Raw genomic sequence first — 144,179 nt, forward strand, 5'->3', positions numbered from 1 at the left:
TTGCTTTGGTTACGTCAGTATGGGAGGCGCATGTTTGAAACTGCACATTGCAATTCTCTTGGAAAATGACTTATCCGTGAACCTAATCACATTTCAGGACCTTGGTTTCACTACTTCCACGTCAACCTGCATTAAAATAGTTGTGTTTGCTTCTCATCAAGCGACCCAAAGGAGGGAAATGAGTCAACATTTAAGTAAACTCTAAACATCTCAAATTAACGGCAAATGATTCACATCATTTAGAGGATTTCAGAGCCGTTCTGTGCAAAAAAAAACTGGGGTGGTTTGGTTCTTTGTTTGGTCATATGAGAGCAGAGCAATCAGTACAAGATGTTACTGAGCGTGAAGTTTCTCGAGACCTTTCCAACCAGCCCTGGAGTGCTTTACTTGGACCAAGATTTGACCATGACCAATATCCCACCCAGATATTTGGTACATGGACCTAAGAGTGGCAGCAAATGTTGCTTAGTACAAAATAATTTCCTAACCAGGCAGGATAATTACTGTTTTCGAGCAGTTTTTATTGATTAATGACAGCGTACCTAAATTCTATTGCGTGAGAAATATTACCAAGTTCCAACTAGACTGCATTGCAGATGTAAAAGCTGTTTTAGTTTTCCCTGTCACATCCATTTTTACTCTATCCATTTTTTTTTCACTTCACCATCCTTTTCCTTTTTCAGCTCTATCCCTTCTGTTCCTTCAAGTCTACCTCTCCAGTTCCCCCCGTCTGAACACTCTCATTCCCGTCTTTACCGTCTCCTTCCTTCTCCGATTCATTCCTCACATCCCCTCTTTCTCCCTAGATGCAGTGGAAGTGACTAATATTAGCGGCCGCACACACACACACACACACACACACACACACACACACACACACTCAGGTCTAATGACACTTCATTAGCAGCATCTTTCCCACTGAGGCACTGCAGGGGAAATGGTAAGATCATTATAAGAGACAGACAGAGAGAGAAAGAAAGACAATAGGAGAAGCTGAGGTGACAGTCATTGGTAATGAAACTGAGAAACGAGGGGTGTGTGTGTATGTGTGTGTGTGTGTGGTCTGTTCGGCCACTTTTAGGGTTTTAGACTCAAGACCCGTTAATTAGGGGGCGGCTTGTCCAATTTCGGACAAAAGCCATGACCCCAATTGGGATAAGGTTGATTTTTGGTTCAGTGGTTGAAGGTTAGGGTTACGGTAAGTCTATGTAACATCCTTAAAAATGAGTTTGGTCTGATGTGTGAGTGTTTGTGTGTCTCTGTGTGTATGATTTAACCCTCCTGTTGTCCTCAGGTCAATGAAGGACAGGAGGGAGGGATGAGGAAGGGAGGAAGGAAGGAAGGAAAGGAGTAAGGAGGGAGGGAGGAACAGAGCAAGGAAGGAAGGAAGGATATGATTAAAGAGGAAGGAAGGAAGGAAGGAGTAAGGAGGGAGGGAGGTAGGAAAAGAGGAAGGAAGTAAGGAGAGAAGGAAGGGAGGAAGGAAAGGAGGAAAGAAGTATGGAAGGAGGAGGGAGAAAAGAAAGAGGGAAGGAAGGAAGGAAGGAACAGTCAAAAAGAGATGGGGTCAATTTGACCCGGGAGGACGACAGGAGGGTTAAGGCTCTTTTAAGGACACAAAAGTCGTGTTCCCAATTGATAAAACTTTGATGTTTAGATCATTGGTTAAATTTGAGCAAGTAGTGGTGATGGTTAGGGTTAGAATAAGTCTCCAGTAAATTAATGTAAGTCTATGTAAATACCCCGTCAGAGTAGGGTTAGGGTTGTGTGTGTGTGTGTGTGTGTGTGTGTGTGTGTGTGTGTGTGTGTGTAAAGTACAGAGACAGGGAGGGAGTGAAGGACTGGAAGTGATTATAAGAACTAAAGAAAATAATTCAACTACTTTACAGCTGCCAATATCAAAGATTATTTTTCTTTGTATAGCCGTTGGAGTTGTTTTTTGTAGTACAGTAATATAAAGTCTGCACCAGTTTTTAAAGGGCCAGTTCATTCAAATCATAGAAAGTATATATTCCTGATTACATCTGCTGGTATCTGGATAGATGAATAGTTTTGTTTTAGGATTTAAAGATGTTTAACCTTCGTGTCGTCCTCCCGGGTAAAATTGACCCCCATCTGTTTTGACTGTTCCTTCTTTCCTTCCTTACTTCCTCTTTTCCTTTCTCCCTCCATCCTCCTTTCTTCCGTCTTCCCTCCCTCCGTCCTACCTTCCTTCCTCCCTTCCATCTGTCCTTCCTCCCTCCTTCTCTCTTTCTTTCCTTCCTTCCTTCCTCCCTCCTTCCTTCCTTCCACCCTACCTCTTTTCCTTTCTCCCTCCCTCCTTCCTTCTTTCTTTCCATCTGTCCTTCCTCCCTCCTTCTCTTTTTCTTTCCTTCCCTCCTTCCTCTTTTCCTTTCTCCCTCCTTCCTTCCTTCCTTCCTTCCTCCCTCCTTCCTTCTTTCCTTCCCTCCTTTTCTAGCTTCCTTCCTTCTTCCTTCCTCTCTTCCATCCTTCCTCCCTCTCTTCCTTCCTCCCTCCTTCTCTCTTTCTTTCCTTCCCCCCTCCCTCCCTTCCTTCCTTCCTGCCTCCCTCCCTCCTTCTTTCCTTCCTCCCTACCTCTTTTCCTTTCTCCCTCCCTCCTTCCTTCTTTCCTTCCCTCCTTTTTTTCTTTCCTTCCTCCCTTCCTTCCTCCCTCCTTTCCTTCTGACCCCCGAGGACAACAGGAGGGTTAAATGTGGGATTAATTTTGGCTTTTAATTTTTAAAAAATGCAAAAAAGTAGAAGGCTGAATTGTAAACCATCCAACAATAAATGTAAAAAAAAAAATCACAGCTTTGGCATTTTGCAATTCTTAGTCCTTCTTTGCGATTCTCAGATTTTCTTTGCACTTCATCATCTTTACAGTAGCTGGAGAAACGTTGGGATGACAGGGTTTCTTTGTGGTGAGCTCCTGCTGTTCAACCATTGGTCTGATTAACTGCCAGTCACTTCCTGCCAGAGACTTTGGGAAGTGACCACAGAAACCTGACGCTGTTTTCAGACTGTAGCCCTTCATACAAGTAGACATTAAAAAGATTTCCTCTGTCAGTTTTCATCTCTTACCTACATCTAATAGTATCTTATAGCATTCAAAGTTACTGGCGTTTCCTGTGAGCGTCCATGTAGTGGTCGATGGTTTTAAGTCATCAGCAGTGAAGTTTCATAAATGGGTGATCAAAACCAACATAGGAAATAATCGTTATTTCAACATTTAGCGAGTATTGCTCTGGGAATGACAGCAGTAGGATCTGGGCTCTGTGGTTACTTCTCAAAGTGCGTGGCAGAATATGAGCAGTGAAGCCGCACCACAAACCACAACCATTTAATATTTAAAGCTGCAGTTGGTAACTTTGAGGAGAGAGAGGACTTAGCATCAAATTTGAAGAAGTACAACTGTCAGATCCCTCCCCCTCCCTCTCCGCTGCACTCCTGCCCTGCCTCCAAAGTCCCTCCCCCAGAGGAGGCTGACGTGTGTGCGGCGGCACGCAACCACGTGCACGTCGGTAATACATGAACTACACTCCACACAGCTAGATATAAAACGCTTTACAGTGACTTTCACATGGCTATACCTTACCTAGAAACTCGAAGGTATGAGCTTGACTGAGCTGAGGAGGAAGGGGGAGGGGCCTGTGAGGAGGAAGGGGGAGGGGCCTGTGAGGAGGAAGGGGGAGGGGCCTGTGTGTGTGAGCAGTGATTGACAGCTGTCAGACACTCCATCAGACACAATCCTGGCTCTGATTGGGTCTTTTTGTCCAGTCGCGGTGGATTCTGGCAATTTGGAGTAGGAGCAGTAGGCGGGGCTAAATGAGCCTGTTTTTTTTTTACAGATTACTAGTTTCATGTAATGCTGTCTTCTTTACATAGTGACAGTCTTAGCAAATATGACAAAAAGTTACTTTTATAAGACTTACCAACTGCAGCTTTAAGCAGATCTGAGATTTGCAAAGAAAAACAGAGAATTGCAAAACTAAAAAAAACTAAAAAACAACTAAAATGCCATCCAAAGGATAGGAAACACAATCATACTGAAGCCTTCTTTATATTGAATGTTGTATATTGGTTTGGATACTGACACCTCTTCATTAAAATAGACAGAGCTGTGGATGGACTTTCATTTGCGGTGCTTTCAACACTTCAGAAACTCAATTTGAAAAACTCAACAGCAGCACGTCTTTGAAGAAACAGTGTCCAGATTACTCAGGATAATCCGCAGAACTCGCCGTGGATCATTTCCAAGTTCCCCGATGAAAAAAAAACGCTCACAGTGAAGTCTGTGGATTGTCCTCCGTAACCCGGAGACGTGTTAGTGTTGAGTTTTTCAAAAGGGTGAAGTCTTTGTCATTGTGAAGCGGGCAAAACCTCCTCTTGACAATATACTGATTAAATAAAGATGTTTGGAAGCGCAGAGTTTTTATTTATGGAATTCGAAGGACAATTAAAAATGCAATTGAGCTGAACGCAATCTAAAGAAAACAGTCATTTGTATTAATCACAGTGTGGAAACTTACCTTCTAATGAGCTACAAAAAAAATGAGGTGTCCACAAGCCAAAAACAACATTTTAGGGTTAAGGATTTATAATTTCTGCTAATTACTGCAAGTCGATGCAACGGCCTCCTAAAGTCAAAATAACAAAAACAAATTAAAGTTTGTGTGTTAATTATTAAAGTGTGTATTTTTACATGTGGCACACGTACTTTTCCACTTTCTACCAGCTGTAAAAGCAAAACTCCAAAACACAATATCTGTATATAAATGCTAAAACATATATAGACGATGCACGCACACATACAAAGAACATATGAACAGGTGAAAGAACTCTTGGTGTATTTCTCAGTGATTCATGCCCAGTTTCTATAACGATGCATTTACAGTCATAATTGACACAAACACAGTCTGAGGGTTTTTTTTTTTATAATCTGCAGTGGACGACCGCTGTAGGTACGCAGCTCTGAGTCACACGGGTCAAGTCGTATGTGCTCTCTCCCTCTCTCTCTCTCTGTCTCTCTCTCTCTCTCTTTCTGTCTCTCTCTCTCTTACTCTCTGTTTCTCTCTCCCTCTTTCTGTCTTTCTCTCTCTCTGTCTCTCTCTCTCTCTGTCTCTCTCTCTTTTACTCTCTCTCTCTCTCTTATTCTCTCTCACATTCTCCCTCTCTCTTTCTGTCTCTTTCTCTCTCTCCCTCTCTCTCTCTTTCTGTCTCTCCCTCTCTCTCTTACTCCCTCTCTCTCTCTCTCTCTCTCTCTTTCTCCCTCTTACTCTCTCTCTCTTACTCTCTCTCTGTCTCTCTCTTTCTCTCTCTCTCTCTCTCCCTCTCCCTTCACAAATGCACAGATAAAACATTTGAGTGTGACACAGACCTCGACCTGCTCTTTCTCACACTCTTTCCTGAACGTGCAAACACACGCTGACATTCGGGTTTGTTTAAAGATTCCCTCTCACTGATTTCATGTTGGGCTCATTTATGGTCAGAACCTCAAGCTGCCACGGTTGGAAAATCAGTGATACCTGTGGCACAGTTTTTTTTAAGCCCCATAACCCTTAAACAGGCAAGAGTATCCTAGTTATCTCATGTGCACCTAAAGTAAAACATTTCCACAAATCTACTTTTAAAATATTTTGTATATTTTGGATTTTTATGAGTCGTATCTTCTCCACAATACATTGTCCCTATTAAGGTATAAAAATGGACATAATGGTAAAAACAACTGAATGCTTTATTTGATCAAGAGAAGTGATACAGTCTCTGCTCATTAATATCTAAATACTAGTTTTATAATTTATATCAAAGTATAAACCTACCAACCACAAACTTCAATTCTACCAATCTAGTCGTCCCAATTCAAGGCACAGACAATTAAATAACCAACTTAACCAATCGTGCTCCGAAAAAGGTGTTAAAGAGTCTCCTGGTGCACGCTGCCCTGTTTAAGGGTTAAGAGCACAATGAGCATTACTGTATTGGTATGCAGGGTTATGGATGCTATCTACAAAAAGACAGGAGACGGGTCCGCCATAAGTGTCCCCAAGATAAAACAAGGGGGATCATGAGATCAACAGGACAGAAAAAAATGGATACGGAAAACTCCATTTGTTTTCCTACAATTTTGCTGCTTCTTTTAAAGGTTTAACATGTTGAAAACAATGGCGGTGAACCCTGCTATTATGTGTTTTATTTACATTTTAATTAAAGTTTAAACATCCCAAATTATACCAATAACAAACTAGGCTGAAAATCGGATGTTTTTTTTACTAGGTCAGTTATTATACAGGAGATAATTGTGGCTTGAAAGTGCTATTTGTAGTGTAAACAGTAAAGTAGTAGTTTAACTTTTCCTTTAACTTAGTTTAAAGTACTATTGCGACTTTATCCATTTTCCTTTATATTTTATTACTACCCCTTCCCTTGTCACAAGACGACCCTCCTTTAATGTAAACTGCAGTAAAGAGTTTCATCTTGGAGCAACAAACAGTACGTCTTTTCGGTGAGCAGAGCCATAAAATCCGGGGGTGAAAATCCAAATAAGGTCTGAATCAAAAGACAGGAAGAGTTCTCTCGTACCTGCTCATTTCTCTATTCCCCCAACTTTCTTCTCTATCTATCGCTCTCCCTCGGCTTTCTTTCTTTCACACATACGTTTTCCTCTTTTCTCTGCTCAAATAACCGTGCTCATCAGGGCCCAATGGGGTATCCATTTTTCAGTGTTGCCATGACGATCCAACGAGGAGGGGGGTGTTTAGCTTGACTGGTGCAGTCACCTTGATAAATGACCCTCTTATTGTCGGCTGTCTCCCAGGGAATACTGTACACACACTTTGTCTTTCTCTCTCTCTGTGTGTGCCTCTCTTTCTCTTTCACACACACACACACACAGCTGTCTCCCCCAGTGGCTCGCTGTCCAGCTGACATACGCACACACACACACACACACACACACTCACTCAGATCACTTTACATGTTAATTGGACGACAAGCCCTTTAACAAATAGCCGTTTAATGAGTCGCTCCTCTTCACTGCAAGGGTCCGAGTCCGTGTCTACAAGACGGTCGACTGGCGGAGCTCTGGGAGGAGGAAACTATTTCAAAAAAGGTGAAAAGGTCGCGCTGGCTGGTGTTTACATGCACATAGTGACCGGTCATTGGGGGTCCTCTGGTGTAGCGCTTGTTTTCTTTTAAAGGGTCAGTTCACACCAATCACACCACCCACTTTGACCCTTTGGCGGTATCTAGTCATGCATGTTGAGGTTTTGAGATCGATGTCGAGATCTTTCTGTTATGATGCCAATATGGAGTAAATGATAGGTGGCTGGGCAATTAATCGAAAAATAATCGAAACCGACATTTAGAAACTCTAATCGACTTAATCTTGCTCATGTCAATTAACCGTGGTGTTCACTGTTGCCATGACAGCAAAGGTTGCATATCTTTAAAAGGAATTAGAAAACTTGTCTCCAGTGGTCATTTTAACCCAAACCATGATCTTTACATAGTTCTAATCAAGTAAACTAGACTTTAACCCTCCTGTTGTCCTCGAGTCAAGGAAGGAAGGAAGGAAGGGAAGGAGGGAGGAAGGAAGGAAGGAGGGTTGGAAAGAAGGGAGGAAAGGAAAGAAGGGAGGAAGGAAGGAAGAAAGAAAGAAGGAAAGGAGGGAGGAAGGAAGAAAGGAGGGTGGGAAGGAAGCGAGGAAGGGAAAGAATTGAGGAAGGAAAGGAAGAAGGAAGGAAGGAAGGAAAGAAGGACAGAGGAAAGAAGGAAGGTAGGAAGGACATAAGGAAGGAAGGAAAGACGGAACAGTCAAAACAGACAGGGGTCAATTTGACGCGGTAGAACGACATGAAGGTTAAAACATCTTTATTTTCTCTCCCTAAAGATCCTCATGTGTGAGGGCAGCAGTGGAAAATACTAAACTAAAGAAACTGTGAAAACACATCATAGTTCATCAAGGGTGGAGATAATCGTTCATTCATCGTAATCCAGGTTAAAAGTTCAATTAATCATGATTTAGATTTTTGCCACAATCGCCCAGCCTTAGTTGTAGTCTTCAGACCACACAGAGCACTTTTACACTAATCACATTCACACCACTGGCAAAAGGACAATTCAAAATGTGGACTAGAAGAACTGGGAATCAAACCGCCAATCTTTCGATACCACTCTCCGTCCTGATCCATAATAGAGTAGAATTTTAATTAATTTCATTTTAATTATCGTCAAAGCTCTGAGAACAAAGCAGCAAATAGTTTTTCCAAACCCAGCGTTACCCTGGATAAATGACAAACCTGATTTTTAAAAGTTTACACTGGAACTACTTTCTACAGAAGAAATCGTCCCTGTGGAGACTTTTGGCAGCGGACTGTCCTAATCAACCATAAAAACAGCCGGTAAGATTTATTGCCCTTTAGTTTTTTAAATGCTTTGAGGGAAGAATGATCCATTGCCCCTTTGCAGTGAGAAGATACCACAGGTGGAGAGTCTTAATCTTCCTCTCTGCTCGGCCACAACTTGCAATTTTTATGCTCACGCCGTACGAATCAATTGACCGGCCGTGACCGTTTTGTCCGGTGATAATTCCAGTAAAGTCTTCAGCAGCTTCACTTTTGTGCACTTCTACTCCAAATGGAAAGAAAGGTGGAAAAATAAAAGAAATATGGAGAGCCGCAGATGTCTAGAAGATGCAGACGAAACGATCCGTCTTTCCTGCTGTAAAAGTTTCAGTTTTAAGCCACAGCACGTAAAATACTACTTAAGTAATATTTATATATTTATATGACAAGCCCACTGAAGTTTAAAACACATATTTTGACAACGTAACGCCGCAAATCATCGGAACCGTGAAACTGCTCACACTGCAGGAAGTTGCTAAATATTTTTTCTGACGTGCCAGAAATCCAACCAATCATCTACGTCAAAGTCAAACAACATAAATTCATCAGTTAGCCCAAACTCTTACAGTATCTGCCCTGCGAAAGACTTATGTTGAGTATTATGTTCAGTTTCTCCACCCTGTCAATTACCGTTACCGTGTCGACCAAGAAACCTTCAGCTGAGGAACATTTACCATCAAAAAAAAAAAAAAGAAAAGAAAAAAAGACGAATAGGCAAGTGGTTCTGCAGCCTCAGAGTTTTTTCCAGGCCATTTCTCTTTGACCGGGAGCCCAAGCCCTCATCCCTGATCATAAAGCTATCAGCCTCAGAGGGGAAAACATCCTCCACGCTACAGTAAACCAGAGAGCAGGACGGATAATGTATCTCTGCTTGGCACCCCCTGACAATCATCAATTATTCACACACAGACACTCTAGGACCTGAAATAAACACACACACACTCACAATGTACAATCACATACGTGTTCTTCCTGCGCCGGTGGCTCCATACCTCGCTATAGTACGATATATTCACTCAGAGAGGGGCAGAAACAAATATAGGGCTTCCCTATTTATATATACTCAGTGGAAAGTCAATACATTTCAGGATTTCTTCTTTATAGATCTTTAATTAAGGGATAATCTCCTCAACAAGATTTCAAAGATATCTGTGAGGTGTCCTGTTTCTTATTATGATTTATTTAATAAGGACAGGTACGATAGGTAACCCCTAATCCTAACCCTAACTGTCCGATACAAGTATCACAGTGTTTGAAGTAGGGTTGGATATCGGTTCTTGATGCCTTTTAAGGTATCTACCGAAATAAATCGATATCAAGTAGTATCGAAACGTCTCCCGTCAAACGATACCTGCAATCGATTCTCAATGCAAAGTCAATACATTTCAGGACTTCTTCTTTATAGATTTCTGTTAGATTAGATTAGCTTTAATTAAGGGATAATCTCCTCAACAAGATTTCAAGATATCTGTGAGGTGTCCTGTTACATTATTATGATTTATTTAATAAGGACAGGTACGATATAAGGGCTGAAACAACTGTCCGAAGCAAGTATCACAGTGTTTGAAGTAGGGTTGGGTATCGGTGCTTGATGCCTTTTAAGGTATCGACCGAAATAAATCGATACCAAGGAGTATCGAAACGTCTCCCGTCAAACGATACATGCAATCGATTCATTTTTGCACCCTGAGCTGGAAAATATGACTATTCGTAACGGACTTGCTGACAGCCAATCAACGCCAACGCTGTGGTGGAGAAGTCACACTTTAATGCTTCTGTTCACATGATGGGTATCGAATTAAGTACTAAATTGGTATCTGTGTCACTTTAAGGACACTTAGATTGGTAGTTGTTGGTCATCATTTTCTAAACGATACCCAACCCTAGCCTGAAGTGAAGGCGGTAAACCAAATAAAGCTGTATAGTAAACGCAATACAGCACATCATATAAAAAGAAGATAAGCAAAGTAAAAACATGATACACGGTCCAATAAAATACACATAAAACTAGACATGAGTACAGGTTTGTTGCTCTATTAAAAGCGATGAAATGTGCAGAACATTTTTTGCTTCTTTCACAGAGGAAGTTGTGTGAGGAAAAGATGTTTTGCTTCCTTCATTTTGTGCAGAAAAAGTACGGAAACCATCAACTGAGCTACAAGGTGGGTTGGAATTGAAGAAAAAAACAAACAGTTGTAATATGTGGTGGTGAAGTCACAGCATTAGTATCTGTATCGCTTTAAGGATACTTGGATTGGTTAGCGGTGTCGTCATTTTCTAAACGATACCCAACCCTAAAGGCTGAAGTGAACCAAATAAAGCTGTATAGTAAATGCAATACGGTCCAATAAAGTACACATAAAACTAGACATGAGTGCAGGTTTGTTGCTGGATTAAAAGCGATGAAGTGTGCAGAAAAAATGTTAAGACATTTTCAAGTTTTTACTTCTTTCACAGAGAAAAAGATGTTTTGCTTCCTTCGTTTTGTGCAGAAAAAGTATGGAAACCATCAACTGAGCTACAAGGTGGAACTACTGTTGTAATATGTAGATTATGCTACTTCATGTGTTAATATGATCCAACTGCTGGTCCTGTTATAGGAGATGGTAACCCTAACCCTAACCCCTAACCCTACATGTGTGATTCCTCAAAGTTTAATCAAAAATAGATCAATAAGGCAGCAAGTATAACCTTTAAAAGTATGAAATGTTGACTTATCTACAGCAGCATCAGTCATTTCCTCTACATCACAAGACTATTAGATCTGCAGGAAGTCTTGTTTTTATATTCAGACAACTTTATAAAAGCTGGACGAGAGTTTTTTCTGAGTCAGATAAACTGTAGAAAATGTTTCAGTGATGATTTGAAACGGCCGATCACATCTACAGCAGCTTCAGTATGAATTAAACAGGTTGTGTATTGGGGTTGTGTGGGTGATGTTTGCTGCATCAAAAGAAGCACATCCTCTCTTGTGCAGATATACAGCGTGTGTAACTTGAAACAGGATACAATAGAAAACAACAATGCAATAAGAAAAGAGCAGAGGGAAAGAAGAAGAAGAAGAAGAAGAAGATCCACTTGCACTTGGCTTTTTTTTCTTTTTCTCTTTCTCTAACTGGCGATGAGGGATTTGTACCGAATATGAGATGACGTGAATTATTAAAAGATGAAAAGATGAAGATTCGAAATAACTTAGAGAAATATTTAAGACGTGATTGCTGATGCGTGATTTGGGAGAAATTACAGCAATGGGCTTCGATGCCGCAGAGCAGCACTCGGAGTCAAGTGGAGAGTAAAAGTGTGTGTGTGTGTGTGTGTGTGTGTGTGTGTTATGAAGTTAAACAGTCTACTTGCAGAGAGCAGGAACGAGTACGAGAGCAGAGACGCACCAATGAGTCAGGGAATGACACACAGATACAGTACTATCAAATAACTGCTCACATTCAACACATAGGAACTCTCAACTCCTTCTTCTCTTTCTGTTTTACACACATCCATCTCTCTCTATACAGACTAATACATTTACATGCATGTTTTTTATCATACTTGTGAGGACCGTTACACTTCATACTGATCTATAAACCTAACCTAAACCTGTGTTGCCTCTAGAAAGAAGCAGCATTACACTGTCAGGTTGAAGGATTCCCCTCATCCCTACTGTCTGACTGCTGAGCATTCGGTCCTCGCAAGTATACACAACACACCAACATACACACACACACACGTGGGCAGTGTATGATTACTCACAGCCTCTCAGTCCCTCTGGGGATGTTTTTGGGTACAGAGTGGATCCCGAGGCCATGGCAGTCCACTGTGCTCCCCAGGCAGCTGCAGGAAGCCGGGCACGCCTCCGCACCTCCTCGTCCAGCCAGCAGCATCAGGAGACCCAACGCCACCATCGCCTGCAGCCCAAACCGGGGCGCCCGACCCGGGGCCGCCCCTGCCACCACCGCCGCCATCCCAAAGCCTCTAGGCTCATCTCTGTTCCTACTTTTCCCAGCAGGCATCCTGCTCTCCTGCGGCGCTCCACGACACTGCAGAAACCGGCCGACGGATCCCTTTCCTTTCACTTCCTTCACTTCTCCCCGGTGTGACTGACCACCAGCAGCAGCAGCAGCAGCACCTCCTCCTCCGCCTCCAAAAGTGGACAAAAATGCTTGAAGTGCAGTGTGTAAAATGCTTGGAGAGGCTGAGAGAAACAGAAGCACAGCCAGGTGAAGTTCAGCACGGACTGAACGGCTGCCACTTGATCCCAGAGTGGCCTTTCAAAAGAGAGAGAAAGAAAGAGAGAGGGGGGGAAAAAGACAAGTATATCCTCTTCTTCTTCTTCTTGTCCCTGGCTTTAATGCTCCCTCCTAGTGGCTTTCCTTCTTCTACTCTCCTGTGTGAGTGTGTGTGTGTGTGTGTGAGTGTGTGTGTCTCTCTCTCTCTCTCTCGTGCAGCCGTACAGTGTGCTCGCCTCTCCCCTCCACTTTTCATTGAGTCATTGTGCACTGAACAGTGAGCCACTAGAAAAAAAAAAAAAAAAGAAAGGGGGGGACTCCCTCACTCCCTCTATCTCACACACACACAGAGCAATCATCCATCAAAAGCTTTTACAAATAACAGCAGCAAGACTCCTCCCACACACACACACACACACACACCCACCTCCTACCCCCAAATCACACACATACATGTACACACACACACACACACACACACACACACACACAGAGCAGCACCCGGAGTGAACTCACATCTATTCAGTGACAGCAGTAGTTGGAGCCGCCACCTCCAGTGACGGCAGCCTTTTTCGCTCCCCTCTCTGTCTATCTCTCTCGCCCACATGCGCTCTCCTCCCCTGGGGAAGAAAAGAGCCCGAGGCTGCATGGACATGATGAGAGGAGAGAGAGAAAGAAAGAGAGAAAGAAAGAGAGAGAGAGAGAGGAAATCGTGATTACTCTGAAGCATCCGACCGGGAAGCTCTAGAGAAAATCTGAGGACAGAGAGACGACAGAGAGAAAACAGTTTGTTGAAGAAGAAGAAATTAGTAAATGTGGAATAAAAAGAAGGAAAGAAAGAAAGAAAGAAAGAAAGAAAGAGAGGGAGTTCTGATGCGACTTAAATGTGTGATAATAATATGTTGCCAAGCAGTCAGTGCCAAGCCAGCACACCGGGCTGCAGCGAGTTGATTTGAGGGTTTCTTATGAGACTGGCATAACTGGAATGCCATAAGCTGCCACAGAGCTTACTCAGGAGTCTATTATGAATTCACTGGCAAGGCTTTGAAATTCAAATGGAGCCTGGCTGAGTTTCTTCTCTTTTTTTTTCTTTTTTTATCTCCACAGAAACGCTGGCTTCAGCTTTTGAGATTTGCCATATTACCACCGAAATAGAGAAGAGAGGGGAAAATTGTGAATCATCAGGGATTCAGCAGCGGCGGCAGTGATGATGGAAGTAAAAAAAAAAGAAGGCATTGACACTGAAATCTTGTAATGAATGGTTTGGGTTTGTTTTTAATTTAATCAATTAAAGCTTTAAGTATTTTTAATTGTCCAACAATCCCAAAGCTACATGGTGATGTCTTTAAACTGCTTATCGTCAAAAATCAAGAGATCCCATTTATAACGATGCCAAACAGCCATTTCTGCTTAATAAACTATTTAAAAGAGTATGAATATCTTTTGCTAAGCAGCTGTAACCAACTGATCAGCACTACAAACACTGTTTTTGTGCTGTTTTGTCTCAATTACAGAAGATGAGTGTGTTTAAAAGGAAGGAAAAGGCTAAATTACAGAGTTTCTGGTTGTTTAGATGCTTGTTTGCTTGAAGATCCTAAAATTTACAGACGTCCACATCCATCATTCCATCATCAGTGATTTGTATAACCCGTCTCCACGCGGCGATATGAGGAGTGTAATTACATTCTTCTTCTTCAGATAACAGATAAGATATTTGATTTAGTGGTTGTTTGCATTTCAACCAGCAGCAACCGGAGGGCCACTTCATACGGCTTCTTATTTACCAGCATACATGAGTGATTATTGCTGGCGGCCTCACTTTGTCTTCTCCCTGCAGACTCAGTATGACAGGTTAATTTAACCAGGCGCTCTTCAAAAGTGATGGAAAACAAATTGGCCACAGGCAGAGCCCGGCTGCTTCCTTTGTGCTGCTGAATTGAATGACTCATTCGGTGATAATCTGCAACAAAGGGAGGGACGAGATGTTGACATCTCCAGGGGGGAGGACCCCCCTATTTCTGGGGCCATAATAGCTTTCTGAGGCAGTGGTGGGTGGGGGGCTTCTTTTTTTTTTTTTACTGCAGACGCGTCTGAATTGATTTCTTTAAGGACAGAGCAGATGCTTTTGTCTCAAACGCGTCAATTCATAAAACCTTTTGATTTGACTAAAAAAGTCCGAACATCTATTATCATTTGACACCAAAACTTTTAATCCCACTAACAAGAGACGACTATATAAATATATAAATTAACAATGACTGATGATGTTAACATATCATTTTGTCATTGTGATAAATTAAGTTTCCAAACGATAGGAAACAAGGTTGTTGTTGTCAGAACGTCACACGTCCGTCTGCTTTGAGCGCAGGTGGAAAAACAGCGATGTCATTACAATGTAAGACGGTGTTTGATGTTCCCGCACAGCAAAGTAATTTATTCATCCGACAAACATTTATTCGGCACTTCAAAAAAACATGCCATCAAAGAGGCGGCTTTGAAAATTAAGCTCTGGCGATTTCCGCCTCACATTTCCTCGCTCTGCTTGAAACCAAAAAAATAAAAAATAAACTACAAAATGGGATTCTGGCTCATTTTCGGCATCGTTTATGTTGCACTATCTTTGCCTACACCTTCTTTTTTTTGGCTTGAACACTTGAAGTAGAAGTCTAGCAATCCTTTAAACTGAAAGGGTTTCATTTCACTTCACCTGCTGGATCAGAAAAAAAACCCAAAATGACTCATGAGCAGAAATGAGCTGAAGGTCTGCAGTGTTCATCTCAGTCTAAAACAGAGGGGTGTCAAACTCATTTTCATTCAAGGGCCACATACAGCCAAATTTGATCTCATGTGGGCCGGATCATTAAAAAGATGGAAGGGAGGAAGGAAGGAAGGAAGGAAGGAAGGAAGGAAGGAAACAAGGATGGAACGAAGGGAAAAATGATAGGAAGGAATAAAAGGAGGGAAGGAAAGACAAAAGGAAGGAAGGAAGGAAGGATGGATGGATGGAACGAAGGGAAAAATGACAGGAAGGAATGAAAGGAGGGAAGGAAAGACAAAAGGAAGGAAGGAAGGAAGGAAGGAAAAGGGATTAGGGAGGAAAGGAAGAAAGGAAAAGAAGACAAGAAAGGAAGGAAGCACGGAAGGAAGGAAGGAAAAGAAGATGAAGGAAAGATGGAAGGAAGGAAGGAAGGAAAGGAGGGTGGGAGGAAGGAAGGAAGGAAGGAAAGGAAGAAAGGAAAAGAAAATTAAGGAAAGATGGAAGGAAGGAAGGAAACAAGGATGGAACGATGGGAAAAATGATAGGAAGGAATGAAAGGAGGGAAGGAAAGACAAAAGGAAGGAAGGAAGGAAGGATGAAAAGGGATTAGGAAGGAAAGGAAGAAAGGAAAAGAAGACAAGAAAGGAAGGAAGCACGGAAGGAAGGAAGGAAAGGAAGGAAAAGAAGATGAAGGAAAGATGGAAGGAAGGAAGGAAAGGAGGGTGGGAGGAAGGAAGAAAGGAAAAGAAAATTAAGGAAAGATGGAAGGAAGGAAGGAAACAAGGATGGAACGAAGGGAAAAATGATAGGAAGGAATGAAAGGAGGGAAGGAAAGACAAAAGGAAGGAAAAGAAGATGAAGGAAAGAAGGAAAGATGGAAGGAAGGACGGAAGCAAGGAAGGAAAGGAGGGTGGGAGGAAGGAAGGAAGGAAGGATGGAGGGAAGGAAGGAAGGACAGAAGGAAAGAAGTAAGAAAGGGAGGAAGGAAAGAAGGACAGATGACAGGAGGGAAAGTGGGCCGGATTGGACGCCTTGGCGGGCCGGTTCTGGCCCACGGGCCGCATGTTTGACACCCCTGATTTAGAGGTTGGTTTTATAAAAGGTATATGGAGAGTAGACGAGACCTGAATAAAAGCCTTTAAACTATTTCTATTGTAAGGACACAATCTGGTCCTAATTATCAGACACTATCACAGCAGTATAGTTTAATAGATCATCAGACTAAGAGATCCTGGAATCGTTCCTCTCTCTCTACAAAACGTCTTTTTATAGCAAATCTAAAAAAAAAAAAGGAGGTTGTGGAAGAAAACTGAATTTGACGAGCATCAAGTTCATTAACCCTCCTGTTGTCCTCGAGTCAAAGGAAGGGAGGAAGGGAGGAAGGATGGAACGGAGGTAGATGGAAGGAAGGGAGGAATGGAGGGAAGAAGGAAGGATGGGAGGGAAGAAGGAAGGGAAGAAGGAAGAATGAGAGGGAAGAAGGAAGTGAGGGAAGAAGGAAGGATGGAACGGAGGTAGAAGGAAGGGAGGGAAGAAGGAAGGATGAGAGGGAAGAAGGAAGCGAAGAAGGAAGGAAGGAAGGATGGATGAGAGGGAAGAAGGAAGGATGAGAGGGAAGAAGGAAGGGAAGAAGGAAGGATGGAACAGAGGAAGAATGAAGGAAAGGAGGGCAGGAGGAAGGAAGAGAGGAAGGGAAAAGAAAGAAGGAAGGAAAGTAGAAGGGAGGGAGGAAAGACGGAAGGAGGGAGGGAAGAAGGAAGGGAAAGAGGAAGGGAGGAAAGAAGGAAGGTAGGAGGGAGGGAGGATGAGAGGGAAGAAGGAAGGAAGGAAGGAACGGAGGAATAAGGGAGGAAGGTAGGAGGGAGGAAGGGAGGGAGGAAGGAAGAGAGGAAAGGAAAGGAAAGAAAGAAGGAAAGTAGCAGGGAGGGAGGAAAGAAGGAAAGAGGAAGGGAGGAAAGGAAGGAAGGAAGGAAGGACAGAGGAAACAAGGAAGGGAGGGAGGAAAGAAGGACAGAGGAAAGAAGGAAGGGAGGAAGGTAGGAGGGAGGGAAGAAAGAAGGAAGGAAGGAAGGAAGGAAGGAAGGAAGAGTCAAAACAGACGGGGTCAATTTGACCCAGGAGGACGACAGGAAGCTTAAACAGACCTCTCTTTACAGCAAAGGTTGTATCATCATAACTAATATTTAATTTGGAAATGAAATAACAGCACTTAGAAACTAACTACGACTCTTCAATAACATCAAGATGAACCGTCTCGATACATCTCTGACCAATAAACTCTGCCTGTGCTGCTCCGAGGATACTTCACTGGCTGAACCTGACCTCTGACCTCTGACCTTCCTGGAGAGAGATAAGACAGTTTCCTTACATCATCAATTAAGCATTATCATTATTATTATGATATATAGAAGCTGGAAAGAAGGACGGAAAGTAGGAGGGAGGGCGGAAAGATGGAAGGAGGGAGGGAGGGAGGAAGGGAAAGAGGAAGGGAGGAAAGAAGGACAGAGGAAAGAAGGAAGGGAGGAAGGTAGGAGGGAGGGAGGGAGGAAAGGAGGAAAGGAAGGAAAGAAGGACAGAGGAAAGAAGGAAGGTAGGACGGAGGGCGGAAAGATGGATGGAGGGAGGGAGGAAGGGAGGAAAGAAGGACAGAGGAAAGAAGGAAGGGGGGAAGGTAGGAGGGAGGGAGGGAGGAAGGGAAAGAGGAAGGGAGGAAAGAAGGACAGAGGAAAGAAGGAAGGGAGGAAGGTAGGAGGGAGGGAGGAAAGAAGGACAGAGGAAAGAAGGAAAGGAGGAAGGTAGGAGGGAGGGATGGAGGGAGGAAAGAAGGAAAGGAGGAAAGGAAGGACAGACGGAAGGAAGGAAGGAAGGAAGGAAGGAAAGGAAGGACAGAACCTTCCTGGAGAGAGATAAGAGAGTTTCCTTATAACATCTATTAAGCATTACAGCATTATTATTATTATTATCATATACAGAAGCTGGAACAGACTAAATGTCACTTTAAGTTATTTAAGCATCTATCTCTGAATATTGTTTTATTCCAAGCCATAAAAAAATTAATTTAGATTTAAATAAATGGCAAATGATGAACTATATATGTGTGTGTGTGTGTGTGTTCATGGACTGTAAAGATCATTTGGATGCTTGTGGTGTCAGATCATAGCAGCTGTACTCACACATCTCAGTTGACATCTATCGCCCTCTAGTGGACAAACACAAGCACTACACTGATCTCAAGGCTCCACTATAATCTATTACAGGGGTGTCAAACATGCGACCCGTGGGCCAGAACCGGCCCGCCAAGAGGCCCAATCCGGCCCAGTTTCCTCCCTCCCTGTCTTCTTTTCCATCCTTCCTTTCTTCCATCTTTCCATCCTTCCTTTCTTCCATCTTTCCATCATGTCGTCTTTTCCTTCCTTCCATCTGTCTTCCCTTCCTTCCTTCCATCTGTCTTCCCTTCCTTCCTTCTTTCCTTCCATCTGTCTTCCCTTCCCTTCCTTCTTGTTTTGTTTTCCCTTCCTTCCTTCCTTCTTGTCTTCCCTTCCTTCCTTCGTCCCTTCCTTCTTGTCTTCCCTTCCTTCTTGTCTTCTCTTCCTTTCTTCCTTTTAATGATCCGGCCCACATGAGCTCAAATTGGGCTGTATGTGGCCCTTGAATGAAAATGAGTTTGACACCTCTGCTCTAATATGATCTATATTATAGTACATGACTGCTGACTGCATACTGTACTGTAAAAAGAAATGGGCGGGAAAAAATTAAACATTCATAAAAAATAAAATAAAAAAACACATAAGATCAGAATCTCTGTCAGAAACATAAAAAAGTTTTAATCCAAAGTGGACGGTTCAACAAAAAAAAAAAAAAAAAATCCAATGTACAGGGTTAACTTATTTTACACTGAAATACAAAAAAAGAAAAGAAAAAAAGGTTACCACAGTTTGAACCAAATGATACAACAGTCACAGATGAGTTCACCGTTACACTGTAAAAAAAAAAAGTATAAAATAAAAAGCTTGTATTTTGAGTATAAAGTTAACAGACGTTTTTAGTAGTAGACCATCCGTATAATGTAAAAACCACTTCCTGTTGACTCTCGGCGGTAACTAAGCGATAAGGTGCAGACTAACCATTGTATAAAGTTAAGACTCATATTGTCACAGTGGTGTGCAGGAGAAGAAGAACTCGTCGGTGACCGTTGCAGATCAGTAACAAAATATTTCACATGTAACGAGAATATAAATGACAGGAAACAGACATGCGTTATTAAAAAAACAGCATTGGGGGGAGGAGGAGGAGGAAGTGGGGGTGGGGGAGGGGGAGGGGGGGGGGGGGTCACTGCTTTCCTTTGAGTCACAAAAGCAAGCTTTAAAAAGGATAATAAAATAAATAAATGTACCTTAAATTTAAACTTGTTTTGTTGGTGACACCATTGAGAACTAACCAGTAATAAAATAAATATAAAATCAGGATTCAATTCAAAGCTCTCCCTTTAAAATTTTTAGTCTGTAAAACTGAAGAGGACACAAGGAGATGCAAAGAGAGAGGAGGACAATAATTTAAAGAAAAGAAACATTAGACAATTAGAATAGGAATATACATTATTAAAAAAAATAAAAAAAAATAAAAAAAAGGAGGTAAGGTTGTTCGGTGTCTACGTCAGTCATGTTTCGTCATATCACCTTCCAAAAAAAAAGCTCCTTCAACTCAACATCCACAACACTTTCAAGACACGATGCACCGATAGCAGATTCCCAAATCCAGACTCAGACAAAAAGGAAAACTGAAGAGAAGACTATCTGAATTGATTCTGAGACCATGAGACAAATGCAGAGAGGTTAATTAAGTAGAGCCGTGTTGCAGACTTCAGTTTCAAGGCATCGTCTTTTTTTTTTTAACCCTCCTGTTGTCCTCGAGTCAAGGAAAGAAGGAAAGGAGGGAGGGAGGAAGGAAAGGAGGAAAGGACAGAAGAAAGGAAGGAAAGAAGGAAGGAAGGAGAGGAGGGAGGGAGGAAGGATGGGAGGGAGGGAGGAAGGAAGGATGGGAGGGAGGGAAGGGAGGAAGGAAAGGAAAGGACAGATGGAAGGAAGGAAGGAATGAAGAAAGGAAGAAAAAAGAAAGAAAAGAAAGGAAGGTTGGATATTTTTCCTTAACCCTCCTGTTGTCCTCGAGTAAAGGAAGGAAGGAAAGGAGGGAAGGAAGGAAGGAAGGATGAAAAAGAGGGAGGAGGGAGGAGGAAAGGACAGAAGGAAGGAAGGAAGGAAAGGAAGGAGAGGAGGGAGGGAGGAAGGAAGGATGGGAGGGAGGGAAGGGAGGAAGGAAAGGACAGATGGAAGGAAGGAAGGAAGGAATGAAGAAAGGAAGAAAAAAGAAAGAAAAGAAAGGAAGATTGGATATTTTTCCTTAACCCTCCTGTTGTCCTCGAGTCAAGGAAAGAAGGAAAGCAGGGAGGAAGGAAAGGAGGGAGGGAGGAAGGACGGAAGAGAGGAAAGGACAGAAGGAAGGAAGGAAAGAAGGAAGAAAGAAAAGAAAGGAAGGTTGGATATTTTTCCTTAACCCTCCTGTTGTCCTCGAGTCAAGGAATGAAGAAAAGGAGGGAAGGAAGGAAGGAAGGATGGAGGAAGGAAGGACGGAAGAGAGGAAAGGACAGATGGAAGGAAGGAAAAAGAAAGAAAGAAAAGAAAGGAAGTTTGGAAAAGAAAACAGTAAGGAAGGAAGGAAGGGAAAGAGAGAGGAAGGAAAAAAGAGGAGGGAGAGAGGAAGGAAGGAAAGAAAGACCTGTTCACCGATTCAAACAAATGAATCAAGGTGTTTCATCCTGATTATCAGGCCGAGTCAATCTCCAACAGCTGTTTGAGACGAGCTGAGACGCTGATTTTAGTTTCTCGGTGCTGAACGTTGGGAAAACTGTTAGTGGTGCATCGTCACTTCCTACAAGACGAGCCGAGCAGACGTCAAGTTCAGTCAGGCCGTAAAAAGAGAGAAGCTAGAAGAGATAAAAGATTGTAACCCTCCTGTTGTCCTCGAGTCAAGGAAGGATGGAAGGGAGGGAGGAGGGAAGATGGAAGCGAAGGAGGGAGGAGGGAAGATGGAAGGAAAGGAGGGAGGAGGGAAGGAAGGAAGGGACGAGGGAAGAAGGAAGGAAAGGAGGGAAGAGGGAAGGAAGGGAGGGAGGGAGGAGGGAAGGAAGGGAGGAGGGAAGGAAGGGAGGAGGGAAGGAAGGAGGGAAGGAAGGAGGGAAGAAGGAAAGGAGGGAGGAGGGAAGGAAGGAAGAGAAAGGGAAAGAGGAAGGATGGAAAGAAGGAAGTGAGGAAGGTAGGGGGAAGGAAAGAAGGAAGGGAGGAAAGAGAGGGGAATGAAAGAAAGAGAGAAGCAGGGAGGAAGGAAGGGAGAGAGGAAAGTAAAGAAGGAACTGAGGAAGGAAGGAAGGAAGGAAGGAAGGAAGGACGGAGGGAGGGAGAAAGGGAGAAAGGAAAAGAGGGAGGAAGGAAAGAAGGATGCGAAGAAGGTAGCAAAGAAAGAGAGAAGGAGGAAAGAAGGAAGGACAGAAGGAAGGAAGGAACAGTCAAAACAGACGGGGTCAATTTGACCCAAGAGGACGACAGGAAGCTTAAAACTAGCTTGTGGTATTTTGAAGAAAGCTCAGAGTCCGCACGTTAAATAAAATAAAAACATTGATTTTTAAATTTAAAACCAATCTCTGATGTTGGTGTGTTCTTCGCTCTTCTCTAGATGTTTTAATTGGGACTCTCTCAGAAACCTGTTGATATTTTCTGGCCCCTCTTTAAATGCTGTCTGAGGTGTGAGACCATGTTCAGATTAGACCCTTTAAACTTCAGGTCCACACACATGAACACACTATTGTGAGAAGTGAGGACCTGACTGTAAACCGACTACTGCTCATTGCCCCCTGTAATAAAACAAAACATACAGAAATGCTCTCCTTCTCCGACTTTCATTATAAACCATCAACATTAAACACAATCTCTCAACCACTTCCATAAATATAAAAAAAAAAAAACACATGACCCTTCAATTCTCCAGTTGGGAGAAAAAAAAAAAAAAAAAAAAAATCAAATCCCGTTAAGTATCTGGACTCATCATCGAACATTTCACATTTGACAAATTCACAAATAAGGATGCAAATGGTTTCATAATCCTAAAAGAAAGTGAGAATAGTAGAAACGGTTGGTTTTAATATTCTTCACATCAGGATGTAACTTTTTTTTTTTTTTTAATAAAAAGTAAAGTTGACTCAGCGCTCACTGATTCTGGATGAGCAGCACGTCACGTTCACCCAAGCTAGCATACGTTAAAACAAAGTGGCTAACATATCGTACCAAAAAAAAAAAAAAAAAAAACACCATGTCACCGTTGCCAATAACAACACACACACACACACACACACACACACACACACACACACACACACACACACACACACACACACACACACACACACACACACACACACACACACACACACACACACACACACACACACACACACACACACACACACACACACACACACACACACACACACACACACACACACACATACACTGTACAACATGTATATAGTAAAGCTCAGCCGGCTAGTGGTCATAGATTCAGAAACAGTAGCTTCATAAAATATGTTTCAAGTGATAACTGGCACACAAGCAGTTCAGAGCCAGCACAACCAAACCAAACCAAACCAAACCAGCTCAGACCCGGGTCGCTGTTCGGATTATTATTATTATTATTATTATTAATAAAGGTAGAGGTTAAAGTTATACCCCCACAAAGTTTAGACAGAGCACCATATGCAACATGATGAGTATAAATGAATATGCATGAATAATTAAAACATATTTTAAAACATGATCTTTAAAAGCAGATCATCTCATGCAGACTTGAAGTTGTGCCAGATGGTGTTTAAATTTAAAAAAAATAAAAGGAAGAAGAAGAACATTTGGATTTATGGATGTAAATACATAAAATGCTCTTGCCTGACCTGAATCAGTCCGCTTTAATCCCAAAATACTGTCCTGTTCTGTTGATTTGCATCTACTGTACAAACCTGGCCATTAGAAAACGCATCGTGTGGTCTTTAAAAATAATTAAATAGCTTCCAAAGAATTTTATAGAGTTAAAAAAAAGTAGAAATTAAAACTCTGTATTGCTCCCAACAGCTGCTGCAGACTTTATTTAATCCCAAAGATTAATCCCATATTTGTGCAAAACACCAGTGTCCAGTTTAATTCAAGTGTGGCTTAAATAATAATGCAATATTTTAAAAGTCTGCTGCATTAATGAATTGTGCTAATATTGTCCATCTTCATTCACAAAAGCATTATCTGAATATTAAAAACGTGCAAAATCCCCCAATGAGAACAACTGAAAGGGATTTATTTAAACTAGTAATTAAATTATAACGTGATTTTTTCTTTTACACAACGCTATCACACAACTTTTAAATTGATGCAACCTTAGAGCAAAACTACAGTGGAGCATTTTAATTGTAACACTTCTGCTAAACGTCCAGCAGAGGGCAGCAGAGAGAGCGACAGAGATCCTGGGTTTGGTTTGGCTGGTCTGGCTGAGGCTAAGGCAGCTGTATATTAGTCACAGTTAAAAATGTTTAAAAAGAAAAACAGAACCCAGTAGACTTACTACGATGACAAGACAATGATAAAAATGAGGAATAATAATATTAATACTGCCCAAGTCCTGCAGGAGACGAGGAGGACAAGGAGACGAGGAGGACTAGGAGGAGGAAGAGGAAGTGTCAGGTTCTACGCCGAGATATGCTGAGAAACAGGAGAGAAATACTTCCTGGGGACGGAGGAAGTGTCCTGCTGAGAGATAGAGGGATGGATGGATGGACAGATAGAGAGAGAGAGAGAGAGGAAGTCATCAATTACAAAATCAACAGCACAAATATTCATCCAAAAATATCATGCCATTAAAGAAATATTAATATTAAATCATTCAAAAAACTCAAATTTTTCCCATTTGACTTGATTTGCATGTTTATGTAATTAATAATAATATGAGTTTAAGTCCTCTGCAAAGAAAACTGTGATGCTGCAAGTCTAAGGAAAAAGAATAAATAAAGAAATAACCTTAAAATAAAAGGTTTCATTACTTTAAGTGGACTGATATCGATGTGTGACAACTTTTTCATGTACTTTGAAACTGAGCAAAATTAAAAATGAAGTGATGACTGATTCCTTCAATGTGTTCTCCTATTAGCTCTATTTTTAAATTACAAGTTAATACAAGTTTCCAAAACTCTGTTCAATCAAAGAAAAAAAAAGCTACACTGTGGATGTCACTTGAAGCACAAGCAGTTGTGTGCGCATGTCTCTAAATGTATGAGCAGGTTTGGATAGTGATGTTTTTGGTGTTACGTGAACCAAGGTTATTATAGTTTTGAAATTTTCTTTAGTTTTTTTTATTTTATTTAGTTTTTCAGTTTGCTTTTTTATTTCAGTTTAGTTTTAGTGAGTTCATCAAGTGATTTAGTAGTTTCAGTTTAGTGTTTATTTAGTTTTAGTTTTTCAGGTATTAAGAGAAAGTCTTGACTTGTAGAAGCTGAAAAGGATGAAATAATGTTTGACACCAAATATGTTTTATCATCAAGTCCTTTTTAATTTCATTCTTTAACCACGAAGCATAGCGGCTGCTGCAGGACAGGAAGTCACCGAGGGAGAAAACGAAGCTGAATTTATCTTCAATTCAGTTTAGTTTTAGTTAGTTTTACATTGTTCGTTCAAGTTTTTATTTAGTTTTCTTTTCTTTTTTTTTTCTTCTTTTTTTTTTTTTTAAATTGTAGTTTTTATTTTAATTTCAGTTAACTAAATTATTTTTTCATTGCTAGTTTTAGTCTTAGTTTTCGTTAACTATAATAACCCTGACGTGAAGAAGAACGGCAGAAAACTAACTGTGTCATACCTCAGAAACCTTCAGAGCTTTGTTCTCTTTAAAAGTGAAATCTGGGTTTTTTACTACCAGCCCCGCCTTCCCCAACAGGAGACCGGTCAGTGGACTGTTCACCTGTACACACAGACACACACACACACACACACAGACACACACACACAGACACACACACACACACACACAGACAGACAGACAGACAGACAGACAGACAGACAGACAGACACACACATATTATTTTTGACATCAAGGTAAAAAACAGTCATCTGCTAATAAAAACCACTATCGGTGTCATGAAACCACAGATAACACAAAGCCGTCGGTACAGAGTGCAGCAAATATAAACCATACATTAGATGCTATTTGATAAAAAGCCGCTCACCTGCTGGTTGACGTTCTCTTTGCCACATTTCCGTCCTGTCCTGGTGACGGTATCCGGTGAGATGTGCCTACCTCGCCTCTCCGCTGTCAGCTGCTCACCACGAGCTTTACGCTGGTACCAGAACAATATGTGGAAAAACAATTTGGAGAAGAAGAGGCGGCCAGTTTAGCGAGGAACAGGTGAAAATATCAATGTGAAATCCTTACAATGATATAATTTGTTCCCTGGCTTCAGTCTCCGCATTTAACTAGGACCCTATGAGTTCCCCGATCATTGAAACGCAGAATTGGTCGATTAACGCAGAATTTGACATAATTTGACTGAAATTCTGTTTTTTGGGGGGGTTTTTCAATATTTTGTTGGCATAGACGCCTGTATTTATCAGTAGACCGACAGGAAACATGGATGGGGGGGGTAGACATGCAGCAAAGGACCTCCGATCGGGATTAGAACATATACTGCTGCGTATATGGCATGCTCTCTAACCACTCGACCACCTGCACGCCCTGAAATGCTGTTTTCGTATGGAAGAGAAACGTATGTCTGGGGGAAAACTGCACGGAGGGAAGCAAATCTGGGTGGCACAACAAGCCCCCCCCCCCCCTCCACACACTGAGCCCATCCCCCTTCAAAACAATGTAAGCATGGCGAAGCGGCTGGGAAACGGCTCTGTCTTCGTCTGAGAATAAACTTCGAAAACTCGACACTAACCCCTCAGTACAGAGCCGAGCAGCTCCCCAAGGACTTCTATGTGTCAGGTGTAAGCATGGGATGATAACCATGTTAAAAGGTATACCGCGATTTGAAAAAGCCACGATAACCGAAACCGCCAAATTTTCTGTCATACCGTTCCTAAGGTATGAGCTGATTTTTGTCTGGGCAAAGACAGGAAGTGGAAAGGTCAGAAATCCGTCAGGTGGTGCAGCTGCAGCGTAGAGTATCACGACCCCTCACACTGTCATTACAGATTCAGGTTAAATTAACATGTCTGTCTTTATTTTTCTTCCTTTTAGGAACATTTTAGAGCTGGATCACAATACTGCCATACCGAGAAACCGTGATATGTTTGCTTATGGTTATCGTACCGCCAGAATCTCATACCGGCCCATGCCTAGTCAGGTGAACTGTTTTTGTTAGTAAAATAAGAGTAAAGGGTAAAAAAAACCAGGATTCACAAAAATTAAAAAGGAAAAAATGGAATTTGGGAAAAAATAAAATGGATTTTATAGGGCCGTATTCAACCCATCTTACTTACTACTAGGAGTAAGGACCAACCAACTCCAGATCTATTGCAGTAGCTTGGTCACAGGCACTGACAGGAGAATTAACCGAACTTGACTGTTTTTTGGACAATGGGAGGAAACTGGAGCACCCAGAGGAAACAAGCACAGGGAGAACATGCAGAGTCCAAACAGAAAGGCCCCATCTAGGTATCGAACCCAAGACGCGATCTCGATGAAACTTCCTGAATAAATAAACCCTAACCAACAAAATTAAGGCCATTTGGGGATTCCTGGTGGTCTTTGATTTTAAAGACACTGACCACCAGTTTAACTCCAGTTGGGGAACTGCATGTAATCCATCCTTTCTCGTCAGCTTTCTGCTGTATAATGGCAAAAACACTTCAAAATACTAAACACAAAACATATGTTAGGCGTGTGCAATATACGCTTATATCCAAATTGTTGTTTTAACGATGTGCGAGCTGACGTTATCAACCTCTCTTTGCTCACCTAAAACAACTCATCCACAAGCCATCAACACAACGTCACATTAATGGCTTGTAGATGAGTTGTGGGCTTTACTGCAACATGCACATCGCTCACCACACTGCAAGGTAGGAAGCTACTGTCGACTTTGCTATATTGGGTTAGATAATATCGTGATCATATCGTCCAGCCTTAATGAGCGTGTATTGTTTCTGTACCTTGATGAGTCCACCAAAGGAGCGTGAACGGGGGTGTTTCTTGTTGGGACCTGGAGGGCAGTGCTCACTGGTAGGCGTTCCTGAGGTGGTCTGCTTGACTAACTGCATGGAGGAAAACAGAAGACATCCATTATATTTTATATTTAAGATATTTGACATTTTGCACTCACGACATCTGACAGTAAAATGAGCTCATCTCTTAGGTTTAAGTGTTCAATTCAAGCAGCTGGGCTCTACCATGACAAATTCCCCCTTTTCCACCAAAGCAGTTCTAGTGCTAGTGCTGGTTGGGAACCAGTTGAGAACCAGTTTGCTTTTCCAGGCTTGAGGTGGTTAGGGAGCCACGTCATTACGTCACCGTATGTCAGTTACGTCTCTGCTTTCCCATAAAGACTGGCACCAACTTCGAAGCAACAATAATACAAAGAAGAAGAAGAAGCAACAACAACGATTGCAGACTACGCGTTTGTACAGCTGTTGCTCCTGGCTCGTATCCGAACACGGCAGCACAACGTATTTGTGCTGCTCGACAGGATTGAGACTTATCTATTCACCACTATGCGGTCTTGTTTGTTGTGGCTGGTCTCAATAACCCCGCCCCCCGCGCCCTCTAACGTAAGCGGTTCTTTCTTCTAGTCCAGCAAACTTTTCTGACCGGGAGCCGGTTCTCTGTCTGTATAAAAAAAATGGACGTAATATCCGTGACGTCACCCATTGGTTTGTGGACTGCTGCTCGGAAGCCAATAGTTTCGAATCTGGGCAGCGCCAACTTGAAAATTTCAGGTGCATGCTGGGAAAAATAAAAACACTGATTCTACTTATATGGCCATGGGCAGAGCGGGGAGGTTGCTATGGTTGCGAGGGCTGGATCTCGAGGACATTGATCAATCAACCCTCTCAATCAGGACGTAGCCACGCCCTAATGCATACCCTGCTTTATCGTCACATATAAAATCAGGGAGGCCAAAATGTCCCAAATGAACATCATACTGCATTGAAGAAGGCTTTAAACTAGCGATTGAGACCATAAACACATTTTGAAAACGTTTACTGAGGTTAGAAATCAAGTGAGAAGTTGGTGAATTCTCCATTGACTTGTATAGAGACGGTCGCCCCCTGGTGGCCTTTTGATAGAATGCAGTTCTAAGTTAATCCGCGTTGGCCTGGAACTGGAACTACCCGCCTGGTCAAAACAGGAAAACCGGTTCCAAATTAAGCACTGTCCCAGAACCAGCACTGGATCCGCTTTGGTGGAAAAGGGATAAAAGAGATCTCAATCTGAACCTGTCGGACAAGTTTCTTCTTCTTGGCGGAGTCCGGCATGTTGTGGTGGACGTGTCTGAACAGCTCCTTCAGCGCCTCCTCTGTGTATTGTTGAGCAGGTGACTGGCACTGCTCCTGAGAGCTGGGGCCCGTGGCAGCCGTCCTCTTCATGGGCAACACCGTCCGCGGGGCAGGAGAACCGCTTACCGGCAGCAGCTCCAGATCATCCTGTCAGAGCACGGGACAAGTTAGGCTAGGACAGTCTCACAAATGACAGTCTGAGCTTGACCTGCTCTAAATGTAAACTTCCTTGAGATGACTTTTGTTATGATTTGGCGCTTTACAAAGATTGATTGATTTATGCAAATAAGCATGTTGAGGCACATTTATGTTGAATATTGTTTATTTTATAGACTTAATTATTTCATTTAGATCTCTAAAGCAGGAAAAAGTGTTAACCTAATGTCAGCTCCTTCTACTAACCTTAGTCTGCAGAGCCTTGGACCCACTGAAGTGCACTCTGGCATATTCCCGCAGGTAGACCGGAGCCTGAACAACAAACAAAACACAAACACACAAAACCTTTAGCATACTAAATTTATATGTACTTTAATCTTCGGGTCTTTCCAGTCTTGGCCTGCATGCTAGATTATTAAGCGAGGTTAACTTATATAATTGTTTGATTGCGTGTGTGTGGTCAATAATCACCCTGAAGAGTTTCTGTGAGTGTTTGATGAGGAAGGCCATGCTGTTGTTCAGTTTCTTCAGATTGTCTTTCAGGTCACCAGCCGTCATCTGAAGCAGGAACAGAAACACAAGTCACTTAGTTAACTGTACCAACTGAAGCTGAAAATATTCATATCACACCTCTGGTTTTGACCTTCTGCCTTCAGGGAGGCGGGAACAGGTCGATAAAAACACACACCTTCAGACTCTTGAACAGCTTCTTTCCTAAAGCCATCCAGACTCTCAATAAACACACAGTGCCTCTGAGTCTGCAACCCACTTTTTTAAAAACTAAAATTCATATATTTGTGCATTATATATCACTAGTGCGATATTTGACACTTGCACTCACAGCACTTTATTTTTTACTTTACCTGCCTTTGTTTTAGTTTTGTTTTCTTTATGTCGTATAGTTGCTGAACGTATGTATGTAGTATGTTTAAATGCCACCGTGATGGGCGCTTGCAATTTCATTGTATTATTAATACAGTGACAATAAAGGCATCTTAACTTATTTTACACATACATGTCTTTAAGTATAATTTGTGAGTAGTTTGTGGCAAATCCCAAATTAAACCAAATGTGCTCATTCAGCTTCTGGTCCTTGAACTTCTGTCACACGGTACAAATCTTACATGTCTAGGCCAGAGGACATGCGGAGAAAACATGAGGGCCAGGTTGAAGGCGGACATCTTGTTCTTTTCCTGCTGCTTGGCGGTGTGGTAGAGCAGGTCCAGCAACAGTTTGAGCAGTGAGCGGTTGGCTTGAGGTAACAGCAGGAAGAGGAGCTGCAGGGCTTCGATTTGTCGCTCCTTGTTGGGTATCGCGGTCTTATTGCCGTGTTCATCAAACAGAGTCATGTCTGGGGAAAAGGATGAGGGTGAAGGAAAGAAATCCACAGATATATTTATCATCTATATGTTTTAACCTGGAAATTCAGTATTTTTTGAAGCATTGTAAACACCATTATTTGGAAAGCTTGGAATAAAAATATCACAGAATTCTCAAGTGCCAGAAAGTCAAAATGAGAAGATAGAAGTGTAGCATTTAAAAATAAGTGTGTGTGTATGTGTGTGTGTGTGTGTGTGTGTGTGTGTGTGTGTCCCTAACCCTACCAGCGATCTTCAGGTGTGCGTGGAAGTGTCTATGTGTGAGCAAGGGCTCGGGCAGCTCTCCCAAGAAAGTCTTGAGCAGCGTGGCCACATCATTGGGGTGGAAGTCTCCAGACGCCAGGTCTACGTCCGCCCCACTGTTGAGGAGCTCCTTGAGGGTCTGCTGCCGAACACTGTTCCCCGGCACCCGAAAGAGACCCTCCACATGCAGATCTGAGCAGAACATAAGCAGGTGAGGGGTGAGATGAGATTTGTTTTTGTGCTCAATAATTCTTCTCAATCAGAACAAGTGATAAAAATCTGCAAATAACTAATTAACCCTCACATACTGTTCATATTCTGACTTATTATTAGTTTCTACACCAATTCACATTAATAATGAAGTTGTCAGAGAGCAAACATAGTATGAGAGTCTATTTATTTATGGGGGAAAAATACATTTGCTCATATAAAAATGAGTATCAGCTGCACAAAAATAAAAAAATAAACCATTATTTTAAACTGTTGGTCACATTAGGAAAAAAAACAACCTAGAAGAAATGTGTATGCTGTGTTTTAACAACTCTTAAATATAAAAAATGGGTATGTAAGGGTTAGAAGAGAAGAAAAAATGCTATCCATATTGATCAATGGTAATGGTCTGCAGAAAGAATCTGCTGCTGTTAGTTTCTGAGAGGCAGAGCGGTGAGGATGCAAAATCAACTGTAAAGGAGGGATCTCTTCAATTTATTTTGACAACTTACTTTTGCTGAGGTACTCAATAAGCTGGTAGATCTGTGCGATGCAGCTCTCAGTCAGCGGAGACCCAAACACAACACCTTTATCTGTGGAAGTAATGAGTAAAGTAAAGAGTTTGTGTTTGATAGCATTAAAACCTACTGAAGGGTCACAGGTCTGCCAAATGTAGTTAATGTGTGATTTCTAAAAAGATGTCATCAAGTTGGACTCTCACCTTTGCGTTTGAGGAAGTTGAAAGAGCGAAAGAAGCCTCCGTTTCCACCTGTTGGGGTCTTGGGGCCCTCCTCACCGAGGAGCTGGGAAAACTCTGTCCCGGGAAGATCGATAAGGCGAGTGATGTTACTTAGCACCAGCTCCAGAAATACATCAGGGTTCTCATGGCGGAGTTTCTCCACAAAAAAGTCCGGGTTGAAGATGACGGGTGGTCGGCTGCTTCGTGAGGCCCCCGGAGATTCGTCGTGATTGACCACCATATTGCTCACTGTACCTCTGAAAGGGGGGCGGGGGGGGGGGGGGGCAGACAGGAACAGGAAGTCTATAAACAAGCTCTCTTTTTGTATGGGAGACAAACTCAAACAGAACACAAGTTGATAAGTGCTGCATGATAGATCTATGAATGCTTTAACCTCTAGCAAAACTACTGTGGCTCCTCACTGCTTCTATATAGTTAGAATGGGTCAAAGAGGCAAATATTGTACTAACTTTCTACTCCACTACATTTATTTGACAGCTGTAGTTACTTTTCAGATGAAGATTTGACACAATGGATACCATAACAAGCTTTTGAAACACATAGTTAAAGATGAAATCAGTGGACGTCTTACAAACTGAACTGAATATTAGAAACTGATGGAAGGAAAACAAGACAGGAAGGAAAGTGGGCCGGATTGGACTAACCGGCGGGTCGGTTCTGGCCCGCGGGCCTCACGTTTGACACCCCTGATCTAAACACCGCCGTCACCTCTGAATTAGCCCAAACTAAAGGGCAACACAAGCCTCAACAAGCAGCTTTAACATTAACAAACGCAAGTTAAGGATCCCCTACTAACTATCGCTACTGAAACAAACATTTAAACTGGTGAAAACGAAGTGAAATCTAATTAAACCCGATAATATCACCAAGGAGACGGAAATGTTATTGTTCAACAGCTAACACGGATGTAACGTCAACCACTGAGCTTTACAGACGTAACAAGCCTTTACCAGTTTAAACTTAGCTTTAGAGGTAAGTAACACTAAGTCAACACACCCTGTCAACGTGAATAACCAATTTCTTTTTAAAGTATCCATGTTCTTACCTTGTATTTTGTGTGTTTTCATCGACATCTTTACCCGCAGCCATGTTCAGTTTGAATCCTCCGCTGTTCTCCTTCAGACCCCGCCCACATCCAACAAACAACCAATAGCCGAGGAGTTGGGCCGCCCATCTCCTCGGCTATTGGTCAAATGCTTGATGTGGGCGGGTTATAGCGACGTTAATTAGCATGTACGTCGCTGTGATTGGTCGATTTGAATTCCCTTGCTTTGTCAAGAAGAAAACAACCTCAATGGTGAAAAATGCATGGATTCCTGAAATACTGGAGGCTGCAGTTTCTCACACACACACACACACACACACACACACACACACACACACACACACACACACACACACACAGGACTAACTATGTTGTTTTACATTCATTTTGTTTTTTCAGGTGTCCGTGGTCAATCCTGCAACATTTACACTGACAGAAGCATCTGTGCCTCCAGAGGCTCATCAGTGGACATTTCCTGCACATACAGCAGTTCTGAATCTATCACATCATCATTCTGGTTCAGTCCTGATCGTAGTCATCACACTTGGCAGAATTCCTCACAGCCTGATTACCTTTTTTGAGGACATTTTGTGATCTGATTTACACATAGATCTCTGTATCATTTTTCTGATGTACTTACATTTCTTAATACTTACAACAAACAGTGTTCAACATGTGACTTCTTACTGCCATACTAATTCAGTAGATCTCATGGTGGTGTATTCAGTGTCTCAGCATGCACTAGAAGTGTGAGGAGATGCATCAAACAAACCAAATGTCACACATATGTCCCACATGAAGTGTGCACAAATGTTTTTCTCATTAAATTACAGGGCCAGAACACTGGTCTGTTGTTCTCCCGAACATAGATTGTATTAAGTCTTAACCTTTTTTAATTTTCTGCTCTGTAGTACTTTGAGATTTCTGAAATGTAAAGTGCAATACAAATAAAATGTATTACTATTATTATTATTATTATTATTATTATTAGAAAAGAGGAAAACGTGGGTGTTACATACGCCTACTGTCACTTGGCCCCTCATGCATATTCATAATAAAGAGAGAGAGGAAGGAAATGTGCTCAATTCACAGATCACAGAGGACGAGCATCTTAACAGACAACGTCCTTCTCTGCTGTAAGTAGAACAGTTTACTGATATGACTATTACATGTTGTTTACATTATTTGATGTATTTTATTGTCTCTGAAGCCTCACAGAGAGACGAGAGGAGCAGCTATGAGTTTAACAGCAGCAGCGAGTGGATTTGTTGTCTTCCTTCTCTCTGTGTCAGGTACTGTATATCTACATTTACATTGTAGGACATTTAGGTTTGATGCAGTATGATGAATAACTTTTAAAGTATACAACACTTCTTCACTTCTGCTTATAGCTGTGTAAAATATAGCTATTGAATGAAGTAATAATATTATAAGATGTTCAGCTATGTCTGCGTCATGAGTGGTGGGGGTGGGGCCTGGCTGATATGGTTTGTCCTCCCTCCCTCCATAGATTGTAAGAATCATATATTTTTATTCATGCATATGAATATATTCATAGTTATGTGATGGTACAGCACTGAGAATTTTATCTTGTCCTGATGTTTTTAATGATGTTTGTTAATTTCTGTACTCTGCACTGCAGTGCTGGACAACTGTTTTAGCTGTTCCAACCACAACAGTTTCCTCTTCCTGTGAAAACTTATTGTCACCTATTTTATTTTAGCCACTCTCAGTAGTTTCCCACCCTTCATGTTCTACATTTCTTTGTGGTTTTCACACTTAACTGAGCAGAAACTTGACCAAAGAACAAACAGGAAGGAAATATAGAAGACAAACAGACTCTCTAATGATTCACTTTCTTCTTCTCATCCTGTTCAGTAAAACCACATTAATGTTCACAACTTCAATATATTCTTGTTCCTTCACTGCACCTTCAGACTGTACCATGATCAAATTCAAAGTATGTATAAATATCTTTTGACTTTTCTATGTCTGTATTCATGCAAGCATGATTTACAAATGAATTAATTAAATATGATTATGAAGAGTAAATGAACATGGGAGAAAAGAATGACACAAAAAAGTCTGAATTTCAATGAAGTGAAAACAATACTGATATACCACTGATCTGCTTCTCCACCCCCCAGAAAGGTTTGTTAAATGTGTTTCTACTTATTTTATCTTTGTAAAGAATAAACTGGTCTAATGTTAAAACACTCAGCAGTAACAAATGATAAAATATAATAATCAACAGATAAAATACTCTATTCCAGTTCAGTTCTAGTTAGATTGATGCACAATGAGGAGCTTTGAATGACAACAACTGCAGATCATATTGGTGCCATGATCCACTTTGTCTTATTCACTGATTCTTAACTTGTTATAAATCTGATTGTGGTTTCTGATGTGCTCTGTGTTACAGTGGTACAGGGTCAGAATGACTGGGGAGTGACTTACACTTCTACTCACATCTGTGCCTTAAAAGGATCAACAGTGGACATACACTGCACCTACAGATACCCATCCAGGAGAAAGGGCACTTCTACCACAGTTGATGAAACATTCTGGTTTACTAAATGGAGTAATAATAAACCTGTGGATCTGAGAACAGACTCAGAGTACGCAGGTCGTGTGCAGCATCACTGTGATAAGAACGACTGCACTCTGAGAATCACAGACCTGAGAGAGAGAGACTCAGCTGAGTACAAGTTCAGGTTCATAACAAACCAACCAGGAGGGAAATATTCTGGTTCACCTGGAGTCACTTTGACTGTCACAGGTAACATTTTCATTGGAAAGTTTTAGACTACTTTCATTTCAAATTTTTAATATCTTGGAAGTGTCACTGTGAATGTTTGTGCGTGTATGAACATAAATTACATTTCTTTTCTTTCTTCACAGTTCCAGATCTCCAGGTTCAGGTGATCCCATCAACAATCAATCCTTCCTCAGCAGAGCTGAAGTGTCACAGCAGCAGTTGTCTAGCTGATGGTTCTTCCTTCATCTGGTTCAAGAATGGACAGAAAATTAGTGGAGAAACATATTCTACTTATTCATCCAAATTGTATCATACAGACAGCTATTCCTGTGCTGTTACAGGATATGAGGATTTCCCCTCTCCTACAGTTTGTGAGTTTTCTTCAGTCTTCCACTAACATAACCGCATCTTGTGAAGCCTTTTATCTAAAGTACTGTACAATGACTTCATGTATTTCTAGTATGAGTGACCTCACTGCCTCACTTGTTATTGGCAACATGTTTTTCTCATTGAGCTCCACTGTTGTCAGTATCAATACAATACAACCAGCTCTGTGTTACTGCAGAGAAATATGTAGTTTTAACAGTTTAGAAATATTTTATCCTGCCAATTAGAGAAATACTTGTACTAGGAGTTTGATAACTAGATTTATTGTAACCTCAGTCTTTCTGTGAAAATTAAAAATGGGGTTATTTTTACAGTCTTTACAATACATTTTATGCTTTGTATATTAACTAAGTAACTAACACAATGTCAAAATGTATCCAAGGTAACAGACAGTTGATTTCAATATGAGCAGCAGCGAGGGAATCAACTTTCATTCTTTACTGTTGACCATCTATGTTTTCTCCTCCAGATGCTCCAAAGCTTCCCTCTGTGTCAGTGAGTCCCTCTGGTGAAATCATTGAGGGCAGTTCAGTGAATCTGACCTGTAGCAGTGATGCTAACCCAGCAGCTAATTACACCTGGTACAAGGAGAATGAAGACTCACCAAAAGCATCAGGACAGATTTTCACCATCATTGATGTCAGACCTGAACACAGTGGGAATTATTACTGTGAAGCCCAGAACAGAAAAGGGCGTCATAACTCCACCTTACATCTGATTGTTGTGAAAGGTAAGTTTTCCCATTCAGCTACACACACACTGTAATTAGACTCATTACAAACCATCTGATGCCATGCAGGGGGGGTTTAATTTACCAAACCCTTATTGTGAAACTCCATAGTTTCCACTGAGAAAAATGAATGTCGTAGAGCTGATATCAAGACCCAGAAACAAACCTACTGCTGCATCATGAGATTTGTGAAGGAATCTTCCTAGTTAGGGGTATGGTCCCTCCAGGACAATCATAGCCTCATATTTTATCAATGAGTTTGACACTGGAATTTGGCTTCAGGCTCTCAGGCTTCACAGTAGCATGAGATGGATAAATCTACAAGTCTAATTTCTGGCTGATTCAAGCTCATTGCAAATATATCTGTCCTTGGCTGATACATCATAATTAAGTCTGTGTCAGTCTAAAGAGTTTCAGTCAAGCTATTCTACATACAGTAGGCCTACAGGCTGCCCGATAGTCCAGCTGTATTGAGCTGGAAAAAAACAAAAAGGTCATAATACAGTATACACACACGAGGTGCTGGGCTGGATGTGTTTTTTACTAATTATTATGATTTCCAAATTTATTTACAGATACAACTTATTTGCCTCGGTGTTGTGGTGTGTAACAATCAAAATACATAAGTTAAGAGAGACTACAACAAGTAACCTAACAAATAAATTATATCAAGTAAATCTACAATAAACACATATAAAATATATTCTAAACTGAAAAGAGCTGTTAGATTTTAACTGACTATACGTACAATGACCAAAACATTATAATCCAAATATGCTGTAACACCCTGATTAACTATCAGTGTTTTCTTATAGTCTATTCACCAGGAACAGGAAAATCAGTCGCTGCTGGAATAACAGCTGCTGTTCTCCTGCTTATCATAATCCTCTCTGTCTTTCTATGGATGAGGTAAGCGGTTCTGTTTCACTGAATCATTGCTCAAAATTCAGTCATTTGTGTTTTAATTAATTCTCCTCATCAGGAAAAAGAGAGCCTCCAATCAATCATCTGAGGCTGAGGAGAGACCAGACGACAGAGAGAGGGTGAGGAGGGAGAGTTATACTATTCTATCCTGGTTTCACACTTCCACACTCACTATCTTAAAGCGACACTAGAAAACTCATCTGACTGTGAAGCTCTTCATGTAGTTTCTTAACAATCCTTATTCACATAAAACCAACACTTTCCTCATTTCTATCACCCTCCAGACACAGCCAGAGATGAAAGATAACCCTCTGTACTCCAGCGTGCAGTTCTCCAACAATCAGGCAGATCCTCTCTACTCCAACATCAGATCAGATCAGCTCCACAGACACATGGAGGAACAAGAAGTTCCCGAGTATGCTGCTGTTAACTTTAACAGAGCTGGTAATGCCCCGAGGTGAGCAGCTGTTCACTCAGTAACATTTTTTTATTTTATTTGCTTGTTACATTATTATTATGACTGTATAATTTAATGTAATATCTTCAGATTCACCTGATTTATTGTTTTAATTTCCCCTCTCAGAACCAGAGGTCAGCAAACCTGGGAAGATCCAGCTGCACTGTACAGCACAGTCAACAAAATATGAACATATCAGCAATCTCACCTTTGTTTGTTTTTTATTTTTTATTACTTCAGCAATCTGAAGTAAGGAAACAAGAAAAGCTCCAATACATTTTGTAATTTACTGCTTTAATATTCATTTAAAGGGAACAATTATGCTTTATTATTATTATTATTGCTTACTCTCAGTCATGTACCTAATGCCACAGTGTCAGATGTTCATGTTAAAAGTGGCTGACATGTCAAATAATGAGTCAAACATATAAAAAAGTAATCCCTGTGAGTTTCCAAACATTTTTTGAGACCATAAAACTCACTGTCAATGCTTTTTTGGAGCCAGTGGAGTCGCCCCCTGCTGGCCATTTCAGGGACTGCAGGGTTTTTTTGACTTGGAACTACCCACTTGATGTTAATCAGTGTCACCTGTGTTAAATGACTGTAAATTAGGAAGAGAATGGAAGTCGGGATTGGACCAGAAAACCTGTGTACTCAAGATACAGTAGTTACAATGGAAATGGGTGAGAAAGAATTGAATTTGATGAATTAATCTGAGATTATTCAAGTTTTGTGCTGTTTTATTTTGTGAACGAATTAAGTGTTGTATATTTTCTCTGGTAATTAATTGATTTGCTAATTTTGGCTGAGTTGATATTTTTTCATATCCAGGGCCGGCCCTAGGATTTTGGTAGCCCCGAACAAAATTCTGTTTGTGGCCCCAAAACACTTCAGACACACACACTGTTCATAACTCAACGAACATGAACACACACACTAGAGATGGAACATGAATTAACAACAACTCTCTGACTTTGTTTGAAAACAAAAGTTTATTAAAATGTGTGAAATGGATCTATAGTGCTGGTACTGGATGTTGGGGGGTAGCAGAGTATGTAGAAGGCTGTGGTTTAGCAGTTATGAGCTCTGGAGTTGCAGTCACATCAGAGGAGGGAGGAGATGAGTCTGAAGTCTCTGACCACGTTCCCTCAGCAGCAGTCCGCTGATGAGGTAGATGGTCCTGGTGCAGTACAAGTTGCTCCAAAATATTTAGATCATTATTATTATTATATAAATATAAGCTGGAAGACATTAAAAAGGTACATTACATGTATCTTCCAGACCTATATATTAATCACACAACAAATAAAATTTGATCAAAATATTCAAATGGTTCAGTTATCTAAATATGTCCAAATATGATCTACAGAAATACAATTTAACATAACTAGAAAGCTAATGGTTAGCCTTAAACTATTTGGGGCATTTTGGACACACAGGGATAGGTAAGTAGGTGAATTAAAATAATAAAATAAATAAAAAATAATAAATCAAACCACTACTTTAATGTTGCAAGAAAACATTGGGTGCTAGCTAGTTATGAATTATAAATGAGGTTACTAAAAATAATAATATGCAAGGAAATGGCTGTCAGGTAATTTAATCAGATTCAATAAACAATAACAAACCTTTATACTGCCATAGTTTTCTACCTCCAGTTTTCTCTTCTTTGGCCATTCAGTGCCACTCCTAAATGTTCAGAGCAGCTGGTGATAGAAACACACACTCTCCCTCCTGGACAGCAGAGGCTCTCCTCTCTTCTTCATTTGGATTTAAAAGTGATTTATGAAAAATTGAAACACCATAAGTATTTAAATATCACATTTATATGATGATTAAGTTAATCTAATGAGGCCTATGAGTCCTAATAGTCCTTATAACATCCTTACCATACCGTAGCATTACCTACTGTATCTAGGTTACCATGGTTACACCTACTGTGTATCTTAGTTACCATGGTCACACAGAGTTTGTTGCTGCGGCCCTAAAACAGTAAATAAATAGTTTGAACATCATATAACTCCCGCGAAACGACTCGTATCGCTATAAGCAGATTTTATTTATCCATCTTTCCGATAACATCTGGACAGTCTGAAGAGCCGCACAACTAAATTATTTCTTCCTCGTTGAAGTTAGCAGATAGCTAACCGGAAGTTAGCTTCTCAACCGGCAGACGTACATTCATCCAGCCACTTCAGGAAAGGGGAAAGATCCACAGACTGAAGATAATGTGAACTACAGAGATTTATATGGCAGTGATAGGCATAATCAGTATTGTGTTAACTCGTTTGGGAAGGGCTTAAATGTAATGGTTTATCATTTATATGTAAAAATCCCTGGCAGAATAGTCCCACTGAGCGTGTGCCCCCCTAGCGGTTGTGGCAAGACTGCAGCTTCCTTCCTTTAATTTATTAAAGGTGCAATCAGCATTTTAAACTGAAAAAACTAGGTGTTGAGTCTTGTTCCACAGTATGTTTTAGTGTTTGTGTTGTAATTATTTGATCTGTACTGTTTTTACAACTGTATGGAGCAGAAACCAGCCATTTTAAACACCAACCCAGAAGGAGTAGGTAAAGTAAGAATGCCTTCTAAATAGATCCTCTACACCCAATGACAAGCAGGTTGGCATGCAACTACATCGCAATCGTAAGAGGAGGTACAAAGACAACAGACACTGTTGTGTTTCACACTGACACCACAAGTTGCGAGGAAATTGCACAAAACAGAACAAGATGGCAAAACAGATTTCCTCACAAGACATGCACTTGTCTCTGAGAGAGTGGCAGAGAAAAGTAGCAACAAACAAAGGAGAGACTCTCCATCAGTCAGGCCCATCCACCTCCAATCACCGGCACCATGCATTTAACCATGTGGATCTCGGATTGGTCTGTGCAGCCATGTCAACACCCACCAATTGGGACATATCAGAAGCACAAATGACACTCAACCATGAATTATTATTATGAGTAAATAAAAAAAAATCGGACCAAAGCTGTAAACTTCTAACCATTGAAAAACCAAATAATTACAGTGCAATTTCTTCAATTTTTACTCATGAAGTGCATAATTTTAAAATCATACTGGTGTATAGGTAAATTTCATTGCATTTGGCCAGACCACGTAACTAGTCTGACTCCTTAACTAATAGATTATATTATGAAGTCCATATATAATTTGCAAAACAACAAAATCATCATTTCCTTTATCTAACTTGCAGGCATCATAAATATTAATGATGTAAAGAGGAACAAAGTTGGACATGCGCGCTGAATGTTACCAGTTTCACCACATGAAGAAAGCTACCTTACAACACTCCTCTTTCTACAGTTTATGCACAATAGTTTATTGCTAGGAGTGGGCTGTTTCTTGTGCTCAATATTCACCTGCTGTTTTTATCATCTCTGAAGCAAGCTAGAGATACAAGAAGAGCAGCTATGAGTTTATCAGCAGCAGCTGGTGGATTCGTTGTCTTCCTTCTCACTTTGCCAGGTAATGTATATATCTACATTTTACATACATGTACAGTGTTTATCAAACGTATTAAGAGAAGCCTAAAGTGGGTTTAACAAAGAACAAATCCTGTATCATCATTTACTTTTAAAAACCTTGCACCCAATATTCATTCACAGTCATCTTGAGTTTAAATCTTAGTTTTCTGTGTTGTTACGTTTAACACAGTGTGTTTTTAATCCACATCACGCTGTATTATTTTACCTGAGTATTGAAAATGTAAATTTCATCACACCTGTTTACTTAATTTCACACGGATAATTTTTATTAAGCAGGCGGTACATTTTGTTGATCAAATGTATGCTGGTGTAAACATTTCAGTTTCCATTTGAAAGCCTGTAGAGTTTGTTTCTGTGTAGATGTGTCTGACTCCAGATAGTATCGTCATAATTCTGCAGCCAACCAGCCTTGACTGTCAAACTACTGTATGTATCACAGTCTTGGATCATCATCTCTTGTTATTTAACTTAGAGGCTCACAGGATATGTTATATAAAGACAAAAAATGATTTTCTTCAAAAAAGAAAGACATTTTGTTTAATATGAATCTAATGTGGTTTTCCAAAAACAAATGATTGCCCCAGAGAAAAAACACATACAAAAAGTAGTTGAGAGAATGATTTTCAGGACTTTCCTAAAAACTATTTAAAAGTGAGTGTTTCTCAGTTTTTCTCTCATTATCATACACTTATAGCCAAGTTCAGTGTGTCACTGTGATATTTCAACAGTAATTTGCAATTTGATCACACACCTCAATTTCTCTGCAGTTTCCTCTTACACTTGGCAGTAACATGACCACAGAGTGAGCACAGAGGAAACCTTGAGAAAGGACAAACTCTTAAACTGTCTAAATGACAGTTCCAGAAAAATGTCCAACTGTCTGGATATCCAAATGAAGCCAAGGCCGGATGTAAATCAAACTTTTGGTCAAACATTTCTTGACCAAAATATTTTGAACCTTTCTTGCATCTCTGTGAGATCAACATGTGACTTTTGTGTTAAAATGTGTCTTGAATTTGTGAAAATAGGATGAAACAGGCTTTTTTGAGCAATGTAGATCAGTTCTTGAGCAGGTTTACTTAATGATGCTCTTTCACAAATGTTCAGCTCTGTCCTTTGTTGTTATAAATCTGATTGTGGTTTCTGATGTGCTCTGTGTTACAGTGGTACAGGGTCAGAATGGCTGGGGAGTGACTTACAATTCTACTAAGATCTGTGCCACAAAAGGATCAACAGTGGACATACACTGCACCTACAGATACCCACCCATAGTAAAAACAGTTGATAAAACATTCTGGCTTACAAGAATAAAACCTGAATTTTTGGATTTGCAAGAAGACTCAGAGTATGCAGGTCGTGTGCAGTATGACTGTGGTAGCAATGAATGTACTCTGACAGTAACAGACCTGAGACACAGTGACTCAGCTGAGTACTATTTCAGGTTCATAACAAACCAAAACGCATTGAGATATTACGGCTCGCCTGGAGTCACTTTGACTGTCACAGGTAACATTTTAGTATGACGATTTAATATTTTTCCCCCAAGTGTTCAAAGTATAAGAAATTCCCCTGTTGATGTAATTGTGTTTCTGCACATGCTCAGTGGCATCTTCCGTACAGAGAACTTCTCTCCTCAGACAGCGTCACTGCTGTTATTTGTCTTTGGAGTTATTTGTATTATGCCAAAAAAGACTTTTCAGGGCAAAGGAACATGTCGCCTAGTGCAGCAGTGTGGCTCACTGAGGTGATTTTAAAGGTTTTGGATACACACAAAATACCTGATTAGTTAATCATTGGGGTGGCTATGCAAATGAGATTTGTTCACAGTAAGAAAAATATATAGAAAATCATCAGCCATATGTTTTAACATGTATAATGTTTATCATGTTAACTAGTATGTTACCATACTAGCAATTACTTAGCTGAAGCTGAGTAACACTTCACTTAAAACTACAAATTCTAATCTCATGATGGCAGATAAAATGTCTGAACAACATTATAGTAGGAGAAGTTTACATGACATTATCTGTCTAACAAATGTAGCGTGGCTAAAACTCCGATAATAAGTGATGGTAATTAACACATTGTAGTAGGAGAAGTTTACATGACATTATTGTCATTATATGATTATATGACTGCTCAGTTATTTAGGTTTTGACTGTTTCTACAAGCAATGACATTTTGTATTCTTCCTCACATTTGCAGCTCTTCAGGTGCAGGTGACCAGAATAACAGTCAATCAGTCTCATTCAGAGGCAGAACTGAAATGTCTCAGCAGCTGCAGTTCAGACGATGATATTTCTTACGTCTGGTTCAAGAATGGAGAGAAAATAATGGAGGAGGAAACTTCTGTTTATTCAGGGCAGTTTAATCCTGGTGACAATGTATCTTGTGCTTTAAACGGACATGAGGATTTCCCCTCCTCTCCTACAGTGTGTAAGTTTAACTCACTGTCTCTAACAAAATGCCAAATCGTTATTTAAAATAACAAGACACCATGTTGTTTGTCACATGAGAATATTAGCCTATAGTTTAACTAGTTTACAGCTGTATTGGTTCCTACATTTTATACATTTTTCTATCTCTGTATTCCAATCCATTTCCAGTTTGAAAACTTGTTCTCATTTTTTTCAAAAACCATGTTTTTTCACCAGATGCTCCAATAGTTCCTTCAGTGTTGGTGACTCCGCCTGGTGACATCATGCAGGGCAGTTCAGTGAATCTGACCTGTAGCGGTAATGCTAACATATCAGCTAATTACACCTGGTACAAGAAGAATGTAAATCCAGACCTTCAACCTCTCAGTAAAGAACCACAGCTTGCCTTCAGCTCCATCCAGTCCTCTGACTCTGGAGAGTATTACTGTACAGCTGAGAACCAGCTGGGGAAGAGCACATCTAAATACATCTTTATTGATGTGAAATGTGAGTAAAACATTATTTTAAATTAAACAAGGATATACTTGTTACTGTTTTTGTGGCAGGTCACTGAATTATTTTTTGGGAGTTTTGTTCGAAATTAGCATCCAAACCTTTCTGATGCCCACTGCTGTCACACAGTCATTAATATTAACTGATATCATAATGTGATATGTGACAGTAGAGCAACACATCCTTATTTTATAGTTGATTTATATGACTACATCTCCTCTAGATGCTCCAAAGCTTTCCTCTGTGTCAGTGAATCCCTCTGGTGAAATAGTGGAGGGCAGTTCAGTGACTCTGAACTGTAGCAGTGATGCTAACCCAGCAGCTAAATACACCTGGTACAAGGACAACCAAACACTGTTTCATGGATCAGAAGGAGTATATAATTTCACCTCCATCAGCTCTGAGGAAAGAGCGATGTACTACTGCATATCTGAGAATCAATACGGACAGATCAACTCATTGTCTCTCTTCATAGATGTGCTGTGTAAGTAGTAAAGTGTAAATCCAACACTTTAAGTCAACACAATATCTATAATCTCAAAGGCCCCCAATCCAAAATCTCCTAGACACTTTCCTGAGCTCTGATTGAGTCATAAGAAAATATATGCCCTTTAAAATGCTTACGTTTTTGAATAAGTGGTGTTTAAGACATTTTAGTTCTTAGACACGCAATGTGGACTTTCTTTTGGCTGCAGTTTATTTTTGTAGATAAAGAAATAATCTGTGACATAACAGTCAGTGAGAACTTTTACAGTGAAAACACAAAAATGCTCACATTTAAAGTGATCATTTTAAACAAAGCCAAGCTAAGAGCAAATGCATTTACTCGATGTATAATACATGATCCTATCCTGCATGTTGATATTGATGATCTTTTTTTAATCATTATTATTATTCATCTTATTCACCAGATGGTCCAAAGCTTCCCTCTGTGTCACTGAGTCCCTCTGGTGAAATCACTGAGGGCAGTTCAGTGACTCTGACCTGTAGCAGTGATGCTAACCCAGCAGCTAATTACACCTGGTACAAGAAGAATGTAAATCCAGACCTTCAACCTCTCAGTAAAGAACCACAGCTTGTCTTCAGCTCCATCCAGTCCTCTGACTCTGGAGAGTATTACTGTACAGCTGAGAGCAGGATGGGGAACAGGACATCTGAATACATCCCTATAAACGTTAAATGTGAGTCAACCCATTTATTAAATTATTAGTCAACCTTGTTAAAAATATTCGAAAAGATATGTCTGACCATGTCTCCTTTTTCAGCTCTTTATTCAGTCTGCTGCCGTAGTAACTCAGCAACTCCAATACAACATGCTGAACTAATGCAACCCTTCCTCATTTTATTGTTCATTCATAATGGCATATCTCCTTCAGATGGCCCAAAGCTTCCCTCTGTGTCAGTGAGTCCCTCTGGTAACATCATTGAGGGCAGTTCAGTGACTCTGACTTGTAGCAGTGATGCTAACCCAGCAGCTAAATACACCTGGTACAAGAAGAATGTAAATCCAGACCTTCATCCTCTCAGTAAAGAACCACAGCTTGTCTTCAGCTCCATCCAGTCCTCTGACTCTGGAGAGTATTACTGTACAGCTGACAACCAGCTGGAGAAGAGGACATCTGAATACATCATTATTGGTGTGAAATGTGAGTTCAAGAGATTATCAGCCTTGTTAAAAGAAAACTGGGAGAGATTTGTCTGACTGTTTCTGCTTCCTTACTAATACAGCCCTTCTTCATTTTATTGTTAATTCATATTCCAGATGCTCCAAAGCTTCCCTCTGTGTCAGCGAGTCCTTCTGCTGAGATAGTGGAGGGCAGTTCAGTGACTCTGACCTGTAGCAGTGATGCTAACCCAGCAGCTAATTACACCTGGTACAAGGAGAATGAAGACTCACCAAAAGCATCAGGACAGATCTTCACCATCACTGATGTCAGACCTGAACACGGTGGGAATTATTACTGTGTAGCCCAGAACAGAAGAGGAAGTCATAACTCCACCTTACATCTGACTGTTGTGAAAGGTAAGTTTTTCCATTCAGCTACACGCACACTGCACTCAGACTCATTACACACCATGTAATGTGATGCAGGGGGTTTGTGTTTGTGTGATTCACTGCTGACTGGAGGAATCAGCTGACTTCAAATCCTGGTGAAGAAAGATCTGAGCAAGAAAAAACTCTGAGTTTACTTGTCAGTGTGTTTCTTATTCACAAGTTATATTTCAAATGATTATGTGACCTCTGCTTAGGCTGAAGTGATGCAGACTTGTTATATTTTACTACTGGAGAGAGAACTGTGCTCATGAATATAAGCAGCCAAGATTATTTATGAAGCAATATTTTCAACCTTTTTAAAAAACATGAAAATATTTCTGTGATCAGGTCTTCTCTCTTCACCTCTGCCTGCTTCACATTCAGTCTAAAGCTGTAGTTCACTGAGCAGCTTCAGTTCATCATGTTGAACTAATGCAACCATTCCTCATTTTATGTCAATTCCTTTTTTGCATCTCCTCCAGATGGTCCAAAACTACCCTCTGTGACAGTGAGTCCCTCTGGTGAAATTACTGACAATTTTATAGGTAAGTTATACTCACACACACACACACACACACACACACACACACACACACACACACACACACACACACACACACACACAAAACAAGAGGTCAGAACTTTACTCGTCTTTCTGTTGGTCTCAATTTTTAGGTAAATCAGTATTTATAATGATCATCATCTGGTTGATTCTGTTGGTCCTGTTGCTGTTTCTTCTGCTTCTCTTGATTCTGTGGATGAGGTAAAACAATATTAAAGACAATCATTCTTTTTCTTTCTTATCAAAACACTTTAAAGATTTCTTGTTTTTGTTGGATTCAATCCAGGAAGAAGAAAACTCTGAGCTCCACCACTGACCTGAATGAACCTGAATAGACTATAGAGGTGAGAGAGAGAACCCTTATTGACAGAACTTATCCTAAAATACAGTTATGATCACTTGGCTCATAAATGCAAGCAAACACATTTATATTGTCAACATGAAGCCGTAAATGACTTGTAGAGTAAACTCCTACTCCTTCAATACATTTCTAATGAAATCTGATTACATACCATTTTAATAAAAGAGGTCCATTTATCCTAATTTTGACATCTTGTGATTTTGTTCTGATGCAGTTGAACCAGAGGCTGGACTCACCTGATGGAAACAGAAAGTAGTACAACAGTGAAATATGAGAGTGGAGAGAGAGAGAGGCTGTAGAGGACCATGTGGACGTTTTCATGTTCAGTTTTCAGCAGCAGCAGCAGCAGCAGGTAGAAGTGAGCAGCACAGACAGTCAGTAACAGCATGTAGCAGAAGCTTTGAGAAGAATGTGCTGATGGCAGCTTGAACTGAATCATGTCCACGTGTCAAACATGATTGATTGTTTAGATCAGTTGAATATCAGGTGGTGTGTGTGACTCAACTGATTTATAATTTACTGAATGTTCTGTCTAAACTAATGCAAGCTTATTTTTAGTTATATTACAGATATTTAGGATTAGAGCTGCAATGCAAACTGTTATTTTAAATGTGTACATACTGTAATTAATCACTTCTGAGGAATCCTGATTGGCTTCTTGTGCAGTTTACTGTATATTTTCTCACATCAAACATAATCTCAGTTCTATCACACTTTGCTGAATGTCACATTATCCAGGTATTGCAGTGGCTGATATACAATAAACAGCCAGCTTCCACAACATCTCTGTAGTTGGAAACATGATTTCAGTTCCCTCTCACTGCTGCAGAGGGCGACAGTGTGCAGAAAGTTTCAGTTTTAAATCGTTTTTATGTTTATTTTTCAGGATCTGAATGTATTAAACAGCTAAGAAGACAATAAAATAAAATTTTTGTTCTTTAAATCAATTCGTAACATACTTTATTATGATTTTGGGATGTTGCTAAAATAGATAGAACAGAAGAATACACAGACACAGTTTGTATTGAAGACCTGAAATGTCATTTGAGTTGTTTACACTCCTGTCAATTGCATTTAAATTATTTGCGGTCACTCAGTGAAGCAGAATATGTGGCAATTTAGTGAGTATGAAGCATTTTCAGTATAACAGTCCATATTTGTTAGTGACAGCTGTAGATCACTGACTGAATCATTTTCATACTTAGACACCTCGACTGTGAGAGTTTTTTCAACTACTGTACAACAAGGTCACCAATGTGAACAATCAATGCTTCTGAAACTGAACCTCTAACTGTAATGATTAATTAATTGAATTACAAGATTAAACATATTAAGATGCAACTCAATCATAAAAAGTGAAAAGGACTAAAAGTAACTTTGAATGTGTGTAAACAATCTATATGAATATATAAATATATGAAGGAAAAGGGAGTATTTGTATGAAAAACCCACAAACACAAACTTTACCCTGGTATGGATTGCAATGACTGAGGGGAAAAGCAGGGTGTTCTTTTATATAGCTTAACAGCTCTATACTCCCTCTGCTGGAGTCGTCTAGTAACTACAACTGCTGGTGTTACTGTAGATTGACATTATAAACATAAAACATGAGGAAAGACAGAAACACCTGTTGTCACAGTGCTGCAGTGGACAAAATAACATTTTAAACACAAGATCAACTATATCCTTAGAATGCTATTATGCATATTATTCAATCTGTCACACCAGAAGCTTGTAGACAGCGTTTTTGTAGTTGCTCGAAAGGTTAAATGGAGACGAAAGAGCAATTTCAGCAGTTGATTCTTGGATTAACTAAAATATTGTTTTCCAGAAGTGGTTTTCTACTTAATTAAGTGAGCAGAGAACAAAAACTGTAGGGGATGCTGCTGGATTTGCTGATTATGTTTTGACTCATAAAGTTACATTTAGTATAATTACCAACTCAAGGCTAAAATTCATTCACCCCTTTGGCATTTTCACTTTTAGGTAGTTCTACTCCTTAAACAAAGTATTTGGTCTTACGTCCAACCCAACATTTATTATTGATAGCTCTGTAGCAATGTCAGGGTTTGATCTGACCATACCCATTTGTATCTTGTATCTTTTAGGACACTGGTACATTTAAGTCTATACACTTGAAAAGGGTGTTGCCCCTGACTGATGAGACTTTCCTTGGCGATGATGCATTGATGTCCTTTCTCAGGGCATGTCTGAATACTGTGTAACTGATGTGCGGTCTGGTCACAGTGCTCATGTCAGTGGGATTGCTTCCCTCCATTACAGTGGTCAACCTAATTTTGTCCAGCTATGACAGACAAAACTGTACCTTCTGAACAGTCTGACCACAATGAATTAACACCTCAAGCACATCTATCCTTGTGTTGTGACTCATGCTCAGTCTCAGAAACCTGACTCTTTCAATCTTTGTGAAACATTGATGGATGATCCCCCAGATACAGCTGAGCCAGAGCTGGTGGCTGCCTGTGCAGTCAATCCTGAATTTGACAGTGTGAAGGATAACTTATCTGTTGCCTCTAAACTTGATGATCTGACATTGTGTAACCTTTGTGTTTCTGCTAAAGCTCCATGGCAGCCAGGTAGAGTAGAACTAGTGAGGTCACAGAGTGTTTCGCAGTATTTTGCAGCTGTCAAGCCAAAGGTTGGGTTTTAACCTATGGTTTTAACTGGATGGTGATGTGCTCAAGTGAAAGTGTAACTGTAAACATATTAAGATTAAACTCAATCATAAAAAGTGAAAGTACTCAAAATAAATTCAAATGTGTGTAAACAATCAGTGATGGATGGTAAAATATTGTCTCAGCTTTGTGATTCAATATCTCTGATGTTTCACTGTCCTCTAGTGGTGAAGCTTCAGAGTTGCAGATTCAGCCTCCATCACTGAGGTCTCCCTCCACTGTCTGCTTTAAAGGCTCAGTTCACCTGAATAACAATAAACATATTTTCTCACTTTCCTCCTAAATTGTGAGATGTGTGTGTTTATTTCCAAAGGTAGGTTCCCCTGTATTTAAAGTCCATGTAAAGTAAGAATAAATATGTGTTCTGAGTTTGACATACCACAGAAAAGTGTGTTGTTAACCACCCTGCCCAATTTGAATGATTAAAATATATCTCAAAATATATGAAATTAGGCTTCCAAACACTGTGGGAGTGCCCGCCGAGTCCGCTGAAACCCCGCCCCCTACCAAGTGTCACCTGTGAATCAAAGTTACCACTTCTACCCGAAACATGGACGCTACATCTGAGAGCTTTCTGCTGCTAGCTCAGCGGCTAGCTTGGCGTATTTATACCTCTACAGCAGCAACAGGGGCGGGTTTATGCTAATCACTAAATCCTGAACACAGAAATCTTGAAACACAGTTTGTGAAGCCTAGCTCCACAATTCAAATCTAAATGGTTGAAATGCTTTTTACACCTTTTTTAGAAATACATTTATGACCTATTAAATGTGTTTAGAAGAAAATGTCTGAATTCACTTTACACAGTCTTTAGATAAAGGACATCTCAGTATACAATCTACCTGATAGAACATTTTTTATTTTATTGTTCAGTTAAACTGTATCATGGTTCACAGGTCAAAGAGATGAACTGTAGAGAGCATCGGTGCATCTTTACACAGCAGAAGGACTGATTTCTGATTAGCTCTGTGTTACAGTCAGAGTGATTGTGAATGAGTGAGTGTACACCTGTAGATATAAAACATGTTATGATCTAATTTAAACACAGATCCCTGTATCATTTTTTTGATGTACATTAATTTGTATTTGTTTCTTAATACTTGCAATAAACACTGTGCTCAACATGTGACTTCTTACTTCCCATACTGATGCACTACATCTCTTTGAACTCATGGTGGTGTATTCAGAGTTTCAACATGCACTAGAAGTGTGAGGAGATGCATCAAACCAAATGTCACACATATGTAACGTGTTTTCTTTAGACACTGAACTGTCCACACACTTAAAAACATGAAGATGATAAAAAAAAGTGTTATTATTTCTTTTCTCTCTTTAAATTGCTAAAAGGCCAGAACACTGGTGTCTTTTTTATCTCTACAAAGATCACATTAGGTCTCTAGAAAACAGGAAAATGTGGTTTGTCACATCAACCTATACTGTCACCTGGCCCCTCATGCATACTCATAATGATAAGAAAGAGGAAGTAAATGTACTCATTTAATTTAACACCCTAATATCTGACTTCTGCTCACAGACCACAGACGACGATCACCTTAACAGACAACGTCCTTCTCTGCTGTAAGTAGAACAGTTTACTGATATGATTATTACATGTTGTTTACATTATTTGATGTATTTTATTGTCTCTGAAGCCTCACAGAGAGATGAGAGGAGCAGCTATGAGTTTAACAGCAGCAGCGAGTGGATTTGTTGTCTTCCTTCTCTCTGTGTCAGGTACTGTATATCTACATTTACATAGTAGGATATTTAGGTTTGATATATGTTTGATGCAGTATGATGAATAACTTTTAGAAAACCCTGTAATAATATTATATTAAGATGTCTGCGTCATGAGTGGTGGGGGTGGGGCCTGGCTGATATGGTTTGTCCTCCCTCCCTCCATAGATTGTTAGAATCATATATTTTTATTCATGCATATGAATATATTCATAGTTATGTGACGGTACAGCAATGCACTGAGAATTTCATCTTATCAACTGTTTTAGCTGTTCCAACCACAACAGTTTCCTCTTTCTGTGAAAACTTATTTTATTTTAGTTGCTATCAGTAGTTTCCATTACGTCATGTTCTGCATTTCTTTGTGGTTTTCACACTTAATTGAGCAGCAACTTGACCACAGAACTTACAAAGAGGAAACTAAACGAGACAAGTATCTCTAATGTAAAACAACATTAATGTTCACAGCTTCAATATATTCTTGTTTCTTCACTGCACCTTCAGACTATCTTATGTTCTGTCTCAGTGCAGAGAGATTCACTGTAAACAGCATCTAACCAGTTTGTTTGTATGTTAAAAATATCTTTGGACATTTCTATGCCTGTGCATGGAGGCATAATACAGAAATAACATAATGAAAGTAATACAATAGTTATAAAGTGTGGACAAGTTAAATTAACATGAGCAAAAACAATGACACAGAAAAAGTCTCAGTGTTAATGAGGTGAAAACAACACTGATGCATCACTGATCTGCTGCTTTAACATAATGAGGAGTTTTGAATGACAAATATTGAAGATCATATTGGTGCCATGATTCACTTTGTCTTATTCACTGATTCTTAACTTGTTATAAATCTGATTGTGGTTTCTGATATGCTCTGTGTTACAGTGGTACAGGGTCAGAACGGCTGGGGAGTGACTTACACTTCTACTAAGATCTATGCCTTAAAAGGATCAACAGTGGACATAAACTGCACCTACAGATACCCATCCAGGATAAATAACCGTGATACTGCAGTTGATGAAACATTCTGGTTTAGTAAAGGGAGTAATAATGATCTGAAAACAGTCTCAGAGTACGCAGGTCGTTTGCAGTATCGCTGTGATAAGAACGACTGCACTCTGAGAATCACAGACCTGAAAGAGAGAGACTCAGCTGAGTACAAGTTCAGGTTCATAACAAACCAACCAAAAGGGAAATATACTGGTTCACCTGGAGTCACTTTGACTGTCACAGGTAACATTTTCATTGGAAGATGTAATTTAGTTTCAAATGGTTAATATCTTGGAAATAGTTCTGTGAATGTTTGTGTGTGTATGAAGATAAATGACATTTCTGTTCTTTCTTCACAGTTCCAGATCTCCAGGTTCAGGTGATCCCATCAACAATCAATCCTTCCTCAGCAGAGCTGAAGTGTCACAGCAGTTGTCGTCTACCTGATCGTTCTTCCTTCATCTGGTACAAGAATGGACAGAATATTAGTGGAGAAACATCTACTTATTCAACCAATGTCAACCATGCAGACAGCTATTCCTGTGCTGTTACAGGATATGAGGATTTCCCCTCTCCTTCAGTTTGTGAGTTTTCATCAGTCTTCCACTAACATAACAGCATCTTGCGGAGCCTTTTATCTAAAGTACTGTACTATGACTTCATGTATTTCTAGTATGTATGACCCCACTGCCTCACTTGTTATTGGCTCCATGTTTTTCTCATTAGTGCCACGGGTGCTCAGCTCCGAGGCACACTTATTCTTCCGCCGTTTTTCAGCGCGTAACTCCTCCCGCAGCTTTGAGAAAACCCCGACAATATATACATCAAAACATGCGGCTCGGTCGGGGGAAGGGTGCTATGACTTTTGGTGTTGAAATTCCAAAGTTTCCCAAAGTTATTCCCAAAAAAAACGGGGAAAATCTCCATTGAAAATGAATGGGATTTTTTTTTTTAAACCACAAAAATTCACCTTTTTTCAGAGTCACGTAGCTCGCTCATACATGCATGTAGAAACGTGATTCAAACTTTAAAACGGAGGAAAACTTGTGCTCTCTGGAAAAATACCAAACTATTTTTACATAACGTAAACTTTTCAAACTATGAGCAGTCAAACGAGGAGAGGAAATCACTTTTTCGTCAAAGTTAGAGTGGAATCGGCAGTTAGCTAGAGTGTGAGAAGCAGTAAAAATTAACCTTAATTTATATTTTTAACTCGAGCTCACGGCCAAACCGTAAAAAGGAGACAAATAATTTTATGTCAAAATGTAGGCATAGGTGTTGGGATTCATAAAATGTGACTTTGACAGGCGGGGTCTGTACAAAATTTAAACGGGGGGGCCGAGACCGGCACCAATACCTGTCTCGCTCCTCATTGACCCTAATGTAATCGTCTTCTTTTTTCAAAAGAGTCTCACTCTGTCTTCACACTGAGCTTACTCGCTCATTTTAAGGAATATGTGAATAAAATAAACACTTTCAGAATCTGCCGGCTTCTGCGTCTCTCACGGTGTTTTCGGTTTTTGGACAGGAGTTACGGTTCTCTCACAGTTTGCAATTGTTCGGGACCTTGTCAGAAGCCAAATTCTTCAGAATTTTGAGAATTCTTTCCAAGCAGATTCTCAAATCGCCATAGCAACCGCAGGGCCTTAGCTGACCTTGGCAACCTGTTGCTGGGCAGAAACTGAGCTACTTTTTTGTGATTGGCTAAACTGACCTTCTTTTTTGTGATTGGCTAATTCCTGTCTGTCTGTTTTGCCAGTTAACTGAGCTAATTCATTTGAATGGATTAATTCATGTTTACTGAGGACAAAATAAATAGTTTTATTGTTTTGTATTGTAGTTATATGGTTTGTGGTATATAAACAGATTCAACATTTATCAATAGAAGATGAACAAAATGTACATAATTTAATTTCATGCAACCAAGAAATTTAAAATAAAAAGTATAATAAAATCTACTCTCTAAATGATTTGAAGATTTACTTAATAATTTCATAACAGTGATGTTCCTGTCTGTGGAAAAAATGAAGTAGACTTTAATTAATAAGTATAAATAAATATTATTTATGCTTAAATATGATTAACATTCACTTAATATCTTCAGGAATGTTAAATTGAGAATAAAGTACATTCATAAAGAAAAAATAAATCTTGTACTCGTCCCGGCAGTAGCCCCGTGGCACTCAAAATTTCCCTGGTGTTTACTTTATAATTATAAATTTCATCTTTTTTCAGAATCACCTAGCTCTCTTATACTTGCACATAGAAATGTGATTCAAACTTTAAAACAGAGGAAAACTTGTGCTCTCTTCACAACACTAAACTGTTTTAACATAACATGTACACTTTTTCAAAGTATGAGCAGTCAAACGAGGAGTGGAAATCACTTTTTCTTCAAAGTTAGAGTAGAAACATCAGTTATTGACACTCTTACTGCTCAAATGCATGCCAGGCAGGTATGGTGTGTGCGTGTCTTTGTCTGTGTGTTTTGTACACACTGTGTAGTGTGCTAACATTATATGTGAAGTGTAAAGTGCTGTAGTGTAGTGCTTAGAGTTAGTGCATGTTGCTACTGCCTTGTGCTCTGTGTGCTACTCTCTACTTACATCTACTGTTACACTTGATACTGACTAGTAAGATGTACTTAATACTGCCACAGTAAAAGTTACTTAGTGTTATATGATCAGGGTGACTTTTGAACACTGGAAATAAATCGCGTACTCGTCCCGGCAGTAGCCCCGTGGCACTCAAAATTTCCCTGGAATTTTCTAGTTGAGCTCTACTGTTGTCAGTATCAATACAATATAACCTGCTCTGTGTTACTGCAGAGAAACGTTTTTTATGATAGTATCTCAACTATTAGAGAAACTTTTATACCAAGAGTTTGACAACTAGATTATTATAGATTATTTTATCTTCAGTCTCACTGTGAAATGGGGGGCATCATTACTGTCTTTACAACACATTTCACATTCTGTACACACACACACACACACGACTAAGTATTTAGGACTAACTCTGCTGTTTTAAATTAATTTTATCTTTCAGGTGTCCGTGGTCAATCCTGCAACAGAGTGATTTACATTAACAGAAGCATCTGTGACTCCAGAGGCTCTTCAGTGGACATTTCCTGCACATACAGCACAAACTATGAATCTATCAGATCATCATTCTGGTTCAGTCCTGATCGTAGTCATCAGTGGCAGAATCCCTCACAGCCTGAGGACCTTAGTAAAGACTCCCAGTATGCAGGTCGTGTTCAGGTCCTTAAAACAGAGAGAGGACGCTCCACTCTGAGAATCTCTGACTTGAGAGAGAGCGATTCAGCCCAGTATCACTTCACATTCAAAACACAAAGCTTTGAATGGAGGAGTAGTTTACCTGGAACAACTCTGACTGTCACAGGTACTGATGAACACAAACACTGACACAGGACATTTAAACAAGCTGATTACAAATGAATGGAGTGATTGGCTGAACTAATGGAGTTTCATTTAATTTGTTGTTAAATGATCCACCAGTTTAGTTGGTCACTCATATGAATTGTCATTTGAACTGTCTCACTTTGGTTTCATTATCTGTGATGTACAAATGAAGGGCCTCTTTTTTTTCCTCACAGAGTCAAATCTACAAGTGCAATTGACGAGAGTCTATCAGTCTTATACCTGGGCAGAGCTGAAGTGTCACAGCAGTTGTCGTCTACCTGACAGTTCTTCCTTCATCTGGTACAAGAATGGACAGAATATTAGTGGAGAAACATCTTCTACTTATTCAACCAATGTCAACCATACAGACAGCTATTCCTGTGCTGTTACAGGATATGAGGATTTCCCCTCTCCTTCAGTTTGTGAGTTTTCTTCAGTCTTCCACTAACATAACAGCATCTTGCGGAGCCTTTTATCTAAAGTACTGTACTATGACTTCATGTATTTCTAGTATGTATGACCCCACTGCCTCACTTGTTATTGGCTCCATGTTTTTCTCATTAGTGCCACGGGTGCTCAGCTCCGAGGCAACTATTATTCTTCTCCATACTTATTAGTGCCACGGGTGCTCAGCTCTGAGGCACTCCACTCCAGAAGCTGGAGAGCAACTATTAATCTTCTCCATACTTATTATTATTCTTCCGCCGTTTTTCAGCGCGTAACTCCTCCTGCAGCTTTGAGAAAACCCCGACAATATATGCATCAAAACGTGCGGCTCGATCCGGGGAGGGGTGCTATGACTTTTGGTGTTGAAATTCCAAAGTTTCCCAAAGTTATTCCCAAAAAAACGGGGAAAATCTCCATTGAAAATGAATGGGATTTTTTTTTTTAAACCACAAAAATTCACCTTTTTTCAGAGTCACGTAGCTCGCTCATACATGCACGTAGAAACGTGATTAAAACTTTAAAACGGAGGAAAACTTGTGCTCTCTGGAAAAATACCAAACTATTTTTACATAACGTAAACTTTTCGAACTATGAGCAGTCAAACGAGGAGAGGAAATCACTTTTTCGTCAAAGTTAGAGAGGAATCGGCAGTTAGCTAGAGTGTGAGAAGCAGTAAAAATTAACCTTAATTTATATTTTTAACTCGAGCTCACGGCCAAACCGTAAAAAGGAGACAAATAATTTTATGTCAAAATGTAGGCATAGGTGTTGGGATTCATAAAATGTGACTTTGACAGGCGGGGTCTGTACAAAATTTAAACGGGGGGGCCGAGACGGGCAGCGATCCCTGTCTCGCTCCTCATTGACCCTAATGTAATCGTCTTCTTTTTTCAAAAGAGTCTCACTCTGTCTTCACACTGAGCTTACTCACTCATTTTAAGGAATATGTGAATAAAATAAACACTTTCAGAATCTGCCGGCTTCTGTGTCTCTCACGGTGTTTTCGGTTTTTGGACAGGAGTTACGGTTTTCTCACAGTTTGCAATTGTTCGGGACCTTGTCAGAAGCCAAATTCTTCAGAATTTTGAGAATTCTTTCCAAGCAGATTCTCAAATCGCCATAGCAACCGCAGGGCCTTAGCTGCCCCCTAGCAACCTGTTGCTGGGCAGAAATTGAGCTACTTTTTTGTGATTGGCCAATTCTACCTGTCTGTCTGTTTTGCCAGTTAACTGAGCTAATTCATTTGAATGGATTAATTCATGTTTACTGAGGACAAAATAAATAGTTTTATTGTTTTGTATTGTAGTTATATGGTTTGTGGTGTATAAAAAGATTCAACATTTATCAATAGAAGATGAACAAAATGTACATAATACAATTTCATACAACCAAGAAATTTAAAATAAAAAGTATAATAAAATCTACTCTCTAAATGATTTGAAGATTTACTTAATAATTTCATAACAGTGATGTTCCTGTCTGTGGAAAAAATGAAGTAGACTTTAATTAATAAGTTTAAATAAATATTATTTATGCTTAAATATGATTAACATTCACTTAATATCTTCAGGAATGTTAAATTGAGAGTAAAGTACATTCATAAAGAAAAAATAAATCTTGTACTCGTCCCGGCAGTAGCCCCGTGGCACTCAAAATTTCCCTGGTGTTTACTTTATAATTATAAATTTCATCTTTTTTCAGAATCACCTAGCTCTCTTATACTTGCACATAGAAATGTGATTCAAACTTTAAAACAGAGGAAAACTTGTGCTCTCTTCACAACACTAAACTGTTTTAACATAACATGTAAACTTTTTCAAAGTATGAGCAGTCAAACGAGGAGTGGAAATCACTTTTTCTTCAAAGTTAGAGTGGAAACATCAGTTATTGACACTCTTACTGCTCAAATGCAGGCCAGGCAGGTATGGTGTGTGTGTGTGTCTTTGTCTGTGTGTTTTGTACACACTGTGTAGTGTGCTAACATTATATGTGAAGTGTAAAGTGCTGTAGTGTAGTGCTTAGAGTTAGTGCATGTTGCTACTGCCTTGTGCTCTGTGTGCTACTCTCTACTTACATCTACTGTTACACTTGATACTGACTAGTAAGATGTACTTAATACTGCCACAGTAAAAGTTACTTAGTGTTATATGATCAGGGTGACTTTTGAACACTGGAAATAAATCGCGTACTCGTCCCGGCAGTAGCCCCGTGGCACTCAAAATTTCCCTGGAATTTTCTAGTTGAGCTCTACTGTTGTCAGTATCAATACAATACAACCTGCTCTGTGTTACTGCAGAGAAACGTTTTTTATGATAGTATCTCACCTATTAGAGAAACTTTTATACCAAGAGTTTGACAACTAGATTATTATAGATTATTTTATCTTCAGTCTCACTGTGAAATGGGGGGCATCACTACTGTCTTTACAACACATTTCACATTCTGTACACACACACACACACACACACACACATACACACACACACGACTAAGTATTTAGGACTAACTGTGCTGTTTTAAATTAATTTTATCTTTCAGGTGTCCGTGGTGAATCCTGCAACAGAGTGATTTACACTAACAGAAGCATCTGTGACTCCAGAGGCTCATCAGTGGACATTTCCTGCACATACAGCAGTTCTGAATCTATCACATCATCATTCTGGTTCAGTCCTGATCGTAGTCATCAGTGGCAGAATCCCTCACAGCCTGAGGACCTTAGTAAAGACTCCCAGTATGCAGGTCGTGTTCAGGTCCTTAAAACAGAGAGGGGACGCTCCACTCTGAGAATCTCTGACCTGAGAGAGAGCGATTCAGCCCAGTATCACTTCACATTCAAAACACAAAGCTTTGAATGGAGGAGTAGTTTACCTGGAACAACTCTGACTGTCATAGGTACTGATGAACACAAACACTGACACAGGACATTTAAACAAGCTGATTACAAACTAATGGAGTGATTGGCTGAACTAATGGAGATTCATTTAATTTGTTGTTAAATGATCCACCAGTTTAGTTGGTCACTCATATGAATTGTCATTTGAACTGTCTCACTTTGTTTTCATTATCTGTGATGTACAAATGAAGGGCCTCTTTTTTTTCCTCACAGAGTCAAATCTACAAGTGCAGTTGACGAGAGTCTATCAGTATTATACCCAGGCAGAGCTGAAGTGTCAGAGCAGCTGTCGTCTACCTGATCGTTCTTCCTTCATCTGGTACAAGAATGGACAGAAAATTCAGGATAAAACATCTTCTACTTATGAAGGGTACTTTTTTCCTGCAGACAGCTCTTCCTGTGCATTAAAAGGATTTGAGCATCATCCTGCTCCTTCAGTGTGTGAGTTTACAACACAGTCTTCTACTAACATAACCTTTAACCTATTGTACTATATATTGGATGTACATGTGATTAAGAAATTGCTTAAAAGTGAATCAAAATCCCACTAAATCCAAAGTAAGAGCTTACTGTATATTAAAAAAGTTAGTCCACTCAAAATACAAAAACCATACTTTCTGACTTTTCTAACAATGCAAATAATTATAGTTTAATATCAATATAATTAAATTGAGTGGAATACTGTTTATGCTGCTTCAATCATGTCAAGCTTATGTTTGAAAAACTATTGATCTATGTGTCTTACAGGGAAATGATTTTGGATAATCTGCAGAGTGATATAATGTATTATCTTGTTCTTTTAGTGCTTGTTTGTTGAAGATCTTTCAAAGCCCTCTATACACATCGGGCGTGATTTACTAAAGGTCTGCGTGTGTAAAAACGTGTGCAAACTTGACATCACCCGCAAAAAATGTGCAAGCTGATCTACTAACGCAGCGCACTGAGGTTTGCGTCTTTCAACTGTGCAAGATAATACGCGCTGTCCATTTAGTACGTTTACCATAATGAATGTAATATTTGTAGTTTACTGTAATGAATGTAATATCAGTAGTTTACCGTAATGAATGTAATAGTAGTAGTTTACCATAATGAATGTAATATCAGTACGTTTACCGTAATTAATGTAATATTAGTAGTTTACCGTAATTAATGTAATATTAGTAGTTTACCGTAATTACTGTAATATGGGGCGTTTCAACCCCAGTGTGCAAAATACAGGGAGGAGAAAATGCAAATATATTATTTAGCACACGCATTGTGATTTACCAAACCTCAAAGTATTATTTCTGATGCTAACTGCGTCTATAAATAATACCTTTTGATGGGCAGGTATTAACTGGCTGTTGCTATGGAGACGAGGAGACGGAGGCACAATGACAGAATACGCACAGGATGGAGTTTTTCCACCTGTGTTAATATTTTGGAGTGGAATATTTTTAGTTTTACTAACAGCATTGACTTTGTCACTAATAATCTCCCATATGTGGGTTTTTCTGGTAATATTAGTTTTGTGTTATAACTCAATATATCAGTTAACCTCTTCCACTAGAACCTGATCACATTTCATTTTGTGCTTGCAGCTTTCTGCTCGTCCAACCTCTCCATTAAGACACAAAACCGTCATTTAAAACTGCTGTCTGCACCTGTTACACCTGTTTTCATTTACACAGTTATTCTTAGTAGATCACCTGCAAAACGCTCGCAAATGAAACGTACAATCTATTGCACCGTGTACGCAATTTAGTACCCTTTATTTGTGATCTTAGTAAATCAGGCCCATAATGTATTGGTCTACATCTGCGCATTATTACTTAGAAGAAGTAGTAGTAGTATTAAAACTGTGCTGTTAAATTAATTATATCTTTCAGGTGTCCATGGTCAATCCTGCAACAGAGTGATTTACACTGACAGAAGCATCTGTGCCTTCAGAGGCTCATCAGTGAACATTTCCTGCACATACAACAGTTATAAATTTATGACATCATCCTTCTGGTTCAGTCCTGATCGTAGTCATCAGTGGCAGAATCGCTCACAGCCTGAGGACCTTAGTAAAGATTCCCAGTATGCAGGTCGTGTTCAGGTCCTTGAAACAGAGAGCAGACGCTCCACTCTGAGAATCTCTGACCTGAGAGAGAGCGATTCAGCCCAGTATCACTTCACATTCAAAACAAGAAGCTTTGAATGGAGGAGTAGTTTACCTGGAACAACTCTGACTGTCACAGGTACTGATGAACACAAACAGACATAAACACACAAACATTAGTACTTTTAAAAACACAGAAGTTTTTACTAATGATCAGTCGTCACAATCATCACATTACAAACATACATTTTTAATATAGCTGCTGTCCTCCAATACTTCTAGGAATTATAACTGATGTCTTGATATTCATGTACATTTATGATTATTTAGAACAAGTGATGATAATATTGTCCTTCCTCACATATGCAGCTCTCCAGGTGCAGGTGATCACAATAACAGTCCATCAGTCTCATATGGAGGCAGAGCTGAAATGTCTCAGCAGCTGCAGTCCAGCAGGTCGTATTTCTTACGTCTGGTTCAAGAACGGACAGAAAATGATGAAGGAGGAAACTTCTCTTTATTCAGGGCAGTTTAATCCTGGTGACAACATCTCCTGTGCTTTGAAAGGACATGAGGATTACCGCTCTCCTTCAGTGTGTGAGTTTAGTTCACTGTGTCAGTCTGTGTTTCTCCCCAAATTAAACATATACCTGGAATATTCAGAATCACTTTAATGTGGTTCTTGATGTAGATTCATGATAATTATTTTAAAAACATAATAAGAAAGTGATCTGCCTACTGTGTAAAATGATTAAAGGTTTGTCATTTGTGGTTAGTTTCCACAAGCAGGATCATTGTGTAAGTCCATTGTGACAACTACTCCCGATGATCAATGAGAAACTACTAGAAAAAAAGATCTGAATTAAAATATATGCCAACATATTCTAATCTTAAATGCATGTTTAATCTCCTCCAGATGCTCCAAAGCTTCCCTCTGTGTCAGTGAGTCCCTCTGAGATAGTGGAGGGCAGTTCAGTGACTCTGACTTGTAGCAGTGATGCTAACCCAGCAGCTAATTACACCTGGTACAAGGAGAATGAAGACTCACCAAAAGCATCAGGACAGATCTTCACCATCACTGATGTCAGACCTGAACACAGTGGGAATTATTCCTGTGAAGCCCAGAACAGAATAGGAAGTCATAGCTCCACCTTACATCTGACTGTTGTGAAAGGTAAGCACTCACACACTCTCACACTCTCACAGACACACACACACACACACACACACACACACACACACACACACACACACACACACACACACACACACACACACACACACACACATCTGTATACAACACAAGAGGTTTATCTGTTGGTCCCTTTTTTTAGGGAAATCAGTATTTATGATGATCATCATCAGGTTTTTTCTGGCAGTCCTGATGCTGATTCCTCTGCTTCTCTTGATTCTGTGGACGAGGTAAAACAATTAAGAAAACATCCCTCCATTTATTTTCTTCAAATATTTTGAAAGTTTTTTACATCATGGTTTTCTAATAGTTAATCCTTTTTCTTTTTCTTTTATTGTTTCAACCCAGGAAGAAGAAAATGCTGAGTTCTACCACTGACCTGAATGAACCTGTAGAGACTATAGAGGTGTGAGAGAGAAACCTTATTGACAGAACTTATCCTAAAATACAGTTATGATCACTTGGCTCATGAATGCAAGCAAACACATTTATATTGTCAACATGAAGATGTTAATTTATATTTAAAATATGACTTGTACAGTAAAATCCTGTAATGTATTTCACCTGAATAAGATTTTAGCAAATAATTCTGTTTTAAACATGATTTAATACATTTCTAATAAAATCTGATTACATGTAATCTCATGAAGTAGGTCCATTAATCCTCATTTTGACATTTCTCCCCATCAGTTGGACTCTCGTCTTGAATATGAGAACGTCTCAGACTTGCAGGTCGTCACTGCAGCACAGACAGAAGACACAGAGGAGCAGGAAGACCTGGAGTAAAATCCAGTCAGGTTGGAGCCTCCTGAAAGGAAAAACAGGCTGATATCAGATTAATTCATATTACAGATATTTAGGATTAGAGCTGCAATGCAAAGTGTTATTTTAAATGTGTACATACTGTAATTAATCACTTTTGAGGAATCCTGATTGGCTTCTTGTGCAGTTTACTGTATATTTTCACACATCAAACATAATCTCAGTTCTATCACACTTTGCTGAATGTCACATTATCCAGGTATTGCAGTGACTGATATACAATAAACAGCCAGCTTCCACAACATCTCTGTAGTTGGAAACATGATTGCAGTTCCCTCTCACTGCTGCAGAGGACGACAGTGTGCAGAAAGTTTCTGCTTTAAATAGTTTTTATGTTCATTTTTCAGGATCTGAATGTATTAAACAGCAAATAAGACAATAAAATTTTATTTTTTTCTTTAAATCTTACTTAATTATGATTTTGGGATGTTGCTAAAATAGATAGAAGAGAAGAATACACAGACACAGTTTATATTGAAGGCCTTAAATGTCATTTGAGATGTTTATAATTGTGTATATACAATTGCATTTAAATTATTTGCGGTCACTCAGAGAAGCAGAATATGTGGCAGTTTACCGAGTATGAAGCCTTTTCAGTATAACAGTCCATATTTGTTAGTGACAGCTGTAGATCACTGACTGAATCATTTTCATACTTAGACACCTCGACTGTGAGAGTTTGTTCAACTACTGCACAACAAGGTCACCAATGTGAACAATCAATGCTTCTGAAACTGAACCACTAACTGTAATGATAAATTAATTGAATTACAAGATTAAACATATTAAGATGCAACTCAATCATAAAAAGTGAAAAGGACTAAAAGTAACTGCGAATGTGTGTAAACAATCAGTGATTCAGTATCTCTGATGTTTCACTGCCCTCTAGTGGTGAAGCTGTTGCAGATTCAGGCTTCACCACTGAGGTCTCCCTACACTGTCTGCTTTAAAGGCTCAGTTCACATGAATAACAAAAAAACATATTTTCTCTCTGACTTCCGGTAGTGGCTAATTCTGCAGATAGTTTTGCATTAATATTGTTGTCAAATGGTGACATTTTGGGGGGTTTCTTTCTATTTTTATTTTAAAAAATTAAAAAGAAAAAAAAATGCTGTGAGTGAATCCTGGGTGACTTTAATACAGCAAACTTATCCAGTGAACTCCCTAAATATAGGATAGCATGTGCGCCACCAGAGCGGAGTATCCTTGATCATTGCTACACTACTGTGAAAGGTGGTTATCATGCAGTCCCACAAGCAGCTAGGACACTCAGATCACCGGATTATTCATCTTATAAACAACATACAGGCAAAAGTGATGATAGACTGTGTTATAGAATTGTATAGTACAGGTTGGAAAAAAGTATTAAAGTTACACAATCCAGTAAAGTGAGAAAAGCGAATTACCTATGTAGAGCATACATACATTTTAAATCCAGTTGTAGTTTTAACGTTTTGCCACTAGATGGTGGTAAAGAGCCGTATTCTGCTGACAGTCAAATCTACTCCAGCATTTCATCTCTTTTTTGGCCATTTCCTTTCTTGGAGGGTGGAGGGGACTGAGATTCGAAGGTGGTAGGTAAACAAAGCATGTAAACAGAACTCTACTTGACATGTTTGGAAGTGTCAATACACACGACAATATTTACAGTAAACACATCAGCCATCTTGTACATCCATAAATCGCACACTGAATGACTCAAATGGCAATTCTACTTTCTCATGTTTAGATGTGAGATTGACAAACGGATTGGTGTTAACATCAACACTGATGAGGGTGTTGTAGTGGACCGTTATATGAAGAAAGAGCTGAACCTGAGGGCGAATGTAACCCGTGGTTACCAAAACCCTTACAATAGACAATAAATTAGATTAAAAATAGATAACTTAATTATAGGAAGGTGAATTTTGAGGACATGATCTGACTATTAGCTACATAAACAAATAAAAATGAACTGTATTAATTGAATAGTAGTTAAACCAGCTTCCCCATTATAAAAGACCGTGTTGAGAGGCGGCAGCTCTCTTTCCATCAGAGCAGCGACACAGACATCCAGACCAACAGAGCCCCCCAACAAACCCTAAGAAAAGAAAAGAAACATGGAGCAGTCACAATTATGCTGCTCTCTGCCAAAGAAAGTCATGGTGAGTTATTAATTATAGCTCGTTTTTATGTGAATATGACCTTATTAACCGTCAGAGTCAGAAAATTAAAGAAAAAGGGAAAAACGTTAGCAGTAACTATGCAAGCGTTAGCAACAGTTAGCAGCCGTTAGCAACCGCTTAGTGACTGGTTGGTGCTGCTAACTGTTGGACTTATTTTCCAAATTTACCCAGCAACAAGAAATAGTATTTTCTGATTGGCTGGTAGGTCGCTAACACGGGACAACTATGAAGGCCTCTTTGTTCATTTCTGTAGTATATTAGTTTCTGTGTGGTGGGATCATAGACTGTATATAAGAAAGGGTGGGATCTATCAGCTCTCAGCATGAGAAATAACAGGTGTGGGTGTGAAGTGCTTGAAATGCGTCAATATTTTGTGAGCTGAAGCTAAATTTATATAACCTGTGTGTAATTGTCTCATTGATTTTTAATGTTTTAATGGGGAGAATAAATATGATAAAATGTTATGGACATCTTTTAATTTTGTTTAGTTAAATTAATGTTAAAATAATAGAAAAACTGTCGTTGAAAAAAAAGCAAAAATATTTGAGCTGTGTGGCTTTGTTGTTACAAGGCCAGTTCCGCTTCATCCTCTTTGTCTGTTCCTGTTCCTCTTCGTCCTCAGTCAGGACTGAACCCCTGAGCCTGTCAGAAAAGTTTGATTGTTTTGTTAATTTTTATTGATAATTGAATGTTTTGATATTGTTTATTAGTATTATTATTTTGTTAGCATTTTATTTTTTTTGTAATAGGAATGATTGAAAATAGGAATAAATAGTTTAATTATTGTCTAATTAGTCAAAAACCCCAAAACAAAACAATGTAATCAAACAAATGTAACACTTAATATTAAAACTAAATTAATAATTAACACTAATTAGACACCTGACAGGTGGATTGCTGATTAAATTTGCAAAGGGAAAAGTTTATTTAGTATTTTTAAATTTTTTTAATTTACATATGTTTTGCTTCATAACTCCACAATACAGACATATCACCACACCATTACTTTCCTAAGCACAAATACACAATTGGAAAACACACTCATGAACAAGAACGTTTTATATGAAGGGAAAGGGAGTATTTATATGAAAAACCCACAAACACAAACTTTACCCTGGTATGAACTGCAATGACTGAGGGGAAAAGCAGGGTGTTCTTTTATATAGCTTAACAGCTCTATACTCCCTCTGCTGGAGTCGTCTAGTAACTACAACTCTTAGTTCTGCTGGTGTTACTGTAGATTGACATTATAAACATAAAACACGAGGAAAGACAGAAACACCTGTTGTCATAGTAGTGCAGTGGACAAAATAACATTTTAAACACAAGATAAACTATAACCTTAGAATGCTATTATGCATATTATTCAATCTGTCACACCAGAAGCTTGTAGACAGCGTTTTTGCAGTTGCTCGAAAGGTTAAATGCAAACCTATGTGGAATTTACCCAGGATCTTTGATCATTGGTGCATTTTACAAAAAGTGGAGACAAAAGAGCAATTTCAGCAGTTGATTCTTGGATCAACTAAAATATTGTTTTCCAGAAGTGGTTTTCTACGTATTTAAGTGAGCAGAGAGCAAAAACTGTAGGGGATGCTGCTGGATTTGCTGATTATGTTTTGACTCATAACGTTACTTTTATTATAATTACCAACTCAAGGAGCGCCGCGTATATCCGTATAATGCGAGTACACATATTTTGTTATGATACGTTAGTGCTGTACTCGCTTTATACAGATATACGAGGCGCTAAACTTGAGCTAATTTCGTCCGAACGAATCCAAATGACACCAAAATTGTCTGGGTGAGTAAAAGATCGTATTTTATGCTAGAAACAAGGTCCAGGTTGTAAAAAAAGGTAATTACCCTTTAAGTCTACACACTTGAAAAGGGTATTGCCTCTGACTGATGAGACTTTCCTTGGCGATGATGCATTGATGTCCTTTCTCAGGGCACGTCTGAATACTGTATAGCTGATGTGCGGTCTGGTCACAGGGCTCATGTCAGTGGGATTGCTTCCCTCCATAACAGTGGTCAACCTAATTTTTTCCAGCTATGACAGACTGACCACAATGAATTAACACCTCAAGCACATCTATCCTTGTGTTGTGACTCATGCTCAGTCTCAGAAACATGACTCTTTCAATCTTTGTGAAACATTGATGGATGATCCCCCAGATACAGCTGAGCCAGAGCTGGTGGCTGCCTGTGCGGTCAATCCTGCATTTGACAGTGTGAAGGATAACTTATCTGTTGCCTCTAAACTTGATGATCTGACATTGTGTAACCTCTATGTTTCTGCTAAAGCTCCATGGCAGCCAGGTACTAGTGAGGTCACAGAGTGCAGTATTTCACAGCTGTCAAGCCAAAGGTTGTGTATTAACCTATGGTTTTTTAACTGGATGGTGATGTGCTCAAGTGAAAATGTAACTGTAAACATATTAAGATTAAACTCAATCATAAAAAGTGAAAGTAACTCAAAATAAATTCAAATGTATCTAAACAATCAGTGATGGATGGTAAAATGTTATCTCAGGGTTGTGATTCAGTATCTCTGATGTTTCACTGTCCTCTAGTGGTGAAGCTTCAGTGTTGCAGATTCAGCCTCCATCACAGGTCTCCCTCCACTGTCTGCTTTAAAGGCTCAGTTCACTTGAGTAACAATAAACATATTTTCTCACTTTCCTCCTAAATTGTGAGATGTGTGTTAATTTCCAAAGGTAGGTTCCCCTGTATTTAAAGTCCATGTAAAGTAAGAATAAATATGTGTTCTGAGTTTGACATACCAAAAGTGTGTTGTTAACCACCCTGCCAAATTTAAATGATTAAAATATATCTCAAAATATATGAAATTAGGCTTCAAAGTTGCGTAAAACTCAGCCTCTTTCTCTGCTACCAAATGCTGTGGGCGTGCCCGCCGAGTCCGCTGAAACCCCGCCCCCTACCAAGTGTCACCTGTCAATCAAAGTTACCACTTCTACCCGAAACATGGACGCTAGGTCTGAGAGCTTTCTGCTGCTAGCTCAGCGGCTAGCTTGGCGGTTGACTCGGCGGCTAACTCGGCTGCTAGCTCAGCGGCTAACTGGCTAACTGTAGACTGTAGTAGTAGTAGTGTGCGCTGAATGTATTTATACCTCTACAGCAGCAGGGGCGGGTTTATGCTAATCACTAAATCCTGATCACAGAAATCTTGAAACACAGTTTGTGAAGCCTAGCTCCACAATTCAAATCTAAATGGTTGAAATGCTTTTTACACCTTTTTTAGAAATACATTTGTGACCTATTTAATGTGTTTAGAAGAAAATATCTGAATTCACTTTACACGGTCTTTAGATAAAGGACATCTCGGTACACAATCTACCTGATAGGACATTTTTTATTTTATTGTTCATTTAAACTGTATCATGGTTCACAGGTCAAAGAGATAAACTGTAGAGAGCATCTGTGCATCTTTACACAGCAGAAGGACTGATTTCTGATGTGCTCTGTGTTACAGTCAGAGTGATTGTGAATGCGTGCATAAAACATGTTATGATCTGATTTGAACATAGATCTCTGTATCACTTTTTTGATGTACATTAATTTGTATTTGTTTCTTAATACTTGCAATAAACACTGTGCTCAGCATGTTACTTCTTACTTCCCATACTGATGCACTACATCTCTTTGAACTCATGGTGGTGTATTCAGTGTCTCAACATGCACTAGAAGTGTGAGGAGATGCATCAAATAACATGTCACACATATGTCACGTGTTATCTTTAGACACTGAACTGTCCGCACACTTAAAAACATGAAGATGATAAAAAAGTGTTATTATTTCTCTTCTCTCTTTAAATTGCTAAAAGGCCAGAACACTGGTGTCTTATTATCTCTACAAAGATCACATTAGGTCTCTAGAGAACAGGAAACTTGCTTGTCACGTACGCCTATACTGTCACTTGGCCTCTCATGCATACTCATAATGATAAGAAAGAGGAAGGAAATGTACCCATTTACTTTAAGCCTGATATCTGACTTCTGCTCACAGATCACAAAGGTCGAGCATCTTAACAGACAACATCCTTCTCTGCTGTAAGTAGAACAGTTTACTGATATAACTATTACATGTTGTTTACATTATTTAATGTATTTTATTGTCTCTGAAGCCTCACAGAGAGATGAGAGGAGCAGCTATGAGTTTAACAGCAGCAGCGAGTGGATTTGTTGTCTTCCTTCTCTCTGTGTCAGGTACTGTATATCTACATTTACATTGTAGGACATTTAACACATTTACTCAGAGTAGAGTGTTTAATTAAGACAAAATAATAAAAATATAATTAGTATTAACTATTGAACATTGTAACAATATATTAAGATGTTCAGCTGTGTCTGCGTCGTGAGTGGTGGGGGTGGGGCCTGGCTGATATGGTTTGTCCTCCCTCCCTCCATAGATTGTAAGAATCATATATTTTTATTCATGCATATGAATGTATTCATAGTTATGTGATGGTACAGCAATGCACTGAGAATTGTATTTTGTCCTGATGTTTTTAAGCTGTTTGTTATTTTCTGCACTCTGTACTGTAGAGCTGGACGACTGTTTTAGCTGTTACAACTATGACAGTTTCCTCTTCTGTGAAAACTTCTTGACACCTATTTTATTTTAGTTGCTATCAGTAGTTAACCACACGTCATGTTCTACATTTCTTTGTGGTTTTCACACTTAATTGAGCAGCAACTTTAGCAAAGAACTAACAGAGAGGAAACTAAACAAGACAAGCACAGACTCTCTAATGATTCAGTTTCTTCTTCTCATCCTGTTCAGTAAAACAACATTAATGTTCACAGCTTCAATATATTCTTGTTTCTTCACTGCACCTTCAGATTATCTGATGTTCTGTCTCAGTGCAGAGAGATTAACTGTAAACAGCATCTAACCAGTTTGTTTGTATGTTAAAAAATATCTTTGGACATTTCTATGCCTGTGCATGGAGACATAATACAGAAATAACATAATGAAAGTAATACAACAGTTTATAAAGTGTGGACAAATTAAATTAACATGAGCAAAAACAATGACACAGAAAAGGTCTCAGTGTTAATAAGGTGAAAACATCACTGATGCATCACTGATCTGCTGCTTTAACCGCCCAAAAGTGACATTTTTACTCATTTTATGTTTGTAAAGTAAAAGCTTGCAGAATGAATGGACTAAAGCTGAAACACTCAGCAGTAACAAATGATAAAATATAATAATCAACAGATAAAATACTTTATTCTAGTTCATTTCTAGTCAGATTGATCCACAATGAGGAGCTTTGAAGGACAACAACTGAAGATCATATTGGTGCCATGATCCACTTTGTCTTATTCACTGATTCTTAACTTGTTATAAATCTGATTGTGGTTTCTGATGTGCTCTGTGTTACAGTGGTACAGGGTCAGAATGGCTGGGGAGTGACTTACACTTCTACTCACATCTGTGCCATAAAAGGATCAACAGTGGACATACGCTCCAGCTACAGATTCCCATCCAGAGTAAATAATGCTGATACTGCTGTCGATGAAACATTCTGGTTTACTAAGCTGAGTAATAATAAACCTGTGGATCTGAGAACAGTCTCAGAGTACGCAGGTCGTGTGCAGTATCACTGTGATAAGAACGACTGCACTCTGAGAATCACAGACCTGAGAGAGAGAGACTCAGCTGAGTACAAGTTCATGTTCACAACAAATCAACCAAGAGGGAAATATTCTGGTGTACCTGGAGTCACTTTGACTGTCACAGGTAACGTTCTCACTGGAAGATTTAATCTAGTTTCAAATGGTTAATATCTTGGAAATAGTTCAGTGAATGTGTTTGTGTATGAACATAAATTACATTTCTGTTCTTTCTTCACATATCCAGATCTCCCGGTGAAGGTGATCCCATCAACAACCGGTTCTTCCTGGGCAGAGCTGAAGTGTCACAGCACCTGTCGTCTACCTGATCGTTCTTCCTTCATCTGGTACAAGAATGGACAGAGAATCAGCAGTAAAACTTCCTTTTCTCATTCAGACTACTTCAATTATGCAGACAGCTATTCCTGTGCTGTTACAGGATATGAGGATTTCCCCTCTCCTTCAGTTTGTGAGTTTTCTTCACAGTCTTCCACTAACATAACAGCATCTTGTGAAGCCTTTTATCTAAAGTACTGTACAATGTTTTTCTCATTGAGCTCAGAGATTTTTTTTAAATAGTATCTCACCTATTAGAGAAACTTTTTTACCAAGAGTTTGACAACTAGATTATTATAGATTATTTTATCTTCAGTCTCACTGTGAAATGGGGGGCATCACTACTGTCTTTACAACACACACTACTGTCTTTACAACTCATTTCACATTCTGTACACACACATATACACACACACACACGACTACGTATTTAAGATTAACTGTGTTATTTTAAATTAATTGTATCTTTCAGGTGTCCATGGTCAATACTGCAACAGAGTGATTTACACTGACAGAAGCATCTGTGCCTTCAGAGGCTCATCAGTGGACATTTCCTGCACATACAGCAGTTATGAATCTATCACATCATCATTCTGGTTCAGTCCTGATCGTAGTCGTCAGTGGCAGTATCCCTCACAGCCTGAGGACCTTAGTAAAGACTCCCAGTATGCAGGTCGTGTTCAGGTCCTTGAAACAGAGAGAGGACGCTCCACTCTGAGAATCTCTGACCTGAGAGAGAGCGATTCAGCCCAGTATCACTTCACATTCAAAACAAGACGCTTTGAATGGAGGAGTAGTTTACCTGGAACAACTCTGACTGTCACAGGTACTGATGAACACAAACTGCTGATGAAGTCAGTGTATCAGAAGTTAACATGTTAAAATATTTGTATTCATCGTGAAATTGTGTTCTTGCTAATTGAGATTGTGGATAATCACTTCAGTTTGATATAATAAAAATTTACCAGTCCAAAAGATTTAAAAATATATATTTCTGAGACAATAACTGATCAAACAAATGAAAAGCACACAGTTAAATTGAAGTTTAACTTAGACAAACTCCATTAAAAAAGCATAAGGCAAAAATATATTATGGGTACGGTTGAGGACGGTGAGACTGATGTTTAGTCTCCTTGATGTTTGATGTTGTACTGGTAGCAAGTTAGTTACAGTGCATTTTATGACATTTCTGTTGTTCACAAATCCAGATGTAAAGATGCAGGTGTTTCGATCTTCCAGCGGTCCAAAGCTGATTTGTTTCAGCAACTGTCTTCCTCCTGGTCGTTCTTCCTATGCCTGGTACAGAAATGAGGAGAAAATTCAGAAAGAAACATCTTTCTCTTATAGAGGAGTTGTTGATCCTGCACACAGCTATTCCTGTGCTATTAACGGATATCGCTCTCCTCCAGTGTGTAAGTGTACTCCACTGTTTCACTAACAAAACGTCATCCTGGTGGAAACTTGAGCCCGAAGTGACAGAGCATGAAGGGTCCCATGCTCTCAGGGGCCTTGTCATTTGTAGTTCTCGATACACATCCAGTGTATTAAAATCAAAAGGTTCAGATAAAGTATAACACTAATTACAGCTTATATGTTTATTAAATATTATCTTTAGATCTAGTCATATTACCTCTGTCAAAACTTACAAACACCTCTATCAAACAGTTTGGCAAAGCAGCAGATATATGGCAGCATAATTACCTGAATGTCCAGCATCCGTCAAAGATGCGGGGCCAATCTGCTGCTAATTTCCCCCCTCTGCTCTCTAGATCTGTGTTTGCCAGACTGTCTTGCATCTCTGAAGCTTGAAATTTATTTATAAATGTATATGAAAGCCTTTATTTAGTGACAGTTTACAACCCCAATTCCAATGAAGTTGGGACGTTGTGTAAAACATAAATAAAAACGGAATACAATGATTTGCAAATCCTTTTCAACCTATATTCAATTGAATACATTACAAAGACAATATATTTAATGTTCAAACTGATAAACTTTGTTTTTTTTGCAAATATCACTCATTTTGAATTTGATGCCTGCAACATGTTCCAAAAAAGCTGGGACAGGGACATGTTTACCACTGTGTTACATCACCTTTCCTTTTAACAACACTCAATAAGCGTTTGGGAACTGAGGACACTAATTGTTGAAGCTTTGTAGGTGGAATTCTTTCCCATTCTTGCTTGATGTACAACTTCAGTTGCTCAATAGTCCGGGGTCTCCGTTGTCTTATTTTGCGCTTCATAATGCGCCACACATTTTCAATGGGAGACAGGTCTGGACTGCAGGCAGGCCAGTCTAGTACCCGCACTCTTTTACTTAATTGAATATAGGTTGAAAAGGATTTGCAAATCATTGTATTCTGTTTTTATTTATGTTTTAAACAACGTCCCAACTTCATTGGAAATGGGGTTGTACTTAAAAAGTATTTAATGGTCCCATTTTATTTGTTCACAATACATTTGGTCTATTTTACATAGTATTTCGTTTCTGATGTCGGACAATAATCAATTAAATTCATGAGCCAATTGAAAAGTTTATGTTCTATAATAACACATTCTCATGTTAACGCTTGTTTGTACAATCTCCTCCAGATGCTCCAAAGCTTCCCTCTGTGTCAGTGAGTCCCTCTGGTGAAATCATTGAGGGCAGTTCAGTGACTCTGACCTGTAGCAGTGATGCTAACCCAGCAGCTAAATACACCTGGTACAAGGAGAATGTAAATCAGGACCTTCAACCTCTCAGTAAAGAACCACAGCTTGTCTTCAGCTCCATCCAGTCCTCTGACTCTGGAGAGTATTACTGTACAGCGGAGAACCAGCCATGGAGGGCATCTGAATACATCTTTATTGATGTGAAATGTGAGTAAAACAGATTATTTATAAAGCAACATACAGCTCTTAATCTCCTCAACCTTGTTAAAAAACACTGGGAGAGATTTGTCTGACTCAACGTATAATACATCATTGTATCCTGCATGATAATATTAATGAATGTTTTTTTGCACACCAGATGCTCCAAAGCTTCCCTCTGTGTCAGTGAGTCCCTCTGGTGAAATCATTGAGGGCAGTTCAGTGACTCTGAACTGTAGCAGTGATGCTAACCCAGCAGCTAATTACACCTGGTACAAGAAGAAGCAACCACTGTTTCCTGCACAAGAAGGAAATTATAAATTCACTTCCATCAGCTCTGAGGAAAGAGGGATGTACTACTGTAAGTCTGAGAATCAGTATGGATGGATCAACTCATCGTCTCTCTTCATAGATGTCCTGTGTAAGTAGTAAAGTTTAAATCCAAAATTTTAAGTCGACACAGTACCTGTAACCCCTTCCTTTTATCTGTCCGTCCTTTTTTTCTTCCCTCATTCCTTCCATCTTTTAATGGTCCGGCCCACATGAGATCAATTTGGGCTGTATGTGGCCCTTGATTGAAAATGAGTTTGACCCTCCTGTGTTAGTATATTACGGAGACAATGCAAAGCAATGCTAAAAGCAAATTAATTGACTCAACATATAAACCATCATTGTATCCTGCATAATACTATTAATGAATGTTTTTTCGCACACCAGATGCTCCAAAGCTTCCCTCTGTGTCAGTGAGTCCCTCTGGTGAAAACATTGAGGGCAGTTCAGTGACTCTGACCTGTAGCAGTGATGCTAACCCAGCAGCTAAATACACCTGGTACAAGAAGAATGTAAATCCAGACCTTCAACCTCTCAGCAAAGAACCACAGCTTGTCTTCAGCTCCATCCAGTCCTCTGACTCTGGAGAGTATTACTGTACAGCTGAGAACCAGCTGGGGAAGAAGACATCTGAATACATCTTTATTGATGTGAAATGTAAGTGAAACTGATTATTTAAAAAGCAACAGTTTGAATAAAATTGTCAGATTTATTGCACCTGGATCACAGTCTACTGTTATTTTATGAGAAACTCTAGTAGATTTTTAAGAGGCAATTTAAATCACTATTGTCATATTTACTCTGCGTTACAGGATGTTCAAACCATCAAATTCATAATTCCTCTAAGGTTTCAGATGTATTCATTATTTGTATAGACTATTCTCCACTATAGTAACACATCCTCAATTTACTGATAATCTATGTTAATTTAATTAATTGTTTAATTTAATGTTTCTTCCAGATACTCCAAAGCTTCTCTCTGTGTCAGTGAGTCCCTCTGGTGAAATCATTAATGGCAGTTCAGTGACTCTGACCTGTAGCAGTGATGCTAACCCAGCAGCTAAATACACCTGGTACAAGAAGAATGTAAATCCAGACCTTCAACCTCTCAGCAAAGAACCACAGCTTGTCTTCAGCTCCATCCAGTCCTCTGACTCTGGAGAGTATTACTGTACGGCTGAAAACCAGCTGGAGAAGAGGACATCTGAATACATCTTTATTGATGTGAAATGTGAGTGAAACTGATTTTGAAAGCAACAGATTGAATAAAATTGTCAGATTTTATTCAATTATTCTGCGTTAAATGATGTTCAAACCATCAAATTCATCATTCTTCTAAGGTTTCAGATGTATTAATTATTAATATAGAATATTCTTCACTGTAGTAACACATCCTCAATTTACTGATAATCTATGTTAATTTAATTAATTGTTTAATTTAATGTTTCTTCCAGATGCTCCAAAGCTTCCCTCTGTGTCACTGAGTCCCTCTGCTGAGATAGTGGAAGGCAGTTCAGTGACTCTGACCTGTAGCAGTGATGCTAACCCAGCAGCTAATTACACCTGGTACAAGGAGAATGAAGACTCACCAAAAGCATCAGGACAGATCTTCACCATCACTGATATCAGACCTGAACACAGTGGGAATTATTACTGTGAAGCCCAGAACAGAAGAGGACGTCATAGCTCCACCTTACACCTGACTGTTGTGAAAGGTAAGTAACACACACACACACACACACACACACACACACACACACACACACACACACACACACACAAACACACACACACACACACACACATCTGTATACAACACAAGAGGTTTATCTGCTTTCTGTTGGTCTAATTTTTTAGGGAAATCAGTGTTTATGAAGAACATCATCAGGTTGATTCTGACGGTCCTGATGCTGATTCCTCTGCTTCTCTTGATTCTGTGGACAAGGTAAAACAATTAAGAAAACACCCTCCATTTATTTTCTTTAAATGTTTTTAAAGTTTTTTACATCATGATTTTCTGAGTTAATCCTTTTTCTTTTTCTTTTATTGTTTCAATCCAGGAAGAAGAAAACTCTGAGCTCCACCACTGACCTGAATGAACCTGTAGAGACTATAGAGGTGAGAGAGAGAAACCTTATTGACAGAACTTACCCTAAAATACAGTTATGATCACTTGGCTCATGAATGCATGCAAACACATTTATATTGTCAACATGAAGCTGTAAAGTTAATTTATATTTAAAATCTTACTTGTACAGTAAAATCCTGTAATGTATTTCACCTGAATAAGATTTTAGCAAATAATTCTGTTTCAAACATGATTTAATACATTTCTAATAAAATCTTATTACATGCCATTTTCATGAAGTAGGTCCATTAATCCTCATTTTGACATCTCTCCCCATCAGTTGGACTCTGGTCTTGAATATGAGAACGTCTCAGACTTGCAGGTCGTCACTGCAGCACAGACAGAAGACACAGAGGAGCAGGAAGACCTGGAGTAAAATCCAGTCAGGTTGGAGCCTCATGAAAAGAAAAACAGGCTGATATCAGATTAATTCATATTATAGATATTTAGGATTAGAGCTGCAATGCAAACTGTTATTTTAAATGTGTACATACTGTAATTAATCACTTTTGAGGAATCATGATTGGCTTCTTGTGCAGTTTATTGTATATTTTCACACATCAAACTTAATCTCAGGTCTATCACACTTTGCTGAATGTCACATTATCCAGGTATTGCAGTGGCTGATATACAATAAACAGCCAGCTTCCACAACATCTCTGTAGTTGGAAACATGATTTCAGTTCCCTCTCACTGCTGCAGAGGGCGACAGTGTGCAGAAAGTTTCAGCTTGAAATAGTTTTTATGTTCATTTTTCATGATCTGAATGTATTAAACAGCAAATAAGACAATAAAATTTTATTCTTTTCATTAAATCTGTTCGTAACATACTTTATTATGATTTTGGGATGTTGCTAAAATAGATAGAAGAGAAGAATACACAGACACAGTTTATATTGAAGGCCTTAAATGTCATTTGAGTTGTTTACACTCCTGTCAATTGCATTTAAATTATTTGCGGTCACTCAGAGAAGCAGAATATGTGGCAGTTTACCGAGTATGAAGCCTTTTCAGTATAACAGTCCATATTTGTTAGTGACAGCTGTAGATCACTGACTGAATCATTTTCATACTTAGACACCTCGACTGTGAGAGTTTGTTCAACTACTGTACAACAAGGTCCCCAATGTGAACAATCAATGCTTCTGAAACTGAACCTCTAACTGTAATGCTTAATTAATTGAATTACAAGATTAAACATATTAAGATGTAACTCAATCATAAAAAGTGAAAAGTACTAAAAGTAACTTTGAATGTGTGTAAACAATCAGTGATTCAGTATCTCTGATGTTTCACTCTCCTCTAGTGGTGAAGCTGTTGCAGATTCAGGCTTCATCACTGAGGTCTCCCTCCACTGTCTGCTTTAAAGGCTCAGTTCACATGAATAACAAAAAAAACACATTTTCTCTCTGACTTCCGGTAGTGGCTAATCCTGCAGATAGTTTTGGATTAATATTGTTGTCAAATGGTGACATTTTGTGGGTTTCTTTCTATTTTTATCAAATAATTAAAAAGAAAAAAAAGCTGTGAGTGAATCCTAGGTGACTTTAATACATCAAACTTATCCAGTGAACTCCCTAAATATAGGATAGCATGTCACCTGCGCTACCAGAGCGGAGTATCCTTGATCATTGCTACACTACTGTGAAAGGTGGTTATCATGCAGTCCCACAAGCAGCTAGGACACTCAGATCACCGGATTATTCATTTTATAAACAACATACAGGCAAAAGTGGTGATAGACTGTGTTATAGAATTTTATAGTACAGGTTGGAAAAAAGTATTAAAGTTACACAATCCAGTAAAGTGAGAAAAGCGAATTACCCATGTAGAGCATTTAAGACATTGTAAAACATACATTTTAAATCCAGTTGTAGTTTGAACGTTTTGCCACCAGATGGTGGTAAAGAGCTGTATTCTGCTGACAGTCAAATCTACTCCAGCATTTCATCTCTTTTTTGGCCATTTCCTTTCTTGGAGGGTGGAGGGGACTGAGATTCGAAGGTGGTAGGTAAACAAAGCATGTAAACAGAACTCTACTTGACATGTTTGGAAGTGTCAATACACACGACAATATTTACAGTAAACACATCAGCCATCTTGTACATCCATAAATCGCACACTGAATGACTCAAATGGCAATTCTACTTTCTCATGTTTAGATGTGAGATTGATTGGCGTTAACATTAACACTGATGAGGGTGTTGTAGTGGACCGTTATATGAAGAAAGAGCTGAACCTGAGGGCGAATGTAACCCGTGGTTACCAAAACCCTTACAATAGACAATAAATTAGATTAAAAATAGATAACTTAATTATAGGAAGGTGAATTTTGAGGACATGATCTGACTATTAGCTACATAAACAAATAAAAATGAACTGTATTAATTGAATAGTAGTTAAACCAGCTTCCCCATTATAAAAGACCGTGTTGAGAGGCTGCAGCTCTCTTTCCATCAGAGCAGCGACACAGACATCCAGACCAAAGGAGCTGACCCCAACAAACCCTAAGAAAAGAAAAGAAACATGGAGCAGTCACAATTATGCTGCTCTCTGCCAAAGAAAGTCATGGTGAGTTATTAATTATAGCTCGTTTTTATGTAAATATGACCTTATTAACCGTCAGAGTCAGAAAATTAAAGAAAAAGGGAAAAACGTTAGCAGTAACTATGCCAGCGTTAGCAACAGTTAGCAGCCGTTAGCAACCGCTAACCTTAGTGACTGGTTGGTGCTGCTAACTGTTGGACTTATTTTCCAAATTTACCCAGCAACAAGAAATAGTATTTTCTGATTGGCTGGTCGCTAACACGGGACAACTATGAAGGCCTCTTTGTTCATTTCTGTGGTATATTAGTTTCTGTGTGGTGGGATCATAGACTGTATATAAGAAAGGGTGGGATCTATCAGCTCTCAGCATGAGAAATAACAGGTGTGGGTGTGAACTGCTTGAAATGCGTCAATATTTTGTGAGCTGAAGCTAAATTTATATAACCTGTGTGTAATTGTCTCATTGATTTTTAATGTTTTAATGATGGAGTGGGGAGAATAAATATAAGATCTTATGGACATCTTTTTTATTTTGTTTATTTAAATTAATGTTAAAATAACATTACAATCAATTGATAATTTCTAAATATAGAAAAACTGTAGTGATTTTGAAAAAAAGCAAAAATATTTGAGCTGTGTGGCTTTGTGGTTACAAGGTCAGGTCCTCTTCATCCTCTTTGTCTGTTCCTGTTCGTCTTCGTCCTCAGTCAGGACTGAAGTGGTGATGCCAACCCCTGAGCCTGTCAGAAAAGTTCGATTGTTTTGTTTATTTTTATTGATAATTGAATGTTTTGATATTGTTGTTATTAGTATTATTATTTTGTTAGCATTTTATTTTTTTGTAATAGGAATGATTGAAAATAGGAATAAATAGTTTAATTATTGTCTAATTAGTAAAAAACCCCAAAACAAAACAATGTAATCAAACAAATGTAACACTTAGCATTAAAACTAAATTAATAATTAACACTAATTAGACACCTGACAGGTGGATTGCTGATTAAATTTGCAAAAGGAAATGTTTATTTAGTATTTTAAAATTTTTTTAGCTTCAAAGTTGTGTAAAAGCCTCTTTCTTTGCGTCCAAACACTGTGGGAGTGCCCGCCGAGTCCGCTGAAACCCCGCCCCCTACCAAGTGTCACCTGTCAATCAAAGTCACCACCTCTACCAGAAACATGGACTCTATGGCTGTGTCCCAATCTGGTCCTAATTGCGAGGCTGCATCCTCGAAGTACGCATTTAGAGGCCGATTACGTCACAACGCCGCGCGAAGGCTGTCCCAATTTGAAGACTCCTTCAAATGCAGCCTTGAAATGCGGCCTTCTTTTCCCTCTTTTTCGAGGATGCATCGCTACTATCCTTCGCGGCCTCCCAGATCCCAAGATCCTTTGCGCGGCGCTGTTCAGTGCCGCGAAAACACAACAATGGCGACACCAACAGGTGAAGACTTTTCATTCAAGTGTAAGTATTGGTTTGTTTTATTTAATTATTTGTACTTATTACTACTTATACTTTTATACTTTTACTAATTACTTATATTTTATTATTTGACTTATTTATATATATATATATATTTATATATATATATTTACTTATATTTATATATATACATATATATACACACATATATATATATACATATATATATATATATATATATATATATATAGACTAAGATGAACAAATTTAGATTTTGATAAAGAGCTACGTTTGGGATTGTCACTATTATATGTTATACTTCATTATTATGATAATTTTTTGCTATATTAGAACCCTTTTGTCTGTTAACATAGCATCCCTGTGTTTACCTTTTCTCTTGCTTCCCTCTTTGTTTAGAACAATACTGGAAAAGATGGGCATGGAGGGGAAGGTCCAGCCCCACCAGGCGAAAAAGAAGTGGTGATTTTATGTTAATGTTATAAAATAAAAAATATTGTCAATTGTTACACGTTGTCTATTCCATTTAGTATTTACAACTTAAGTACAATTTATAACAGGGTTAACAAACGGCATAAAGTGCTACTGTTCAGGAAGAACAAGGGATTAAATATTTTCTTTTATTATCAAGTGATGAAACATTTAACTATTTACAAAAATTACATCAGGAATAACTATTTACAGATTATTATTATTTTATTATTCTTTCTCTTGTGTGTTTTCCTTCTTTCTTCTCCTTTCCTTTATTCTTCTCCTTTCTTCTCTCTTATAATTTTGTCAGCTTTTTCACCGTCTTTCGGTCGAGACGTCTTTCTCGTCTTATGGGCGGGAACAGCTGGTGACGCAACCAGGAAATGCCTCGAAGGCTAGACCGTCTCATTTAACAACGTTTGATGCGTCCTTCGGAGGTTCCTCAAGGCTGCATCCTTCGAAGGCCGCAAAGGCCGCGTACTTCGAGGATGCAGCCTCGCAGTTGGGTCGGAATTGAGACACAGCCTGTGTCTGAGAGCTTTCTGCTGCTAACTCAGCTGCTAGCTTGGCGGCTAACTCAGCTAACTGTAGACTGTAGTTGTAGTAGAGTGTGTGCTGAATGTATTTATACCTCTACAGCAGCAGGGGCGGGTTTATGTTAATCAGACCCGCCCACTAAATCCTGAACACAGAAATCTTGAAACACAGTTTGTGAAGCCTAGCTCCACAATTCAAATCTAAATGGTTGAATTGCTTTTTACACGTTTTTAAAAAATACATTTATGACCTATTTAATGTGTTTAGAAGAAAATGTCTGAATTCACTTTACACAGTCTTTAGATAAAGGACATCTCAGTACAAATATACCTGATAGAACATTTGTTATTTTATTGTTCAGTTAAACTGTATCATGGTTCACAGGTCAAAGAGATGAACTGAAGAGACCATCGCTGCATCTTTACACAGCAGAAGAACTGATTTCTGATGAGCTCTGTGTTACAGTCAGAGTGATTGTGAATGAGTGAGTTTACAACTGTAAATATAAAACATGTTATGATCTGATTTGAACACAGATCCCTGTATCACTTTTTTGATGTACATTAATTTGTATTTGTTTCTTTATACATACAATAAACACTGTGCTCAGCATTTTACTTCTTACTTCCCATACTGATGCACTACATCTCTTTGAACTCATGGTGGTGTATTCAGTGTCTCAACATGCACTAGAAGTGTGAGGAGATGCATCAAACCAAGTGTCACACATATGTAATGTGTTTTCTTTAGACACTGAACTATAAACACACTTAAAAACATGAAGATGATAAAAAAAAGTGTTATTATTTCTCTTCTGTCTTTAAAATGCTAAAAGGCCAGAACACTGGTGTCTTATTATCTCTACAAAGATCACATTAGGTCTCTAGAAAACAGGAACACTTGGTTGTCACGTACGCCTATACAATCACTTGGCCCCTCATGCATATTCATAATAATAAGAAAGAGGAAGTAAATGTATTCATTTAAGTTAAGCCTGATATCTGACTTCTGTTCACAGATCACAGAAGACGAGCATCTTAACAGAAAATGTCCTTCTCTGCTGTAAGTAGAACAGTTTACTGATATGATTATTACATGTTGTTTACATTATTTGATGTATTTTATTGTCTCTGAAGCCTCACAGAGAGATGAGAGGAGCAGCTATGAGTTTAACAGCAGCGAGTGGATTTGTTGTCTTCCTTCTGTCTGTGTCAGGTACTGTATATCTACATTTACATTGTAGGACATTTAACACATTTACTCAGTAACGTGTTGAATTAAGACAAAATAGTAAAAATATTATTAGTATTAACTGAGTGGTGGGGGTGGGGCCTGGCTGATATGGTTTGTCCTCCCTCCCTCCATAGATTGTAAGAATCATATATTTTTATTCATGCATTTGAATGTATTCATAGTTATATGATGGTACAGCAATGCGAGAATTTTATCTTGTCCTGATGTTTTTAATCAGTTAATTTCTGCACTCTGTACTGTAGAGCTGGACAACTGTTTTAGCTGTTCCAACCACAACAGTTTCCTCTTTCTGTGAAAACTTATTGACACCTGTTTCATTTTAGCCACTCTCAGTAGTTTCCCACACGTCATGTTCTGCATTTCTTTGTGGTTTTCACACTTAATTGAGCAGCAACTTGACCAAAGAACTTACAAAGAGGAAGCTAAACAAGACAAGGACAGACACTCTAATGATTCAGTTTCTTCTTCTCATCCTGTTCAGTAAAACAACTTTAATGTTCACAGCTTCAATATATTCTTGTTCCTTCACTGCACCTTCAGACTGTCTGATGTTCTGTCTCAGTGCAGAGAGATTCACTGTAAACTGCATATAACCAGTTTGTTCGTATATTAAAAATATCTTTGGAATTATAAAGTGTGTAAAGTAAATTAGCTTGAGAAAAAGGAAAAACTGTAAGTTTAAATACAGTTACAACAACACTGATGCATCACTGAAGTTCAGTTCTAGTTTTGGAGCTCTGAATGACAACAACTGAAGACTTTGTCTTATTCACTGATTCTTAACTTGTTATAAATCTGATTGTGGTTTCTGATGTGCTCTGTGTTACAGTGGTACAGGGTCAGAATGACTGGGGAGTGACTTACACTTCTACTCACATCTGTGCCTTAAAAGGATCAACAGTGGACATAAACTGCACCTACAGATACCCATCCAGGATAAATAATGTTGATACTGCAGTTAATGAAACACTGTGGTTTACCAAAGGGAGTAATAAAGAACCTGTGGATCTGAGAACAGTCTCAGAGTACGCAGGTCGTGTGCAGCATCACTGTGATAAGAACGACTGCATTCTGAGAATCACAGACCTGAGAGAGAGAGACTCAGCTGAGTACAAGTTCATGTTCACAACAAACCAACCAGGAGGGAAATATACTGGTTCACCTGGAGTCACTTTGATTGTCACAGGTAACATTTTCACTGGAAGATTTAATCTAGTTTCAAATGGTTAATATCTTGGAAATAGTTCTGTGAATGTCTGTGTGTGTATGAACATAAATTACATTTCTGTTCTTTCTTCACATATCCAGATCTCCAGGTGAAGGTGATCCGGTCAACAATCAATCTTTCCTCAGAAAAGCTGAAGTGTCACAGCAGCTGTCGTCTACCTGATCGTTCTTCCTTCATCTGGTACAACAATGGAAAGAATATTAGTGGAGAAACATCTTCTACTTATTCATCAAACTTCAATTATGCAGACAGCTATTCCTGTGCTGTTACAGGATATGAGGATTTCCCTTCTCTTCCAGTTTGTGAGTTTTCTTCACAGTCTTCCACTAACATAACATCATCTTGTGAAGCCTTTTATCTAAAGTTCTGTACAATGACTTCATGTATTTCTAGTATGAGTGACCCCACTGCCTCACTTGTTATTGGCACCATGTTTTTCTTATTGAGCTCCACTGTTGTCAGAATCAATACAATACAACCTGTTCTGTGTTACTGCAGAGAAATATGTTGATTTAACAGTTTAGCTCATGTGAAACACACACACACACACACACACACACACACACACACACACACACAAACACACGACTAAGTATTTAGGACTAACTGTGCTGTTTTAAATTAATTTTATCTTTCAGGTGTCCATCATGTTCAATCCTGCAACAGAGTGATTTACACTGACAGAAGCATCTGTGCCTTCAGAGGCTCATCAGTGGACATTTCCTCCACATACAGCAGTTCTGAATCTATCACATCATCATTCTGGTTCAGTCCTGATCGTAGTCATCAGTGGCAGAATCCCTCACAGCCTGAGGACCATAGTGAAGACTCCCAGTATGCAGGTCGTGTTCAGGTCCTTCAAACAAAGAGACGAAGCTCCACTCTGAGAATCTCTGACCTGAGAGAGAGCGATTCAGCCCAGTATCACTTCACATTCAAAACAGAACGCTTTGAATGGAGGAGTAGTTTACCTGGAACAACTCTGACTGTCACAGGTACTGATGAACACAAACTGATGATGAAGTCAGTGTATCAGAAGTTAACATGTTAAAATATTTGTATTCATCATGAAATTGTGTTCTTGCTAATAGAGATTGTGGATAATCACTTCAGTTTGATATAATAAAAATTCACCAGTCCAAAAGATTTAAAAATATATATTTCTGAGACAATAACTGATCAAACAAATGAAAAGCACACAGTTAAGGTGACATTTCTGTTGTTCACAGATCCAGATGTAAAGATGCAGGTGTTTCAAACTTCCAGCGGTCCAAAGCTGAATTGTTTCAGCAACTGTCTTCCTCCTGGTCGTTCTTCCTATGCCTGGTACAGAAATGAGGAGAAAATTGAGGAAGAAACATCTTTCTCTTATAGAGGAGTTGTTAATCCTACACATAGCTATTCCTGTGCCATTAACGGATATCGCTCTCTTCCAGTGTGTAAGTGTACTCCACTGTTTCACTAACAAAATGTCATCTGGTGGAAACTTGAGCCCGAAGTGACAGAGCATGAAGGGTCACATGCTCTCAGGGGCCTTGACATTGTAGTTCTCGATACTCATAAATCCAGTGTATTAAAATCAAAAGGTTCAGATAGAGTATAACACTAATTACAGCTTATATGTTTATCAAATATTATCTTTAGATCTAGTCACATTACCTCTGTCAAAACTTACAGCTCTGCTAAACAGTTTGGCACAGCAGCAGACATATAGCAGAATAATTACCTGAGTGTCCACAGCATATGTCAAAGATGCAGGGGCCAATCTGCTGCTACTCCCTCTGCTCTCTAGATCTGTGTTTGCCAGACCGTCTTGCATCTCTGAAGCTTTAAATTTATTTATAAATGTATACAAATGCATTTATTTACTGACAATTTACTTGGTCCCATTTTATTTGTTCACAATACATTTGGTCTCTTTTACATAGTATTTCATTTCTGATGTCGGAAAATAATCAATTAAATTCATGAGCCAATTGAAAAGTTTACGTTCTCTAATAACACATTCTCATGTTAATGCTTGTTTGTACAATCTCTTCCAGATGGTCCAAAGCTTCCCTCTGTGTCAGTGAGTCCCTCTGGTGAAATCATTGAGGGCAGTTCAGTGACTCTGACCTGTAGCAGTGATGCTAACCCAGGAGCTAAATACACCTGGTACAAGGAGAATGTAAATCCAGACCTTCAACCTCTCAGTAAAGAACCACAGCTTGTCATCAGCTCCATCCAGTCCTCTGACTCTGGAGAGTATTACTGTACAGCTGAGAACCAGCTGGGAAAGAGGACATCTGAATACATCTTTATTGGTGTGAAATGTGAGTGAAACCGTTTATTTAGAAAGCAACATACAGCTGTTAATCTCCTCAACCTTGTTAAAAAAAAAACACTGGGAGAAATTTGTCTGACTCAACGTATAATACATCATTGTATCCTGCATGATAATATTAATGAATGTTGTTTTGCACACCAGATGCTCCAAAGCTTCCCTCTGTGTCTGTGAGTCCCTCTGGTGAAATCATTGAGGGCAGTTCAGTGACTCTGACCTGTAGCAGTGATGCTAACCCAGCAGCTAAATACACCTGGTACAAGAAGAATGTAAATCCAGACCTTCAACCTCTCAGTAAAGAACCACAGCTTGTCTTCAGCTCCATCCAGTCCTCTGACTCTGGAGAGTATTACTGTACAGCTGAGAACCAGCTGGGGAAGAGGACATCTGAATACATTATTGATGTGAAATGTGAGTGAAACTGATTTTGAAAGCAACAGATTGAATAAAATTGTCAGATTTTATTGCACCTGGATCACAGTCTGCTGTTATTTTATGAGACGCTCTAGTAGATTTATAAGAGGCAGTTTAAATCACTATTGTCATATTTACTCTGCGTTACATGATGTTCAAACCATCAAATTCATATTTCCTCTAAGGTTTCAGATGTATTTATTATTTATATAGAATATTCTACACTGTAGTAACACATCCTCAATTTTCTGATAATCTGTGTTAATTTAATTAATTGTTTAATTTAATGTTTCTCACCAGATGCTCCAAAGCTTCCCTCTGTGTCAGTGAGTCCCTCTGCTGAGATAGTGGAGGGCAGTTCAGTGACTCTGAACTGTAGCAGTGATGCTAACCCAGCAGCTAATTACACCTGGTACAAGGAGAACCAAACACTGTTTCATGGACCAGAAGGAGTATATGAATTCACCTCCATCAGCTCTGAGGACAGAGCGATGTACTACTGCAAGTCTGAGAATCAATATAGACAGATCAACTCATCGTCTCTCTTCATAGATGTCCTGTGTAAGTAGTAAAGTGTAAATTCAAAACTTTATGTCAACATGGTACCTATAATTTAGAAGGCCTCTTAATCTGAAATCTTCTAGACACTTTCCTGAGCTCAGTCTGGGGAAATATATGCCCTTTAATAGCTTTCTTACTTCGACTTTTTAGAAGTAAGTCTGTGGTGTTCAAAACAGTTAAGGACATTGCAGTTCTCAGACACTGTGTGGACTTTTGGCTTGTTTTGTTTTTGTTTTGTTTGTTTTTTTGTTTGCTTGTTTTGTAGATGGAAAAACCATTAGTGACACAACAGTGAAAGCTTTTACAGTGAAATAAAACACAAATTGTCACATTCAAAATTAATACAAAGCCATGCTAAAAGCAAATTCATTTGATACATTTTGCTCACCAGATGCTCCAAAGCTTCCCTCTGTGTCAGTGAGTCCCTCTGCTGAGATAGTGGAGGGCAGTTCAGTGAATCTGACCTGTAACAGTGATGCTAACCCAGCAGCTAATTACACCTGGTACAAGGAGAATGAAGACTCACCAAAAGCATCAGGACAGATTTTCACCATCACTGATGTCAGACCTGAACACAGTGGGAATTATTCCTGTGAAGCCCTGAACAGAAGAGGAAGTCATAACTCCACCTTACATCTGACTGTTGTGAAAGGTAAGTTATACACACACACACACACACACACACACACACACACACACACACACACACACACAATGTTTGTGTGTTGGATGTTTATCTGCTTTCTGTTGGTCTCATTTTTTAGGGAAATCAGTGTTCATAATGAACATCATCAGGTTTATTCTGGTGGTCCTGATGCTGATTCCTCTGCTTCTCTTGATTCTGTGGATGAGGTAAAACAATTAAGAAAACATCCCTCCATTTATTTTCTTCAAATATTTTTAAAGTTTTTTACACCATGATTTTCTATTAGTTAATCCTTTTTCTTTTTCTTTTATTGTTTCAATCCAGGAAGAAGAAAACTCTGAGCTCCACCACTGACCTGAATGAACCTGAAGAGACTATAGAGGTGAGAGAGAGAAACCTTATTGACAGAATTCATCCTAAAATACAGTTATGATCACTTGGCTCATGAATGCAAGCAAACACATTTATATTGTCAACATGAAGCTGTAAAGTTAATTTATATTTAAAATATGACTTGTAGAGTAAAACCCTGCAATGTATTTCACCTGAATAAGGTTTTAGCAAATAATTCTGTTTCAAACATGATTTAATACATTTCTAATAAAATCTTATTACATGCCATTTTCACAAAGGAGGTCTATTAATCCTCATTTTGACATCTCTCCCCATCAGTTGGACTCTGGTCCTGAATATGAGAACGTCTCAGACTTGTAGGTCGTCACTGCAGCACAGACAGAAGACACAGAGGAGCAGGAAGACCTGGAGTAAAATCCAGTCAGGTTGGAGCCTCATGAAAAGAAAAACAGGCTGATATCAGATTAATTCATATTATAGATATTTAGGATTAGAGCTGCAATGCAAACTGTTATTTTAAATGTGTACATACTGTAATTAATCACTTTTGAGGAATCATGATTGGCTTCTTGTGCAATTTACTGTATATTTTCTCACATCAAACATAATCTCAGGTCTATCACACTTTGCTGAATGTCACATTATCCAGGTATTGCAGTGGCTGATATACAATAAACAGCCAGCTTCCACAACATCTCTGTAGTTGGAAACATGATTGCAGTTCCCTCTCACTGCTGCAGAGGGCGACAGTGTGCAGAAAGTTTCAGCTTTAAATCGTTTTTATGTTTATTTTTCAGGATCTGAATGTATTTATCAGATATGAAGACGAATAAAATTTAAATATTTTCTTTAAATCTGTTCTTTTGTGCTGATTTATTTCTTACTTTCCCTCGAGTTTAGGAGGAAACTTGTCACAGTAACATACTTTATTATGATTTTGGGATGTTGCTAAAATGAAGATGCACAGACACAGTTTGTATTAAAGAAGACATTAATTGTCATGTTAGCTGTTTATCTTCTTTTCAGTGCATTTAAACTCTTTGGGGTCACTCAGTGAAGCAGAATATGTGGCAGTTTACTGAGTATGAAGCCTTTTCAGTATAACAGTCCATATTTGTTAGTGACAGCTGTAGATCACTGACTGAATCATTTTCATACTTAGACACCTCGACTGTGAGAGTTTGTTCAACTACTATACAACCTCAGTTCCTGTTCAATACTTTAAATACTCTTTTAAACCCCTGTAACCACTTAAACTGTGTGAAGATTTTCTAAGGTTTTTTATTGGCAAGATCTCCGATATTAGGTCCTCTCTTTTGCTGTCTGCATTGGATCCTGCCGTCTCTCCCGTTTGCCCTGCTGTTTTTGACACATTTGAGCAAGTTTCTCTTTCAGCTTTAACTGATATTGTCCAGCACCTCAGACCTTCTCACTGTCCTCTTGACAGCATCCCACCCCGTCTTTTTAAGGATGTTTTCCATATTATTGGGCCCTGTGTTATGGATCTGATAAATTCATCTTTGATGTCTGGATGTGTCCCAGCTGCCTTTAAACATGTTGTGGTCCGGCCCCTCATCAAAAAACATAATCTTGACCCCACAGTCTTATCCAACTTTAGGCCTATCTCCAAGATTCCTTTTCTTTCTAAGATCTTGGAGAAGGTGGTTAATGAACAGCTGCAGTCTTTTATTGATCTAAAGGCATTTCCGAGAAGTTCTGGTTTTAAGTCACGCTATAGCACTGAAATGGCACTTTGAAGGATTTTGACTCTGGGAACTCTGTTGTCCTGGCCCTTCTGGATCTGACAGCTGCCTTTGACATAGTGGATCACAACATCCTCCTGTCTCGCTTAAACACCTGTGGGTGTTAAGGGTACTGTTCTTAAGTGGTTTCAGTCATGTCTCTCAGACGGAAGCTTCTCTGTCCAGCTGGGCCAGTATACTTCGGCCACTTCCCCCCTGAGCTGTGAGGTGCCTCAGGGTTCTATTTTGGCCCCCCTCCTCTTTTCGATATATATGTTGCCATTGGGATCCATATTTAGAAAGCACAATGTCTCATTTCATTGCCTTGCAGATGATGTACAAATCTATATGCCCTTAAAAACAAATGAGCAAGCCTCTGTCCAGGTCTTATTAGACTGCCTCAATGACATTCAATCTTGGATGGAAGTGAACTCTCTCCCAATGAGCAAAAATAAAACTGAGATTATTTTATTCGGACAACAAAATCTCTTAGATGGCTATGACAGCGCCATTGGCACCCTGAAGTCTCACTGTCACCCATCTGCAAGAAACCTTGGTGTTATTTTGGACAGTGACTTTGGTTCGATAACCAGATAAGCTCGATTGTAAAAACAGCTTCTTCCAGCTAAGATTATTAGCAAAAGTAAAGGCTTATCTCCCCAGGAATGATCTCGAGAAAGTTATTCACACCTTTGTTACTTCATGCTTAGACTACTGTAACTCTTTGTTTGTTGGTCTCGACCAGTCAGCACTGCGCCGTTTACAGGTGGTTCAAAATGCAGCCGCCCACCTGCTGACTGGAAAGAAACGGCGTGATCACATCGGTCCTGTCCTTGCATCTCTGCACTGGCTGCCTGTTAATTTTAGGATCCAGTTCAAGATTTTAATTGTTTTTAAGTGTTTAAATGGTCTGGCACCATCTTATTTATCAGAGCTCGTACAACCTCACAGTATTTCCTGAACATTTAGGTCAACAAACCAGCTGCTCCTGGTAGTACCTCGGTCTAGACTCTCTACCCGTGGGGACAGAGCCTTCTCAGTGGCGGCCCCCAAGCTGTGGAACAGCCTACCTTTCCAGGTTAGAGCTGCACAGTCTGTTGGGCATTTTAAAACACTGCTGAAAACCTATCTTTTTTCCTTGGCGTTCAGTCCCAGCTTGGTGAGAATCCTTGGCTTCTTACTTTTTATTTTTTACTCTTTTTTATTTGTTTTTATTCTAATTTTAGTTTTTAAATGGAGCTCTTACTATTCCTTTATTGTTTTTATTTATTATTATATTTGTGTGTGATTACATTGTATTTTAATAACTGTGCAGCACTTTGGTTTAACTGAGGTTGTTTTTAAATGTGCTTTAAAAAATAAAACTTGACGTGACTTGACAACAAGAACAATCAATGCTTCTGAAACTGAACTGTAATGATTAATGAATTTAATGTCAAGTGTAAACATATTAAGATGCAACTCAAACCTAAAAAGTGAAAAGTACTGAAAGTAACTTTAAATGTGTGTAAACAATCAGTGATGATGGTAAAATGTTGTCTCAGGGTTGTGATTCAGTATCTCTGATGTTTCACTGCCCTCTAGTGGTGAAGCTTCAGTGTTGCAGATTCAGGCTTCATCACTGAGGTCTCCCTCCACTGTCTGCTTTAAAGGCTCAGTTCACCTGAATAACAAAACACATATTTTCTCAATTACTTCCTGTGGTGTCTAGCCCTGCAGATACATTTAGATTCATTTTGTTGTCAAATGGTGACATATTGGTTTGTTTCAATGTCATTTTAATGTGTTTTCCCTATGTAGAAGCTAAGCCAATGCTTTAAGCCACTGAGGCATTTCAACAGGAAACCTAATTGACACGCTTCTACTTTACCATGATGGATTAATGAGAATCCAGTTGCTTTTCAGTTAAGATGCAAACAAGTCCATTTATTTTACATCTCATGCTTTAAATCACACATCTCACACACACACACACATCCGCACGGAGCGTAACATGATGCTGCACAGTGGTCAAAAACTGTTTTTCCTGTTCCGGTTGGAAAACACCTGACGAGCCCCCACAGGTTCCTACACTTGACCCGCCAATCACAGCCATACCATGACACACAACAGTTAACATAAATCTGCTCTTACACCCTATATGAGACTGAACCAAGACAATATTTTTAATCTGTCCTCAATATTCAGCCTTTTTTTTCGTTAGCATCATGGTTCACAGGTCAAAGAGATGAACTGTAGAGAGCATCGGTGCATCTTTACACAGCAGAAGAACTGATTTCTGACTACTTTTGCCTACTCTACCCGCTGCTGCCCTGCCTCTGTTCCCTGGATCCAGCTCCCTGTGCACTGCCTTCCCATTTTGGACCTTGCCGCGCCCACCTTCCCTGGAACCCTCACCCTAGACCCAGCCACTGCTCCCTCACTTCCCCACTACTTTATCATTAAACCCTGCCTTTGAGTTTGCCCCTGTGTGCTAGCTCATCTCTGTGGTCCGCTCTGGGGTCCTGTTACTTCTGGTTGTGACACTGTGTTACAGTCACAATGATTGTGAATGAGTGAGTTTACAACTATAGATGTAAATCATGTTATGATCTGATTTAAACACACATCTCTGAATCATTTACTGATATACTTTAATTTTTATTTGTTATTACTTACAATAAACACTGTGCTCAGCGTGTTATTTCTTACTTCTCATACTGATGCACTACATATGTTGAACTCATGGTGGTGTATTCAGTGTCTCAACATGCACTAGAAGTGTGAGGAGATGCATCAAACCAAATGTCACACATCGGTCATATTGGTCACATATGTCACGTATTTCTTTACACGCTGAACTGTTCCCACGATACCAAGTCATTTAACATCCTGATATCTGACTTCTGCTCACAGATCACAGAGGACGAGCATCTTAACAGACAACGTCCTTCTCTGCTGTAAGTAGAACAGTTTACTGATATGACTATTACATGTTGTTTACATTATTTGATGTATTTTATTGTCTCTGAAGCCTCACAGAGAGATGAGAGGAGCAGCTATGAGTTTAACAGCAGCAGCGAGTGGATTTGTTGTCTTCCTTCTCTCTGTGTCAGGTACTGTATATCTACATTTACATTGTAGGATATTTAGGTTTCATGTATGTTTGATGCAGTATGATGAATAATTTTTAAAAATGGTAAAAATAATATCAGTATTCACTAATTAACCCTGTAATAATAATATATTAGGATGTTCATCTGTGTCTGCGTCATGAGTGGTGGGGGTGGGGCCTGGCTGATATGGTTTGTCCTCCCTCCATCCATAGATTGTAAGAATCATATATTTTTATTCATGCATATGAATGTATTCATAGTTCTATGATGGTACAGCAATGCACTGAGAATTTTATCTTGTCCTGATGTTTTTAATCTGTTTGTTAATTTCTGCACTCTGTACTGCAGAGCTGGACAAATGTTTTAGCTGTTCCAACCACAACAGTTTCCTCTTTCTGTGAAAACTTCTTGACACCTATTTTATTTTAGTTGTTATCAGTAGTTTCCCACGCGTCATGTTCTGCATTTCTTTGTGGTTTTCACACTTAATTGAGCAGCAACTTGAGCAAAGAACTTACAAAGAGGAAGCTAAACAAGACAAGCACAGACTCTCTAATGATTAAATTTCTTCTTCTCATTCTGATCAGTAAAAAAACATTAATGTTCACAGCTTCAATATATTCTTGTTTCTTCACTGCACCTTCAGACTGTCTGATGTTCTGTCTCAGTGCAGAGAGATTCACTGTAAACTGCATCTAACCAGTTTGTTTGTATGTTAAATTATCTTTGGACATTTCTATGCCTGTGCATGGAGGCATAGTACAGAAATTACATAATGAAAGTCATACAACAGTTATAAAGTGTGTACAAATTAAATTAACATGAGCAAAAACAATGACACAGAAAAGGTCTCAGTGTTAATAAGGTGAAAACATCACTGATGCATTACTGATCTGCTGCTTTAACCGCCCAAAAGTGAAGTTTTTACTCATTTTATGTTTGTAAAGTAAAAGCTTGCAGAATGAATGGACTGAAGCTGAAACACTCAGCAGTAACAAATGATAAAATATGATAATCAACAGATAAAATACTTTATTCTAGTTCAGTTCTAGTCAGATTCATGCACAATGAGGAGCTTTGAATGACAACAACTGAAGATCGTATTGGTGCCATGATCCACTTTGTCTTATTCACTGATTCTTAACTTGTTATAAATCTGATTGTGGTTTCTGATGTGCTCTGTGTTACAGTGGTACAGGGTCAGAATGGCTGGGGAGTGACTTACACTTCTACTCACATCTGTGCCTTAAAAGGATCAACAGTGGACATAAACTCCACCTACAGATACCCATCCAGGATAAATAATGTTGATACTGCAGTTGATGAAACACTCTGGTTTACTAAAGAGAATAATAATGAACCTGTGGATCTGAGAACAGACTCAGAGTACGCAGGTCGTGTGCAGTATCACTGTGATAAGAACAACTGCACTTTGATAATCACAGACCTGAGAGAGAGAGACTCAGCTGAGTACAAGTTCATGTTCACAACAAACCAACCAGGAGGGAAATATACTGGTTCACCTGGAGTCACTTTGACTGTCACAGGTAACATTTTCACTGGAAGATTTAATCTAGTTTCAAATGGTTACTATATTTGAAATGTCACTTTGAATGTTTCTTCGTGCATGAATATATAACATAAATGACATTTCTTTTCTTTCTTCACATGTCCAGATCTCCAGGTGATCCCATCAACAATCAATCCTTCCTCAAAAGAGCTGAAGTGTCGCAGCAGTTGTCTAGCTGATCGTTCTTCCTTCATCTGGTACAAGAATGGAAAGAAAATTAGTGGAAAAACATCTTCTACTTATTCAACTAACTTCAATGATGCAGACAGCTATTCCTGTGCTGTTACAGGATATGAGGATTTCCCCTCTCTTCCAGTTTGTGAGTTTTCTTCACAGTCTTCCACTAACATAACAGCATCTTGTGGAGCCTTTTATCTAAAGTACTGTACAATGACTTCATGTATTTCTAGTATGAGTGACCCCACTGCCTCACTTGTTATTGGCACCATGTTTTTCGCATTGAGCTCTACTGTTGTCAGTATCAATACAATACAACCTGCTCTGTGTTACTGCAGAGACATTTTTAAAAAATAGTATTTCACCTATTAGAGAAACTTTTGTACCAAGAGTTTGACAACTAGATTATTATAGATTATTTCATCTTCAATCTGTCTTGACACGTTTCACATTCTGTACACATACACACACACACAACTAAGTATTTAGCACTAGCTGTGTTGCTTAATTTTAATTATTATTATTATTATTAATTTTATCTTTCAGGTGCCCGTGGTGAATCCTGCAACAGAGTGATTTACACTGACAGAAGCATCTGTGCCTTCAGAGGCTCATCAGTGGACATTTCCTGCACATACAGCAGTTATGGATTTATCACATCATCATTCTGGTTCAGTCCTGATCGTAGTCATCAGTGGCAGAATCCCTCACAGCCTGAGGACCGTAGTAAAGACTCCCAGTATGCAGGTCGTGTTCAGCTCCTTGAAACAGAGAGAGGACACTCCACTCTGAGAATCTCTGACCTGAGAGAGAGCGATTCAGCCCAGTATCACTTCACATTCAAAACACAAAGCTTTGAATGGAGGAGTAGTTTACCTGGAACAACTCTGACTGTCACAGGTACTGATGAACACAAACTGATGATGAAGTCAGTGTATCAGAAATAAACATGTTAAAATATTTGTATTCATCATGAAATTGTGTTCTTGCTAATCGAGATTGTGGATAATCACTTCAGTTTGATATAATAAAAATTTACCAGTCCAAAAGATTTAAAAATATATTTCTGAGACAATAACTGATCAAACAAATGAAAAGCACACAGTTAAGGTGAAGTTTTACTTGGACAAGTTCCATTAAAAAAGCAAAAGGCAAAAATATATTGAATATATTATGGGTACGGTTGAGGACGATGAGACTGATGTTTAGTCTCGTTGGTGTTTGATGTTGTACTGGTAGCAAGTTAGTTACAGTGCATTTTATGACATTTCTGTTGTTCACAGATCCAGATGTAAAGATGCAGGTGTTTCGGTCTTTGAGCGGTCCAAAACTGACTTGTTTCAGCAGCTGTCTTCCTCCTGGTCGTTCTTCCTATGCCTGGTACAGAAATGAGGAGAAAATTGAGGAAGAAACATCTCTCTCTTATAGAGGAGTTGTTGATCCTGCACACAGTTATTCCTGTGCCATTAACGGATATCGCTCTCTTCCAGTGTGTAAGTGTACTCCACTGTTTCACTAACAAAATGTCATCTGGTGGAAACTTGAACCCGAAGTGACAGAGCATGAAGGGTCACATGCTCTCAGGGGCCTTGACATTTGTAGTTCTCGATACACATCCAGTGTATTAAAATCAAAAGGTTCAGATAGAGTATAACACTAATTACAGCATATAGCCTATGTTTATCAAATATCATCTTTAGATCTAGTCACATTACCTCTGTCAAAACTTACAAACAACTCTGTCAAACAGTTTCGGCAAAGCAGCAGACATATAGCAGAATAATTACCTGAATGTCCACAGCATCCGTCAAAGATACGGGGGCCAATCTGCTGCTACTCCCTCTGCTCTCTAGATCTGTGTTCGCCAGACCGTCTTGCATCTCTGAAGCTTGAAATGTATTTATAAATGTATATGAATGCCTTTATTTACTGACAGTTTACTTAAAAAGTATTTAATGGTCCTATTTTATTTGTTCACAATACATTTGGTCTCTTTTACATATTATTTCGTTTCTGATGTCGGACATTAATCAATTAAATTCATGAGCCAATCGAAAAGTTTACGTTCTATAATAAGACATTGTCATGTTAACGCTTGTTTGTGCAATCTCTTCCAGATACTCCAAAGCTTCCCTCTGTGTCATTGAGTTCCTCTGGTGAAATCATTGAGGGCAGTTCAGTGACTCTGACCTGTAGCAGTGATGCTAACCCAGCAGCTAAATACACCTGGTACAAGAAGAATGTAAATCCAGACCTTCAACCTCTCAGTGAAGAACCACAGCTTGTCTTCAGCTCCATCCAGTCCTCTGACTCTGGAGAGTATTACTGTACAGCTGAGAACCAGCTGGGGAAGAATACATCTGAATACATCTTTATTGATGTGAAATGTGAGTGAAACTGATTTTGAATGCAACAGATTGAATAAATTTGTCAGATTTATTGCACCTGGATCACAGTCTGCTGTTATTTTATGAGAAGCTCTAGTAGATTTTTAAGAGGCAGTTTAAATCACTGTTGTCATATTTACTCTGCGTTACATGATGTTCAAACAATCACATTCATCATTCCTCTAAGGTTTCAGATGTATTTATTTATTATTATAGAATATTCTTCACTGTAGTAACACATCCTCAATTTATTGATAATCTGTTAATTTAATTAATTGTTTAATTTAATGTTTCTTCCAGATGCTCCAAAGCTTCTCTCTGTGTCAGTGAGTCCGTCTGCTGAGATAGTGGAGGGCAGTTCAGTGACTCTGACCTGTAGCAGTGATGCTAACCCAGCAGCTAATTACACCTGGTACAAGGAGAATGAAGACTCACCAAAAGCATCAGGACAGATCTTCACCATCACTGATGTCAGACCTGAACACAGTGGGAATTATTACTGTGAAGCCCAGAACAGAAGAGGACGCCATAACTCCACCTTACATCTGACTGTTGTGAAAGGTAAGTTATACACACACACACACACACACACACACACACACACACACACACACACACACACACACACACACACACACACACACACATCTGTATACAACACAAGAGGTTTAATCTGCTTTCTGTTGGTCTCATTTTTTTGGGAAATCAGTGTTTATAATGAACATCATCAGGTGTATTCTGGCGGTCCTGATGCTGATTCCTCTGCTTCTCTTGATTCTGTGGATGAGGTAAAACAATTAAGAAAACATCCCTCCATTTATTTTCTTCAAATATTTTTTAAAGTTTTTTACATCATGATTTTCTATTAGTTAATCCTTTTTTCTTTTTCTTTTATTGTTTCAATCCAGGAAGAAGAAAACTCTGAGCTCCACCACTGACCTGAATGAACCTGTAGAGACTATAGAGGTGAGAGAGAGAAACCTTATTGACAGAACTTATCCTAAAATACAGTTATGATCACTTGGCTCATGAAAGCAAGCAAACACATTTATATTGTCAACATGAAGCTATAAAGTTAATTTATATTTAAAATATGACTTGTAGAGTAAAACCCTGTAATGTATTACACCTGAATAAGGTTTTAGCAAATAATTCTGTTTCAAACATGATTTAATACATTTCTAATAAAATCTGATTACATGCAATCTTATGAAGTAGAATTAATCCTCATTTTGACATCTCTCCCCATCAGTTGGACACTTATCCTGAATATGAGAACGTCTCAGACTTGCAGGTCGTCACTGCAGCACAGACAGAAGACACAGAGGAGCAGGAAGACCTGGAGTAAAATCCAGTCAGGTTGGAGCCTCATGAAAAGAAAAACAGGCTGATATCAGATTAATACATGTTATAGATATTTAGGATTAGAGCTGCAATGCAAACTGTTATTTTAAATGTGTACATACTGTAATTAATCACTTTTGAGGAATCCTGATTGGCTTCTTGTGCAGTTTACTGTATATTTTCACACATCAAACGTAATCTCAGGTCTATCACACTTTGCTGAATGTCACATTATCCAGGTATTGCAGTGGCTGATATACAATAAACAGCCAGCTTCCACAACATCTCTGTAGTTGGAAACATGATTGCAGTTCCCTCTCACTGCTGCAGAGGGCGACAGTGTGCAGAACGTTTCAGCTTTAAATCGTTTTTATGTTTATTTTTCAGGATCTGAATGTATTTATCAGATATGAAGACGAATAAAATGTTAATCTTTTCTTTAAATCTGTTCTTTTGTGCTGATTTATTTCTTACTTTCCCTCGAGTTTAGGAGGAAACTTGTCACAGTAACATACTTTATTATGATTTTGGGATGTTGCTAAAATGAAGATGCACAGACACAGTTTGTATTGAAGAAGACATTAAATGTTATGTTAGCTGTGTATCTTCTTTTCAGTGCATTTAATCTCTTTGGGGTCACTCAGTGAAGCAGAATATGTGGAAGTTTACTGAGTATGAAGCCTTTTCAGTATAACAGTCCATATTTGTTAGTGACAGCTGTAGATCACTGACTGAATCATTTTCATACTTAGACACCTCGACTGTGAGAGTTTGTTCAACTACTGTACAACCTCAGTTCCTGTTCAATACTTTAAATACTCTTTTAAACCCCTGTAACCACTTAAACTGTGTGAAGATTTTCTAAGGTTTTTCATTGGCAAGATCTCCGATATTAGGTCCTCTCTTTTGCTGTCTGCATTGGATCCTGCCGTCTCTCCCATTTGCCCTGCTGTTTTTGACACGTTTGAGTGTCTCTTTCAGCTTTAACTGATATTGTCCAGCACCTCAGACCTTCTCACTGTCCTCTTGACAGCATCCCACCCCGTCTTTTTAAGGATGTTTTCCATATTATTGGGCCCTGTGTTATGGATCTGATAAATTCATGTTTGATGTCTGGATGTGTCCCAGCTGCCTTTAAACATGTTGTGGTCCGGCCCCTCATCAAAAAACATAATCTTGACCCCACAGTCTTATCCAACTTTAGGCTTATCTCCAAGCTTCCTTTTCTTTCTAAGATCTTGGAGAAGGTGGTTAATGAACAGCTGCAGTCTTTTATTGACCTAAATGGCCAGTCTGGTTTTAAGTCACGCTATAGCACTGAAACGGCACTTTTAAGTGTTTTAAATTACCTTCTTTTATCAGTTGACTCTGGGAACTCTGCTGTCCTGGTCCTTCTGGATCTGACAGCTGCCTTGACACAGTGGATCACAACATCCTCCTGTCTCGCTTAAACACCTGTGGGTGTTAAGGGTACTGTTCTTAAGTGGTTTCAGTCATATCTCTCAGACAGAAGCTTCTCTGTCCAGCTGGGCCAGTATACTTCGGCCACTTCCTCCCTGAGCTGTGGGGTGCCTCAGGGTTCTATTTTGGGCCCCCTCCTCTTTTCGATATATATGTTGCCATTGGGATCCATATTTAGAAAGCACAATGTCTCATTTCATTGCTTTGCAGATGACGTACAAATCTATATGCCCTTAAAAACAAATGAGCAAGCCTCTGTCCAGGTCTTATTAGACTGCCTCAATGACATTCAATCTTGGATGGAAGTGAACTCTCTCCCAATGAGCAAAAATAAAACTGAGATTATTTTATTCGGACAACAAAATCTCTTAGACGGCTATGACAGCGCCATTGGCACCCTGAAGTCTCACTGTCACCCATCTGCAAGAAACCTTGGTGTTATTTTGGACAGTGACTTTAGATTCGATAAGCAGATAAGCTTGATTGTAAAAACAGCTTCTTCCAGCTAAGATTATTAGCAAAAGTAAAGGCTTATCTCAGGAATGATCTCGAGAAAGTTGTTCACACCTTTGTTACTTCATGCTTAGACTACTGTAATTCTTTGTTTGTTGGTCTTGACCAGTCAGCACTGCGCTGTTTACAGGTGGTTCAAAATGCAGCAGTGATCACATCGGTCCCGTCCTTGCATCTTTGCACTGGCTGCCTGTTAATTTTAGGATCCAGTTCAAGGTTTTATTCATTGTTTTTAAGTGTGTAAATGGTCTGGTACCATCTTATTTATCAGAGCTCGTACAGCCTCAGAGTATTTCCTGAACATTTAGGTCAACAAACCAGCTGCTCCTGGCAGTACCTCGGTCTAGACTCTCTACCCGTGGGGACAGAGCCTTCTCAGTGGCGGCCCCAAAGCTGTGGAACAGCCTAACTTTCCAGGTTAGAGCTGCACAGTCTGTTGGGCACTTTAAAACACTGCTGAAAACTTGGCATTCAGTCCCAGCTAGGTGAGAATCCTTGGCTTCTTACTTTTTATTTTTTACTCTTTTTTATTTGTTTTTATTCTAATTTTAGTTTTTAAATTGAGCTCTTATTATTCCTTAATTGTTTTTATTTATTATTACATTTGTGTGTAATTATATTGTATTTTAATAACTGTGCAGCACTTTGGTTTAACTGAGGTTGTTTTTAAATGTGCTTTATAAATAAAACTTGACTTGACTTGACTTGACAACAAGAACAATCAATGCTTCTGAAACTGAAGTGTAGTGATTAATGAATTTAATGTCAAGTGTAAACATATTAAGATGGAACTCAAACCTAAAAAGTGAAAAATACTGAATGTAACTTTAAATGTGTGTAAACAATCAGTGATGGATGGTAAAATGTTGTCTCAGGGTTGTGATTCAGTATCTCTGATGTTTTACTGCCCTCTAGTGGTGAAGCTTCAGTGTTGCAGATTCAGGCTTCATTACTGAGGTCTCCCTCCACTGTCTGCTTTAAAGGCTCAGTTCACCTGAATAACAAAACACATATTTTCTCAATTACTTCCTGTGGTGTCTAGCCCTGCAGATACATTTAGATTCATTTTGCTGTCAAATGGTGACATATTGGTGTGTTTCAATGTCATTTTAATGTGTTTTCCCTATGTAGAAGCTAAGCCAATGCTTTAAGCCACTGAGGCATTTCAACAGGAAACCTAACCTAACTTTCACTTTACCATGATGGATTAATGAGAATTCAGTTGCTTTTCAGTTAAGATGCAAACAAGTCCATTTATTTTACATCTCATGCTTTAAATCACACATCTCACACACCCACATCTGCACGGAGCATAACATGATGCTGCACAGTGGTCAAAAACTGTTTTTCCTGTTCCGGTTGGAAAACACCTGACGAGCCCCCACAGGTTCCTACACTTGACCCGCCAATCACAGCCAGACCATGACCCACAACAGTTAACATAAATCTGCTCTTACACCCTGTATGAGACTGAACCAAGACAATATTTTTAATCTGTCCTCAATATTCAGCCTTTTTTCTCGTTAGCATCATGGTTCACAGGTCAAAGAGATGAACTGTAGAGAGCATCTGTGCATCTTTACACAGCAGAAGAACTGATTTCTGACGTGCTCTCCTCCTGAGTTTCCTTGTCTGTCTTGTCTCCTCCCCTTGTGCTCCTCCCCTGTTTTGTCTTTCTTTCCCTTTGGCAGAGGCGGGGCCCAGTGGTGGAGGTTTGGCGCACCTGTTTCTAATCACACTCATCAGCTGCAGTATAAAGACCCGGTTCATCCTTCAACCCTCCCCCCCCAGTGTCTTCTTGTGTCTTCTGCTTAGTACTGTTTACCTCTGGTGTAACCGCTCTTTCCTGTTCCCTACAGTTTTGCCTACTCCACCCGCTGCTGCCCTGCCTCTGATCCCTGGATCCAGCTCCCTGTGCACTGCCTTCCCGTTTTGGACCTTGCCGCACCCACCTTCCCTGGAACCCTCACCCTAGACCCAGCCACTGCTCCCTCACTTCCCCACTACTTTATCATTAAACCCTGCCTTTGAGTTTGCCCCTGTGTGCTCGCTCGTCTCTGTGGTCCGCTCTGGGGTCCTGTTACTTCTGGTTGTGACACTGTGTTACAGTCACAATGATTGTGAATGAGTGAGTTTACAACTATAGATGTAAATCATGTTATGATCTGATTTAAACACACATCTCTGAATGATTTCCTGATATACTTTAATTTTTATTTGTTATTACTTACAATAAACACTGTGCTCAGCATGTGACTTCTTACTTCTCATACTGATGCACTACATATGTTGAACTCATGGTGGTGTATTCAGTGTCTCAACATGCACTAGAAGTGTGAGGAGATGCATCACACCAAATGTCACACATCGGTCACATCGGTCACATATGTCACGTATTTCTTTACACGCTGAACTGTTCCCACGATATCAAGTCATTTAACATCCTGATATCTGACTTCTGCTCACAGATCACAGACGACGAGCATCTTAACAGACAACGCTCTTCTCTGCTGTAAGTAGAACAGTTTACTGATATGACTATTACATGTTGTTTACATTATTTGATGTATTTTATTGTCTCTGAAGCCTCACAGAGAGATGAGAGGAGCAGCTATGAGTTTAACAGCAGCAGCGAGTGGATTTGTTGTCTTCCTTCTCTCTGTGTCAGGTACTGTATATCTACATTTACATTGTAGGACATTTAGGTTTGATGTATGTTTGATGCAGTATGATGAATAACTTTTAGAAATGGTAAAAATAATACCAGTATTAATTGCTGAACACTGTAATAATAATATTTTAAGATGTTCAGCTGTGTCTGCGTCATGAGTGGTGGGGGTGGGGCCTGGCTGATATGGTTTGTCCTCCCTCCCTCCATAGATTGTAAGAATCGTATATTTTTATTCATGCATATGAATATATTCATAGTTATGTGACGGTACAGCAATGCACTGAGAATTTTTATCTTGTCCTGATGTTTTTAACCTGTTTGTTAATTTCTGCACTCTGTACTGCAGAGCTGGACAACTGTTTTAGTTGTTCCAACCACAACAGTTTCCTCTTTGTGTGAAAACGTCTTGACACCTATATTATTTTAGTTGCTATCAGTAGTTTCCCACGCGTCATGTTCTGCATTTCTTTCTGGTTTTCACACTTAATTGAGCAGCAACTTGACCAAAGAACTTACAAAGAGGAAACTAAACAAGACAAGCACAGACACTCTAATGATTCAGTTTCTTCTTTTCATCCGATTCAGTAAAACAACATTAATGTTCACAGCTTCAATATATTCTTGGTCCTTCACTGCACCTTCAGACTGTCTGATGTTCTGTCTAACTGTGAACAACAACTGTTAACTGTGAACAACATCTAACCAGTTTCTTTGTATGTTAAAAATATCTTTGGACATTTCCATACAACAGTTATAAAGTGTGTACAAATTAAATTAACATGAGCAAAAACAATGACAGAAAAAGTCTCAGGTGAAAACAACACTGATGCATCACTGATCTGCTGCTTTAACCGCCCAAAAGTGACATTTTTACTCATTTTATGTTTGTAAAGTAAAAGCTTGCAGAATGAATGGACTAAAGCTGAAACACTCAGCAGTAACAAATGATAAAATATGATAATCAACAGATAAAATACTTTATTCTAGTTCAGTTCTAGTCAGATTGATGCACAATGAAGAGCTCTGAATGACAACAACTGAAGATAAAATCATATTGGTGCCTTGATCCACTTTGTCTTATTCACTGATTCTCAACTTGTTATAAATCTGATTGTGGTTTCTGATGTGCTCTGTGTTACAGTGGTACAGGGTCAGAATGGCTGGAGAGTGACTTACACTTCTACTAAGATCTGTGCCTTAAAAGGATCAACAGTGGACATAAACTGCACCTACAGATACCCATCCAGGATAGATAATGTCGATACTGCAGTTGATGAAACATTCTGGTTCAAAGGGAGTAATAATGAACCTGTGGATCTGAGAACAGACTCAGAGTACGCAGGTCGTGTGCAGTATCACTGTGATAAGAACGACTGCACTCTGAGAATCACAGACCTGAGAGAGAGAGACTCAGCTGTGTACAAGTTCATGTTCACAACAAACCAACGACAGTGGAAATATACTGGTTTCCCTGGAGTCACTTTGACTGTCAAAGGTAATATTTTCACTGGAAAGTTTTAGACTACTTTCATTTCAATTTTTTATATCTTGGAAATGTTACTATGAATGTTTGTGTATGAACATAAATTACATTTCTGTTCTTTCTTCACAGATCCAGATCTCCAGGTGAAGGTGATCCCATCAACAATCAATCCTTCCTCAGCAAAGCTGAAGTGTCACAGCAGCTGTCGTCTACCTGATCGTTCTTCCTTCATCTGGTACAACAATGGACAGAATATTAGTGGAGAAACATTTTCTACTTATTCAACTAACTTCAATCATGCAGACAACTATTCCTGTGCTCTTACAGGATATGAGGATTTCCCCTCTCCTTCAGTTTGTGAGTTTTCTTCACAGTCTTCCACTAACATAACAGCATCTTGTGAAGCCTTTTATCTAAAGTACTGTACAATGACTTCATGTATTTCTAGTATGAGTGACCCCACTGTCTCACTTGATATTGGCAACATGTTTTTCACATTGAGCTGTACTGTTGTCAGTATCAATACAATACAACCTGTTCTGTGTTACTGCAGAGAAATCTTTTTAAATAGTATCTCACCTATTAGAGAAACTTTTGTACCAAGAGTTTGACAACTAGATTATTATAGATTATTTTATCTTCAGTCTCACTGTGAAATGGGGGGCATCACTACTGTCTTTACAACACATTTCACATTCTGTACACACACACACACACACACACACACACACACACACACACACGGACAACTAAGTATTTAGGACTAACTGTGTTGTTTTAAATTAATTTTATCTTTCAGGCGTCCGTGGTCAATCCTGTAACAGAGTGATTTACACTGACAGAAGCATCTGTGCCTCCAGAGGCTCATCAGTGAACATTTCCTGCACATATAGCAGTTCTGAATCTATCACATCATCATTCTGGTTCAGTCCTGATCGTAGTCGTCAGTGGCAGAATCCCTCACAGCCTGAGGACCTTAGTAAAGACTCCCAGTATGCAGGTCGTGTTCAGCTCCTTGAAACAGGGAGAGGACGCTTCACTCTGAGAATCTCTGACCTGAGAGAGAGCGATTCAGCCCAGTATCACTTCACATTCAAAACAAGAAGCTTTGAATGGGGGAGTAGTTTACCTGGAACAACTCTGACTGTCACAGGTACTGATGAACACAAACACTGACACAGTACATTTAAACAAGCTGACTACAAATGAATGGAGTGATTGGCTGAACTAATGGAGAATAATTTAATTAGTTGTTGGTAGTTGTTAAATGATCCACCAGTTTAGTTGGTAACTTATATGAATTTTTATTTGAACTGTCTTGCTTTATTTTCATTATCTGTGATGTACAAATGACGGGCCTCTTTTTTTTCTTGCAGAGCCAAATCTACAAGTGCAGGTGATTAGTTCAAAAGTCTCTCAGTCTTATTCCTGGGCAAAGCTGAAGTGTCACAGCAGTTGTCGTCTACCTGATCGTTCTTCCTTCATCTGGTACAAGAATGGACAGAAAATTCAGGGCAAAACATCTTCTACTCATGACGGGTTATTTTCTCATGCAGACAGCTCTTCCTGTGCTGTACAAGGATTTGAGCATCATCCTGCTCCTTCAGTGTGTGAGTTTAAAACACAGTCTCCTACTAACATAACCTTTAACCTATTGTACTATATACTGGATGTACATGTGATTAAGAAAATTGCATAGAAGTGAATCAAAATTCCACTAAATGCAAAGTAAGAGCTTACTGTATACTTAAAAAGTTAGTCCACTCAAAATACAAAAAACATACTTTCTGACTTTTCTAACAATGCAAATAATTATAGTTTAATTTCTATACAATTAAATTGAGGGGAATACTGTTTATGCTGCTTCAATCATGTCAAGCTTATGTTTGAAAAACTATTGATCTATGTCTTACAGGGAAACGATTTTGGATAATCTACAGAGTGATATAATGTATTATCTTGTGCTTTTAGTGCTTGTTTGTTGAAGATCCTTCAAAGTCCTCTATACACATCGGGCCTGATTTACTAAAGGTCTGCGTGTGTAAAAACGTGTGCAAACTTGACATCACCCACAAAAAAAGTGCAAGTTGATCTACTAACGCAGAGCACTGAGGTTTGCGTCTTTCAACTGTGTAAGATAATACGCGCTGTCCATTTAGTACGTTTACCATAATTAATGTAATATTAGTAGTTTACCATAATGAATGTAATGTTAGTAGTTTACCGTAATGAATGTAATATTAGTAGTTTACTGTAATGAATGTAATATTAGTAGTTTACCGTAATGAATGTAATATTAGTAGTTTACCGTAATGAATGTAATATCAGTATGTTTACCGTAATTAATGTAATATGAGGCGTTTCAACCCCAGTGTGCAAAATACAGGGAGGAGAAAATGCAAATATGTTATTTAGCACACGCATTGTGATTTACCAAACCTGAAGGTATTATTTCTGACGCTAACTGCGTCTATAAATAATAAGTTTGAAGGGCAGGTATTAACCGGCTGTTACTATGGAGACGAGGAGACAGAGACACAATGACAGAATACGCACAGGATGGAGTTTTTCCACCTGTGTTAATATTTTGTAGTGGAATATTTTTGGTTTTACTAACAGCATTGACTTCGTCACTAATAATCTCCCATATGTGGGTTTTTCTGGTAATATTAGTTTTGTGTTATAACTCAATATATCAGTTAACCTCTTCCACTAGAACCTGATCACATTTCATTTTGTTTTTGCAGCTTTCTGCTCGTCCAAACTCTCCATTCAGACACAAAACCCTCATTTAAATCCTGCTGTCTGCACCTGTTGCACCTGTTTTCATTTATCGCAGTTATTCTTAGTAGATCACTTGCAAAACACACAAAAACAAAACGCGCAATCTATTGCACCGTGTACACAATTTAGTACCTTTATTTGGGATCTTAGTAAATCAGGCCCATAATGTTTTGTTCTACATCTTTGCATTATTACTTAGAAGAAGTAGTAGTATTATAACCGTGATGTTTCAATTAATTTTATTGTTCAGGTGTCCATGGTCAATCCTGCAACAGAGTGATTTACACTGACAGAAGCATCTGTGCCTCCAGAGGCTCATCAGTGGACATTTCCTGCACATACAGCAGTTATGAATCTATCACATCATCATTCTGGTTCAGTCCTGATCGTAGTCGTCAGTGGCAGAATCCCTCACAGCCTGAGGACCTTAGTAAAGACTCCCAGTACGCAGGTCGTGTTCAGCTCCTTGAAACAGAGAGCGGACGCTCCACTCTGAGAATCTCTAACCTGAGAGAGAGCGATTCAGCCCAGTATCACTTCACATTCAAAACAGAACGCTTTGAATGGAGGGGTAGTTTACCTGGAACAACTCTGACTGTCACAGGTACTGATGAACACAAACAGACATAAATACACAAACATTTGTACTTTTAAAAACACTGAAGTTTTTTACTAATGATCAATTGTCATCACAAACTTACATTTTGAATATAGCTGCTGTCCTCCACAGTGGCATGCACAGACTTCTTGAAGGGCAGGGGCGAAAAGGAAAAAAAAGGGCACATACAGCGCATTCTCGCCACTGAAGAGGGTACTTTAGTACGCGTTCTGGTTCCCAAGAGGGCACGCTAGCGCGCGTTCTGGCTACCAAGAGGGCACTTTAGCGCACGTTTTTCAACAATTGGGCCCCCCCCCCCCTGTGCACACCACTGGTCCTCCAATACTTCTAGGAATTGTAACTGATGTCTTGATATTCATGTACATTTACATAATTATTTAGAACAAGTGATGATAATATTGTCCTTCCTCACATATGCAGCTCTCCAGGTGCAGGTGACCACAATAACAGTCCATCAGTCTCATATGGAGGCAGAGCTGAAATGTCTCAGCAGCTGCAGTCCAGCAGGTCGTATTTCTTACGTCTGGTTCAAGAACGGACAGAAAATGATGAAGGAGGAAACTTCTCTTTATTCAGGGCAGTTTAATCCTGGTGACAACATCTCCTGTGCTTTGAAAGGACATGAGGATTACCGCTCTCCTTCAGTGTGTGAGTATAGTTCACTGTGTCAGTCTGTGTTTCTCCCCAAATTAAACATATACCTGTCATATTCAGAATTATTTTAATTTGGTTCTTGATGTAGATTCATGATGATTATTTAAAAAACATAAGAAAGTGATCTGCCTACTGTGTAAAATGATTAAAGGTTTGTCATTGGTGGTTAGTTTCCACAAGCAGGATCATTATGACAACTACTCTGGATGATCAATGAGTAACTACTAAAAGAAAGATCTGAATTAATATATATGCCAACATATTCTAATCTTAAATGCATGTTTAATCTCCTCCAGATGGTCCAAAGCTTCTCTCTGTGTCAGTGAGTCCCTCTGGTGAAATCATTGAGGGCAGTTCAGTGACTCTGACCTGTAGCAGTGATGCTAACCCAGCAGCTAAATACACCTGGTACAAGAAGAATGTAAATCCAGACCTTCAACCTCTCAGTAAAGAACCACAGCTTGTCTTCAGCTCCATCCAGTCCTCTGACTCTGGAGAGTATTACTGTACAGCTGAGAACCAGCTGGGGAAGAAGACATCTGAATACATTATTGATGGGAAATGTGAGTGGAACTGATTTTGAATGCAACAGATTGAATAAAATTGTCAGATTTATTGCACCTGGATCACAGTCTGCTGTTATTTTATGAGAAACTCTAGTAGATTTTTAAGAGGCAGTTTAAATCACTCTTGTCATATTTGTCATCATTCCTCTAAGGTTTCAGATGTATTAATTATTTGTATGGAATATTCTCCACTGTAGTAACACATCCTCAATTTATTGATGATCTATGTTAATACATTTCTTCCAGATGCTCCAAAGCTTCCCTCTGTGTCAGTGAGTCCCTCTGCTGAGATAGTGGAGGGCAGTTCAGTGAATCTGACCTGTAGCAGTGATGCTAACCCAGCAGCTAATTACACCTGGTACAAGGAGAATGAAGACTCACCAAAAGCATCAGGACAGATCTTCACCATCACTGATGTCAGACCTGAACACAGTGGGAATTATTACTGTGAAGCCCAGAACAGAAGAGGAAGTCATAACTCCACCTCACATCTAATTGTTGTGAAACGCAAGTTTTTCCATTCAGCTACACACACACTGCACTCAGACTCTTTATACACCATGTGATGTGATGCAGGGGGGATTTCATTAATCTCCACCCATACCAAAGCTTTGGGTGTCTGTATCTTAAGGATCGTATTCATGAGAGACAGTAAAACATGTTTGTGTGATTCACTGCTGACAGAAGAAATCAGCTGATTTCAAATCCTGGAGAAGAAAGATCTGAGCAAGAAAGAACTCAGTGTCAGTGTGTTTCTTATTCACAAGTTATATTTCAAAGGATTATGTGACCTCTGATTAGACTGAAGTGATGCAGACTTATATTTAACTATTGGAGAGAGAACTGTGCTCATGAATATAAGCAGCCAAGGTGAGATTCCTTCACTGCTTTGCTTCACTCTATGAGCTAAATAGTACAAATATTGAGCTGCTGCATTTTTTCATTTAGAGGAGGAAGTTGAGATGTGACCAGGAGTATTAAGACACAACAGATTAAGAAAAGGTTTTGGGACAAACTGTGGACACATTGGGAGTTAAATCTCCAGCTGGTGGTGGAGAAGTTGGAGTTTCTGCTGAAAGACTGTTTTTCAGTGTAATTTGTCTCTTTTAGAGAACTATACTTCTTGTCTCAAATGCAGGAACTTGAAAGGATGTCAGGAATTTAATATATTTTACAACAGCACCCTCTACTGGGACAATTGACATGTTGGTCCATCACTCACTCAGCAATGCATCACACACCACCAGCTGTGCTGAGTGAGGCAGCTGCAGGAAGAGAGGAGAGCTCACTGTAGCTGCTTACACTGTGTTTTTATTTTTACTTGCAGAATTCATAATCCAGATGTTTACACTTATTCTAGTTAATGCCCTAATTTATCTCTCAGCCTTCACAGAGCTAGATGGATAAATCTGCAAGTCTGATTTCTGGTTTATAATAGCTCATTGCAAATATATCAATGCATGTCTGATACATCAGAATTATGTCAGTGTCAGTCTAAAGATGCTGCTCAATAGTCCAGCTGTATTGACATTAAAAAAATCCATCATATAGTGTGAACACATGAGGTGCAGGCCTGGATGTATTTTCTGCTTATTATTACCACACGTAACCTAATAATAAATAATATAAGACATTTACAATAAAAATTGATAAAATATATACTAAACTGAAAGAGCTGTTAATGAAGAGAACTGAACTTTCATATATTGACTGAAACATTAGTCCCAAACATGCTGTAACACCCTGATTAACTGTCAGTGTTTTCTTTTCATCACTGTTTCCCAGGAACAGGAAAACTAATCATTGCTGGTGTAACAACTGCTGTTCTCCTACTTATCATAATCCTCTATGTCTTCCTATGGCTGAGGTAAGCAGTTCTGTTTCACTGAATCATTGTTCAAAATTTAGTCATTTGTGTTTTTAATTAATTCTCCTCACCAGGAAAAAGAGAGCCTCCAATCAATCGTCTGAGGCTGAGGAGAGACCAGACGACAGAGAGAGGGTGAGGAGGGAGAGTTATACTATTCTATCCTGGTTTCACACTTCCACACTCACTATCTTAAAGTGACACTAGAAAACTCATCTGACTGTGAAGCTCTTTCTGTTGTTTCTTAATCTACTGCAGGAAGTGCAAGATAACCCTCTGTATGACAGCGTGGACTTCTCCAACAACCAGGCAGATCCTTTCTACTCCAACATCAGATCAGATCAGCTCCACAGACACATGGAGGAACAAGAGGTTCCCGAGTACGCTGCTGTTAACTTAAACAGAGCCGGTAATGCCCCGAGGTGAGCAGCTCTTCACACAAGAACACAGTAGCAACAGTCTTTTTAAGTTGTTACATCCGCCTGTTACATCTTTATTGCTATGACTGTATAATTTTATACAATATCTTCAGATTGACCTGATTTATTTTTTATTTCCCATTCAGAACCAGAGGTCAGCAAACCAGGGAAGATCCAGCTGCACTGTACAGCACAGTCAACAAAACCTCATGATCACGTCAGCAACTATGAGAAAAGCCCCCGTGCACTGTCTTGCTTACTGCTGGAATATTGATTTAAGGGGAACTATTATGCTTTTCTTTATTTTCAGTCATGTATGTCACAATGTTGGCTGTTCATGTTAAAAGTGTCTGAAGGCTGAATTGAGGAAGACTTGAAGGTAGTGAGTGAAACCATCAACTCACTGTGAAAGTGTTTTGGGAGTGGAGTCGCCCTCTGCTGGCCATTGCAGATATTGCAGGTTTTAGGAAATGGAACTTGCATATCAGTCAGTGCAACCTGTAGTTATTGGGTGTAGGTTAGGAAGTAAGAAGTCTGAGTAGATTTAAGTTTTGTGTTGTTATAGTTTGTGAGATATTTTGTTATAAACCAATTAAGTGTTATATTTTCTGAGGTAATTCATTGATTTGCTATAATTTTGGTTAAGGTAATATTGTCTTATATTATGATACTTGTATATATTTGTAGTTTTTGTTTAATTTCACCTTAATGGGTAAATACTGTTTTAAAAAAAAGTAAAGTCTTGTCTGTCATCAGCTATTTAAAATACAGCATGGTAAAAATGTGTATCTACTTCTGTGGTACTTAAGAATTTAAAAACTATTTGATTTTCTAGACACGATTTAATTCATTTGACAGTGAAGATATACATTGTGTCTTGCATTTTTATAGCATCTAATTTCATTTTCAGCTTTCTTATGCTGATAAAGTTATTAGTTCAGGTACTATAGGTAAGTGACAGATTGTTGACAGATTCCAGGTTGATTGTGTGTCGATTTGATAGTAATGCCCCGAGGCTCCAATAGGGGGAGTCGCGCTTCTCTACTTCACTTAATGTACACAAGTGAAGACGATACTTTATTTTCATCCCTTTTCCCTCGCTATTCTACCTATTTTACAGTAATTACCATACAGAAATCATTATAGACATAGCGAGGTGTTGTAGATAATTGTTTTTATGTCATTGGTTGTCATTATGAGAGAAAGACGGTGAGTTTTATACGTTTATGTTGCTAAAGAGTTTCAAGCTAGCTTCATCACTGTGTACTTTACCTACTGTTATCTTCCCGCTGGAGCATCGGACTGTTGTTACGCCTTTGTTTGTATTTCAGACTGTCACTGAGATGTTGTACTGTATGTCATTTAAGACTTAATACACACGAGTGAAGACAAGAGCAGTGTGCTGTGTTTTCATTCCTCTTTTATAACTATTATGCCTATTTTAAGGTCGCAGCACTTCCACGTTTGACAGTTTCTTTGTTTATAAGTATGGTATTGGAAACCTTCGTGGTAGCTACTAGCTAGGCTATACCTTTTAAAATGAGCTGATCCCAGACACCCATCATTACAGTCTAAAGTCACTCACAGTATCGTAGATAAGGTTTCAGATGTATTAATCATTTATATAGAATATTCTCCACTGTAGTAACACATCCTCAATTTACTGATAATCTATGTTAATACATTTCTTCCAGATGCTCCAAAGCTTCCCTCTGTGTCAGTGAGTCCCTCTACTGAGATAGTGGAGGGCAGTTCAGTGACTCTGACCTGTAGCAGTGATGCTAACCCAGCAGCTAATTACACCTGGTACAAGGAGAATGAAGACTCACCAAAAGCATCAGGACAGATCTTCACCATCACTGATGTCAGACCTGAACACAGTGGGAATTATTACTGTGAAGCCCAGAACAGAAGAGGACGTCATAACTCCACCTTACATCTGATGGTTGTGAAAGGTAAGTTATACACACACACACACACACACACACACACACACACACACACACACACATCTGTATACAACACAAGAGGTTTATCTGCTTTCTGTTGGTCTCATTGTTTAGGGAAATCAGTGTTCATAATGAACATCATCAGGTTTATTCTGGCGGTCCTGATGCTGATTCCTCTGCTTCTCTTGATTCTGTGGACGAGGTAAAACAATTAAGAAAACATCCCTCCATTCATTTTCTTCAAATATTTTTAAAGTTTTTTACATTATGATTTCCTATTAGTTAATCCTTTTTCTTTTTCTTTTATTGTTTCAATCCAGGAAGAAGAAAACTCTGAGCTCCACCACTGACCTGAACGAACTTGTAGAGACTATAGAGGTGAGAGAGAGAAACCTTATTGACAGAACTTATCCTAAAATACAGTTATGATCACTTGGCTCATGAATGCAAGCAAACACATTTATATTGTCAACATGAAGCTGTAAAGTTAATTTATATTTAACATATGACTTGTAGAGTGAAATCCTGTAATGTATTTCACCTGAATAAGATTTTAGCAAATAATTCTGTTTCAAACATGATTTAATACATTTCTAATCAAATCTTATTACATGCAATCTCATGAAGTAGAATTAATGCTCATTTTGACATCTCTCCCCATCAGTTGGACTCTGGTCCTGAATATGAGAACGTCTCAGACTTGTAGGTCGTCACTGCAGCACAGACAGAAGACACAGAGGAGCAGGAAGACCTGGAGTAAAATCCAGTCAGGTTGGAGCCTCATGAAAAGAAAAACAGGCTGATATCAGATTAATTCATATTATAGATATTTAGGATTAGAGCTGCAATGCAAACTGTTATTTTAAATGTGTACATACTGTAATTAATCACTTTTGAGGAATCCTGATTGGCTTCTTGTGCAATTTACTGTATATTTTCTCACATCAAACATAATCTCAGTTCTATCACACTTTGCTGAATGTCACATTATCCAGGTATTGCAGTGGCTGATATACAATAAACAGCCAGCTTCCACAACATCTCTGTAGTTGGAAACATGATTTCAGTTCCCTCTCACTGCTGCAGAGGGCGACAGTGTGCAGAAAGTTTCAGCTTTAAATCGTTTTTATGTTTATTTTTCAGGATCTGAATGTATTTATCAGATATGAAGACGAATAAAATTTAAATATTTTCTTTAAATCTGTTCTTTTGTGCTGATTTATTTCTTACTTTCCCTCGAGTTTAGGAGGAAACTTGTCACAGTAACATACTTTATTATGATTTTGGGATGTTGCTAAAATGAAGATGCACAGACACAGTTTGTATTGAAGAAGACATTAATTGTCGTGTTAGCTGTGTTAGCTCTTTTCAGCGCATTTAAACTCTTTGGGGTCACTCAGAGAAGCAGAATATGTGGCAGTTTACTGAGTATGAAGCCTTTTCAGTATAACAGTCCATATTTGTTAGTGACAGCTGTAGATCACTGACTGAATCATTTTCATACTTAGACACCTCGACTGTGAGAGTTTGTTCAACTACTGTACAACCTCAGTTCCTGTTCAATACTTTAAATACTCTTTTAAACCCCCGTAACCACTTAAACTGTGTGAAGATTTTCTAAGGTTTTTTATTGGCAAGATCTCCGATATTAGGTCCTCTCTTTTGCTGTCTGCATTGTATCCTGCCGTCTCTCCCATTTGCCCTGCTGTTTTTGACACATTTGAGCAAGTGTCTCTTTCAGCTTTAACTGATATTGTCCAGCACCTCAGACCTTGTCACTGTCCTCTTGACAGCATCCCACCCCGTCTTTTTAAGGATGTTTTCCATATTATTGGGCCCTGTGGATGGATATGGATCTGATAAATTCATGTTTGATGTCTGAATGTGTCCCAGCTGCCTTTAAACATGTTGTGGTCCAGCCCCTCATCAAAAAACATAATCTTGACCCCACAGTCTTATCCAACTTTAGGCTTATCTCCAAGCTTCCTTTTCTTTCTAAGATCTTGGAGAAGGTGATTAATGAACAGCTGCAGTCTTTTATTGACCTAAATGGCAGAAGGTCTGGTTTTAAGTCACGCTATAGCACTGAAACGGCACTTTTAAGGATTTTAAATGACCTTCTTTTATCAGTTGATTCTGGGAACTCTGCTGTCCTGGCCCTTCTGGATCTGACAGCTGCCTTTGACACAGTGGATCACAACATCCTCCTGTCTCACTTAAACCCCTGTGGGTGTTAAGGGTACTGTTCTTAAGTGGTTTCAGTCATATCTCTCAGACAGAAGCTTCTCTGTCCAGCTGGGCCAGTATACTTCGGTCACTTCCCCCCTGAGCTGTGAGGTGCCTCAGGGTTCTATTTTGGCCCCCCTCCTCTTTTCGATATATATGTTGCCATTGGGATCCATATTTAGAAAGCACAATGTCTCATTTCATTGCTTTGCAGATGACGCACAAATCTATATGCCCTTAAAAACAAATGAGCAAGCCTCTGTCCAGGTCTTATTAGACTGCCTCAATGACATTCAATCTTGGATGGAAGTGAACTCTCTCCCCATGAACAAAAATAAAACTGAGATTATTTTATTCTGACAACAAAATCTCTTAGATGGCTATGACAGCGCCATTGGCACCCTGAAGTCTCACTGTCACCCATCTGCAAGAAACCTTGGTGTTATTTTGGACAGTGACTTTAGGCTTGAGAAGCAGATAAGCTCGATTGTAAAAACAGCTTCTTCCAGCTAAGATTATTAGTAAAAGTAAAGGCTTATCTCCCCAGGAATGATCTCGAGAAAGTTATTCACACCTTTGTTACTTCACGCTTAGACTACTGCAATTCTTTGTTTGTTGGTCTCGACCAGTCAGCACTGCGCCGTTTACAGTTGGTTCAAAATGCAGTCGCCCGCCTGCTGACTGGAAAGAAACGGCGTGATCACATCGGTCCCGTCCTTGCATCTTTGCACTGGCTGCCTGTTAATTTTAGGATCCAGTTCAAGATTTTAATTGTTTTTAAGTGTTTTAATGGTCTGGCACCATCTTATTTATCAGAGCTCGTACAGCCTCACAGTATTTCCTGAACATTTAGGTCAACAAACCAGCTGCTCCTGGCAGTACCTCGGTCCAGACTCTCTACCTGTGGGGACAGAGCCTTCTCAGTGGCGGCCCCAAAGCTGTGGAACAGCCTACCTTTCCAGGTTAGAGCTGCACAGTCTGTTGGGCACTTTAAAACACTGCTGAAAACCTATCTTTTTTCCTTGGCGTTCAGTCCCAGCTAGGTGAGAATCCTTGGCTTCTTACTTTTTATTTTTTACTCTTTTTTATTTGTTTTTTTTCTAGTTTTTAAATTGAGCTCTTACTATTCCTCAATTGTTTTTTAATTTATTATTATATTTGTGTGTGATTACATTGTATTTTAATAACTGTGCAGAACTTTGGTTTAACTGAGGTTGTTTTTAAATGTGTTTTATAAATAAAACTTGACTTGACTTGACAACAAGAACAATCAATACTTCTGAAATTAAACTGTAATGATTAATGAATTTAATGTCAAGTGTAAACATATTAAGATGCAACTCAAACCTAAAAAGTGAAAAGTACTAAAAGTAACTTTAAATGTGTGTAAACAATCAGTGATGGATGGTAAAATGTTGTCTCAAGGTTGTGATTCAGTATCTCTGATGTTTCACTGTCCTCTAGTGGTGAAGCTTCAGTGTTGCAGATTCAGGCTTCATCACTGAGGTCTCCCTCTACTGTCTGCTTTAAAGGCTCAGTTCACCTGAATAACAAAACACATATTTTCTCAATTACTTCCTGTGGTGTCTAGCCCTGCAGATACATTTAGATTCATTTTGCTGTCAAATGGTGACATATTGGTTTGTTTCAGTGTCATTTTAATGTGTTTTCCCTATGTAGAAGCTAAGCCAATGCTTTAAGCCACTGAGGCATTCCAACAGGAAACCTAATTGACGCGCTTTTACTTTACCATGACGGATTAATGAGAATCCAGTTGCTTTTCAGTTAAGATGCAAACAAGTCCATTTATTTTACATCTTATGCTTTAAATCACACATCTCTCACACACACACATCCGCACGGAGCATAACATGATGCTGCACAGTGGTCAAAAACTGTTTTTCCTGTTCCGGTTGGAAAACACCTGACGAGCCCCCACAGGTTTCTACACTGACCCGCCAATCAGAGGCAGACCATGACACACAACAGTTAACATAAATCTGCTCTTAAACCCTATATGAGACTGAACCAAGACAATATTTTTAATCTGTCCTCAATATTCAGCCTTTTTTCTCGTTAGCATCATGGTTCACAGGTCAAAGAGATGAACTGTAGAGAGCATCGGTGCATCTTTACACAGCAGAAGAACTGATTTCTGACGTGCTCTGTGTGTCACAGCCCCACCTGTGACCTCCTGAGTTTCCTTGTCTGTCCTGTCTCCTCCCTTTGTGCTCTTCCCCTGTTTTGTCTTTGTTTCCCTTTGGCAGAGGCGGGGCCCAGTGGTGGAGGTTTGGCATACCTGTTTCTAATCATAGTCATCAACTGCAGTATAAAGACCCGGTTCACCCCCCCCCCCCCAGTGTTTTCTTGTGTCTTCTGCTTAGTACTGTTTACCTCTGGTGTAACTGCTCTTTCTTCCTGTTCCCTACAGTTTTGCCTACTCCACCCGCTGCTGCCCTACCTCTGTTCCCTGGATCCAGCTCCCTGTGCACTGCCTTCCGATTTTGGACCTTGCCGCACCCACCTTCCCTGGAACCCTCACCCTAGACCCAGCCACTGCTCCCTCACTTCCCCACTACTTTATCATTAAACCCTGCCTTTGAGTTTGCCCCTGTGTGCTCGCTCGTCTCTGTGGTCCGCTCTGGGGTCCTGTTACTTCTGGTTGTGACACTGTGTTACAGTCACAATGATTGTGAATGAGTGAGTTTACAACTATAGATGTAAATCATGTTATGATCTGATTTAAACACACATCTCTGAATCATTTCCTGATATACTTTAATTTTTATTTGTTATTACTTACAATAAACACTGTGCTCAGCATGTGACTTCTTACTTCTCATACTGATGCACTACATATGTTGAACTCATGGTGGTGCATTCAGTGTCTCAACATGCACTAGAGGTGTGAGGAGCTGCATCAGACCAAATGTCACACATCGGTCACATTGGTCACATATGTCACGTATTTCTTTACACGCTGAACTGTTCCCACGATATCAAGCCATTTAACATCCTGATATCTGACTTCTGCTCACAGATCACAGACGACGAGCATCTTAACAGACAACGTCCTTCTCTGCTGTAAGTAGAACAGTTTACTGATATGACTATTACATGTTGTTTACATTATTTAATGTATTTTATTGTCTCTGAAGCCTCACAGAGAGATGAGAGGAGCAGCTATGAGTTTAACAGCAGCAGCGAGTGGATTTGTTGTCTTCCTTCTCTCTGTGTCAGGTACTGTATATCTACATTTACATTGTAGGACATTTAGGTTTGATGCAGTATGATTAACTTTTAAAAATAGTAAAAAATAATATATGAAGATGTTGAGCTGTGTCTGCGTCATGAGTGGTGGGGGTGGGGCCTGGCTGATATGGTTTGTCCTCCCTCCCTCCATAGATTGTAAGAATCATATATTTTTATTCATGCATATGAATATATTCATAGTTATGTGATGGTACAGCAATGCACTGAGAATTTTTATCTTGTCCTGATGTTTTTAACATGTTTGTTAATTTCTGCACTCATACTGCAGAGCTGGACAACTTTTTTAGCTGTTACAACCACAACAGTTTCCTCTTTCTGTGTAAACGTCTTGACACCTATTTTATTTTAGTTGCTATCAGTAGTTTCCCACACGTCATGTTCTACATTTCTTTGTGGTTTTCACACTTAGCTGAGCAGCAACTTGACCAAAGAACTTACAAAGAGGAAACTAAACAAGACAAGCACAGACTCTCTAATGATTCAGTGTCTTCTTCTCATCCTGTTCAGTAAAACAACATTAATGTTCATAGCTTCATATATTCTTGTTCCTTCACTGCACCTTCAGACTGTCTGATGTTCTGTCTCAGTGCAGAGAGATTAACAGTAAACAACATCTAACCAGTTTGTTTGTATGTTAAAATATCTTTGGACATTTCTATGCCTGTGCATGGAGGCATAATACAGAAATAACATAATGAAAGTCATACAACAGTTACAAAGTGTGGACAAATTAAATTAACATGAGCAAAAACAATGACACAGAAAAAGTCTCAGTGTTAATAAGGTGAAAACAACACTGATGCATCACTGATCTGCTGTTTTATCCGCCCAAAAGTGAAATTTTTACTCATCTTATGTTTGTAAAGTAAAAGCTTGCAGAATGAATGGACTAAAGCTGAAACACTCAGCAGTAACAAATGATAAAATATGATAATCAACAGATAAAATACTGTATTCCAGTTCAGTTCTAGTTAGATTGATGCACAATGAGGAGCTTTGAATGACAACAACTGAAGATCATATTGGTGCCATGATCCACTTTGTCTTATTCACTGATTCTTAACTTGTTATAAATCTGATTGTGGTTTCTGATGTGCTCTGTGTTACAGTGGTACAGGGTCAGAATGGCTGGGAAGTGACTTACACTTCTACTCACATCTGTGCCTTAAAAGGATCAACAGTGGACATAAACTGCACCTACAGATACCCATCCAGGATAAATAATGTTGATACTGCAGTTGATGAAACATTCTGGTTTACTAAAGGGAGTAATTATGAACCTGTGGATCTGAGAACAGACTCAGAGTACGCAGGTCGTGTGCAGTATCACTGTGATAAGAACGACTGCACTCTGAGAATCACAGACCTGAGAGAGAGCGACTCAGCTGAGTACAAGTTCAGGTTCATAACAAACCAACCAGGAGAGAGATATACTGGTTCACCTGGAGTCACTTTGACTGTCACAGGTAACATTTTCACTGGAAGATTTAATCTAGTTTCAAATGGTTAATATCTTGGAAATAGTTCTGTGAATGTGTTTGTGTATGAACATAAATGACATTTCTGTTCTTTCTTCACATATCCAGATCTCCAGGTGAAGGTGATCCCATCAACAACCGGTTCTTCCTCAGCAGAGCTGAAGTGTCACAGCAGCTGTCCTCTACCTGATGGTTCTTCCTTCATCTGGTACAAGAATGGACGGAAAATGAGTGGAGAAACATCTTCTCATTCAACCAAGTTCAGTGATTTAGACAGCTATTCCTGTGCTGTTACAGGATATGAGGATTTCCCCTCTCTTCCAGTTTGTGAGTTTTCTTCACAGTCTTCCACTAACATAACAGCATCTTGTGGAGCTTTTTATCTAAAGTACTGTACAATGACTTCATGTATTTCTAGTATGAGTGACCCCACTGCCTCACCTGTTATTGGCACCATGTTTTTCTCATTGAGCTCTACTGTTGTCAGTATCAATACAATACAACCTGCTCTGAGTTACTGCAGAGACTTTTTAAAAAAATAGTACCAATAGTCACCTATTAGAGAAACTTTTGTACCAAGAGTTTGACAACTAGATTATTATAGATTATTTTATCTTCAGTCTCACTGTGAAATGGGGGGCATCACTACTGTCTTTACAACACATTTCACATTCTGTACACACACACACACACACACACACACACACACACACGCACACACACACACACACACACACAGTCACACACACACACACACACACACACACACACACACACACACACACACACACACGAATAAGTATTTAGTACTAGCTGTGTTGCTTAATTTTTATTATTATTATTATTATTATTAATTGTATCTTTCAGGTATCCGTGGTCAATCCTGCAACAGAGTGATTTACACTGACAGAAGCATCTGTGCCTTCAGAGGCTCATCAGTGGACATTTCCTGCACATACAGCAGTTATGGAAATGTAACATCATCATTCTGGTTCAGTCCTGATCGTAGTCGTCTGTGGCAGAATCGCTCACAGCCTGAGGACCTTAGTAAAGACTCCCAGTATGCAGGTCGTGTTCAGCTCCTTAAAACAGAGAGAGGACGCTCCACTCTGAGAATCTCTGACCTGAGAGAGAGCGATTCAGCCCAGTATCACTTCACATTCAAAACATGGTTTGAATGGGGGAGTAGTTTACATGGAACAACTCTGACTGTCACAGGTACTGATGAACACAAACTGATGATGAAGCCAGTGTATCAGAAGTTAACATGTTGAAATATTTGTATTCCACATGAAATTGTGTTCTTGCTAATAGATATTGTGGATAATCACTTCAGTTTGATATAATAAAAATTTACCAGTCCAAAAGATTTAAAAATATATATTTCTGAGACATTAACTGATCAAACAAATGAAAAGCACACAGTTAAGGTGAAGTTTAACTTAGACAAGCTCCATTAAAAAAGCAAAAGGCAAAAATATATTTAATATATTATGGGTACATTTCTGTTGTTCACAGATCCAGATATAAAGATGCAGGTGTTTCGATCTTCCAGCGGTCCAAAGCTAATTTGTTTCAGCAGCTGTCTTCCTCCTCGTCGTTCTTCCTATGCTTGGTACAGAAATGAGGAGAAAATTGAGGAAGAAACGTTTCCTTCTTATAGAGGATCTGTTGATCCTACACATAGCTATTCCTGTGCCATTAACGGATACCGCTCTCTTCCAGTGTGTAAGTGTACTCCACTGTTTCACTAACAAAATGTCATCTGGTGGAAACTTGAGCCCCAAGTGACAAATCATGATGGGTCCAAATGCTTTCAGGGGCCTTGACATTTGTAGTACTCGATACACATCCAGTGTATTAAAATCAAAAGGTTCAGATAGAGTATAACCCAATTAGAGCATATATGGTAATAAAATGTGATCCTTTGAGCCAATTTGGTACAGCTGCATACATATGGCAGCATAATTGTGTCTGTGTTTGCCAGACCATCTTGCATCTCTGAAGCTTGAAATGTATTTATAAATGTATACAAATGCCTTCATTTACTGACAATTTACTTAAAAAGTATTTAATGGTCCCATTTTATTTGTTCACAATACATTTGGTCTCTTTTACATAGTATTTTGTTTCTGATGTCGGACATTAATCAATTAAATTCATGAGCCAATTGAAAAGTTTACGTTCTATAATAACACATTCTCATGTTAATGCTTGTTTGTGCAATCTCTTCCAGATGGTCCAAAGCTTCTCTCTGTGTCAGTAAGTCCCTCTGGTGAAATCATTGAGGGCAGTTCAGTGACTCTGACCTGTAGCAGTGATGCTAACCCAGCAGCTAAATACACCTGGTACAAGAAGAATGTAAATTCTGACCTTCAACCTCTCAGTAAAGAACCACAGCTTGTCTTCAGCTCCATCCAGTCCTCTGACTCTGGAGAGTATTACTGTACAGCTGACAACCAGCTGGAGAAGAAGACATCTGAATACATTATTGATGTGAAATGTGAGTGAAACAGATTTTGAAAGCAACAGATTGAATAAAATTGTCAGATTTATTGCACCTGGATCACAGTCTGCTGTTATTTTATGAGAAGCTCTAGTAGATTTTTAAGAGGCAGTTTAAATCACTATTGTCATATTTACTCTGCGTTACAGGATGTTCAAACCATCAAATTCATCATTCCTCTAAGGTTTCAGATGTATTCATTATTTGTATAGAATATTCTACACTGTAGTAACACATCCTCAATTTTACTTAATCTATGTTAATACATTTCTTCCAGATGCTCCAAGGCTTCCCTCTGTGTCAGTGAGTCCCTCTGCTGAGATAGTGGAGGGCAGTTCAGTGAATCTGACCTGTAGCAGTGATGCTAACCCAGCAGCTAATTACACCTGGTACAAGGAGAATGAAGACTCACCAAAAGCACCAGGACAGATCTTCACCATCACTGATGTCAGACCTGAACACAGTGGGAATTATTACTGTGTAGCCCAGAACAGAAGAGGACGTCACAACTCCACCTTACATCTGACTGTTGTGAAAGGTAAGTTTTTCCATTCAGCTACATGCACACTGCACTCAGACTCATTACACATGATGTGATGCGCGCGGGGGGGGGGGGTTGACTTCAAATCCTGGTGAAGAAAGAAGGTGAAGAACTATTGGAGAGAGAACTGTGCTCATGAATATAAGCAGCCAAGGTGAGATTCCTTCACTGCTTTGCTTCACCCTATGAGCTAAATACTACAAATATTAAGCTGCTGCATTTTTTCATTTAGAGGAGGAAGTTGAGATGTGACCAGGAGTATTCAGACACATCAGATCAAGAAAAGGTTTTGGGACAAACTGTGGACACACTGGGAGTTAAATCTCCAGCTGGTGGTGGAGAAGTTGGAGTTTCTGCTGAATGACTGTTTTTCAATGTAATGTGTCTCTTTTATAATTCTTGTCTCAAATGCAGGAACTTGAAAGAATGATGTCAGGAATGTAATATATTTTACAACAGCACCCTCTACTGGGACAATTGACATTTGTTATCTGTCACTCAGCAATGCATCACACACCACCAGCTGTGCTGAGTGAGGAAGCTGCAGGAAGAGAGGAGAGCTCACTGTAGCTGCTTACACTGTGTTTTTATTTTTACTTGCAGAATTCATAATCCAGATATTTACACTTATTATAGTTAATGCCCTAATTTATCTCAGGCATCACAGTCGAGCTAGATGGATCTGCAAGTCTGATTTGTGCTTGATAATAGCTCATTGCAAATATATCAATGCATGGCTGATACATCAGAATTATGTCAGTGTCAGTCTAAAGAAGCAGCTCGATAGTCCAGCTGTATTGACATTTAAAAAATCCATCATATAGTGTGAACACATGAGGTGCAGGCCTGGATGTATTTTCTGCTTATTATTACCACACGTAACCTAATAATAAATAATATAAACACATTTACAATAAAAATTGATAAAATATATACTAAACTGAAAGAGCTGTTAGAGTTTAAAATGAAGAGAACTGAACTTTCATATATTGACTGAAACATTAGACCCAAACATGCTGTAACACCCTGTTTAACTGTCAGTGTTTTCTTTTCATCGCTGTTTCCCAGGAACAGGAAAACTAATCATTGCTGGAGTAACAACTGCTGTTCTCCTGCTTATCATAATCCTCTCTGTCTTCCTATGGATGAGGTAAGCAGTTCTGTTTCACTGAATCCTTGTTCAAAATTCAGTCATTTGTGTTTTAATTAATTCTCCTCATCAGGAAACAGAGAGTCTCCAATCAATCGTCTGAGGCTGAGGAGAGACCAGACGACAGAGAGAGAGTGAGGAGTGAGAGTTATACTATTCTATCCTGGTTTCACACTTCCACACTCACTATCTTAAAATGACACTAGAAAACTCATCTGACTGTTAGGTCTTCATGTTGTTTCTTAATAATCGACAGCAGGAGGTGCAAGATAACCCTCTGTATGACAGCATGCAGTTCTCCAACAACCAGGCAGATCCTCTCTATTCCGACATCAGATCAGATCAGCTCCACAGTCACATGGAGGAACAAGAGGTTCCCGAGTACGCTGCTGTTAACAGAGCTGGTAATGCCCCGAGGTGAGCAGCTCTTCAGTGACACAGTAACAGTTTTATTTCAGTTTTTCATTTGTTACATCTGCCTGTTACATCTTTATTGTTATGACTGTAAAATTGAATGTAATATCATTAGATTCACCTGAATTATTGTTTTAATTTCCCCTCTCAGAACCAGAGGTCAGCAAACCTAGGAAGATCCAGCTGCACTGTACAGCACAGTCAACAAAACCTCATGATCACATCAGCAACTATGAGAAAAGCTCCCGTGCACTGTCTTGCTTACTGCTGGAATATTGATTTAAGGGGAACTATTATGCTTTTCTTTATTTTCAGTCATGTATGTCACAATGCTGGCTGTTCATGTTAAAAGTGTCTGAAGGCTGAATTGAGGAAGACTTGAAGATAGCGAGTGAAACCATCAACTCACTGTGAAAGAGTTTTGGGAGCGAGTGGAGTCGCCCTCTGCTGGCCATTGCAGATATTGCAGGTTTTAGGAAACTACCTGCATATCAGTCAGTGCAACCTGTAGTAATTGGCTGTAGGTTAGGAAGAGTAAGAAATCTGAGTAGATTTAAGTTTTTTGTTGTTATAGTTTGTGAAATATTTTGTTATAAACCAATTAAGTGTTATATTTTCTGAGGTAATTAATTGATTTGCTAATTTTGGTTAAGGTAATATTGTTTTATATTATGATACTTGTATATATTTGTATTTTTGTTAAATTTCACTTAAATGGGTAAATACTGTTTTAAAAAAAAGTAAAGTCTTGTCTTTTGTCATCAGCTATTTAAAATACAGCATGGTAAAAATGTATATCTACTTCTGTGGTACTTAAGAATTTAAAAACTATTTGATTTTCTAGAAACGATTTAATTCATTTGACAGTGACAAGATATAAATTGTGTTTTGTATTTTCATAGCATCTAATTTCATTTTCAGCTTTGTTATGCTGATGAAGTTATTACTTCAGGTAATAAAAGTAACTGACAGATTGTTGACAGATTCCAGGTTGATTGTGTCGATTTGATAGTAATGCCCCAAGGCTCCAGTAGGGGGAGTCGCGCTTCTCTACCTCACTTAATATGCTTAATACACATAAGGGAAGACGATACTTTATTTTCATCCCTCTTCCCTCGCTATTCTGCCTATTTTACAGTAATTACCATTCAGAAATCATTATAAACATAGCGAGGTGTTGTAGATAATTGTTTTTCTGTCATTGGTTGTCATTATGAGAGAAAGACGGTGAGTTGTATACGTTTATGTTGCTAAAGAGTTTCAAGCTAACTTCATCACTGTGTACTTTACCTACTGTTATCTTCCCGCTGGAGCATCAGACTGTTGTTATGCCTTTGTTTGTATTTCAGACTGTCACTGAGATGTTGTACTGTATGCCATTTAAGACTTAATACACACGAGTGAAGACAAGAGCAGTGTGCTGTGTTTTCATTCCTCTTTTATAACTATTCTGCTTATTTTAAGGGCGCAGCACTTCCACGTTTGACAGTTTCTTTGTTTATAAGTATGGTATTGAAAACCTTCGTGGTAGCTAGGCTATACCTTTAAAATGAGCTCATCCCAGACACCCATCATTAGTCTAAAGTCACTCACAGTATCGTAGATATAAGTTAGGGTGCAACACCTGCCTAAATAAACATGTTAAGAAATGAAAAAATAAATGAATTAAAATTGAAATAATGTATATGTGACAGGTAGCTACATCAGAGGAAGGTGAAACTCCAAACTGGGTGAAACATTATTTTATTAATATTTCAGCAGTAAGCGAGACAGTGTGCAGGAGATCTTATTGTTTTCAGTTTTCACCTTCCTCTGACACACCTGTCACATATTCAAGTGTGCAGAAAGCAGGTAACCATTGAATTTTAAAATATATTTCTCTGAGTAACTGTTGAAGAGTCCCTCTGCTGAGATAGTGGAGGGCAGTTCAGTGAATCTGACCTGTAGCAGTGATGCTAACCCAGCAGCTGATTACACCTGGTACAAGGAGAATGAAGACTCACCAAAAGCATCAGGACAGATCTTCACCATCACTGATGTCAGACCTGATCAGTATACAATCTACCTGATAGAACATTTTTTATTTTATTGTTCAGTTAAACTGTGTAATGGTTCACAGGTCAAAGAGATGAACTGTAGAGAGCATCGGTGCATCTTTACACAGCAGAAGGACTGATTTCTGATGTGCTCTGTGTTACAGTCAGAGTGATTGTGAATGAGTGAGTTTACAACTGTAGATATAAAACATGTTATGATCTGATTTGAACACAGATCCCTGTATCACTTTTTTGATGTACATTAATTTGTATTTGTTTCTTAATACTTGCAATAAACACTGTGCTCAGCATGTTACTTCTTACTTCCCATACTGATGCACTACATCTCTTTGAACTCATGGTGGTGTATTCAGAGTCTCAACATGCACTAGAAGTGTGAAGAGATCCATCAAACCAAATGTCACACATATATCACATGTTTTTTTAGACACTGAACTGTCCACACACTTAAAAACATGAAGATGATAAAAAAGTGTTATTATTTCTCTTCTCTCTTTAAATTGTTAAAAGGCCAGAACACTGTTGTCTTATTATCTCTACAAAGATCACATTAGGTCTCTACAAAACAGGAAACTTGCTTGTCACATACGCCTATACTGTCACTTGGCTCCTCATGCATATTCATAGTGATAAGAAAGAGGAAGGAAATGTACTCATTTACTTTAAGCCTGATATCTGACTTCTGCTCACAGATCACAGAAGACGAGCATCTTAACAGACAACGTCCTTCTCTGTTGTAAGTAGAACAGTTTACTGATATGATTATTACATTTTGTTTACATTATTTGATGTATTTCATTGTCTCTGAAGCCTCACAGAGAGATGAGAGGAGCAGCTATGAGTTTAACAGCAGCAGCAGCGAGTGGATTTGTTGTCTTCCTTCTCTCTGTGTCAGGTACTGTCTACATTTACATTGTAGGACATTTAGGTTTCATGTATGTGTGATGCAGTATGATGAATAACTTTTAGAAATGGTAAAAATAATACCAGTATTCACTGGTTCTTCTTAAGATGTTGAGCTGTGTCTGCGTCATGAGTGGTGGGGGTGGGGCCTGGTTGATATGGTTTGTCCTCCCTCCCTCCATAGATTGTAAGAATCATATATTTTTATTCATGCATATGAATATATTCATAGTTATATGATGGTACAGCAATGCACTGAGAATTTTATCTTGTCCTGATGTTTTTAATCTGTTTGTTAATTTCTGCACTCTGTACTGTAGAGCTGGACGACTGTTTTAGCTGTTACACGTATGACAGCTTCCTCTTTCTGTGAAAACGTCTTGACACCTATTTTATTTTAGTTGTTATCAGTAGTTTCCCACGCGTCATGTTCTACATTTCTTTGTGGTTTTCACACTTAGCTGAGCAGCAACTTGAGCAAAGAACTTACAAAGAGGAAACTAAACAAGACAAGTACAGACTCTCTAATGATTCAGTTTCTTCTTCTCATCCTGTTCAGTAAAACAACATTAATGTTCACAGCTTCAATATATTCTTGTTTCTTCACTGCACCTTCAGACTATCTGATGTTCTGTCTCAGTGCAGAGAGATTAACTGTAAACAGCATCTAACCAGTTTCTCTTTATGTTAAAAATATCTTTGGACATTTCTATGCCTGTGCATGGAGTCATAATACAGAAATAACATAATGAAAGTCATACAACAGTCATAAAGTGTGGACAAATTAAATTAATATGAGCAAAAACAATGACACAGAAAAAGTTTCAGTGTTAATAAGGTGAAAACAACACTGATGCATCACTGATCTGCTGCTTTATCCGCCCAAAAGTGACATTTTTACTCATTTTATGTTTATAAAGTAAAAGCTTGCAGAATGAATGGACTAAAGCTGAAACACTCAACAGTAACAAATGATAAAATACTTTATTCTAGTTCAGTTCCAGTTAGATTGATGCACAATGAGGAGCTTTAAATGACAACAATTGAAGATCATATTGGTGCTATGATCCACTTTGTCTTATTCACTGATTCTTAACTTGTTATAAATCTGATTGTGGTTTCTGATGTGCTCTGTGTTACAGTGGTACAGGGTCAGAATGGCTGGGGAGTGACTTACACTTCTACTCACATCTGTGCCTTAAAAGGATCAACAGTGGACATAAACTGCACCTACAGATACCCATCCAGAGTAAATAATGTTGATACTACAGTTGATGAAACATTCTGGTTTAAAGAGAGCATTAATGAACCTGTGGATCTGAGAACAGACTCAGAGTACGCAGGTCGTGTGCAGTATCACTGTGATAAGAACGACTGCACTCTGAGAATCACAGACCTGAGAGAGAGAGACTCAGCTGAGTACAAGTTCATGTTCATAACAAACCAACCAGGAGGGAAATATACTGGTTCACCTGGAGTCACTTTGACTGTCACAGGTAACATTTTCACTGGAAGATTTAATTTAGTTTCAAATGGTTAATATCTTGGAAATAGTTCTGTGAATGTGTTTGTGTATGAACATAAATGACATTTCTGTTCTTTCTTCACATATCCAGATCTCCAGGTGAAGGTGATCTGGTCAACAACCGGTTCTTCCTGGGCAGAGCTGAAGTGTCACAGCAGTTGTCTACCTGATGGTTCTTCCTTCATCTGGTACAAGAATGGACAGAATATTAGTGGAGAAACATCTTCTACTTATTCAACCAAGTTCAATTATGCAGACAGCTATTCCTGTGCTGTTACAGGATATGAGGATTTCCCCTCTCGTTCAGTTTGTGAGTTCTCTTCACAGTCTTCCACTACGCTTTGTGTTACTGCAGAGTACCAAGATTTTGACAACTAGATTATTATATTATTATTATATTATGATATTATTTTATCTTCAGTCTCACTGTGAAATGGTGGGCATCACTACTGTCTTTACAACACATTTCACATTCTTTACACACACACACACACACACACACACACACACACACACACACACACGACTAAGTATTTAGGACTAGCAGTGTTGCTTAATTTTAATTATTATTATTAATTTTACCTTTCAGGTGTCCGTGGTCAATCCTGTAACAGAGTGATTTACACTGACAGAAGCATCTGTGCCTCCAGAGGCTCATCAGTGGACATTTCCTGCACATACAGCAGTTATGATTCTATCACATCATCATTCTGGTTCAGTCCTGATCATAGTCATCAGTGGCAGAATCCCTCACAGCCTGAGGACCTTAGTAAAGACTCCCAGTATGCAGGTCGTGTTCAGGTCCTTGAAACAGAGAGAGGACGCTCCACTCTGAGAATCTCTGACCTGAGAGAGAGCGATTCAGCCCAGTATCACTTCACATTCAAAACACAAAGGTTTGAATGGGGGAGTAGTTTACCTGGAACAACTCTGACTGTCACAGGTACTGATGAACACAAACTGATGATGAAGTCAGTGTATCAGAAGTTAACATGTTGAAATATTTGTATTCATCATGTGATTGTGTTCTTGCTAATTGTGGATAATCACTTCAGTTTGATATAATAAAAATTTACCAGTCCAAAAGATTTAATATATATATATTTCTGAGGCAATAACTGATCAAACAAATGAAAAGCACACAGTTAAGGTGAAGTTTAACTTGGACAAGCTCCATTAAAAAAGCAAAAGGTAAAAATATATTGAATATATTATGGGTACGGTTGAGGACGGTGAGAGTGATGTTTAGTCTCCTTGGTGTTTGATGTTGTACTGGTACCAAGTTAGTTACAGTGCATTTTATGACATTTCTGTTTCTTGTTCACAGATCCAGATGTAAAGATGCAGGTGTTTCGATCTTCGAGCGGTCCAAAGCTGATTTGTTTCAGCAGCTGTTTTCCTCCTCGTCGTTCTTCCTATGCCTGGTACAGAAATGAGGAGAAAATTGAGGAAGAAACATCTTTCTCTTATAGAGGATCTGTTGATCCTGCACACAGCTATTCCTGTGCCATTAACGGATATCGCTCTCTTCCACTGTGTAAGTGTACTCCACTGTTTCACTAACAAAATGTCATCTGGTGGAAACTTGAGCTCCAAGTGACAGAGCATGAAGGGTCCCATGCTCTCAGGGGCCTTGACATTTGTAAGTACTCGATACACATAAATCCAGTGTATTAAAATCAAAAGGTTCAGATAGAGTATAACACTAATTACAGCGTATATGTTTATCAAATATTATCTTTAGATCCTGTCACATTACCTCTGTCAAAACTTACAAACACCTCCGTCAAACAGTTTGGCACAGCTGCAGACATATGGCAGCATAATTACCTCAGTGTCCACAGCATCCGTCAAAGATGCGGGGGCCAATCTGCTGCTAATTTCCCCCCTCTGCTCTCTAGATCTGTGTTTGCCAGACCGTCTTTTATCTCTGGAGCTTGGAATGTATTTATAAATGTATACAAATGCCTTTATTTACTGACAATTTACTTAAAAAGTATTTAATGGTCCTATTTTATTTGTTCACAATACATTTGGTCTCTTTTACATATTATTTCGTTTCTGATGTCGGACATTAATCAATTAAATTCATAAGCCAATCGAAAGGTTTATGTTCTATAATAACACATTCTCATGTTAATGCTTGTTTGTGCAATCTCTTCCAGATGCTCCAAAGCTTCCCTCTGTGTCAGTGAGTCCCTCTGGTGAAATCATTGAGGGCAGTTCAGTGACTCTGAACTGTAGCAGTGATGCTAACCCAGCAGCTAAATACACCTGGTACAAGGAGAATGTAAATCCAGACCTTCAACCTCTCAGTAAAGAACCACAGCTTGTCTTCAGCTCCATCCAGTCCTCTGACTCTGGAGAGTATTACTGTACAGCTGAGAACCAGCTGGGGAAGAGGACATCTGAATACATCTTTATTGATGTGAAATGTGAGTGAAACTGATTTTGAAAGCAACAGATTGAATAAAATTGTCAGATTTATTGCAGCTGGATCACAGTCTGCTGTTATTTTATGAGACGCTCTAGTAGATTTTTAAGAGGCAGTTTAAATCACTATTGTCATATTTACTCTGCGTTACAGGATGTTCAAACCATCAAATTCATCATTCCTCTAAGGTTTCATATGTATTAATTATTTGTATAGAATATTCTCCAATGTAGTAACACATCCTCAATTTACTGATAATCTATGTTAATTTAATTAATTGTTTAATTTAATGTTTCTTCCAGATGCTCCAAAGCTTCCCTCTGTGTCAGTGAGTCCCTCTGCTGAGATAGTGGAGGGCAGTTCAGTGACTCTGACCTGTAGCAGTGATGCTAACCCAGCAGCTAATTACACCTGGTACAAGGAGAATGAAGACTCACCAAAAGCATCAGGACAGATCTTCACCATCACTGATGTCAGACCTGAACACAGTGGGAATTATTCCTGTGAAGCCCAGAACAAGATAGGACGTCATAACTCCACCTCACATCTGACTGTTGTGAAAGGTAAGTTATACACACAAACACACACACACAAACACACACACACACACATCTGTATACAACACAAGAGGTTTATCTGCTTTCTGTTGGTCTCATTTTTTAGGTAAATCAGTGTTTATAATGAACATCATCAGGTGTATTCTGGCGGTCCTGATGCTGATTCCTCTGCCTCTCTTGATTCTGTGGATGAGGTAAAACAATTAAGAAAACATTTCTCCATTTATTTTCTGCAAATACTTTTAAAGTTTTTTATATTATGGTTTTCTATTAGTTAATTCCTTTTCTTTTTCTTTTATTGTTTCAATCCAGGAAGAAGAAAACTCTGAGCTCCACCACTGACCTGAATGAACCTGAAGAGACTATAGAGGTGAGAGAGAGAGAAACCTTATTGACAGAACTTATCCTAAAATACAGTTATGATCACTTGGCTCATGAATGCAAGCAAACACATTTATATTGTCAACATGAAGCTATAAAGTTAATTTATATTTAAAATATGACTTGTAGAGTAAAATCCTGTAATGTATTTCACCTGAATAAGGTTTTAGCAAATAATTCTGTTTCAAACATGATTTAATACATTTCTAATAAAATCTTATTACATGCCATTTTCACAAAGGAGGTCCATTAATCCTAATTTTGACATCTCTCCCCATCAGTTGGACACTTGTCCTGAATATGAGAATGTTTCAGACTTGCAGGTCGTCACTGCAGCACAGACAGAAGACACAGAGGAGCAGGAAGACCTGGAGTAAAATCCAGTCAGGTTGGAGCCTCATGAAAAGAAAAACAGGCTGATATCAGATTAATTCATATTATAGATATTTAGGATTAGAGCTGCAATGCAATCTGTTATTTTAAATGTGTACATACTGTAATTAATCACTTTTGAGGAATCCTGATTGGCTTCTTGTGCAGTTTACTGTATATTTTCACACATCAAACATAATCTCAGGTCTATCACACTTTGATGAATGTCACATTATCCAGGTATTGCAGTGGCTGATATACAATAAACAGCCAGCTTCCACAACATCTCTGTAGTTGGAAACATGATTTCAGTTCCCTCTCACTGCTGCAGAGGGCGACAGTGTGCAGGAAGTTTCAGCTTGAAATAGTTTTTATGTTTATTTTTCAGGATCTGAATGTATTTACCAGATATGAAGACAAATAAAATTTAAATATTTTCTTTAAATCTGTTCTTTTGTGCTGATTTATTTCTTACTTTCCCTCGAGTTTAGGAGGAAACTTGTCACAGTAACATACTTTATTATGATTTTGGGATGTTGCTAAAATGAAGATGCACAGACACAGTTTGTATTGAAGAAGACATTAATTGTCATGTTAGCTGTTTATCTTCTTTTCAGTGCATTTAAACTCTTTGCGGTCACTCAGTGAAGCAGAATATGTGGAAGTTTACTGAGTATGAAGCCTTTTCAGTATAACAGTCCATATTTGTTAGTGACAGCTGTAGATCACTGACTGAATCATTTTCATACTTAGACACCTCGACTGTGAGAGTTTGTTCAACTACTGTACAACCTCAGTTCCTGTTCAATACTTTAAATACTCTTTTAAACCCCCGTAACCACTTAAACTGTGTGAAGATTTTCTAAGGTTTTTTATTGGCAAGATCTCCGATATTAGGTCCTCTCTTTTGCTGTCTGCATTGGATCCTGCCGTCTCTCCCATTTGCCCTGCTGTTTTTGACACATTTGAGCAAGTGTCTCTTTCAGCTTTAACTGATATTGTCCAGCACCTCAGACCTTCTCACTGTCCTCTTGACAGCATCCCACCCCGTCTTTTTAAGGATGTTTTCCATATTATTGGGCCCTGAGTTATGGATCTGATAAATTCATTTTTGATGTCTGGATGTGTCCCTCCTGCCTTTAAACATGCTGTGGTCCAGCCCCTCATCAAAAAACATAATCTTGACCCCACAGTCTTATCCAACTTTAGGCCTATCTCCAAGCTTCCTTTTCTTTCTATGATCTTGGAGAAGGTGGTTAATGAACAGCTGCAGTTTTTTATTGACCTAAATGGCATTTCCGAGAAGTTCTGGTTTTAAGTCACGCTATAGCACTGAAATGGCACTTTTAAGGATTTTGAATTACCTTCTTTTATCAGTTGACTCTGGGAACTCTGTTGTCCTGGCCCTTCTGGATCTGACAGCTGCCTTTGACACGGTGGATCACAACATCCTCCTGTCTCGCTTAAACACCTGTGGGTGTTAAGGGTACTGTTCTTAAGTGGTTTCAGTCATATCTCTCAGACAGAAGCTTCTCTGTCCAGCTGGGCCAGTATACTTCGGCCACTTCCTCCCTGAGCTGTGGGGTGCCTCAGGGTTCTGTTTTGGGCCCCCTCCTCTTTTCAATATATATGTTGCCATTGGGATACATATTTAGAAAGCACAATGTCTCATTTCATTGCTTTGCAGATGACGTACAAATCTATATGCCCTTAAAAACAAATGAGCAAGCCTCTGTCCAGGTCTTATTAGACTGCCTCAATGACATTCAATCTTGGATGGAAGTGAACTCTCTCCCCATGAACAAAAATAAAACTGAGATTATTTTATTCAGACAACAAGATCTCTTAGATGGCTATGACAGCGCCATTGGCACCCTGAAGTCTCACTGTCACCCATCTGCAAGAAACCTTGGTGTTATTTTGGACAGTGACTTTAGGTTCGATAAGCAGATAAGCTTGATTGTAAAAACAGCTTCTTCCAGCTAAGATTATTAGCAAAAGTGAAGGCTTATCTCCCCAGGAATGATCTCGAGAAAGTTATTCACACCTTTGTTACTTCATGCTTAGACTACTGTAATTCTTTGTTTGTTGGTCTCACCAGTCAGCACTGCGCCGTTTACAGGTGGTTCAAAATGCAGCCGCCCGCCTGCTGACTGGAAAGAAACGGCGTGATCACATCGGTCCCGTCCTTGCATCTTTGCACTGGCTGCCTGTTAATTTTAGGATTCAATTCAAGGTTTTATTAATTGTTTTTAAGTGTGTAAATGGTCGGGCACCATCTTATTTATCAGACCTCGTACAGCCTCACAGTATTTCCTGAACATTTAGGTCAACAAACCAGCTGCTCCTGGCAGCACCTCGGTCTAGACTCTCTACCCGTGGGGACAGAGCCTTCTCAGTGGCGGCCCCAAAGCTGTGGAACAGCCTACCTTTCCAGGTTAGAGCTGCACAGTCTGTTGGGCACTTTAAAACACTGCTGAAAACTTGGCGTTCAGTCCCAGCTAGGTGAGAATCCTTGACTTCTTACTTTAAATTTTTACTCTTTTTTATTTGTTTTTATTCTAATTTTAGTTTTTAAATTGAGCTCTTACTATTCCTTAATTGTTTTTATTTATTATTATATTTGTGTGTGATTATATTGTATTTTAATAACTGTGCAGCACTTTGGTTTAACTGAGGTTGTTTTTAAATGTGCTTTATAAATAAAACTTGACTTGACTTGACAACAAGAACAATCAATGCTTCTGAAACTGAAGTGTAATAATTAATGAATTTAATGTCAAGTGTAAACATATTAAGATGGAACTCAAACCTAAAAAGTGAAAAGTACTGAAAGTAACTTTAAATGTGTGTAAACAATCAGTGATGGATGGTAAAATGTTGTCTCAGGGTTGTGATTCAGTATCTCTGATGTTTCACTGCCCTCTAGTGGTGAAGCTTCAGTGTTGCAGATTCAGGCTTCATCACTGAGGTCTCCCTCCACTGTCTGCTTTAAAGGCTCAGTTCACCTGAATAACAAAACACATATTTTCTCAATTACTTCCTGTGGTGTCTAGCCCTGCAGATACATTTAGATTCATTTTGCTGTCAAATGGTGAGATATGTCATTTTAATGTGTTTTCCCTATGTAGAAGCTAAGCCAATGCTTTAAGCCACTGAGGCGTTTCAACAGGAATCCTAATTGACACACTTTTACTTTACCATGATGGATTAATGAGAATCCAGTTGCTTTTCAGTTAAGATGCAAACAAGTCCATTTATTTTACATCTCATACTTTAAATCACACATCTCACACACACACACATCCGCACGGAGCATAACATGATGCTGCACAGTGGTCAAAAACTGTTTTTCCTGTTCCGTTTGGAAAACACCTGACGAGCCCCCACAGGTTCCTACACTGACCCGCCAATCACAGCCAGACCATGACACACAACAGTTAACATAAATCTGCTCTTACACCCTATATGAGACTGAACCAAGACAATATTTTTAATCTGTCCTCAATATTCAGCCTTTTGTCATTAATTTAAACTGTAACATGGTTCACAGGTCAAAGAGATGAACTGTAGAGAGCATCGGTGCATCTTTACACAGCAGAAGAACTGATTTCTGACGTGCTCTCCTCTTGAGTTTCCTTGTCTGTCTTGTCTCCCCCCCTTGTGCTCCTCCCCTGTATTGTCTTTCTTTCCCTTTGGCAGAGGCGGGGCCCAGTGGTGGAGGTTTGGCATACCTGTTTCTAATCATAGTCATCAACTGCATCATCAACCCCCCCCCCCCCCCCCCCAGTGTTTTCTTGTGTCTTCTGCTTAGTACTGTTTACCTCTGGTGTAACCGCTCTTTCCTGTTCCCTACAGTTTTGCCTACTCCACCCGCTGCTGCCCTGCCTCTGTTCCCTGGATCCAGCTCCCTGTGCACTGCCTTCCGATTTTGGACCTTGCCGCACCCACCTTCCCTGGAACCCTCACCCTAGACCCAGCCACTGCTCCCTCACTTCCCCACTACTTTATCATTAAACCCTGCCTTTGAGTTTACCCCTGTGTGCTTGCTCGTCTCTGTGGTCCTGTTACTTCTGGTTGTGACACTGTGTTACACTCACAATGATTGTGAATGAGTGAGTTTACAACTATAGATGTAAATCATGTTATGATCTGATTTAAACACACATCTCTGAATCATTTCCTGATATACTTTAATTCTTATTTGTTATTACTTACAATAAACACTGTGCTCAGCATGTGACTTCTTACTTCTCATACTGATGCACTACATATGTTGAACTCATGGTGGTGTATTCAGTGTCTCAACATGCACTAGAAGTGTGAGGAGATGCATCAAACCAAATGTCACACATCGGTCACATCGGTCACATATGTCACGTATTTCTTTACACGCTGAACTGTTCCCACGATATCAAGTCATTTAACATCCTGATATCTGACTTCTGCTCACAGATCACAGACGACGAGCATCTTAACAGACAACATCCTTCTCTGCTGTAAGTAGAACAGTTTACTGATATGATTATTACATGTTGTTTACATTATTTGATGTATTTTATTGTCTCTGAAGCCTCACAGAGAGATGAGAGGAGCAGCTATGAGTTTAACAGCAGCAGCGAGTGGATTTGTTGTCTTCCTTCTCTCTGTGTCAGGTACTGTATATCTACATTTACATTGTAGGACATTTAGGTTCGATGTATGTTTGATGCAGTATGATGAATAACTTTTAGAAATTTAAAAAAATAATACCAGTATTCATTGCTGAACACTGTAATAATAATATATTAAGATGTTGAGCTGTGTCTGCATCATGAGTGGTGGGGGTGGGGCCTGGCTGATATGGTTTGTCCTCCCTCCATCCATAGATTGTAAGAATCATATATTTTTATTCATGCATATGAATATATTCATAGTTATGTGATGGTACAGCAATGCACTGAGAATTTTTATCTTGTCCTGATGTTTTTAACATGTTTGTTAATTTCTGCACTCTGTACTGTAGAGCTGGACAACTGTTTTAGCTGTTACACGTATGACAGCTTCCCCTTTCTGTGAAAACGTCTTGACACCTATTTTATTTTAGCCGTTATCAGTAGTTTCCCACACTTCATGTTCTGCATTTCTTTGTGGTTTTCACACTTAATTGAGCAGCAACTTGAGCAAAGAACTCACAAAGAGGAAGCTAAACAAGACAAGCACAGACTCTAATGATTCAGTTTCTTCTTCTCATCCTGTTCAGTAAAACAACTTTAATGTTCACAGCTTCAATATATTCTTGTTTCTTCACTGCACCTTCAGTCTGTCTAATGTTCTGTCTCAGTGCAGAGAGATTCACTGTAAACAGCATATAACCAGTTTGTTTGTATGTTAAAAATATCTTTGGACATTTCTATGCCTGTGCATGGAGGCATAATACAGAAATAACTTCATGAAAGTCATACAACAGTTATAAAGTGTGTAAGAATTAAATTAACATGAGCAAAAACAATGACACAGAAAAAGTCTCAGTGTTAATAAGGTGAGAACAACACTGATGCATCACTGATCTGCTGCTTTAACTGCTCAAAAGTGACATTTTCACTCATTTTATGTTTGTAAAGTAAAAGCTTGCAGAATGAATGGACTAAAGCTGAAACACTCAGCAGTAACAAATGATAAAATATAATAATCAACAGATAAAATACTTTATACTAGTTCAGTTCTAGTTAGATTGATGCACAATGAGGAGATTTGAATGACAACAACTGAAGATCATATTGGTGCCATGATCCACTTTGTCTTATTTACTGATTCTCAACTTGTTATAAATCTGATTGTGGTTTCTGATGTGCTCTGTGTTACAGTGGTACAAGGTCAGAATGACTGGGGAGTGACTTACACTTCTACTCACATCTGTGCCTTAAAAGGATCAACAGTGGACATAAACTGCACCTACAGATACCCATCCAGGATAAATAATGTTGATACTGCAGTTGATGAAACATTCTGGTTTAAAGAGAGTAATAATGAACCTGTGGATGTGAGAACAGACTCAGAGTACGCAGGTCGTGTGCAGTATCACTGTGATAAGAACGACTGCACTCTGAGAATCACAGACCTGAGAGAGAGAGACTCAGCTGAGTACAAGTTCAGGTTCATAACAAACCAACCAGGGGGGAGTTATTCTGGTGAACCTGGAGTCTTTTTGACTGTCACAGGTAACATTTTCACTGAAAGATTTCATCTAGTTTCAAATGGTTAATATCTTGGAAATAGTTCTGTGAATGTTTGTTTGTGTATGAACATAAATTACATTTCTGTTCTTTCTTCACAGTTCCAGATCTTCAGGTGAAGGTGATCCCATCAACAACCAAGCTTTTCTGGGCAGAGCTGAAGTGTCACAGCAGCTGTCGTCTACCTGATGATTCTTCCTTCATCTGGTACAAGAATGGACAGAAACTTAGTGGAAAAACATCTTCTACTTATTCAACCAATGTCAACCATGCAGACAGCTATTCATGTGCTGTTACAGGATATGAGGATTTCCCCTCTCCATCAGTTTGTGAGTTTTCTTCACAGTCTTCCACTAACATCACAGCATCTTATGAAGCCTTTTATCTAAAGTACTGTACAATGTGTTTTCTCATTGAGCTCCACTGTTGTCAGTATCAATATAATACAACCTGCTCTGTGTTACTGCAGAGACATATGTGGATTTAACAGTTTAGCTCATGTGAAACACACACACACTACTACCTGTGCTGTTTAAATGAATTTTAACTTTCAGGTGTCTTTGAAGATCGGTCCTGCAACAGAGTATTTTACACTGACAGAAGCATCTGTGCCTCCAGAGGCTCATCAGTGGACATTTCCTGCACATACAACAGTTATGAATCTATCACATCATCATTCTGGTTCAGTCCTGATCGTAGTCATCAGTGGCAGAATCCCTCACAGCCTGAGGACCTTAGTAAAGACTTCCAGTATGCAGGTCGTGTTCAGCTCCTTCAAACAGAGAGAGGACGCTCCACTCTGAGAATCTCTGACCTGAGAGAGAGCGATTCAGCCCAGTATCACTTCACATTCAAAACACAAAGCTTTGAATGGAGGAGTAGTTTACCTGGAACAACTCTGACTGTCACAGGTACTGATGAACACAAACACTGACACAATACATTTAAACAAGTTGATTACAAATGAATGGGGATATTGGCTGAACTAATGGAGATTAATTTAATTGATCAATTGTGATTGAATGATTTTTATCATTTTGTGTACAAATTAATTCTGGGCTTTTGGTCAGTGATCCACCAGTTTAGTTGGTCACTCATATGAATTGTCATATCTTTGTTTTTATTATAATGATGTGTCTTTTTTTTCTTGCAGAGCCAAATCTACAAGTACAGGTGATTAGATTAACAGTCCATCAGTCTTCTATCTGGGCAGAGCTGAAGTGTCATAGCAGCTGTCGTCTACCTGATCGTTCTTCCTTCATCTGGTACAAGAATGGACAGAAAATTCAGGATAAAACATCTTCTACTTATGGAGGGTTCTTTGATCCAGCAGACAGCTCTTCCTGTGCATTAAAAGGATTTGAGCATCATCCTGCTCCTTCAGTGTGTGAGTTTACAACACAGTCTCCTACTAACATAACCACATCTAGTGGAGCCTTTAAACTATTGTACTATATATTGTATGCACATGTAATTCATAAAGAGAAGTGGACTGTGCTTACAACAAAATAAATGTAAAATAAGAGCTTCCTGTGCATTATAAAGTTAGTCCACTCAAAAGACAAAGAAAACACATTTTCTGATTTTTCTGAACATGCAAATATTAACAGTTTCATGGCAGTGGACTGTTCAACCTTGACATGTCTCATGTAATCTCCATCTCCGAGACATGCAATCTTCCAATACAATGAAAATGAACAGAATATTGTTTATTCTGCTTAAATCATGATTAATGTAATTGTGACCTTGTGCTTTTAGTGTAGCTCCTTAAGATCCTTTTAACTTATGTTCAGAGTAAGTAAGTAAGTACTCTAAAGGCAAGGCAGCTTTATTTATATAGCAAATTTCATACCCAGGGCAACTCAATGTGCTTTTCATAAAACCAAATATTTAACAGTAAGAATTGGAAGCATAAATACATAGAATTAAAACAAAAAAACAATAATAGTAAAATTGGCTACGTTCACTCTCCTGGCGATATAGCACTTATTTCATTCATTCATTATTATTATTATTATTATTTTATTTTATTTTATTTTTTTATTATTATTGTTGTTGTTGTTTTTTTTTTTTTAATAATTGTGTCTTTCAGGTGTCCATGGTCAATCCTGCAACACAGTGATTTACACTGACAGAAACATCTGTGCCTTCAGAGGCTCATCAGTGGACATTTCCTGCACATACAACAGTTATGAATCTATCACGTCATCATTCTGGTTCAGTCCTGATCGTAGTCATCAGTGGCAGAATCCCTCACAGCCTGAGGACCTTAGTAAAGACTCCCAGTATGCAGGTCGTGTTCAGCTCCTTAAAACAGAGAGAGGACGCTCCACTCTGAGAATCTCTGACCTGAGAGAGAGCGATTCAGCCCAGTATCACTTCACATTCAAAACACAAAGCTTTGAATGGAGGAGTAGTTTACCTGGAACAACTCTGACTGTCACAGGTACTGATGAACACAAACACTGACACAGGACATTTAAACAAGCTGATTACAAACTAATGGAGTGATTGGCTGAACTAATGGAGATTAATTTAATTTGTTGTTAAATGATCCACCAGTTTAGTTGTTCACTTATATGATTTGTCATTTGAACTGTCTCACTTTATTTTCATTATCTGTGATGTACAAATGAAGGGCCTCTTTTTTTTCCTCACAGAGCCAAATCTACAAGTGCAGGTGATCATTTCAACAGGCTATGAGTCTTTTACCTGGGCAAAGCTGAAGTGTCACAGCAGCTGTCGTCTACCTGATCGTTCTTCCTTCATCTGGTACAAGAATGGACAGAAAATTAGTGGAGAAACATCTTCTACTTTCAAAGGAACCTTTTCTCATGCAGACAGCCGTTCCTGTGCTGTACAAGGATTTGAGCATCATCCTGCTCCTTCAGTGTGTGAGTTTACAACACAGTCTCCTACTAACATAACCTTTAACCTATTGTACTATATATTGGATGTACATGTGATTAAGAAATTGTATAGAAGTGAATCAAAATCCCACTAAATGCAAAGTAAGAGCTTACTGTATATTTAAAAAGTTAGTCCAGGGGTTGAGCATAGCTCAGCGGGTTGAGCACCCGCCCCATGTGTTGAGGCTACAGTCCTCGCTGCAGGCGATCCCGGTTCGAATCCCGAGTTGAGCGATCTTATCCTGCGTGTCATTCCCCCTCTCTCTGCCTCCTGTTTCCTGTCTGTCTCCAATGTCCTGTCCATTAAAGGCAAAAAAGCCCGAAAAAATATACTTTAAAAAAAAAAGTTAGTCCACTCAAAATACAAAAAACATCCTTTCTGACTTTTCTAACAATGCAAATAATTATAGTTTAATTTCAATATAATTAATTTGAGGGGAATACGGTTTATGCTGCTTCAATCATGTCAAGCTTATGTTTGAAAAACTATTGATCTATGTGTCTTACAAGGAAATGATTTTGGATAATCTACAGAGTGATATAATGTATTATCTTGTGCTTTTAGTGCTTGTTTGTTGAAGATCCTTCAAAGTCCTCTATACACATCGGGCCTGATTTACTAAAGGTTTGCGTGTGTAAAAACGTGTGCAAACTTGACATCACCCGCAAAAAATGTGCAAGCTGATCTACTAACGCAGAGCACTGAGGTTTGAGTCTTGCAACTGTGTAAGATAATACGCGCTGTCCATTTAGTACGTTTACCATAATGAATGTAATATTAGTAGTTTACCATAATGAATGTAATATTAGTAGTTTACCATAATGAATGTAATATTACTAGTTTACCATAATGAATGTAATATTAGTAGTTTACCATAATGAATATAATATTAGTAGTTTACCATAATGAATGTAATATTAGTAGTTTAGCGTAATGAATGTAATATTAGTAGTTTACCGTAATGAATGTAATATTAGTAGTTTACCGTAATGAATGTAATATTAGTAGTTTACCA

At 39.0% G+C, this 144,179-nt stretch overlaps 2 protein-coding genes across 2 annotated transcripts; one reads left to right on the plus strand and one right to left on the minus strand.

Annotated features, from left to right (window-relative positions):
- Positions 1-23,875: 23,875 nt before the first annotated feature.
- Positions 23,876-32,794, minus strand: arhgap19 (Rho GTPase activating protein 19). Its single transcript, XM_053338401.1, has 12 exons — positions 32,751-32,794; positions 31,667-31,929; positions 31,458-31,538; positions 30,718-30,927; positions 30,238-30,464; positions 29,585-29,671; positions 29,360-29,425; positions 28,898-29,104; positions 27,614-27,715; positions 25,687-25,797; positions 25,320-25,421; positions 23,876-24,217 (listed from the first exon to the last, which is right to left on the minus strand). The coding sequence occupies exons 1-12, from the start codon at positions 32,792-32,794 to the stop codon at positions 24,158-24,160; spliced, it is 1,560 nt and encodes a 519-aa protein (XP_053194376.1). The 3' UTR covers positions 23,876-24,157.
- A 1,411-nt stretch (positions 32,795-34,205) lies between these two features.
- LOC128364915 (B-cell receptor CD22-like) lies at positions 34,206-103,185 on the plus strand. The gene is made up of 12 exons (XM_053325538.1): positions 34,206-34,212; positions 35,826-35,879; positions 36,365-36,499; positions 44,305-44,439; positions 44,669-44,929; positions 45,357-45,626; positions 46,208-46,468; positions 46,963-46,988; positions 63,563-63,654; positions 65,424-65,520; positions 67,983-68,181; positions 103,070-103,185. The coding sequence occupies exons 1-12, from the start codon at positions 34,206-34,208 to the stop codon at positions 103,183-103,185; spliced, it is 1,653 nt and encodes a 550-aa protein (XP_053181513.1).
- The last annotated feature ends 40,994 nt before the right edge of the window (positions 103,186-144,179 follow it).

The sequence above is a fragment of the Scomber japonicus genome, chromosome 2 (genome assembly GCF_027409825.1).
Source record: "Scomber japonicus isolate fScoJap1 chromosome 2, fScoJap1.pri, whole genome shotgun sequence".
Classification (NCBI taxonomy): Eukaryota; Metazoa; Chordata; class Actinopteri; order Scombriformes; family Scombridae; genus Scomber; species Scomber japonicus.

What these genes read in the sequence shown, in the direction of transcription:
- LOC128364915 (XM_053325538.1), top strand. An exon ending in AGCTGAACCTGAGGGCGAAT is followed by an intron (nt 65,521 to 67,982) that starts GTAACCCGTGGT and finishes ACTCATGCTCAG; the next exon opens with TCTCAGAAACATGACTCTTT. An exon ending in TAAAGCTCCATGGCAGCCAG is followed by an intron (nt 68,182 to 103,069) that starts GTACTAGTGAGG and finishes TGTTCCCTACAG; the next exon opens with TTTTGCCTACTCCACCCGCT.
- arhgap19 (XM_053338401.1), bottom strand. Translation starts at nt 32,794, where the DNA reads ATGGCTGCGGGTAAAGATGTCGATGAAAACACACAAAATACAAG. An exon ending in AGAAGAAACTTGTCCGACAG is followed by an intron (nt 27,716 to 28,897) that starts GTTCAGATTGAG and finishes TCCTCCATGCAG; the next exon opens with TTAGTCAAGCAGACCACCTC. An exon ending in AAGCTCTGAAGGTTTCTGAG is followed by an intron (nt 24,218 to 25,319) that starts GTATGACACAGT and finishes ATCTCTCAGCAG; the next exon opens with GACACTTCCTCCGTCCCCAG.